The sequence below is a fragment of the Onychomys torridus genome, chromosome 9 (genome assembly GCF_903995425.1).
Source record: "Onychomys torridus chromosome 9, mOncTor1.1, whole genome shotgun sequence".
In the NCBI taxonomy this organism is placed as follows: Eukaryota; Metazoa; Chordata; class Mammalia; order Rodentia; family Cricetidae; genus Onychomys; species Onychomys torridus.
The window spans coordinates 21,761,889-21,906,067 of NC_050451.1; the positions used below are offsets into that span (position 1 = coordinate 21,761,889).

The window sequence follows — 144,179 nt, forward strand, 5'->3', positions numbered from 1 at the left end:
CTTGGCCACTTTCAGGCTGTTTTTGCATTTTACCTCTAATCTGGTCTGCTTAGCAACTTGCAAGTCCTATGCAAATCCGGTAAACTGAGACTTTGGCTCTTGATTTTAAGCCTGGGTGTAATGAACACACCAAGCAAGACATGACAATGTGGAGCAGGGTCACTAGTAAATGATATCCTTTCAAATCTTAATGAGCCAAGTGAGCTCGTTTTCTGAAAGGCCCTACTAATGCTAGGCAACTCCACCCTCACCGCAAACACCCATCTCCACCCAGACCCTGAGTCAGAGTTTATTTTCCACCTAAGTTAATTCCTTTGCTGGAGCTTTAGCGCTAAGCAGAGAGGTGTCGCTCTACAGATCAGGGGAGTGTGTACATGGTGCCTAGAGACGGTGGTGTCATAAGGAGATCTACACCAACAATGTGGACACTTTAGAAGTCAGCCCTCATCTGAAGCCGCCAGAGCCCGAGTCAACCATGCTTCCTGTCCATTTCCTCCTCATGTTGCTTGCTGCCTCAGGTCAGTGCTTCTGACTTTGGATTCCTACTAATGAAGCAGTTGGATTGTCTCCCACTAAGCTCCTTGTCACACTTTCCGGCACTTTCTTGGGGCTGGTCTTTTGAACTCAAATGCTCCATGGTTGTACCTCATTGGACAATCTACCTTCTTATCAAAATGTTTTCATACATGCAGCTTACAAAGGGAAACAGGGCAAGTTCTCAGGGAGACAATGGTCATTTCTACTAGTGTCTGAAATCTGGAACCTCAGAGGTGAATGTCCATGGAAGGCTTACCTATAAAACTGCACAGTGATAAAAAAAATTATGTGGTCCATTTGTAATATCAAGAACTAGGAGAAATATTGTCGGTAGTGTAATGACATTGGTGCATGGGAGGCCTTGGTGGGTTGGGTCAAGGTGAGGGAGGGATGGTGATGGGTGAGTGAGACCACCTTGTAGATGCAGCAGTGGTGGTGTGAGGCAGTGGAAATTTACTTATACCATGCAGGCACAGCATTCACCGATGTGGAGAGTTTATTTTGCAGGGAGGGTAGAGGAAATAGAGGGAGGGGGAGAGAGAGAGAGAGAAAGAAAGAAAGCAGAGGCGTGCACACCACATGGTGAGAAAGGGAGGGAGGAAGGAGAAGAGGAAGGAGAAGGGAGGGGTTTTCCTTAAAGGAGGCTTTTACGTAAATGAGGTCAGGATGCTGGGCCCCAACGCCCGCCCGCTGGTTCTGAATGCTGACAAGGAGAATCAAAATGGCTGGTGGTACTGTGTTCGTTCCAGTGTCAGAGCAAGGTACTCATGCACAGACAGTGGTTGGAAGTATGAATTCAAGAATATCTCTTTTAAATGTCTATTTGATTCATAATGAGGTAGACATAGACAGTCCTGGAAACACATATACTAAGGAATTTAGTAGTGATTATTTTTGAGGTAACAGGTAGAAGTGGTAGAGTTGGAAAAATGGGGAAGAATATATAGATGATTTGAGTTTTACTTTCTTTTATACATTTTTTTATTTAATTAAAGTAACACAAGTTCTATTTTGCATGAAAAAAAGCATGTAACATGTCTTAGTAATACTTTGAAATATTGATTCATGTTGGAATGTTATTTAAGTACTTTGGATCAAGTAAAATCATCTTTAATTTTTACCATCTTAAAAAAACTTTCAACAATGTGGTTACTAGGAAACATTAAATTACATGTTGGATAGACTTTTTATCCTAAAACACCTTTACGTGACTTTCTCTCTTTTGAGTTTTTTTTTTTTTTTTTTTTTTTTTTTTTTTTTTTTTTAGGAAGGGTCTCACTGAGCAGCCCTGGTAAGTCTGGAACTTACTATGTAGGGTGGCCTTGAATTCACTGATATCCACCTGCCTCTGCTTCCTGTGTGCTGGATTAAAGGTGTGCACTGTTGACTTTGCTGACCTATGACCTCTGTCTGCAAGACTTGGGATTCTTAGGACCTTAATGAATGGGGAGGATTACAGTCTAACGCTGTTGACAACTTACTTCAGTTTCCATGTATTTTTATACATGAATGAAGTAAAGAAAGCATGATATAAGGAAGGTTGTTTGAGTTCACAAAAACGTGGTCAGAAACAATGCCGGTAAGTAAATGCTAATTATTGACAGAGCAACCCTTTCCAGAACTTTCTCAGGAAAAACTAATTCAAACACAATTGCTTGGCATGTACTCTAGATTATATTGGGAAAGCATGGAAGCAAGGCAGAAGGCCGTATCCAGATTCAGAGTACACTGACCAGATGGGGTCCCTTAGCTATGTTCTGATATCCAGCAAGAATAAACATGTCTTATACATTGAATGTAAATTGAATTGTAAACACAGGAGGCATGAAATCACACCCAAAAACAATCCAGGGAACAAAATGCACCTGAGGTAAAAGGCCCTCTGCTTTTTTCCTCAGCCTCTCTCACAGTTCCCCATGGGTCATTCTTTTAAGTATGTTCCATCGATGCAATAAACCTGTGTCACTGTTCCTGTCCCTGGCAGAACTTTTTTGAAATGTATAGAATACTGTGCTTGAATCCAGTACTCTTTTGGTAAACACACACACACACACACACACACACACACACACACACACACCTGATAAAATATTTTCTACATGAATTTTCATTTTTTAAAAGAATCTGTGTTTCTAAATTCACATAGAGTAGGGCCTTCATGCCCACTGAGCTGAGCGGCAGCCACTCTGGTTACATAGGTGGCCACTGTCAGTTTGTACAGTGCTCGCCAGTCTCTGATGTCTGGCAAGGAATGGAGCTGCTTTTCTGACCTGTTTTGCCATGAAATCAGGTTCTTGATTTTTGACACAAAACGTATTAAAGAAAAAGTTAAAAACCAATTGCTTCTTCACTGCCATGGCCAAGGAGGCATCATTAGATGCAGAAATGAGCAACTAGCTACATGGCTCAATCTGTAGAATTGAACCACAAAACCTGGCCCAGTTAAAGGACATGTAGTTACAAGCTTTCAGATACATTAAATGTCACATAAAATCTACATAGTTAGTGAGGAAGAATTACTTCATTTACTCTGTTACCCATTTGGTTAAAAGTATTAACTGAGTATATACTATGGGCAGACACTGTTCTTGGACCTGGGAACACAGCAAACACCTGTCTCACAACCTTGAAGCTTGTATTTGAGGTGGAATTGCGAGAGGCAGTGCCCACAGTGTGGACAGATCACTATTTGTGCAGAGAAGACCTCAGGCACAATAATAACTGTTTATGAGTGAGCTGTAGACATCCTGGAAGGATGCATTTTGAACTTCCTTAATACATATGAGGAACAGGGAAGTTCACACGGCTGGAACAGAGTGAGCAGAGCCAGGGGAATCAAATGTGAGGTCAGACAGACGAAGCAAGGACTGCCCTGTGGGTTTCCCATTTTTATTTCATCATTTTTTGAGTGTTTGGTCAGAGGATAACCTCTGATGTATGGCAGGCTGGCTGGACTGCTAGCTCTGGGATTCTCTTGCCTCTGCCTCTCACCTCACTTGAGGAATGCTGAGACAGACGGGAGCAGAATTTATAGCTGGCTTTAAAGTAGACTCTAGAGAACAGAACTCACGTCTTCATATCTGTGCGTGCCTGAGCCACCAGCTGTCTTCCTAGCCCTCCCTGCTATCTGAGGTTTGGGGCTAGCAGATGAACTCAACCTTCTGTTGCATGTTAGACGTAAGGCTGATGGCCGACCCTCAGAAAGACAGTGTTCCTGCCTGACGTGGGCTTTGGCACACTGCCATCTCTGCTGTGGGGAGCACGGTCATGCACATCACACTCACCAATATTTTCTTACATAATGTAAATAACGTCTGTGTTCATTTTCTTTTGTTGCTGCCCTGGTTTGTCAAACGTCATATATTTGTGGTTAGATGTCTGACATGTCTCACAGTGCTAAAATGAAAATTTTCAGAGTTGTGATCCTCCAGGAGGCTTCAGGATAGGTTCACGTCTTTGCCCTTCCTGGCCTCTAGAGGCTGTTCATATTTCTTGTCTCTGTTATAAAAGCTATCAGTGACTTATCTTTCTCCCTGTTCACATTTTTTTTTCTTTTGCTGTCTTTTGCTTCCTTCTTATACTTTAAGAATCCTTAAGATGGATGGGTCCATGCATGTAATCCAAGACAACTTCTTCCCTAATAACTTCAGCTTAATCACAACTTTAAGGTCCATTGTGCCATGAAGAGTGTATTATGTTGTGGGGACTAGGAACTAGGTATTTTGGCTAGGACAAAGGGGCCATTCTATCACAAGTTCCAAGTGTTACTAAATTACCTCCTGCCCCCCACTGCCAGCATACACATGTCTCTAGAGTGCATATTTTAATCACAGAGAAAAAGTTCTAAACCAAGCTTTGAAACATAGAGAAGGGAAATCTGTGGACAAAACTGTGGTTTGGAATTTTTCAGAAAGCTCTTGAGCAGAGAGATGGAACATGTCCTGAAGCATATACCTGGAAGTAGAAGAGGTACAGGAGAACGTTCTGAAACTGATGGCTGAACCTTTAGAAACACATTCCGAACTTGCAAGAGTCAGGACAGGCTCTTTGGAGTGCAGGCACATGAATGCTGGGGGACACCGTCAAGCAAAAAGGGACAGCTATGGGCAGATGGAAGCTAAGTCTCTGCACACCAAAATAGTAAAATCTAAAATGGAGTTTGTACACACGAGGACATCTGCCTAGAGTCTCTTCCCTGAGTGCAGCACCCTTCCCTTCTTAGTAACGTGGAGTAGGAATGGAGACCAGAAGGAGATGTAATTCTTATTCTTAAGTTCCCTAACACCTGGCCTACCTCAGCATCCACTCTTGGCCAAGTAAACTGAAGTGGTAATTTTGCTTACTTATAACCCCTTATTTAACTTGTGAGCAAAATTTTTCTTGTCTTCCAAGTGAATTATTCTTAAAATAATCTCTCTCTCTCTCTCTCTGTCTCTCTGTCTCTCTGTCTCTCTCTCTCTTGGTTTTTTGAGACAGGGTTTCTCTGTAGCTTTGGAGCCTGTCCTGGATCTCACTCTGTAGACTAGGCTGGTCTCGAACTCATAGAGATCCACCTGCCTCTGCCTCCCGAGTGCTGGGATTACAGGTGTGCGCCACCACTGCTCAGCCTTTCTCTTTATTTGTAAACTCTTATCATTTGTAAATAAGGATCTTTGATTTTTTCCCTATCTCTGTCCACTTTATCTCTTTTCCTTGCCTTATGTCTCTAGCTTGGACTTCACTTACGATATTGAATAGGAGTGGGAAAAGTGAATGTCCTTGTCTTATTTCTGCTTTTAGTGGAAATGCTTTGATGTTTTTCCACTTAGTATGATGCTGACTGTGGGTTTATTCTGTATTGCCTTCATTATAATGAGATATGTCCTGGTAGTCCTAGATTTTCTAGAACTTTGGTTATGAGATATATTGGATTTTATCAGAGGCCTTATCTGCCTCCAATGAGATGATCATGTGATTTCTGTCTTTAAGCCCATTTATGTGATTATTACATTTATTGATTTGTATTTGTTGAAACACACTGCCTCTCTTTTGATGCATTCTTGAATTTGGGTTGCAGGTATTTTATTGAGAATTTTTGTTTTTATGTTCATTGGAGAGACTGGGCTCTAATTTAATTTTTTTATTGGGACTTTATCTGGCTTTGGTATTATGGCAATACTGATTTCACAAAAAGAATTTGGAAGTATTCTTTCTGTTTTTATTTTATGGATTTTTTGAGGAGTACTGACGTTAGTCTTTCCTTGAGGTTCTGGTAGAATTTTGCACTGAATCCCTCTTGTCCTGGGATTTTTTTAAAAAAAACTCAGATGATGTTTAACTGCTGTTTCTATTTGCTTGGTTGCTATGGGTCTACTTAAATTATTTACTTTGTCTCGATTTCACAATAATTGGTCATATACATATAGAAAGTTATCCATTTCTTTCCTTTTTTAACTTTTATTTATTGATTTTACATACCAACCACAGAACCCTCTCTCACACCTCTCCCCACCCACAACCTTCCCCTACTCTAACAGGGTAAGTTCTCCCATGGCAGGACAGCTAAGCCTGGTACATTCAGTTAAGGCAGGTCCAAGCCCCTCCCCGACTTATCAGGGTGAGCAAGGTGTCCGACTATCCAGGATCCAGAAAGCTGGCTTGTGCACCAGGAATAGATCCTGGTCACACTGCCAGGGACCCCTCAAACAGATGAAGCTACACAACTGTCTCCCATATGCAGAGGGCCTAGTCCAGTCCCATGCAGGTTCCACAGCTGTCAGAGTTCCCATGAGCTTGGTTCAGTTGTCTCTGTAGATTTCCCCATCACGATCTTGATCCCCCTTGCTCATATAATCCCTCTTCCATCTCTTTAACTGGACTCTCAGAGCTCAGCCTGGTGCATGGCTATGGATCTCTGCACCTGCTTCCATCAGTTACTGGATGAAGGCTCTATGATGACAGGGTATTCACCAATCTGATTACCAGGTTAGGCCAGTTCAGGCACCCTCTCCACTATTGCTAGTAGTCTAACCTGGGGTCATCCTTGTGGATTCCTGGGAATTTCCCTAGCACCAGGTTTCTCTCTGACCCCATAATGTCTCCCTCTATCAAGATATCTCTTTCATTGCTCTCCCACTCCATCCCTTCCCCAGCTTGACCATCTGGTTTCCTCATGTTCTCATCCCCTATCCCCTACCCTCTATTGCCCCCCTTCTTCACCTTCCCTCTATTACCCCCCCATCCCCAGTTTACTCATCAGGATTTCCTGTTTCCCCCTCCCAAGGTGATCCCAATATCCCTAGGGTCCTCCTTGTTTTCTAGCTTCTCTGGAGCTGTGGGTTGTAGTCTGGTTATCCTTTGCTTTACATCTAGTATCCACTTATGAGTGAGAACATACCATGTTTGTCTTTCTGAGTCTGGGTTACCTCACTCAGGATATTTCCTAGGTCCATCCAGCTTCGTGGAGTATGGATTTTAAAAGTTATGTCCTTTATACTCTTTGACATTTTTTAGTGTCTGTTATCTTTTCCTTTCATTTCTAGTTTTAGTCATTTGGGTCTTCTCTTTCTTTCTTTTGGTTACATTTGTCTAAAGTTTTGTTACTCTTGTTAATATATATATCCCATTGCCTGGACCGAGACCTGTCCTTATTTTATTATTTATTTATTGATTGATTGATTGATTGATTGATTGTATTTTTTGAGACAGGGTTTCTCTGTGTAGTTTGCGCCTTTCCTGGAACTCACTTTGTTGACCGGGCTGGCCTCGAACTCACGGAGATCCACTTGTCTCTGCCTCCCAAGTGCTGGGATTAAAGGAGTGTACCACCACTGCCCAGATACTCTTGTTAATATTTTTAAAGAACAAACTTCATTTCATCGATACTTTGTATTGTATTATTTTTTCCATTTCTATTTCATTAATTTTAGTGCTAATTTTGATTATCTCTTCCTGTGTACAATTTTTGAATGTTTTTCTTGCTTTTTAAATGCCTTCAGGTGCATCATTAAGTTATTAATTTGAGACCTCTAATATTTTATGTGGGGACATAATTCTGTGAGGTTTCCCCTTAGGGTGACTCCATTGTTTTCACAGATTTCAGTGTGTTTTGTTCCATTCTAGGTTTTAAATTTTTAAAATTTCCTTCTTTTTCCTTTTCTGACTCTATTATCATTTAGTAGTACGTTGTTTTGTTTGTACACTTTCTGTATATTTTATTGTTGTTTATAAAGCTTTATTCTATTGTGGTCAGATAGAATGCAGAGTGTTATTTCAGTTTTCCTCTGTTTTTTGAGACTTGCTTTCTGCCCTAATATATGGTTGAATTTGGAAAACGTCTCATGGGATGATGAGGAGAAAGTGTTCTCTTTAATGTTTGAGTGGAATGTTTTGTAGATGTTTATTAGATGAATTTAATTTATGATATCATGGGCACTTCTGAGTTTGGGCAAGTTTCTTCTTCGATTGTACTGAAAATACTCACTATGCCTTTGTTATGGTATTCTTCTCCTATACCCATAACTCAAAAATTAGGTCTTTTTATGGTGTTCCCAAACTCTCTCATGTTATGTTCATATATTTATTTAAACATTCTCATTGATTTTTACTGAGCCATCCAATTCCTCTACTTTTTCTTGTAGCCCCATTTTATGTTTTTAACATGATCTATTCTGTTGGGGAGGTTTTCCAGTAGTTTTTAATTTGGCTTATTGAGTTTTTATTTTCCAGAATCATTTCAGTTTAGCTATTCCTCAGAAATTCTATCTTTTTTAAAAAAATTTAATTTTCATATCTTGGATTGACTCCCTTATTTAATTCAGCTCTTTTTGAAAGATCTTCCAGGTCATTTCCTATAGAATTTATTACTATAGGGTTAGTAACTTTCATTGGGACATGTCTTGTTTTTCATCTACTTTTGTTTCTGTATCGGGACTTGTGCATCTGAAATAGTGTGTTGGTTGCTTATTTCTTTTTGCACAAATAAACTTTCCTATTTCCAGGTAGACATGTGCAATGTTCAGACTTCAGCTGAGGGTTTGAGACCTTGTTTTCTTATGTGGAACTTGTGTTGAGGATCCCAGGTTCTATCCCTAGACTTTTGAGGGTCCTCTACTCTCTGCCTGAACAGTATTCAAAGGACAACACATTCCTTGCTGGTCTTCTCCTCTACTGCCTTCTGATGTGGACTGTAAGACTAATGTTCTGTGTGGAGTGAGCTCTGTACAACCCAAGGTTGGGGACAGCAGATGTAGGGGAGTTAGGTGTGTAGTCAGGAGGTCTGTAGGAGAGATGTGGTCCTTGGGTGTCAGGCTCGGATCTGAAAGATGTGCTGTGCTACCTGTTTGAGTTACATGGCTCTAACTGGTCTTCAGGTACCAGGAGCTGGTATTTATGGTGGGTGGTGCTAGTTGTATGTAGGGCACAGGTCTCCAGAGTTCTCTGGTGGTGTCATGGGCTGAGGTGGGCAGTGATACTTGTGACGTGTGGTGGCTCCATGAGGTCTTCAGGGGGTGGGCCTGAAATGATCATTTTAAGAGTGGAGGGGCAGTGGTTTCTGTTTTCAGGGTGCCAACTTATTCTTTTCATTTTCCAAAGTTCTGAGAGTCTAGCCAGTGTCTACCTTAACTAAAGATAAGAGTCAGTTGAAATGAAGGAGAGAAAATAAAGAAAGAGGGAAAATGAGAATCAAAGTAGACCACTTCAGTGAGGTATGCAGTAGCCAGTTGCTCTGAATGCACTGTGAATTTTAGTGTTGAGTAATTTCTCAACACTGCTTGGTAGATGATATGTTCAGCAAACAATGTCATTTGGGGAACTACTTTTACCAGCCTTCTGCACAGTGTCTAGTAAGATATATAATGGATTGTTATGAGATTTACAACTGCCATGAGTATGAATGGGGAAATCTGTGTTAAGAATAATGACCAGTGATCCACATAGCTTCTCTCTTAAATGATGGTGATTGGATGTCCAACAGGTTAAGACTTATGAAGTGACAATAGTTGGTCTCCAGCTTTAGAAAATAATGAGTGTTTGCCTAAGTGTCCATATGGTTAGTGACCTGCAAGGCTGGGATCTGAGTCAAAGTGTTTGTGAAATTCAAAAGTGCTCCTTTAATCGGTTCCCTCCTTCACCCTCGGGGCTGTTGCTTCTCTTTGTAGATAGATGCACTCCCAAATTTGATGCTCTGAGCTTTTGATTTTCCAGCTTTTTATTCCTCCCCAATTGACTCCAATTTACAAAATAATTTCATCAACCATAAAAGAGCATAGGATATGAATCTGGCAATTTTGGGTTAAAATTTTAACTCTGCCATTGGTTAACTGTCACGCATAAGGCCATTTTTTGTGGCGGTAACTTCTCAGCATCAAACAGAACCGACAATAGTTGTCTCAATCTAACATGTTAGCTCACGAGTAACACAGGTCCCAGATCCTCGACAAGACTACCAACCCAACTCAACTCATTGTCCAGAATCCCAAGGGAAAAAAAATGTACTCATTATGCATTGTGCTTTTCCTCTGTGGCTTAAAATATGAAAGATGTTGGGAAACCTCACAGAAATCTTTACAAAGTATAGTTTTGTGTTTTCTCTAAGGTGTTCAAGGTGCTCCGGTTTTTTTTGTGGAGAATGCCAACTCCCTCCTGGAAAATGCCTCTGATCACACAGTGGTTGCCATGGTCACTGTGTCTCTCTCACCTCATACTTCTCTGGTTGGAGATCCTGTTATTCTTAATGCCAGCCCCGTGGTGCATCCTTTTGTGCTGGCTCATAGATTCTCACATCGGTGGGATGTAAGTATGGAGGCAGGTAGTAGCAGCACACCTTAAGGGATCTAAATGAGACTGTCCTCTCTGTCTTACTTTCTACTGCTTGTGTAATTAGGTATGTGTGTTGTTTGTTTCAGCCTTTTTATTTTTTGATACTGGGTTTCTCTCTCTGTGTAGCTCTGGCTGCCCTGGAACTCACTCTATAGACCAGGCTGGCCTTGAACTCACAGAGATTCACCTGCCTCTGCCTTCCAAGTGCTGGGATTAAAGGTGTACATCACTACCACATCTGGCTAGTTTTAGCCTTTTGAGATTATATAGTTTAAGGTGGCCTTGAACTCCTGATTCTCCTTTCTTGCCATTCCAAATCGTGGGATTATAGACCTTCTTGCATGCTTTTAATTAATTTAACATTCCACTCTTTGGGACCCTATGCTGTGTCAAATATTCTCAGAATCTGTGAGAATAACAAGGAACACCAGTTTTACAGGTACTTATTAAGGATCTAGTTAGATGCAAGGTTGATGCCTCCTCACTGCATCTACTTGTTTGTAGGAATACATACCAATTAAGTATATACACGCAAATATAAAATTGACAATATTACCCGAGCAATGAAATGCAAATTCTCAGACATGTGAGAGTACCAAACAAGGACATATGATATAGTCACGGCTTTCTTTAAGTAGAATTATGTGAAAAGCAGTCTTTAGATTGGGCAGGAATTGATAAATGAAGGAGAGAATGTTATAAGTCATGCGCAAGGATGATATAGGAAGAAAGATCTTGATAAAGAGAAGGGACTAAATGATCAGTGTGACCAGATCTGAACAGGGAGTGTGGTGGGAAACCTGACTGCCAAGGAGATGAAGGACAGAGCTTGCAGGGCCTGAGAGATGTGCAGGGAAATGTTTATTATTTTGATCTAATAAAGCTAATTCTCTTACTGGGGTGATGTTCAGACAGTCATATTGCTCATTATAAGAGCTTTGGGGTCCCTAAGATCAGGGTAACTTAAATATGCTGTAAAGCTATTCATGCATAGCATTCACCTGGTCCCTTTGCATTGCCCCTGGAGACCTACAAGAGGATTCAGTGTAACATATCTTCAGACACAGTTGAACTGCCCTAGGCTGGTTTGGCCCCAGGCTCTGCTTCTTTCTCCCTCCAGGCACTCAGTACAGTTACTGGCAGAAGCATCTTCCATCAGGGTGAAAGAAAGCAAGAGGATACTTGCTTGAGCCCATGTGCACATTTAAAGACTTGCATCTACTCATAGGCTATTGACTGGAGCAAGTCACATGTCCAAGCCATAGAAACTGCAAAGTCACATGTCAAAGGGCATGAGTACAGGAAAGAGCAAAGCATCAGAAACATGAAAACTGCGGAGTGTGCCAGAAAAGAGACATGATCTGCTAATGCTCTAATGCTCTAAAAGGATCAACTAGAAGCTGCAATGGACACATACTCTAGGACGGTGTTCTCAACCTTCCTGATGCTTCGACCCTTTACTACAGTTCCTCATGTTGTGGGGACCCTCAACCATAGAATTATTTTCATTGCTACCTCATGACTGTAATTTTGATACTGTTATGAATTGTATTGCAAATGTCTGATGTGCAGGGTATCTAATATTCGACCCCTGTGAAAGAGTTGTTTGACTCCCAGTGGATCACAATCTACAGGTTGAGAACCACTGTTCTAGAGGGACAAGGAAGGTATTTAATAGGACCTGGGATATCCTTACCAAGCCTTGGCATTGTCAACCTTTAAAATTTAATTCCACTATGAATTTGGTATAAAATGCTATCTTGTACTTGTTCTCCATTCAGCTTCTATTATAAGCCCAACCAGCAAAATGGTGCCAAGACTGTAATCTTGCTGATCACCATTTCCTGTTGTAATAATCATGAGGTAAACTGAGAAGCCTACTTTCCTCCATGGCTCCTCTGGTTATGAGCAATATGAACCTGGGTAAATTACTTGACTTTCAGTGTTTCTGGTTTTTTTTTTTTCTGTAAAATGAGATGAACAGTAATCATATTACCTCACTTGAGTTGTTGATAAAACATTTCTGTGAGATAGTGTATGTAAAGTTCCATGCTGCTGCTTAGGCCATTATAAACAGTTGATACCTAGTATTTGTTTTATATAAATATATTTATAATTCAATACTCCACTGTGTTACAAATATTAAAAAACAAGAAATGTGGCCACATAATTAAAATGATATCCTCACTATATGTGGAAATATACCCCTTTAATCCCAGTACTAAGGGCTGAGGATATAGAATCTCAACTTTGAGCCTGTCTGAATACATGATGAGGCCTTTGGTATTGGAACAAAATCCAATTGTCAAGTGCGGTGGCTCACAGTTGTAACCCTAGAATTTGAGAGGCTAAGACAGAAGGATTGCTATGAGCTTAAAGCCATCTTGTTTTAGAAATCGAGATATAAGTCTACCTGGGCTATTGTATGAGACTATGACTCAACAAACTAGCTAATTAACCAACTAACTAAAACAAAAAGACCAAACCCAAACCAAAAAAATACAGTATCATAGACTAGCACTAGGTAGCATTAAAATAAGTTTGATGGTGAGATAACTTCATAGTATAAAAACATGCCTGAAAATGAAGATCCACCTTTACTATTGCACAATAGAAGAGGGCACCCTCCATTTTACTTAGGGCTTTACATCTATGTCTTCATCCTTTCTTCTTTGCTCTCTATAGGAAGCCAATCATTTGATCCTCCTTTATTGTGCTCTTTTTACAATTTTAGTTAATTATCACTGGAGTACCCAAGCTGGACTTTGAGGTTGTAGCACTCTATTCCTTGACCATATATGCCAAAGACAGCCATGAGGCAATAGCATCACAGACCATTTTTGTCCAGATTGAAGATGTGAATGAGCCACCTACTTTCACTGGATCGCTTGCTCAGGAAGATCAAGGTACCAGGGGTCTGTTTTGGGGAAAGGAAGCCCTATGGACATAGATATAGGTCCTATACTCTATGTCTTATGTGCTTTTGTAGTACCTTGGATATAAAACTAAAGGGGAATAATAATTGGCAACGGTTTTGCTGGTGTGATGGCTTAGCAGGTAAATGTATTTGTGATGTAAGCCTGATGATCAGAATTTGACCCGGGAACCCACAGTAGAAGTAGAGAATTGACTCCTGAAAGTAGTCTCCTGAACTCCACACACATTATGACATATGCATGACTCCTCCCCACACACACACATAGAGGCATCCACACATATATGCGCAAACACACACATGGACACACACATATTAAATAGCTGATGTGTACTGGGCCACAACTATATACAAACACCATCCCGAAAGCTTTAAGTGGATTGTTTCGTTTAATGGCACAACACTGGAGGTAAGTTCTCCTATTCCCTTAGTTCCACCACCCAGAAAATAGACTTAGGTGAAGTGACTTGCTCAGTATTGAAAACTATCCAAGTATTTGATCACACTGTGCTAAAATCAATATCTTAAATGTGTCTAGTTGTTAAACTAAAAGTGTTATGAGGCCTGTGGTGAAGGTCTTTTTTGCTCCTTGCTCATTTACCATGTAGGTAACTCTTTCTGTCACTATTTCTCATTCTATGAAGTCAAATATTTAATTCCTACTTGTGGAAAAAATCCATACTATTCAAGTAAAATATAAAATGGTTCAGATGTAGGTATGCCTACTAACTGGACTTAGTTACTTGTCTTGTGTGAGCCTCAGTCTCTTCATTGCTGACTTAGATGGGAACTATTCCCCACAGTTTCATGTTTCAACAATCATCCCTAGCAAGTGGCACTGTTTTGGGAGGTCATTGATGTTTGGGAGGTGGAGCATTACTGGAGGAAGCAGATCACTTGAGGCCTTAAGGTTTACTTCCCATCTGTGGTTGATATATTGTGCACCCCAATAAACTTTTCTGGGGTCAGAGAACAGAACAGCCACTATGTTAAACACAGACTTAGGCAGTGGTAGCACACATTTTTAATCCTAGCATTCAGGAGGCAGAGATCCTTCTGGATCTCTGTGAGTTCAAAGCCACACTGGAAACAGCTAGGCATGGTGACACACATCTTTAATCCCAGGAAGTGATGGCAGGAAGCAGAAAGGTATGTAAGGCATGAGGACCAGGAACTAGGTCCTGTTAAGTTTTTAGGCTTTTTAGCAGTAGTTCAGCTGAGATCCATTCTGATGAGGACTCACAGGCTTCCAGTTTGAGGAAACAAGATCAGCTTAGAAATTGGCAAGGTGAAGTTAGCTGTGGCTTGTTCTGCTTCTCTGACCTTTCAGAATTCACCCCAATACCTGGCTTCTGGGTTTGCTTTTTTATTAATAAGACCATTTAAGATTCATGCTATACCCATCTACTTTGTTTTCTGTCCTGTGGAGAAATAAGGAGGTAAAGTGCACAATTCCACTGATATGGAGTCCCAGCTACCATTCTTTTCCCCATGATATGCTTTATCTTCTCAAAATATCAGCTAAACAAATCCATCCACCTCTAAGTAGCTTGTTGTCAGGAATTTAGTCATAGCAAGGAGAAAAGTAACTAACAAAATCATTGATTCAACTGAGGTGTCAATCCTGCTTTGATGCAAGTCTTAGAGTTACTGTTGATGTGATAAAACACTATGACCAAAAGTAAGTTGGGGAGTGTGGTGGTTTGAAAGAAAATGGCCCCAAAGGGAGCGGCACTCTTGGGAGGTGTGGTCTTGTTGGAATAAGAATGACCTTGTTGAGGGAAGTGTGTCACTGTGGGGTTGAGCTTTGAGGTCTCCTTTGCTCAAGCTGCACCCAGTGAGGCAGACCACTTCCTGCTGCCTACATATTAAGATGCAAAATTCTCAGCTCCTTCTCCAGCACCATGTCTGCCTATGTGCTGTCATGTCCCACCATGATGATAATGGACTAAACCTCTGAAACTGTAAGCTACCCTATTAAATATTTTCCTTTATAAGAGTTGCTAAGGTCAAAATGTCTATTCATAGCAATAGAAACTCTAAGACAGAAGTTAGTACCAGGGACTAGGGTATTGTTATGATAAGCTGGACCATGGTTTGTTTGAAGGAGTATGGACCTTGCAACTGTGAATTAGCAGTTCAAAGCTTTAAGTGCTGCTTAATGGGGCATTTTAGTATGAGCATGGAAGACATGTTAATTAGAGTGTCTTTTTGAGTGTGATTTGAATCGTGGGATCTGGATTACAAGGTTTCATGTTAGTATGTGGCCTAGCAATCCTTCTTGTGATATTTTGGTGAAGAATGTGACTGCCTTTTGCCATTGTCCGAAGGGTCTGCCTAAGGCTAAAGTGAAGAGTTTCAGATTAATTCTATTGGCAGAGGAAATCTCAAAACAGCATAGTATAGACTCTGCCATATGGTTGGTTATTAGTGCTAACTCTAATGAAGATTTATAATGAAAAGGAGCAGGCTGAGCAGGGTAAATTACAAAATGTAAAATTTGAGGAGAAAAAGAGTGTAAGGGAGCCAAATCCTGTGTTCATGGAAATAAACGGATTAAGAAATATAATAAAGGGAGTGGTGACCTCAAGGCAAGATCCCACCCAGCTAAGTTTCCAACTTGTGAAAAGGAATTAAAGAAAAGTTTAGATCCAGGTGTAGTGATGCACACCTTTAATCCCAGCACTGGGAAGGCAGAGGCTGGTGAATCTCTTGAGTTTGAGGCCAGCCTGGTCTACAGAGCAAATTCCAGAACAGCCAAGCTCTGGCAGTGAAAGGAATCATGGAAAATCATACAGCTGGTGAAGCTGTCATTGAACAAGGGGGCCATGTTCCAGCCCCTGATATCAAGCAGCAGAACTTGGCGGCTCTGGCTGCCTGGTTACGGCTTTATAGTAAAAGACAGAAGAAAGGCATTATGGAATAATCTCCCTCACAACTAAGAAAAACTGCTGAGTCCAGGCATGTATCAGGAGTGTCCCTGAATGGAAGCCTAGAGAGCCATTGAGTGAAACTATGAAGTTGAAGTCTGAATTGCCTTGGAGACCCCAGTATGTTACCAGAACTGTGGGATAGCTGCTGAGGAGAGCTGCTGACAGGGAACAGAACCAGCCCAAGAGAAAGAAATGTGTTGCAGTCAACAAAGCTGAAAGGAGCTGGAGATCTGAAGAACATTTTGACATCAGACATGGAGATGCAGTTTGGAGTTTGTCCAGCTGGTTTTCAGTCTTGCTTTGGTCCAGTATTTCCTCACTATGGTCCCTTACCTACATTTTGGAATGGTAATGTACATTCTGTGCTATTATATGTTGGAAGTATGTGATCTGCTTTTTTATTTTAATTTTATAGGAAATTAAAGAAATTGCATGAATCTCAGAAGAGACTTTGAAGTTTGGACTTTAAAACATTGTTGAGATTATGGGGGCTTGTGAAGGTGGACTGAAATGCATTTTGCATTGTGATATGGTTGTTTAAATGTGACTGGCCCCCATAATCTCATAGATAGTGGCACTATTAGGAGGTGTGGCTTTGTTAAAGTAGGTATTGTGGTGATATTTTATCTGTGTACTTCAATAAAGTTTATCTGAGGATCAGAGGAAAAAGCCAGTCACTATAGTAAACATAGAGGCCAGGCAATGGTAGCACATACCTTAAATCCTATCACTTGGAAGGCAGAGATCCATCTGGATCTCTCTGAGTTCAAGGCCATGCTAGGAACAGAGCCAGACATGGTGGCACATGCCTTAAATCCCAGCACTAACCATAAAGGCCTGGAGGTCTGTATGACAGACAGGAAGTGACAGAGTTGGGCAGGAAGAGGAAGTGATGTATAGCTGGGCAGAGAGAGGAAATGAGATGGCAGAACAGAAAGACATATAGGTATAGTTATACAGGAAGTAGGTCTCTTTGGCTGAGGATCTCCAAGTGGTGAGAACGTGTCTGGCTTCTTTCTGCTTTTCTGATCTCTCAGTTTTAACCACAATATATGGCTCTGGGTTTTTTATTGATGAGACCTTTTAGCAATTTGTCAACAATGTGCGGTCTTATTGGAGGAAATGTGTCACTGTGGGGTTGGGCTTTGAGATTTTGTTTGCTGAAGCTACACCTAGTGAGACAGACCACTTCCTATTGTCTGCATATCAACATGTAAAATTCTCAGCTTCTTCTCCAGCACCATGTCTGCCTGTTGCTGCCATGACCCTCCGTGACAATAATGGACTAAATTTCTGAATGCAAGCCACCCCACTAACTGCTCTCCTTTATAATAGTTGCCATGGTCATGGTGTCTCTTCACAGCAATAGAAACCCTAACTAAGACAGGGAGTAGAAAGTTTATTTAGCTTATACTTCTGCATTGTAGTTCGTCATTAAAGGAAGGTAAGACAGGAACTCAAACAGGGCAGTAACTTAAAGGCAGGAGCTGAAGCAGAGGCCGTGAAGGGGTGTGATTCTGTTTCATCTTCCTTATGATCATTGGCTGCATTGGACCACAAGGGTGGAGAGAACAGAAGTGGGCAACAGGGTTCAGGATGGGTATGGGTACAACAGTGACAGCCCTCCAGGAGATGGCTTCAGTGAATCAGGTCAACTTTATTCTATTGTATAGGAAATATATAGGATTGGGGAGCCTGGGGACAAACCCCAATTTATATTAATGGCATGCCCCTATCACAAGGCTTCCTATGTAGCAGTAGGGTCCTAGAGCAGAGCTCCTAGCACAAACCTTCTAGCAGGAGACCCTGTGCCAAGGGCCAAGCTAAAGATAAATCAGGCATCTGGCTCAGAGACAGCTTGCAGATCAGGTCAGTCACTTGGGCCCAGGGATGTTCTCCAGATAAGGGCAGGTAGAGACAGGCAGTTTCTCTGGGGAGGGAGGGAGTGTCCATGTTTTGACACTTTTGGAAAAAGCTGCCAGGCCATGAGAGACTGCAACCTTGACCAGTCAGCAATGCCTTCCAACAGAGTGGTGCTGCTTGCTCAATATGGCTTGTTCAGCTTTCTTTCTTATAGAACCCAGGACTACCAGCTCAAGCATAGCAACACATAGCACTCCCCCATCAATCACTAATTAAGAAAATGCCTTAAGGTCAGATCTTATGGAGGCTTTTTTTTTTTTTTTTAAATTGAGGTTCCCTCCTCTTAGATAACTTTAGCTTGTGTCAAGTCAACATAATCCTATCCAGCACAATGCATATGATATTTGGAAGGAACAAATAATGTGTGGACACAATCAGTGCTCCATGAATATCAATGTCCCTCTTTCTCTTCCGCAAACACATGATGAAGTTCTTGGTGGATTCAAGGTTGAATCATGGTCATTTGACTTCTCAAACAGTGAGCCAGGTACCAGAGTGCTTGTGGGTAAGCACAAGGGTTACCAACAGGTAACCCACAAGGTTTGTCTGTTGAAATTGTAGGCCTAGGTGGTCATGGTCCAAGTAGGCCTTGAATACCTCCCTGGTATCCAGAAGTACTGCTTTCTCACAAAATGGGGCAGCAATAAGTATGGACGTTCCCCCCAGAATTCAAGAGTCTCACATTTTCCAGCTTTATTAGTTCCCCCAAAGACTCGTACATTTGCAAGCTTGCAGTTATTACTACTATCTTAAAATGTAGCAGGTGGGCATGTGGCTCAGTGATAGAACATGTACTTAACATGTGTGAGGCCCTTACTTTCTCCACAACATATATGGGAATAAGGAAAACTTAAGAAGAAAACAAATATTGAAAAAATGTTGATGTGTTGGCTCTGTAGCCTTGGGCTTGTTAGTACTTTTTAAATCACAGTAGAACTAGAATGATAAAAATCACCAATGATGTAAAGTGCTTAGCTATTAATAAGCATTAAAATTGTTTAATATTATTATTTAAAAATTTAAATCTCCTTCCGTATGCATGAATGATGATAGGCAATACAGCATTGTCTATAATCATTATTGTTACTACTGGCTTAACTGGAATCACTGTGTAAAGTATCTATCTGTACTGAGTAAGTACAGTACTTTAAGATTTTAATTTTTAAGATTTATTTATTTATTATGTAAACAGCATGTATGACTGCAGTCCAGAAGAGGGCACCAGATCTCATTACAGATGGTTGTGAGCCACCATGTGGTTGCTGGGAATTGAACTCATGACCTCTAGAAGACCAGTCAGTGCTCTTAACCTCTAGCCATCTCTCCAGCCCCAAGATTTTAATTTTTATCATCATATATTTATTGTATATAATAATGAGTTTATTATGACATTTTCAAACTTGTACATGACATATTTTGATCACTTTTCTTGCCTCTTATGCTTTATTCACACATAATGAATGAGCTGTTTGGGGATTTAATACTGGTGAGACTCAGAGAATCATATCTATTTCACTCTTTTGGGCAGTTATTGAGATTTACATCACAGAAGACACTGCCCCTGGCACCATCATTTATAAAGCAGTGGCCAAGGACCCAGAAGACGCTGTGTTGGAGGTAATTTGTGTTTTGGAATAAAAAGTATCAATGCCTGGTAGTCTGTATATGATTACATTTAAATATAAAGACATAAAAACAATCAAGTTATTTATACTCTTCAATTAAGTTCAACACTCACCTTTGACTTATCAGTATATTTCAGGTGAAATGATTGAAGTTATCTAGGTAATTGTTTCTATTCTATTTCATCCAGTTCTGTGTAGGCAGACCAAGCCTAAACTCTCAGGTACTTTTAAAGAAAAGATGTTGAGATATTTCATTTCATTTTTAGGGATCTTGGCCGCACATACTATAAAGAAACAAACTCAGCTTTCCGAGATTACTGTGTATTTCACAACATTAGGTCTTATCCTCAGACTTCATAACACCCCAGAGAGGGAAGAGAGGTGGAACCTCAAGGCTTCAGATTAACTTTTGACTTTACCAGTGGAGATCACTTATCACTTCTGCTTTGCTAGTTCAACTGCAGAGTTGTGGAAATGTCACGTGCCTGCTTTATCTTCTCTTATATGGCTCTCTCACTGTAATCAAACATCATAAAGGATGTTAAAGGAGTTTTTAAAATGTGAAACATTTTGTAAATGGCAGGATTTATAATACTGTTTTAATTTTTGATGCTATATGAAATGATTATGGTATTAAACCAGGATGCTTTTGACTAATGGGTTGATAGGCAAGAATAACATGTTTTAAATTTTTAATGTTGTATCTCTTTTTCAAAGTGGCTAAAAATGAGATGCTTGTTCATGTTGATACTGTATTTTCAACATTTGCAAATAACTGGATTCTTCTTCAAGGCAACTGAGTCTTAGAAATTTTTATTTATGCAGTAGATGGCCACTCACATCTGGCACAGTGTCCACATGGCTTTTAAAATTACAATGGAACACTATGGTTGTCAAGATCCCCCCCACACATTTGTCTCTTCCTCCTCCCAAGCACAATACCACCTCCAGGATGGGACTAGAAAGGTCACAGTTTGCTTTATAACATGCAATTAAACAACCTAATCATGCATATTGCTCCAAATTAACATGTTCCAGATTATAGTATTAAATCCAGTACCTAGCAACTGCAGCTACACAGGAATCAGCTAGTAAGCAGCAATTCAGGATTCTTCATGGTAGCTCACCACAATGTTGACATTTCAGCATAGAAAATATGTGACAGTCCAATAGGTTTTAGTTGCGACTCTAACATGCAATCCAAACATCTTACTAGCCAATTAACACAAGTAATTAATTTCAAATGATGGACTCCCAGTTGCTTGCTCATACAGATTAAACACTTCTGGTCCTGGCCCTATACTTTTCTTAGAAGAGGACTGATTCCTGGGACACATTTGGAAGGCCCATGTAATGTTCTTTGTGAATTTTACCAAACATGGAATGACATTTCAGTAGTGATACAGGCTGTGGAAACTCTATTTAGACCCACTCCTACACACATCCTCTGACACGGTAGATTAGACCAGATGTGTTATTTACATACTATGACTGGATAGTTCATTTGTTTGAACATTTATATTGACTCAGAGATAAACTTACTCTAAAGTGGAGAAGAGCTTTTTGCTCTTCTGAGGCCTGACAGATAGTGCTGATGACATGAATAACTGTATCATGATAGGCATATATTTTTATTATTGAATCACCATGGTATCATTAAAGTAGATACTACTATTTGCTATGCTATAATCTAGTGAGTCAATAGCAAAAGCATCATGTCTTCAATTCATAGACAAAGGCATTTTGGGGAGACAACAAAGTTTGGCATATCAAGTTGAGGCAGGACCAAGTCCCTCCTCCCTGTGTCAAGGATGAACAAGATATCCCTCCATAGGGAATGGACTCCAAAAGCCAGTTCATGCACTAGGGATAAATCCTGGTCCCACTGTTTGGGGCCCCACCAACTGCCCAAGCCACACAACTGTTGCCCACATTCAGAGGGCCTAGTTCAGTCCCATGCAGGTTCCCCAGATGTCAGTCCAGAGTCCATGAGCTCCCATTAGCTCCGGTCAGCTGTCTCTGTGGGTTTTCCCCATCATGAGCTTACCTCTCCTTGCTCCTACAATCTCTACCTGCTTCCTTCAACTGGATTTCAGGAGGTCAGCCCAGTGCTTGGCTGTGGATCTCTGCATCTGCTTCCATCAGTTATTGGATGAGGTTGTATAATTACAATTATGGAAGTCATCAATCTGATTACAGGGGAATGCCGGTTCAGGCACACTATCTACTATTGCTTGGAGTTTTAGCTGGGGTCATCCTTGTGGGTTTCTGGGAATTTCCCTCACATCAGGTTTCTCCCTAACCCTGTAAAGACTCCCTCTATAGGATATCTCTTTCCTTGCTCTCCTTCTCTGCCCCTCCTCCAACTCAACCATACTGTTCCCTTATGTTCTCATGCCTCTCCCCTCCCCAAGCACTCCCAGTTTGCCCAGGAGATCTTTTCTATTTTCCCTTCCTAGGGCAATCCATGCATGTCCATCTTAGTGTTCTCCTTGTTACCTAGCTTTTCTAGGGTTGCAATTTGTATCCTGGTTATCCTTTGTTTTATATCTAATATCCATTACGAGTGAGTATATACCATGCTTGTCTTTTTGGATCTGGGTTACCTCACTCAGGATGTTTTTTTCTAGTTCTAGCTACTTGCCTGCAAATTTCATGATGCCATTGTTTTTTTTTTTTTTTTTTTTTTTTTTTTTTTTTTTGTTTTTTAACCACTGAGTAATATTCTATTATGTAAATTTACCACATTTTCCTTATCCATTATTCCATTGAGGGGCACATAAGTTGTTTCCAGGTTCTGGCTATTATGAATAATGCTGCTATGAACATAGTTGAGCAAGTGTCCTTGTGGTATGATTGTGCATCCTTTAGTTATATGTGAAAGAGTGGTATTGCTGCATCTTAAGGTAGATTGGTTCCCAATTTTCTAAGGAACTGCCTGCCATACTGATTTCCAAAGTGGCTGTACAAGTTTGCACTCCCACCAACAGTGGAGGAGTGTTCCCCTTGCTCCACATCCTCTCCAACATAAACTGTCATCAATGTTTTTGATCTTAACCATTCTGACAGATATAAGATATCTGAGAGTTGTTTTGTTTTGCATTTCCCTGATAACTAAGGATGTTGAGCAATTCCTTAAATATCTTTCAGCCATTAGAGATTTTTCTGTTGAGAATTCTCTTTTAGACCATTTTAAAAATTGGATTATTTGGTATTTTGATAACTAATTTTTTTAGTCCTTTATATATTTTGAATAATAACCTATCAGATGTGGAATTGGTAAATATTTTTCCCATTCTGTAGGCTGCTGCTTTGTCCAAATGATGGTGTCCTTTGCCTTACAGAAGCTTTTCAGGTTCATGAGGTCCCATTTATTAATTTTGATCTTAGTGCCTGCACCGTTGATGTTCTTTTCAGAATATTGTCTCCTGTGCCAATGTGTTCAAGGCTGTTCTCCACTTTATCTTTTCTCATGTTCATTGGATTTATGTTGAAGTCTTTGATCCACTTGGACTTGAGTTTTGTGCATGGCAGTAGATATGGATCTATTTGCATTCTTCTGCATGTTGACATCCAGTTATGCCAGCACCATTTGTTAAAGATGCTTTCTTTTTTTTTTTCCATTGTACAATTTTGGCTCCTTTGTCAAAAATCAGGTGTTCATAGATGTTTGGATTAATGTCATAATCTTCAAGCTTGACTTGTTTCTTGCTAACTTTTCTTAACTTTAAATTATCCATCTATCTTTTGCCTCTGTCTATTTCTGTGTATCTTTTCCTTTTTTCTTACTCTGTGTCTGGCTGTGATGCTGGGTGGCTGGGAGGCTCTGTGGGTAGCCAAGAAGTCCTCCTCCCCTTGTTTTCTTGTTCTTTTTTTTCTTCCCAGATTTCTCCTCCTATTTATCCTCTCTGCCTGCCAGTCCTGCCTCTCCTTTCTCCTGCCTTGCCATTGGTCATTCAACTCTTTATTAGACCATTAGGTGTTTTAGACAGTCATAGTAACACAGCTTCACAGAGTTAAACAAATGCAATAATGTAGCACATCTTTTCATTGTTAAACAAATGTAACACATCTTAAAATAATATTCTACATGACCCTAGGATCTTAGAAATGTCAACTCCATATCTTTTTAAAATTTATAATGTACAGTATATTAAATGCTCACGGAGTTGTCTAACAGAGGCTTGTTTGTTTAATAAGTTTTGTTTAAATTATTTGTCATTAGTACTTATAAATGTATCATCTGTTAACATGTTGTAATGTTTAATTAGCATTTCATTGAGTACAAAGTTTATATTAAGTCTTAGTCTAAAAATAATGTGACCCATCACTGGCATCATTATAATGATGAAAGATGAGGGTGAGGATGTTGTTTACAGACCAAATGTTTATGTCCTAAGTCTGGGTTTCATCAACCTTAGGATCTGGCTTCTTCCTGCTGTGCCACCATTGCCCAGGGTATATATTAAGGATATCTGACATTATGGTGCAGTAGATATTCTCAGACACAGAAAATGTGAGTCTAATCATCTTTATAATAAAGAAAATCTGAACAAAAAGAAAATCAACATTTTTCTTGGGCTCATCCAGGCACACTGCTACCCTAAGATCTGGAAGGACTAGGAAACCCATTTGATCACAGCTTAGCTCAGCCCACCTGGAACAGAAGGTCAAAGCCTGCTGGAAGATTCACAGTAATTATTAGAGACTTAGTGAATTCACATGATAATAAAAAACTGGGAGCAGTCTTAGTGAAAAGGGATTATCTACAAACAAACAAAAAACAAACACCACAAACAAAAATCTCAAGCCCTTTCTTGTCCATGCAAAGCTTACCTCTCCATTTGAGAGAAAGGAGATTTTGATGGAGTTTTTCCCATCTGGAATATACGTACATACTTATATATGTATATGTATGTACAGGAATGTATATGCACATACTTCTACATATATTCAAGCTTCAGAAACCAAACATAAAGAAATGATGGTGTTGAAGAGATCCCTTAACTTCCCTATAGAAGAGTATAGATAAAAATTGCAGCAGACTTCCTATTCAAAAACATGCAAGTAGGTGGGGCAGTGGTGGCACATGCCTTTAATCCCAGCACTTGGGAGGCAGAGACAGGCAGATCTCTGTGTGTTCTAGGCCAGCCTGGTCTACAGAGCAAGATCCAAGACAGACTCCAAAGCTACACTGAGAAACCCTGTCTTGAAACAAACAAACAAACAAAAATGTAAGTAAGGAAAAAAAAAAACTGAAATGGAATATTTTAAAAGTTTTAGGCAAAAACATAACAAACAAGAATTTTACACCCAGCAAAATTATATCAAGTCACAAAGTTGAGTACCTTAAAATATACTTACATAAAATATATTTATTATAAAATATAGATAGCATTTTAACATTTAAAAGGTAGAAATTACTTCTTAAAATAAAAGCAGACATTCTCTACTAACATATCTACTTTTCACAAAGTGCTAAAGAATTTTTATACATGGAAGTTCATAAAGAGGAAAGAAATTACATACATCAGAAACATGGCTCATCTGAGAAGAAATAAATAGAAAATATAGGTATTTTCCATTTTTCATTGACAAAAAATAAGTTTAATAGCTTAATAGAGAGGGTATTGGGTGCTTATAGCATATGGAAAGTAAAATGAAGGATGATATCCTATGTTGCAGGAGGGAGGAATTATGCATGCTCATTTATAAGTTGCCTGTACCCCCTATAAAGTGATTCAGTATTATTTATAACTGCATGTAGATTAGTTGAACTGTATATTGGAAACTCAGAGGAAACAACTAAAACATCTTGTAACTGATACATTATGGGAGAAAATAAAATAATGCAAAATACTCAGTGAGAACAAAAGGGAGAAAGAGAACCAATACTACTCATGGAAAACTATGACAATTTTAGATATTAATTCAAGTAACAAAAATTCAAAGAAACTATCATGGTGAATTAAGAGAATGAAGGCTCAACCATATGTTGTCTACATGGAACTTATTTTAAATATGAAAACTCACATTGGTTAAAAGGAAAAAGATAGAGAAAAGATACATCTCTTGAAACCTAGCCAGGTAAAGCAATGTTCATTAGAACAAGCCAAGGATGTCTTGATTTCATCAGGGGTTGATTAAAAGTTGACATAGAGAATCCTACTCTCTTCATGTATCACATTCACAAGGCTGGGGTGTCATATGGTGATTTGTTGGCTTTCACTTGAGACTGAAAATACTCCTCTCTGTGGTGATTATTTAGATGTCTCACTGGTTTTCTCCAGCTCTACCCTGATCACACACCATTGTAGATGTAACCGGCTTGTTAAATAAGAAACACAGAACCAATTGCAGAGTTAAAAACCACGAGGTCAGAGCAAGAGCAGAAAACCTTACCCTTCACTGCTTTTGCTGTTCTTCCTCTCTGCATCAGAGCTACCTCTGTGTGTCCTATCTTTTTTATAGATTTTCTGTTCTGTTTTCTCATTGGTTGTAAACCCAGCCACATGACCTCCTCGTCACTGCCTCCAGGTCTTCTATGGTTGCTATTGAGATTAAAGGCGTGTGTCTGCCATGCTGGCTGTGTCCTTGAACACACAGAGATCTACCTAGCTCTGCCTCCCAAGTGCTGGGATTAAAGGCGTGCCCCACTACTGCTCAGCATCTGGCTTGCTCTGACCTCAAGGCAACTTTATTAACATACAAATAAAATCACATTTCAATACAAATAAAATATCACTATACACCATCCTTACACACAAACTCCCCACCCACCTTATCTTTTCCAGTAACATAGTAGTGGTAGTACTACTGTTAGGAATCAGCCTGTATCTTTCTTAGTTATTATCTCAAAATTTAGTTGAAAGTCTGAGCACATTGTCACAATTCCATTCTGCTTTAAGCAAAATCTTTTTTTTAGAACAATATAATGCTTTGGAATAAGAAATGGGGGATAGAATATCTTATTCAACATTTATTGGGTCATTGCCATTCTTAGTGGTGAAATAAATGTATGACCCAAAGGGTAACTCTCTAATGTGTCTTGCCTAGTGTGCTTATGGGAACAGTCAGTGAGCATTGGGTGAAATAGGTCAAGGCTTTCACATGATAACAGATGAGAATGAGTGGAGGGCAGAAAGAATGAAATTGGAATGTGTCACAAGCAAGAAGGTAGATAAGATACATGTAGTTAGTAGTTGTATTTTATTATGCTGAGGGTCGTCATACTATGTTCACATGCTAAATTTCTTTTTTTTTTTAAGTATTATTATATTTGTGTTTTAATTTTACACATCAGCCATGGGTTCCCCTGTCCTCCCCCCTCCTGCCCCCACCCCCACTTCCCCCTATCCCCTCCCCTCCATTCCCATGTCCTCCAGGGCCAAGACTCCTCTGGGGATTCATTTAAACCTGGTGGATTCAGTACAGGCAGTTCCAGTCCCTTCCTTCCAGGCTGAGCAAAGTGTCCCCACATAAGCCCCAGGTTCCAAACAGCCAGCTCATGCACTAAGGACATATCCTGGTCCCACTGCCTGGGGGCCTCCCAAACAGTTCAAGCTATTCAATTGTCTCACTTATCCAGAGGGCCTGATCCAGCTGGGGACTCCACAACCTTTGGTTCATAATTCATGTGCTTTCATTTGTTTGGCTATTTGTCCCTGTGCTTTTTCCAATCTTGGTCTCAACAATTCACGCTCTTATAGTCCCTCCTCTTTCTCCACAATTGGACACCTGGAGCTCCGCCTGGGGCCTGGCTGAGGTCTCTGCATCCAATTCCATCACTTATTGGATGAGAGTTCCAGCACGACTATTAGGGTGCTTGGCCATCTGATCACCAGACTAGGTCAGATCAGGCTTTCTCTCGACACACACTAAATTTCTAACTACCAACTTAAGCCTATCTCCCCAAGGTTGTTCACCTGTACAGCAACATCTTAGCTGAAGGTTAAATCCTATCTCAAACAAAAGTCTCTGTTTTGAGAGTCAGGATCCTGGGAGATATGCTCCAGCCATAGGACAGATCAAGGTGGCATCTTTGCAGATGTGCAGAGCAGAGCATTGCTCTTGGTATCTGCTTATAGACTGTCCAGTGGGCATCATGGGGTCTAGGACTGTATTTACTTATCTTGAGTGAGTGATGTCACTGAGTTCTGACTATCGTGCAGCTTTGGGTATAGTGGGGCTTCTGACTACGCTATTTTTACACATCTAAAAGGCACTGTACTATGCTCATCACTGACTATGATAAGGCTTTTCCCCATAAATATACAATTCAACTAGCTCAAGGTACCTAGTTTGAGTGACAAGTTTCAGGACATAGATATTAGGATGTGTGGTGGTATTCTGTATACTTTTATTTTCTTTCAGATATTAGGAAGTAATCTGTTGAACCTGAGTTCTAATGACTTACTGGAAAGACTTAAAAGTCCCAAATAAGCAATAATTTCTGAAAATTTCATTATAGTCATCAAAACAGAAAGAGTTATACCATTCTGTGATTGATAAAAATTCTCCTACAGCTTCGTTACTTTTGCCTCTTTGGTAACTGTGATGTCTCAATGTAGCCTGCAGATTACATGTGGAAACAAACAATATTTTCTGTTCAGTGAAGTGCATTGACTGAAAGCTGACAATGATCAGATTTTTAAGGGGAAGTGATATTTGGAATTTCTAAGGGGCATAATTAGTGATGGGATCATCAAAAGACTCAACAATTATACTGTAGCCAAGCTTTTAATTATGGGTCTGAAGATTTTAATTACACACTTCTATTTTATAACACAGCTGTAAAATAAACATTAAAGGTGAGAAAAAGATGAGTCTGTTGCATTAGAAACTAGAATATGTAAATTTTTGCTTTACAATTCTTCTTTGAATGCATTGTTCTGACATATAATTTTGGGGAGGAAAGGAACCCATATCCTTTGAATAGCACCTACATTTTCTATTTTTCTGTTTCATCAATAGGGGAAAACATACACCAAATAGGTCAAATGGAGTCACCTGTTGGAAGTATGAGATCATGTCATTTCCATTCATGCATTTCCACCAAAATTAGTAAACAGGAGCTTCTTTCTTAAACGGGTTTTAGACATTTGGAGAATACGTTAAGACTCTTGTGGTTGTAATTCATAGAAAACTTGACACAAATAAGATCTGTGGCTACAAGCCCTGGAATGGCCAGATGTACAGATGGAATCTCCAGCACAGTGACTTCAAGTTTGCATGTTAACAGGGTGATGCTCACTCCAGAATCACAGATGAACTTGTTTTGCCCTGTCCTCTTTAGAAATAGCTGATAGATGGCAGGTTGTGGTGGCATGTGCCTCAGTCCTAGCACTTTGGAAACCGAGGCAGGCAAATCTCTGAGGTCTAGGCCAGCCCAGTTTAAAGAGTAAGTTTCAGGATGGCTAGAGCTACACAGAAAAATCCTGTCTCAGAAAAATGAAAGAAAAAAAGAAAGAAAGAGAGGAAGGAAAGAAGGAAGGAAGGAAGGAGGGGAGGGAGGGAAGGAGGGAGGAAAGGAGGGAAGGAGGGAGGGGAGGGGAGGGGAGGGAGGAAAAGAAAATTGATGGTAGGAACTGAAGCCCAAGAGCCTGTTAACAGGGGCTGACCTGTGGAAGCTTCCTCCCCAAGATCTCAGGACATCACCATGGTTCCAATTTGCCCATGAACTCATCATTTGCCAGTTGATGTGGCAAGACAGAATGCTATATTTGATTGACTGAGGCCTAGGTCACATGCTTTACATTGTGATTTATGGGAATTCAACTGGAAAGCCACCAGGACTGAAAATGAGGGAGGCTGATTTAGCAAAGAGCTCATATGGGAAGTAGTGAAATGAACCACTCCATAAATGTTCATTATGGTGAGGTTTTCTTCAAAACTTTCAGGATTGGCTGGCAATCTAAGCTCAAATTTATTCTAAATACTCCACTCTGTCTCCGCAAGCCTCTTCTGAGTTCCAGATCCCTCCTCTACATTTACTGGCCTGTAACTCTGCATGGCTCTGGGCAGAATACCTTTGGACGCACCAGTCCCAGGCTTCTATGTTATAGTTATGGCCAAAAGTGCACCAAGATATATCACACCCTGAGCTTATAGCCTGTCAAAACTAGCATAACACTATTAGGGCCAGGTTCTGTGCTGCTAATGACTTTCAATGGTTGGGATGGACTTGTGGTTCAAGATAGTTGCAACCAGATCCACGTGTTGCTAGCTGGGATGGAAGTCTGATATTTTAAGGCTATATGTCTTCCCTTGGTTTTGGAGCTATTTCAGATTCTCCCTTGGCAGTCTAAAGATAGACAATTAGGACCTTTTCAGTGTTAGATTTCACCAGCCCAGCATTAAGTTCCAGGGTCTTACTTCTAGCAAGAGAGGTCTTAAACCATGCTATGCTGCTCAAGGTTTGGATTGTGTTGGGTTGCAGTCCTTTGTGGCCTAGGATGATGTTAAGCTCTGTCATACTTGAGTCTCACAGTTGCAATGTCCTTCAGTTGTAGAAATATGATGGGGTCCAAGATGCCAGTAGCATTGACAAAATGTAAGATCAAAATGTAAGTCTGTTCCACTGAGGCACAAATATTTGCTTAGTCCCCTCTGTGAGCCACTGAGGTCTGATGGATGGTGGAAATAATTCTTTGACAATCGCTGTAATGGGCCTGGTGCTGGGTTTGATGTCTAAGTCCTGAACTTCTCTCTCCTTCTCAAAGCCCCTTCCCCACAGTGGGCTGTTTGGAGTAGAGGAAGGGTAAGAAGACCAATGCTTGAACTTCCTACTTTCAATGGTCTTTTCCTTTAGCTATACTGGAAGCAGGTACCACGGCCCTTCCATTGGTGTCTTTGGCTCTCATAGAAAGAGTCTGCTGTGTCTGTGCAGAGTGTGTGAGAGGGACTTAGTGGTCATCTTGTTCTCTTTCTTGAGGTTTTCTGGGTTGATCCACCCATTGGCAGTCATCAAATCTTGCTTTATTTTGCTCTGTATAGAAAACTTCGTTTAAAATTTTAAATTTTCAAATTCTCCACTGTTTCTGTGTTGAGACATATTATTAAAATTACTTTTAAGATCTGGTCACAGTGGCTCAAGTCTGTGGTTTCACTGATTTACCGGAGTATCTGGAATTCAAAACTAGTCTGGGCCATGTTAACAAGACCCTGCCTGAAAAGAAATAGGAATGAAACACAGAAGAACCCACACAAAAACAACCTCCAAAACATTGCTTACTCTTCAGAAATGGTTAGAGGATAGAAATGATTTGAAACTTTCATCTTTTAGTCTGGGGCACTGCATTACAGAGAAATCATTTTTTCTGCCTTTTCATAGCCCTAACTACATATTGTCAATTGGAAAATGCCTTTCATGAAGTTACAAGCTCCATAAAAGCAGAGATTAAGTGCATCTTGTTGATAACAGTACCTTGGTGTGCTTAAACAAAGTATCAGAAAAGGCCTTTAAATTAAATATTTTCCAGTGTTTTGATATCAACCATAACTTTCAAAACTTTTGAAAAGATATTTACTGCAAAACACAGTTTGTATTGCACAAGTAGCTATGACATGCCTGCTCTGAATACACTGGTCTAGTGGCAGGATGGTACAACTGAGTACAATATTATAAGACTTTTAAATCCATGAGCTTCACAGTCTAGTGAAGGAAATTGACAACAATCAAACAGCAAATAAATTTTATCTATAATAAGTGCTACGAGGATGTGGCAAAGGGAAAAGTACCAGAAGTGGAGGCAATGGTGAACGTAATTGTGTAATGGTGTACATGTGCATTGGGCACAAAACTTGGGTAGAACATTGCAGACAAAGGTGGCAGAAGTCCCAGAGCAGCAGCTTAGCATTGCTCAGACAATAGAAACACACCATGTGACTGTTAAATGAGGGTGAGTGAAAGGATGATGAGATGCAATTAGAAATCAGTTAACAGTAGCCCTTTAAAATACAAGAAAAGATGCTATATTTACTGATTGGTGTGGGACTTTGTTTGCATGGGGATATATAGTATAATAAACAAAAGAAGTAACAAAAAATTATACACAGCCTGGTCTACAAAGTGAGTTCCAAGACACAGAGAAACCCTGTCTTGAAACACACACACACACACACACACACACACACACACATACACACACACATATATATATATATATATGACAGAAATACAAGCTGGGGAACCATTTGAGGTGACAGCAATAATAGTCATGGGAAGAGAAGATGAGGACTTAGCCTAGGATATTGACAGTTGGAGTGGTTGGAAATTACTTGATTTATATATTTTCCCCATGTTTTACTATGAAAAATTTGAACATATAGAAAATTTTAAAGCTTGAAAGACTTATTATCAATATCCCCACCATGCAGCATTGTCCATCCAATCATAGCCTTTCTGTCTATGTGTCCATCTGTCTACCTTTTCTTCATTCTCTTGTTTCCCTTAGACAAGTCTCTGGAGCAATGCAAGGACTCATTACTGAGCTTCTTTACTTACTGATTAAGTGTGTGTGTGCATACATGTGTGCATGCCTCTGTGTGTGTGTGTGTGAGTGTGTGTGTGTGTGTGTGTGTGTGTGTGCGTGTGCTTGTGCAAGCACAGGCACATGCATTCCACAGTGCATGTGTTAGAGGTCAGAGAACAATCTCTAGAAGTTATCTCATTCCTCCACATGGGTTTCAGGAATCAAACTTAGGTTGACACACTTGGTGGCAAGCATCTTTATCCACTGAGCCACCCGAGAAGCCTGCTTCCTCCTTTTTATTTGGTGAAATACCTCATTATTCAAATTGTACTACCTACATTTAGGGTGGGTCTTCCAATATCAATTAACCCAGTCTGGAAACTCCATCACAGACATGCCCAGGTATTGTTTCCATGGCAATTCTAAATGCCAAACTGATAGTCAAGATTAACTTGACTATCTCACCAATTAATTTTGCTCAGTGGAGTAGGGGGAGTGAAGGTGTGACTAGGGACACACTAAGGGAAGAAAGTAGGAGCAACCAGAAGGAACAATTTTCAAACAATTTCCCTAAGAGGTAGACCAGAGAAATGGGAAAGTAACTGGGGAGGGGAAGGTGGAGCCATGAGAAATTTCTCATTTTGAAAAAATGAGAACCATTATTATGTGCTATGCTGAAGGAGATAATCTAGAAAAGGGGAGAGAAAAATAATAATTCAAGCAAGGATAATTGGTAGAATGGGGGCAGTGGCAGTGGACAAAAGCATCCAGGCAGGGGAGGAGGAGCTGCATGAAAATATGGCCAAAGGGCACAGGTACAAAAATTTTCCTAAATGTTAGTGGCATTTTCTCTTTCTTGCTAATTTAAGAATTAGTTATTAGCTACTGGGTGCAAGACAATATTCTAGAGAAAATCCACACTTAAGGAAGAAGACAGAGCTCCATGTCACTCAGAGGTAGTCCAGCAGCAGAAGGAGCTGCTGCAGAGGGAAGGAGCTAAGCCATTGCACAGAGAACTAGCTCACAGCTTTACAAATGACAACAATTTAAAAAAGACAGTGTTCTGTTTTGATTTGTGAAATTCTTCAGAATTCCTTCCATTTTCCTCAGCAAAGTAAGAGAAAATGCCAGAGACAGAGGGTGGAGAGAGAGAGATGTGGTGCTAGGAAATGCTAGAACTTTGAGGACAGTGAGAAGACGTCCAAGTAAGGGAGAATTCTTCATGTCTACAGGGAAAAGGAAAGATGAAAGGAACATTAAGAGAAGAGGGATACCTCTGACACAAGACTGAATTTTCAAGGCCACACTGTAGAGTTCTGGTGAATAAATTGTATTGAACAATTGTTCTAGTCTTAAGGATTAGATTGGTAACTGATGCATGTGATGCATACATGACTTGATGATCACTTGCGTGGGGACAGATGTAGAGTCTGTACTGATTGATGCTTGTGCTTTGAATGGTATCTTGGAAAATTTATATTTAAATTTTAGCTAGCCATTGCCATTGAGAAAAGAATCAGGAAAACCATGTTTTGGGGAGTACGAAGTATCTTGGGAACTCCTTCAGAACTGCTTTTGTATATGTTAAGAGAGAGAAGATGTGTGTGTGGGTGAAGAACAAATATTCCAAGGGTTACTATGTAGGAATCTATAATTTAAGATTAATCATAAGAAAATGGATATTTGGCAATGATTTACCTGTACAAACCAACAACCAATACAATAAAAGAAAATTAACAAAAATATTTTGATGCTTACTTGGACAGTGCCAACCTACATAAATCTGTTCACTTATGAAAAAGAAGCCCAATGCCAAGCAACATAGTGTATTAGCTACTTTTCTGTCATTGGGATAAAATACCATGGCCAAAAGAAGCTTAAGGAAGAATGGCTTTACTGTAGTTTATGGTTCCAGGAGTGTAGGACCCTCCCTGTGCAGAAGGAATGGCATGGTGGAAAGAACATGGGAGCTGGCTGATCACATTTTATCCACACAGAGGAAGTAGGTCAAGGATCTAAAGCCCTAAACCCACAGTGATGCTCCACCACCTAAAGATTCCATAACCCCCTTTAAGCAGTGTCACTACCCTGGGACAATGTGTTCAAATACATGAGCCTATGGGAGACATTTATCACACATATCATACTATACATAGTAATGGAATGACTTGCTTATGCTTCATTGACGTATGGTGGTGTAGACATACCAATTCTCTTGCAATATTGATTGGCTGTGTTTGTGTTTTCATTTCACAGAGATAGGCACTAGCCTTGTTCTTCATTCATGGCAGACTGTCAGGAAAAGTTTTACAAAAATCACTGGAAAAATTAATTTTTAAGTTGTATTCAGTACTTAATGACACTTTAGAACTTTGTTTCCTTGTGATTCAAAGATATTAGGGAATGGAGTGGAGGGGGAGAATAGAGTCACATAATAAAGTATTCTCAGAAGGTTCTGATATGTGATGAAATATTTAGTTTAAGACTATAATAGCCAAATGAATTTGAGAATGGAGACAATTATCTGAATTATTCAAGCTAAAACACAATTTTGCTTGAAATAACTATGTGATTGGGGGAAAGTGATTTTAGGAAAAGCTTTAATTATCTAGAAAAATGTCTTTAATTCTCAATATGAAAGGCAGATGATTGGAGAAAACCATAATCATGTTCTTAATACATTTTTGGCTCAATATTTACTTCACAGTTGCACATCTTGCAACATCCTCCACAAGATGGCAGTTTGTAACATACTATAACCAGCAGTTGCACCATTACTATATGTCATTTTGTAATAAGCAATAAATACCAAGCAGTTGCACAGTAAGTTATTACTGGTTAGTCTTATCAATTGCAAATGTATAGATTCTGATGATGTTTTTTATGAATTAAGGCTTTTATACAGTTACCTGAGTGTGACAGGATATGCAAAGTGAAGGAAAATAAAGACTTGGTAATGATTTACTCACACAGTAAAGGTGTAATTTAATAAAGGTGTAATTTAAGTCTATTCATGCAAGGCAAATGAAGATCCACTGTCAATTGGCCCATTTAAAGTCAACACTGCAAGGGAGGTCCAAGAAGATGAGACAAGCACAAATATTCAACACCTACGTTTCAAAGAAAATTTTATAAGACTAAAACTTAAAACATGTATCAAAGACTCTATGGGTCCAGTCCTTTATAGCCTTTTCTCAGAGTTCCAGAAGAGACAGAGATGCTACCAGTGTTGAAAATTAATCTGAGAGATGTTGAATGAATCTAAGTCCACTGAGCTCTTTAGTCCATTCACTTTATTCTTCTAAGTCAAAATCTATCTACACAGCTTCATTTTTGTTTTTATACTTAGCTCCTCTTTGTCCCTTCTTCTACTGTTCTCTCTTAGTTATTTCTATCTTCATCCTTTTAAGTCCAAAATTCTCCCAGTGTTGTCAGGGTACTAGTGTACACACACTTACAAGCAGTAATACTTTGACAATGCAATGTGAGGCTTTCAGGGTCATAAAGAGAGGTCAAAAGATCCACACAAAGAACAGTGATTGCCAGCTTCATTTACAACCCAAAGGAGGAGTGTTAAAGGAGGTGGGGTGAACCAAGGGTTAAAATCAGTTAAAAGAGCTAAAGAGAATTCATGTGCTCAAACTGTATATTCTTTGAAGTGGTTAGGTAAAATGTTAGTAGTTTTATGTCACTAAAAGTCATGAGTAAAATAAAACTGCCTTTTTTCCCCCTTTGGAGCCATATCTGTCTCACTTTATCTTGACTGAGCTGTTTTCTGGCAGGATAGGGGAAGTGTAATTGTAGCTAGGTAGCCTGTGTCTCAGCTTGATGTACCTGGTATGTAAAAGCCCTTTTGTTCTGAGTTAATTAGGGGACTTGGGTTATGGGAGAAAGGAGGGTTTAAGCTTAATTTGCACAAGAACAAAGCTTTGCACCTAACATCTGCCTGGCCTTGGCAGTTGTCTCAGTATGATATTTACCTTATTTTCAGAAGACTAGAAGGTGGTTTTAAAGCTTATCTATCTGTAGTTTGTCCTTGGATGTTTGACAAGTATCTCAGATAAAGTGCTTTTGTCCAGAGATGACCTGGCTGGGTACTTGCTAATGAAGATAATTATAGAAGTCAGACTTCTGAGTCTAAAGCCAAACAGGGGGAACAAAAGCCTGAAAAAAGGAGGTCTTGACTGTGTGACTGTTGTCAACACAGTTGGGGGATGTTATCCAAATACCTCATTTTATAGGGGAAAATTGTGCCCAAAGAATGATCAACTACACTGTTAGAAGTTCTTAGGAAAAGAACCAAAGGGGAAAGCTACAATAACACACAGGAAATTCACTGCAGGAACCAGCTAATACATTCAAAAGCCAGTATCCCCAAGACTCCTTGAGTTTTGGCTATCCTCTGGAAGAGCCCTGCCTTTCCAGGTGTTAGCTTTTGCCATTGTCAGCTGAATATTCCTACTTCATATTTCTGTGGGTCACAGCAAACATGATACTCACTTTGGGCAGAATTTATTTCATTATTTTAAAGTATCCCTAAAGACATTTTTTTGGGGATAACTAAATATGATAATTCAATAATTGCAATAATAAGATCAAGTGGGATGCTTTCAACAAATATAGATGCTAGATCTCTTTCTAAGACCAATGAAATCCAACTATCTGGCAGTGGAGGCATAGGTACTGTGAAAGTCTCCCCAGGCATTCTAATGGCACCTTGTACATCATCATTCCCTGACTGTTTTGTGATGTCTTTTCACTTGCTGGCAGGAGGCATCACTAGTTGAATATGACACTCTTTCCACTTGGGCTCAGTTTTTTCTCTATACAATGCTTCAGGTGTCCCTGTCTTAGTTTGTTTGTTTGTTTGTTTGTTTTTTTCTGTTGCTATGACAAAATACTCTGATAAAAGCAACATAAGGGAGAAAGGGTTCATTTTACCTTATAGTTTCAGGTTACTATTCATCATGGCAGGGAAGTCAAGAGAAAAGTAAATGGATGCATGCTACTTTTCAGCTCCCTTTTTCCATTTATATAGCCTAGGATCCCTTGCATAGAGAATGGTACCATCCACAGTGGGTAGATCTTTCCACCCCAATTAATAAAATCAAGGCATGTTCAGAGACTCATCTCTGATGTGAATCCTAGGTTCTGACAAGTTGACAATTAACACTAATTATTACAGTTACAAACAATTTAGAGTTAAAACGAAACTTTCCCCACTCGTAGTTATAAGAGAGCATGGGACAGAATTAAATGGTAATCACATATAAAATAATTGGTTTCAAAATATAATTGCTAACCCTACTTCCTAGTAGGATTTATGCTTCTGTAACAAAGGAAGTTTCAAGGACTGTAACTGTGCTCTTCCTGATGTCTTTGGACAAATTTCACCTCTTCTTCCTTGGATGGGACAGTCCCAAGGATGCTGGGGAAGGATCATCTGGATTGCCTCTGGAGGACTCGGAGATGGCACTTTGGCTTGGCTTCCTCTCCCTTTCCTTTTGCTTCAGTTTTCTAGCAGTCCTAAATCACCTGCATATTCACTTCTACCTCAGGATCTATTTCTGGGGAACTCCTAAGATGTACACCAAAAACAGAGACTACCAGGTCAAGATATCAAACCAGACACAATATGTAATATGGCATCTGATTTGGCTAGTTACCAGAATAATGCCTGACAAGCACCCAGAAGCTTCAGGAAGAAGCAGGATCATATGTAATTTAGTGCACACTGGAAAACTACCGCTTTTGTTTATAAATGGAGTCTACTTCAGAGGAAACAAAATGATGCCTGTAAAACCCGAAGACTTTCAAGAGTAACATAGAGCCCCTGTTTCAGAAAATGCTCAGGGCAGATGGTCCAGGAGACATACTACTTCAGCTTCCATGCTCAGTAGACTGAGGCAAGAAGATCCCAAGTTCAAGGCTAACCTGCTGAAATCATGTCTGCATTGATGCTCTTTCAGAAATATTATCCTGGGTTAGCCTACCAAGTGAGACATAGTTCATCCAAACATCAGCACATTCTAATTTTACAGTCTGAATTAGAATTTGGACTTTCTGCTTTCTGGCTTTGTATCTCTAGGCAAGTCTTATAATTTCTCTGTAATTTAGTTTCTTTAATTATAAAACAATTATTAATGGTACCTACCTCGAGATTATAATGAAGATTAAACTAGATGATACATATGAAAGGTTATCTTAGTATGTCTAATCTATGGCCTGGGGGCAGCATGGATCCCAGCAAATGTGTACCTGAGGCTCAGCACAGTTGTTGAGCACACTGTGGCGTCACCAACAGGCTGACATCACTGGTTATTTGGCAGAAGCTACTCCACAAACATTAGCTAATGTCAACACTGTTTCAGAAAAACAATAATCTTGCTTTTCCTCCTTCTCTAGTCATTTTTATTGTTTGAGACTCTCACATAATTATTTCTATTTTGATGGAATCCATCTCCACTCCCTTCTCTCTAATTCCCCTCATGTCCCTCCACTACTTTCCCCTCCCAACTTCATAATACTCTTTTTCTTTTAATGAAAATAAATCTTCTTATGCATGAAACAAGATCTATTTATGTATTTATTATGTATACAGTGTTCTGCTTGCACGTATGCCTGCAGGCCAGAAGCGGGCGCCAGATCTCATTATGGATGCTTGTGAGCCACCATGTGGTTCCTGGGAATTGTACTCAGGACCTCTGGAAGAGCAGCCAGTGTTCTTAACCACTGAGCTATCTGTCCAGTCCCCCATACCCCTAGGACATCTTGTAGGCAGGACAGATTGTAGGTTGAAAGGTTTGTGGTTGGGTTAGTGTCCCAGTTCCTCCCCTGGAAGTCTTGTCTGGTTATAGGAGATGGCCAGTTCAGGCTCCATTATCCTCTATTGTTAGGAGTCTTAGCTAGGATCACCCTCATGGATTCCTGGGAGTTTCCATTGCACTAGGTTTCTAGCGCATCCCAGAGATGCCCCCAGAGTCTAGTTGTCTCTTAGTACTATCTCACCCTATCCTCCTTCAACATGATCCCTCCTGTTCCCATCTTCACCCCTCTTCCAGCCCCTTCCCATCTATTATCCCTTCACAGTGAGACCCGTGCACCCCTCCCCCAACCCTTAGCCCTCCTCGTTATTCAGCTTTTCTGGGTTTGTGGGTTGTATCATGATTCTCCTTTACTTTATGGCTCATATTCACATACGAGTGAGTACATACCATGTTTGTCTTTCAGGGTCTGGGTATTTCACTCAGAATGATTTTTTCTAGTTTCATTCATTTGCCAGCACATTTCCTAAGCTGGTGATTCCACTTAGTGCTGACAGCATGTCCATAGATATAGGGCCATCTACTGGAGCATGGGCAGCTTATCAGGGACTCCATTCCTAGAAAAAAAGTATAACTCTCTCCCTCTCTCAGCAGCCATCATTTGCCCAAAGCTCCTCAGAAAAGGACGGGACTTTATGAGGTCCTCCACTATCCATGCCAGGATTTTGGCTGGCTTGGTATTGTGCAAGTCTTATGCATGCAGTCTCAGCTTCTCTAAATTTGTGTGTGCAATGATGCTGTTATGTCTAGAGTATACTGTTCCTCTGCAATCCTCCATTACCTATGGCTCTTTGACCTTTCTACTCCCTTTTCCATGATGATCCCTGAACTTTGGGAGGAGGTAGATGTCCTATTTAGGGGCAAGCACTTGAACACTAGTTCTCTGAATGTTGACCAATTGTGGATCTATGTATTAATCATCCACTGGGGGAAAAAGCTTCTCTGATGAAGGCTGAGAGCTGCAGTAATCTATTGGTATAAAGAAAAGTACATAGGAGACAGTTTAATATACTATTCCCATTTAGCAGAATAATAGAATTAAATTTAGGTCTATGACACACCCAGTTTTAGATTTTGGCCTAGCTAATAGGCGTAAATTCCATCTAGTGATGCTAGCCTTAAAACCAATCAAAGAGTGGTTGGTTGCTCCCATAACATTTGTGCCCTGATTGCACCAATGGACATATCTTTCCAATGTAATTATTATTGTAGCTCATAGCATCCACAGATGGGTAATAGCATTAGTTACTTTTCTCTCCAGGAGCCTGATTAGTACCTTCCATCACTATAAAAGTTAGCCAGTAGGGATGAACCTTCCAGGTAGGTACCATCTTGATTTCTTCATGTCCTGTGACTAAAGTGTGTGGTGTCTCTAGTAATAAAGTCTCTCCATTGAGTTCTTCATGGCAGTCAAGAACAATGAAAACAGTTTGGGAGTTCTGCAGGATCTCTCACTGATCAACATCTTGAAAACACATAACCCACACCTGATGCTGGGATTTTTATTTAATAGTCTATGTTGTCTGGGAAAAGAAACAACAAAAATCGTGCGTGCGTGCGTGCGTGCGTGCGTGCGTGTGTGTGTGTGTGTGTGTGTGTGTATGTGTATGTGTGTGTCTGTTAGGAAGCTTTACAGTGGAGGTTTCTTTGTGGCTTTCAAAAGTAGTGTTAGTTATCCTTCCCTGTTAGCACTCCTTTATATTACCTTTCTACTCCCACCCCAGCTAGCTCTTTTTTGCCTCTTCCCCTGCTTACTGCCTATGTTCTATCTACTCACACAGTTATTGTTACTGTTATTTGACTGAAACTCAGGGCATGGAAAGATCCATCCATAGCTCCTGTGACCTGCTCTTGAGGCATCAAAGCCTCTAACTCTTCCTCAACTTTGGGTCATTTTTAATTCCCTAGCTACCAAGAGAACAAATAGTCATGACCAAGCATGCAAAGGGGATAAAGTGGCTTCTGAATGAGTGTATTCAGGTAGATTGAAGGCTTGCTCCTCTGCTCTGCATCTCTTCAGGTCCTGGAGTCTCTCCTCATCCTTTGGAATCTGAGAATGGGGGTACCAGGGCTACTTTGATGGCCAAATAGTTCTCCACATATTTATGCCAACTACAGACAAAATGCTAATAAAAAAGCCCCAGGAAAATGAATATAATTTGCCTAGCCCCAGAGAATTAATTTCTCATCCCTTAGACTGCATTCCTGTTCAGGGAATTCTTCTTTTAGGTGGCTTTCCTAGTGATTGCCCTGGCTGCTTAGCAACCACCATTTCCAGCCTTCCCTGAACACGTAAAGAGTCGCTCATCTCAGCACCATAAGATGTTTTGTGAATAGTACTTTATTTTGTGAAAAATCAACCGTACAAAACATGACTTTCTAATACTGATTATTTGAAAAACTGTTGACACTCATGTAATACTTAAATTAAATTTGAAATTGCAAATTTTGAGTAGCTACAAACAGAAATGTGGGTGTCTTTTAAAAAATCATGTACATTTGTATATAGGCAGACAATGTTGGTGAGCCTCTTAGGTCATTTAATTTCCAGCCAATTCCTGTCGTTCCCTTATGAATCAGGCATCTTTATCCCCATGTTTGCCCTAAAAGGAAGTATGTGATTGATTTGCCTGAGATTCTTGAATGCTAATACTCTGCATTGTTCTAAGAAGCAGCAGCAATCAGTTCAATCTTATTTAGATGGGTAGGCATGGAGGTATGAACTGAAATTAGTCAGAATATGGTGATTCATCAGAAAATCAATCAATGTAAAGGTCACTAATTTCTCCAAATGATTTTTGGTCTGCTTTGCAGTCCTTCTGGTTTTAATTTTCTCTATTAAATCATCCCCGAGTATACACAATTACTAAGTCAGAAGCTCTTACTATAATTAATTCCTGATATTAAGCCTCTTGTGGACTTCTTTTCTCCTGGCTTTTTTTGTAAGTTGATTCTCACCTGTATTAGAAGCCTGGCCTCATCTGCTCTGTTGGCCAGGAACTTGTCTTAGGGATGCAAGTCAAGACAAGACACTGGAATTTTCGAAGCCTTGGATTTCCTGTTTGTGAAATGGGATGGCATCAACACCTATGACTTAGTATGCTTAGACTCCAATGTCAATATACTTGGAGCATTTAGTAAAACAGCTGAGAGGAAAGGAGATGAGGTAAAAAGTCATTGAGGCTATCAGAAACTTGATAAAACACTGTTTGTACCTGAACAGACAAAATCTAATGAGCAGATGCTGAGGATGTCCAATTTCCTTCTTCTTTCTTGCTCACCACCCATACAGATCATCACAGTATTCATTAAACACTTGGCATAGGTTTTCTGATTGAATTCCATTTTCTTTACTTTTAGCTTTGTTATAAGAAATACAGAATGTAGAGACCAGAAAAGATTTTTTGTTAGCATTTAAGAATATGTTGTCTGATCTGAAATTAGTTGAATAGAATACAGTTTCATCATCATCATCAAAATCATCATCATCATCATCACCATCATCACCACCACCACCACCACCATCACCATCATCATCATCATCATCAGCAGCAGCAGCAGCAGCCAACATTTTCTGAGCATCTCTGACATAGGACCTGTGGCTGATGAGCCACACAGTACATGGAGATTTCAGGCTTAGTTCTTAGAGGTTAAGGAACCTCACCAGGGAATGAATCAATTGTGTCTCTGCAATATTTTGTTTTCTCTTTCCTATATGACAAACAGTACTTCATTTCCCCGGAGAGCTCCAGCTTCATCATTGACAGCACTGGGGCCATTTCCACAGCATCAGCTTTGGATTTTGAGAGAGGCATGAGAAGGTAATTCTCTGCTGGGTTTTCTCTGAAAATGCTGGTCCTTTGAAATGTTTCTCCTTCTCTGATCTCAGTGTTATGTAGCATTGCTGCTTTGGATGTCTGTGGGGACCCTCTCTGTACCACTTGCTTTCATCACAGTGAAGCAGGAAGACAATTTGGTAGCTTTATTTATACCTGTCATGTACGTGGACAGGTTACCTGTCCAGATACCTGTAATGTAGAATTGCTTTCTCCTGTAATAATCAGCATTCTTGAGAAGTTAGCACATGGCCACTCGGTTATTTCCTCTGCATCAGCTAAGTGGGGTCCCACTGGTTCAAGTTAGCATTTTTATTTTTATAATGATTTAATGGCTACCCCTTTCAGGTATATATTTTGCATCAAAGTGCTTCATAGGGAAAGGAAGTGGACTCTGAAGGCATTCCAATAAATTTTCTCCTGTCCTTCATAAGTGAGTCTTTGCTACAATGAAAGTTGAGAATGGAAAGTATCCTGAACGGCTTCCTGTACAGCAAAGGCCCAGCCAACACTAGCTGACCAGAGTTCATACATCAGGTCCGGTTGAAGGAGACTCAGGTCCACAAATGGGCTGTCAAGATGAACATCAGTCTTGGAGCCAGGGATGTAGCTCTGTCGTTAGAATGCTTCCCTTGGATTTTGATTCCCAGCACTACATCAACCAGGTTATGGGTCTATACATGTAATCTCACCACCAGGCAGGGGGCAGGATGATGAAAGTTTCAAGATAATCTTTGAATACATAGTGAGTTCAAGGCTAGCCGAGGTTACATGAGACTGTCTTAAACCAAAGCCCCAAAGAAAATACCCTTAATATTTGTAAGTCTTAATATTTGATAGCAAATGCAAAGTAAAGTTTGGTAAAGAAACGTTTTTCTGGGTAAATGTAAATGAAAGACCTTTTTCCTTATTATCTCTGAAATCAGAAGAATTGAGAGTAGATTTTTTTTTTTTTTTTCGAGACAGGGTTTCTCTGTGTAGCTTTGCGCCTTTCCTGGATCTCGGTCTGTAGCCCAGGCTGGCCTCGAATTCACAGAGATCCGCCTGCCTCTGCCTCCCGAGTGCTGGGATTAAAGGTGTGCACTACCACCGCCTGGCAAGAGAGTAGAAAATTTAAGCTGATTGCAGAATGAGAGTATTAATGGTCAATTGACCAAGATGGCCATCTATTCCCGTCTCCGTGTGGTCACACCCTCCCTCCCTCCTTTTCTCTCTCCCTCCTCTTCCCTCCTTCCCTCCCTCCCTCCAACCCTCTCTCCTTTTGTCCCCCGTTCCTTTCCCTGATACACATTTGCTTGGGTTGCTGAGTTGACCTTTACTGAAATAAGGGAAATTTTGGATAAAAACTGATTTTTATCAATTCTCTTTCTCTTTCTCTGTCTCTCTGTCTCTGTCTCAGAATCTTTGTTTTGTATATGTGCATGAAGTGTGGCCGTGCACACATGCCACGGTGTGCCTGAGGAAGTCTGAGCACAGCACTGTGAAGTTACTTCTCCCCTTCTGTCCTTACCTGTGTTCTAGGGGTCAAGCTCAGGTAAAGGCAAGCAATTTACCTGCAGAGCCATCTCACTAAACACTAATTTAATTTTCTAGTTGTTAATTTTTGAAATATAAAAATTCAAAATTCTTCTCTTGAAAGGAGGTAGAGGGCTATGAAATCACTTGTTTGAATCCTTATGAAAGTATTAGGAAGGATCATCATGGTTTCACTGTCTATCATCATCCTCCAGCCATGAAAGTCTTAGAGGGCATCACCATGACTTCCTTCTCTATCATCATCTAGCCACACCAAAACAAAATCTGAATTTGAGTTATAGTGCTATGAATATTGTCCATGCTGTATCCCCATTGTTGTAGTTAAGACTTCTCAGAATTATGTTATTACTATTTTAAGACAGAGTCTCACTGTATACCCTTGGCTGGCCTGGAATTCCCTATGTAGACCAGACTGGCCTTTAACTCACAGAGAACAACTCTCCTCTGCCTCTCAAATGCTGGAATTAAGGACATGTGCTACCATTCTTGGCTAGAAATATTTTTTAAATGTCTTTATTCGTTTACGTAAATTGGCTTTTTGCCAATACTTTATTCATAAGCCATCAACTTTTTGAAAGACAAATTATGAAATAAGAAATTGAGAAGTGGTTACACATTGGTATGGAGAGGAGAGGGAATTTTGGCATTAATTTTGGTATATCAAAGTAAAATAGATTTTTTTCCCTGAAAAAGAAAGTAACTCTCTCTCATTTTGCCTGGAACTAGAGTTTGTTGGATTCAGATCTGAACACACTGGGAAAGTTAGGAGCTATGATTGCAAGGGGTCACAGTCTAGGAGGAGAGCAGTTGTTATTAACAGGGAAATTTTTATTTTCTTCATTTCATTACAATCATTCCTCAAACCCTCACATGTCTCTGAGAAACAAAAACTTGTCAGCTGTGTAACAATCCTAATGTTTCTTACAGCGATTAGTTTCTTTTTAAGGTTTCTTCTTTTTTATTTGGGTGTTTAAGTCTCTCTATAGACTTGAACTCTCCTCCTGCCTGGAGATGCCATCTTGGATGACAAGATGATATGTCCCTGACCATACTGGGGCACTCCTAACATTTTAATCTCAACATCTGTTATCTTTAATAAAAGAAGACAATGTTTAAAGGGCACAAACCCATAGCTATGAATGATTTGTTTGCTACAAAATGCTAAGGAATTTCCATAGCCCCCACCTCCATCTATTTATAGAAAATAACAAACTTAAAAAAATCTTTTTTTAATACTTCATGAATTTGTATGTCATCCTTGTGCTGGGCCCATGCTAACCTCTGTATTGTTCCAATTTTAGTGTATGTACCGCCAAAGCCAGTACTTGGCAAACTTTAAAAGTTCCTACCTCTCCTGAGAGGTAATTTGACCCATTTGTTTCTTTACAAAGTGTTAGTCGTTTCCAGCTGCTGAAACACCTGGTCTGACTGACATCTTAACCAAAGGGATCAATTGCTGTAGCTGGCCAGTTAAGTCTGCTAGGCTTTGGGGAAGCCTGCTATTTATCATTTAGCTGTGTTTTTGTGCCTGTGCCTCCAGTTTTTCACTGGTTATTAAAGTGGTTGATCCTGGAGGACTGTTTGCTACTGGAAATCTGAAGATATTCCTCATTAACGTCAACAATAAGGACCCCACTCTTGCTTGCAGGTAAGGAAATACAACATATTATTTGATTCGACCTTGAAAACATGGTCTTTCCTTCTTTTTCTTCTTCATTTTAGCTGAAGACAATAAGCAAGCATTGCATAAACAACCACATAAGATAAAAGAGTCCAAAGAAAAGTCTTACTTAAAAACTAAAAGCAAAAATAATTTTAAAGTATAAACTATAATGAAATTGCAATAAAACAAGATGTCATTCATGCAGGACATCCTTAATACCCGACTTTCTTGCTTAGCACTTGTTTCTCTTAAGGGAGATTCTAGTCAATGTTATAACCATGGAATGTATAAAAGCGTTTTGAGGGTCAGCAGCTCTATGAAGGTCACTCGTACTTGAAGGGTAAGAACACAGTGATCATGTGCACAGGGTCTAGAGCAAAAGAAGCTTGTGGTCTAACCCCCTCTCAGCCACCTTCTGAAAGTTACTTAATTTCTTCAGTTCTCAGTTTTCCCATCTATAAAATGGAGACAGACACGGTCCTTACTTCCTAGGGAAGTGCCTGCTGGCAAGAGTGAGTATCCCATGATAGGTCTAGGATTTTATGTAAACTGTAGCTAAGTGATCAGTAAGTGGTTTAGATACTTCTGTCATGAATATAGTTTCCATCATGTCAGCACTCTATTCAGTCAGCTACACCTTTACCAACACATGGTACAGGAATGACAGCACGTGAGTGCCATGCTAATAACATTTCCTGTTAAAATAAGCTTATTCAACATTGAAAATGGGGTCTTGAGTGTTACCTCCACAAATTCAACTCTGCATCATAACATCAACATCACACTGGATGAAGAAATTCCAGTTGGGAAGATGATTGCAATGTGCCAGGCAGCTGATGAAGATAACTTGGGAGGTTTAACCTTTGAACTGGAGACAGTGGATGATTATTTTGCAGTAGACAAAGGTAGGTTGAGAATTATGCTGCTCTAAGTAATTGTATTTCTATTATCTACACACCCAGTTTCTGGAGGGGAGGTAGAAAGACTAAAACCTCATCATGAAACATCTCTTGGACACTTTGGAAGTGTCTGCTGAGTAATTCTACAGGGTCAACAATCTACTTACTCTCTCTGCTAATCTGTATCTCTTCATGACTGTTACGAATATTATTAACTCTGTACTTTATATGCCCTTTTAGCACATATCCTTAGACCTAAGTCAACTCTATTCTACTTCAGGGTCAAATGTTTGTGAGGGAGAACCTGATTTGACTCGTTAGAGCGAGTCTTATATTCCTTATCCAATCAGGCTTGGGGTTGGGGTGCAAAGTATGCAGTGCTTAAAGCCAGAGATGCTGAGCGGAGAAGAACAGCGTTGGGTTATGATTAGCACATATAGAGGTTAGCCATTGAATCAGATATTGTCATTATCCTACTCACCTCAGCTCAGGGCAGTAAGCCTGGTTCCAATACTCAGTATCTGCTTGAGGGATAGCATGGGATCAGCAGCTTGATTTCCTTTTCTCTCCCACAAGTCCCAGGCTGGACTTGGAGAAGTCTGCTACTCAGAACTTGGTATAGAAATCCTTCAGCTATTTTCTCTGCCATAGAACAATTCCCAGTATGAACTACTCTGGCATCAGAATTCCTCAGTGAGGTGAGGCTGTTGAGGCAATGGTACTAATTGAAGGTATTCTTTTATTGGTAGTGTTTTTTCTCTGCTCCTCTTTCCCACATCACACGGCCCTGGATTGCCTCCCAAATAACCTGCTTACACTCTAAGTGTGATCTCAGATTCTTCCTGATCTCTTTTTTGGGGGGCTTATTTTCCAGTTAACTGCTAAGCATCTTCACAGAGCCACTAGTGATTTTTTTTTTTAAATACTCAAATTGGGTCATATTTCTTCTCTGTGAAAAAAATCCTCTCAATTTACTTTTTGCACTTGAAATTTGGCCCAGATTTCTTACCTTATCACTGAGGTCTTGTTTCTGTGGCCCTTGCCTTGTTCTCAGTCACTCCTGCCACCCTCCCTCAGCATGCCCCATGCCACCAAGATTCTTTCTTCCTTTGCCTGTGAGCCAGCAGGTAGGCTGTCTGCCTCGAGACTGCTACCTTTTATTTTCTAAGCACCTGACCATTAGATATTATTATCTGTAAACAATCATATTATAGCACTCATTTCCATAATAACAGCATTTGAACTTCTTGTTTTTTCTGCACATATTGAGGTCTGTCTCCCAGCTTTGAATATAAATTCCATAAACATGGAGATTTTATGTCATCATGCTGAATATAGTGGCTGCCATGCTTCCTGCTGCATAGATGACATTCGGAAAATGTTGGTTGGATTTAAGTGACGGTTGAGTAAAAGCAGTCGTATCTGTAGTGTTTTCATCTGTGGTTCTCTGTGGGAACCATCTCCCATTTACTGACATTTTCTTCTGCTATGTAACCTTCAAGTCCTAGAACAAGAATTTCTTCTAGAGATCTTCTCTAGTCTCCTAAGCCAAAACAACTTTGTTTTCCTATCATTAACATGATATGATTAATAGCACATTTCAGGGATAAATAATGTAACAGTATGCATGCACTTTGAGTTAGCCCCTTAATTCTAGTGAACAGGGCATAATTTTTGCTTTCTATTTTCTGTAGCTCCACATGTAATGAAGTAATTTTGAAAATGACAATCTGGTCCATTCTGAGCAGGATGTGCTATTTCATTGCAGAGAAAGGGACTGTGGTTACAACTACCCGTCTCGATGTGGAGAAAGCTGGGTTTGCAAGTGTTCTGTCCTTCTCCATTAAGGCATGTGATAGTGACCAGAGGTGTGCAACAATTCCGGTGACTACCTATATTCATGGCATTAATGACAACGCGCCCTTCTGTGATCAGTATCTGATTAGGTAAGCAGGCAGCAGGTGAGCAAGAGGTCAGAGAGGGCAGGGAGAAGGAAGGACTGTCCGATTTATTGGCTAACTGGGACATACAGTCGATAATCAAGTTGAATCTTGGTTACTCAGAAATGTTCCTCATAATGGCCTGCTGATCCTGTTCATGACTGGAAGTTGAGTTTCTAAGATCTGTAAGTGAGATCTGAGATCATGGTGACTCTACTCCTAGCTCATTAACTTAAACCCTTTTGTTTTGCTTTGTAAAATGGGATGCCAATAGAACTCTTTGAAGAATGGTTGTGAAGAAATAATGGGTTAATCTTTGGCTGTTTCAGCACAGAACTGAGCAGATACTATTTCATTGTGGTTCTTATTATATGCTTGTTAGTATTACCAGAAACCCTCTTTACCACTGAGTAGGTTTCTAGTTAAAGATTTTGTTCCTGGGACAAGAGAATGTCTCAGTAAAATGCTTACAAATACAAGGACTTGAGTTCAGTGCCCAAAACACACATAAAAACACCAGATGGAGTAGCAAGTTCTCAGTACTGGGGAAGTGGAGACAGGCAGGTCCCTGGGGCACACTGGCCAGGCAGTCTAGTTTGCTTATTAAGTTCAAGACCAGTGATAAACTCTGTTAAAAAAAAAAAAAAAGGAAAACAGTAAAAAACAAACAAAATGGTGGACAGCCCCTGCGGAATAATACTCAAGGTTGTCCTCTGTCCTTCACATGCATGGACACACATGTGCATGAGTACACACATGGACCTGTATACCCACATACACCTGCACACACAGAGGTTTTGCCCTTGGTTTGCACATCATACATTGTATAACTTTCTAAGTGGGAGGATATTAGTTCTCCATATTCAAATCACTGTAAATGGAAGAAAAAAATGATCTGACATTATGGGAAAAGTGATGATGTAAAATATTTCATGCAGGGTTGCCAAATAAGTGTGAAAAAAATCTGAGTTTTAGAGCTTTTGAGTTTTGATATGGGGATAAGAGGTTTGTATTGTTTTCCATGTGTTTTTTCTGTTCTTCCTTCTCCCCCACTCACCCAGCCATCTGCCTGAGAACCCACCTTTTCTGTTTCTACTATTACCCATCTCCTTCCTTAAGACCTGCTCTCATGCCTCCCCACGACCTATACCTACACTCACTCTCCTATATAAGAATCAGAAGCTAGGAGCTTCAAATGAGGGAGAATACTTGTCTTTTTGAGACTGAGTTACCTCACTTAATACAATAATTTTCACATCAATCTATTTTCCTGAAATTCACATAATTTTATTTTTATTTACAATGGAATAAAATTCCACCATTCATATGAACTACATTTTTACTATTCATCCATTAGTTGATGGAATTGAGGCTGCTTTCATTTTTTAGCTATTGTGATGAGAGCAGCGATAAATCTGGATGTGCAAATATCTCAGTGGTAGGATATAAAGATCTTTGGGTGTGTGCTCAGAGGTGGTATACCAGTTTACACTCCCAGCAGCAGTGCACGAGTCCTCTTTTTCTTACTTTCTTCCCAGCATTTATCATCATTGTTTTCCTTTGATATGATCTTTCTGACTGTGGTGAGGTGAAATCTCAAAGTAGTTCTAATTTTCATTCCCCTGGTGGACACGATGTTTAACAGTTTATAGGCAATATATTGGCCATTTGTGCTTCTTCTGTTGAGAACTGTTGGTTCAACTCATTAGCACATTTATTGATTGGCAAGATTGACACTATTTTTTCAGTTATATATTCTAGGTATAACCTTTTGTCTGAAGTACAGCTGGCAAAGACTGATCCCTGTCCCATAGGCTGTTTGCTTTGCTGACGATTTTCTTTGCTGTGCAGAGGATTTTTAATTTCATGTAAAACCCTTTTGTCACTTTGTGGGCTGATTCCTGTTCTGTTGGGGTCATACTTAGAAAGTCCTTGTTGAGCCTCTGTGAGTCTCTTTACATAAGGAAAACTGTCCCTGTGTTCCTTAAAGCTCCTGAAAAATAAAACTTAGCTTTGCTCTTGCCCCATGTGGACCTGTTTGGTCCAGTGGAGATAACAGCAGTATCTAACTTATTTCATTGTTATAAAGAACAAATACAATCTGCATTTGGAACTAATTAGTACAGAAATTCGCCAATATTTTCTCCTGCTAGCTCCCGTTTATTCTCCCAGGAGGATCATAGTTGAGTAACTAAGCACCTACTCCAGGCTATGTGCCTACTCCAGGCTGTCCCCTCCTGCAGCTCTGCTCTGCTTGTTTGTTGTGATGGGACTCTATCTTATCAGGGTCACACAACAAAATCTTGTAAAGCAGCAATGAAAAATTAAACAACTAAAACCCCACAGAACAAAATGCCAAAGGACATGATCCTAAGCCCTTGGTGCCATGTTTTAGCTGTGGGGAGAAGATCCTGTGGCTTCCCTGGGAGTCAGGGAACCTTCCTGAAAAAAGAGAACTAGATCCATCATTGCAGGTCCATAGTATTTAGAAGCTAAAGACTGATCACATGGGGCAATGAGATTCAAGATGGATAGATGAATAGAAAGGTGAATAAATCTATTGTGATTATAGAATGGCAAGGACCATCTATCTCTCTTTGTCACGTGTTTGTTCCTTTCTCATAGCTTTGATTTGCCCAACAGAACAACTTAAGGGAGGAAAGATGGATTTGGGCTTACAGTTCGAATGGATCATGACATGGAAGGCATAGAGGAACACTACAGTTCATGGAAAGGAAAGCATGTGGCCTAGGCTGCTCACATGTGGACAGGGAAGTAGTGAGCAAGGCAGGAATGAGGGGTGGAGTTTCATTTTCCAAGGCCTGTCTCTAGTGAACTCCATTTTCCAGCTAGACCCTATGTCCTAAAGCCTCCCAGAAGAGTGCCACCAGCAGAGGACCTAATGTTTGAAACATAAGTCTGTGGAGATAATTTTAGAGTCAGACCATATCCATTATCCAGATGTTCCAGAGTACAGTAATCCCAGACAATGAACTGATTCCTGGAGCCTTCCCCAAGGATGTGGTGGCCTTGATCAATTTTCTTTCTCAAAGAAATATCCAGCTGGGTGCAGAAAAGAACTTTCTAGGAAATGGTCATCTAAGTGATGCTCTAAAGAGGGCCTGTCTGATGTAGGTTAAATAGGGCAAACATGTAGAGTTTATCAAAACTAGTGGATGTTTACAGAGAAAACATCACCTTGTAAAAGAATGCCCACCTAAGCTGATTTTTCCTCTTGAACAATTAAACAGGTACACAGGCAAGGAGGAGATTGCAAAAGACACAATCATTGCAAAGCTCACATGCCAAGACCTTGACAAGCCTCCTGACACAGTTCATTATGCTCCGATCTCTGGCCCAGTAGGTTCTGGACAATTATTTGAGCAAGTGCCAAATGCTGACAATTTCATCCAGGTGAGCTCTGGTGGCTCTCATTCCAGGGCGCTTTCCTAAGAAAACAGTGTAAGGTCATGGCCAATTGGAACTACAATAGAAGGTAACAAAGGAGGAGACCTGATGCAACAGAGGAGAATTCTGAGCTCCTCTGCTGTCTTGCCAGAGGCATTTGGGCAAGTTCTTAACTATCTTGTTCCTGCCATCATTTTCTCCATTTCCTAATGAGCACGCAGTAATTCACTTCCTGTTTAGCTGGGGGGTCAGAAGCTAAAGCACATGCTGATTTCCTTAGAGGCAGGTCTCTATGGCAGCATGTGTGACAATGGCTTGTTCTCTTGGCACTGGAAGTCACTGATGTCAGCTCCTCTTCTAGAGTCAGATTTTCTATTGGCAGAGTAGGAAGACTATAGATTTTTTTTTTCTTTCTCTACACGTAATTCTGCCTTAGAAGAAAATTCTCTTCTTAACTCTCAGTTTCCATAGCATTTATTTCAGAGTGCCAATATGTGATAACTTTGGTAGTTCCTTGTGCCCCATATCACCAGCTACCCTCAACCTACCTATTCCTGCTCTTAGCCAGAAAAATATGACCGAGAAACCTATAGTTGAGCCCCTTATTTCTTGATCTTAACCCTGAATTTTCTTGACAAAGTCCACAGCTGCAAGGTAAGTTCTTGCATGCATGTGAAGTTTGGAAACTTGGGCACAGAACCAGGAGGCTTACTGGGTTGATATTCATTTTGCAATACAAACCTAAACTGTCATCTTTAAAATGGAGTTTGGATAAAGATGGAGGATTTTGAAGCAGCATTCTAAGACTTGAGCTTTTACACAGGCTTGATCTGTAGCTGAACAAATGCCTTTATCCATCATCTACCTCTAAATGACTTCTGTGTCTACATATTTACCACATAGGTATAAATGCCATTTACTATCTCCTACCATCTTAACAGTGCAGCTTGCATGCCACCAATGAAAACATTTAATTTACATTCACAACTATTTAGTTCTTGATCCTATTAGATTGTAAGATTTACACATATTTCTAAGTGGTTATCATTTTTGAACTAAAATTTGCTATAGTGCTTGGTTCACAGAGGACACTCCCTGAATGGTGAAGGCGTCATATGCTGAATTTTGAAAAGAGAAGCTCTTTCTGAACTTGGGAATTCTTGGTGCCGTATTGATTCATTTATTTTTGCCAAACAGAGATCCCTGCTAATGCTACTACACTAGACATTTTCAAGTTTCTGATTTGGGACCATCTTATTGTTAGAGCCCTAATGCCTATAGCTTCAACTGAAACCTAATTAGTACTCAGAAATACTTTGAAGTGGTATCTTATAATGGGAATAGCTTACATTTTATTTATTTATTGGTGTATTTTATGTATATGAGTGTTTTGTCTGCATGTACATCTGCACACTGCAATTCCTTTGGAACTACAGCTGGATGCTTCACCTGTAGCAACACAGTTAGCATGCAGTGTAGGTTAGGATCTGTATTTTCTTCTGTGCTGGGATGTTTCCTCCAAAAGTAAGCTACTCTGAAAGGGAAACTATGGCATCCCATTATTCCACCAAAATTCTCCCTTATATGTACCAGATTCACACATTCTGAGGTGTCATCCCTAGGAAATAAAAATGCCATATGCACTTTTCCAGACTGACTTTAAAAAAATAATTTAACTTTATTTTACATGCACTGGCATGAAGATGACTGATCCTAGGGAACTGGAGTTACAGACAGCTGTGAGCTGCCATGTGGGTGCTGGGAATTGAACCCGGGTCCTCCGGAACAGCAGCCAGTGCTCTTAGCCTCTGAGCCACCTCTGCAGCACCCAGAATGACTTTTAAAAGCACATACATTAAAAATTCTGGGCCAGTTAGGAGACTCATTGGGTGAAGGCACCTGCCTGGCAATTTGAATTCCATCCCAAGTATCCGCAATATGGAAAGAATGGACTCCTTCAAGTTGTCTTCTGACTGCCATACATAAACTATAGCACATGCCTGCATGCATGCATACACACACACACACACACACACACACACACACACACACACACACGTAAAACAGATTAAAAAATTGTTATTGTTTTTTTTTTTCTGAAATAATGTTGTTCTATAAGGTTACCAAAGAACTGGATTATGAAAATCCAGAGGTGGTTGCAGCAGGACACATTTATGAAATGATGATTTCAGTATTTGATGACCTACATCCATCTCAAACAGGTAGGTAATCATGATAGACTTTTCAAGCTGGTCAATGTGTTACAAAAATTCATCATATTGGAAGAATGAGATAGACTGGTGGAAGTTTCCATCCCTGGGAAAACTTTGCAGCTTTTAGTGGCACTTTAAATAATATACAGCTTTATATCCTGGTCTGGCTAGAGATCTTGGCATTGGAAAAAGTGGGGGTGTGTGGCTTCCAGTTCCGCTTATATGTATGTATATGTATATGTTTGTGTAATTCTTTAGGCTAAATAATACCAAATATCCCTGACTTGGAAAGAGCTTGATATCAGGCAACATGTAGTTCAAACATATAGGTAATTGGATGTTTTAAAAAACATTTTACTTGAATGATATTGCATGACATAAAGTTATTATTAATGCAAATAATGAGCCACTTGCCAAGTTCGATAGCTCATGAACTTGGTGAATGTGCTGGGCATGGCTACTGCTCTCTCACACAAGGTTTTTCCATAACTTGCCCACCATTTTGTGCCAGCCTTTGGTGAAGAGCCTTTGGGGTAATGGGCTTCAGACTGCTTTGTTATAAAATCCTTGGCTCTGTAGATTTAATAGTTTTAGTTTTGCTGATGATGAACTACTATTCTTTGGAGGTACATGTTTGAATTTGGTGCTAAGGATTTAGGCAGAGCAATTAGGAAGTGCTATGCTAAGTGAACTGTCTGGTGCTTATTTTTCATTACTCTTGTACAAATGAAAACATACATCAAGCTTCCCAAGGGATTGGCACTTGTTCAATCAATAGTTCCAGTCTTTATTTATTTGTTTGTTTTTGATATAGAGATTTTTCTGAGAAAAGATATTATCAGAATTTTCAGGTTACATCTGCCATTAACACTATATCTCTCATACCTGAAAATCACTGTGATAAAGTGGCAATGAAGATTAGAGATAAATCAAAAGTTATGGAAGAAAACATAAGTCTAATAGTAGAAAGGCTTTGTCTGACAGGGAAGAACCTAGGATAAGGGTAACAATTGGGTTTCTTCTCTTGTAAGAACTCTGAATCTTTCCTGATGGTTCTCTTGATCATTGGGTCGAGATGGATTCTTAGGTTGCATCTGAGACAAATAAGGAAGAGTTATTGTCTTTTATGGATGTAGAGGGGTGGAATTATAGAAGATGCTTGTTTTTCAACCAAATGAAACTTAACAATGAACTGTAATCAATACACTCAGGATGCATTCAATCCTTGATTCACTGATATAAGAATTTCAGTGGAGTTGCTATGATTGAAGAGAGTGTTCCCCACAGTGTTTGAGCACTTGATTTCCAGATGGTGACACTGTTTTGGGAGGTTGTGGAACTTCTTTGAAGTGGCTCTTGCTGGAGGAAGTGAGTCATTAGGGGTGGATTATGGCAATCATATCTTGATCCTGCTTCCTGCTTTCTTTCTGCTTCCTGATCTACTGAGACATGAGCAAATGTCCATTACTTCTTCCTGCATACCTTTCCAGTTTTAACTAAGAGTCAAAATCCTTTCTCCATTAAGTACTTTCTTTATTCCAGTGATCAGAAATGTTACTAATACAGAGACTAAGATTAAATGGTGATTTATAGATTTATACAGCTATCAGGAGAAATGCTATCTATGTTGGGGACAGGAACCAAGGCATGACATCTTACCAGAAGTATTTCTGACTTTACTTTAATGGTATTGGTAGAGCATCATGAAGAAGTCTGTCATACAGCCTAAGAGACCTTTTAGGTATATGCTTTTTTTTTCATAGCTAAATAACTTTCCCATCTCACCAGATTTGAACCTTTCTTGAACAGGAAAGAGATAAAACATCTTCTCTGGTCTTCACACCCCAGTATATTCACAGTAATTGCTCATAAAATATGCTTGCAACATTGCTCATTTAGTTCCTTCTGTGTTTATAGGCCAGCTAATTCACATGATTGGGAGTCTTTATGGATGCCATAAAAATCATAGTATGGCAGAGCTGTAATGGCACCTGCTCTTGAAACATATAAGTGGATTTATTGAAAGAAACCTACAGGTTTAAAGTAAACCACTTGTTGTTGTAGACTTGCACTCTTTAAACTTTCTTAGGGATCATGGTTACTGTTGAGATTGTGATGAAAGCTGTAGACATTATCCTTGAACTGCATATAATAGTGTATACTGTAAGGTGAAGCATGCCATAGAATCTCCGGAATAAAGGTCATCTAGACTGCAGGTTAAATTTTACTATTTGACCTACATTGCACAGACTTTTAGGAGAGGTGATTGATATACAAGAATTCTTTTGCCCATGAGTGCTAGAGATAATCACCTAAAGGAGAATTTCATACCAGACAAGTCTGGGGAAGGCTTACCACAGAGCAGGAACCTCAAGAAGTCTTGCTGTAAAAGCCTCTTAATTTTTATTTAATTTAGGGCTTTGTGTTTGGCACATTAATATCTCAGAGATGATATTAACCAATATAGCTTGTTCTGGCATCTACTCCTTGAATTTTTCCTTTGTTGCGTTAGACCATGAACTTTCTTCTGCTCATCTCAGTTTCTTTTCTGTAAAACTGGAATAGTAATACCAATGGCCCACTTAGTGTTTTGTATACTACATTATAATCTTAATTTAAAATTCCCCTGATTTCAAGTTGTTTCCTCTTATGTTTTAATACCACAATATTTCTTTCAACAACTCTCTAATAGGCTACCTTAGCTTGTTAGCCCCAAATACAGAGTTCCTTCTTTTACATGCAGTGTGCAAAAATTACAGTAAATCCTTTTTTTACTATACTTAATTATTTGATTATATATGTGTGTCAGGGTGTAGGTTATGCCATAATGTGCATGTCGAGGTCAGATACAGCTTACGGGCATAGGTTCCTTCTTTCTACCATTTGAGTCTTGGAGACTGAACTCAAGTCAGTAGGCTTGGGATCAGGCATCATTACCCACTGACCAATCTGGCTGGCCAATAGTAACTGCTTTTGTCACCTTTTATCATTTGAAAATATTTCTTGATCACGATCTCCTTTAACTTTAAATCCACACTGTTATGTAGGAGTTTGACATTGACTTGATTGACTGATGAGGAAACTGAGCTTCCTAGAAGCTCAACCTAGTTTAAGGCTGTAGAATTTATGTTAATTTTAAGCATTAAACATAGGTTTTCTGAGGCTCTTTCCATTTCACCTTCTAGGTTTTAAAGCATAGTGCTGTATAATGTATTATACAGCTCTATGTAGAATGTATTAGGTATAATTATAATATTATATATTTATGATATTATTACATATTTTCTACAAGAGCATTTATGTTTACTAGGGGCCAATAAATGTGGCAGTAAGAGTGGAATGCAGCCAGTCACACTGCATCCACACTCAGGTAGTAGAGGCTGAACAGGAAGTGGGGCCAGGCTGTAAAACCTTAGGGCTCACTCCCCAGTGACCCACTTCCTTCAAGGAAAATCCTCTTCCTAAAGGGTCTACAACCTTCTCAAACAGAAGAAAGTCCCGTCAGTTGGGAACCAAGTGTTTAAACACATGAGTCTGGGGGCCATGACACATTCAAACACCACTGGTCCCCTGAGAACACACACTGTGGGAACACCAATCATTTGGAAGTATGAGACTCCTACTATAGCTTCATAATCCTTTGCCAATTCTGTAATCTGAGACATGTTTCAGTTTGTAGAATAAAACAACAATTATTAATTTACTGTCCAATTTTACAGTGACTGTAACTATCCTTGTGGAGATTGCTCCTGACAATGATTTCAGCCCCAAATTTCAAGCCTCACATTATGCATTTTCAGTTCCAGAAACATCAGGAGGTAAGAATGTTGTCATTTCTTTAACATTAAAGTTTCCACAAGGAAACACTTACCAGGTCTCTACTGAGTGACCAGCGGAACAGGAGCACGAATATTTACAGAATTGAAGTAGATGTAGGCATCTGTGGGCATCAGAGCTTCTGGGAAATGTTTATTTTCTCTGGTGATATTCTCAGAGTATCATTCTGATGATGTACCAAAGGCTGCCTTGAGATCTGATGTCAGTTTTAGGTTTTGTTTCTGTGGTGGACAAATGCACATTATTGACTTTACTTCATTTCTCACTCTTTTTGCCTCCGAAGTATGATGAAGTGTCAGCAAGTAGGGACAATGTGGTTATTCTCCATACAACACAAATTTCATGAACAACTGGAGTCAAGGCTTAAGGTCCAAAGTCATTATTATGGCTAAGGTTCTGTCTATCAGTTCTAAATTAGATACAAGTTAGGACATACTGGTTAGTCTCATTCTATTTGGAAAATACTGCAGTGGTGATAGTTGTGCCTCTGTTATCTAAGACAAGAACAACACATTCATTTCTCAGTATCTCTGGATACTGAGTCCTCCAGGCTTGACTTCAATGGATAGGACTGATTGATTGTGCCCTGAAATCAAGTCAAACTGCTTTGTAAGTGCCCCATGTTGTAGCAGAAAGACCACATGTGCAGGGTCAAAGGAAGCAGGCTTCAATCCTTTCTCTGTACCATGAGTAAACAATGTCTGTGTAACTCACATCCCTATGTATCTTTGAGGGTTTAATTTTGTTGTAAATTCATAAGAACTAATTTTTTATAGTATAAAATATTTGGAGTAGTAAATTTCACTAGTTTCTTAATAAATAAAATTAGTTACTTCCTAAAATATAAACATCCAAAAAGAAACTACACATGCTGTTTGATATAGAGATACAGTACTTACTTACCAGAAAGGGTATCTTGGTATATTTAGAGGTAAAGTTTTCATTTGTCCACATTTGTCCAAGTACTCCAGCAAAAGAGCAAGGCCATTATTCTTTTAAAACTCCACCCCTTCATTCAGTTTCTGCACTTGAATAGAAAATCACTAGTTTCTTTAAGATGTTGTCTATTGGACCAGGCCACAGAAAAGTTCTGAAATACCTAAAAATATTTGGCTTGGGAAAAGAGTTTTCTCAAGATTTGGAACAATCATTCACCACTTCATGATTGAAGACATGCCTCACCAAACTTCTCTAGAGGTTTAGAGAGAAGCACAGGATGTAGGCTCTTGGAAAGGGCTGCTGCTGGCGGCACACCAATCAGTGAGGGCCTTGTAGGCACGCTGCACCCAGCACCTTTGGAGGCTGCAGTCCTCTGAGAGACTAAATAATAGCTTTCAAGCTCTAGTTCTCACTTCATGACTTTGATGTCCCCCAAGCAGAAGGCATTCTTTTCTTCAGCTCGGTTCAGTAATGCTCTGCAGAAAACTCCATGACTCCTCATCCTCCTGTGTGTGTGTGTGTGTGTGTGTGTGTGTGTGTGTGTGTGTGTGTGTTGTTGTTGTTGTTGTTGTTGTTGTTGTTGTTGTTGTTAGGGATTCAAACCTAGGGCTTCCAGAGCTCTGTGCAAATGAACTGTAGTCCAAGTTCTGTATTTTTGAGTTCTCATCTGTAAAGTAAGGATAATAATTATATTATAGGCTTAGATGAGGCTTGTGAATATGGCTAACATTCCATGTATGTTAACCACAGGACACATGTTAGTTGTTACATATCAGGAATCTTTAATTATATGTCTGTGTGGGAGTATGCACAGGAGTGTAGGTGATCACAGAAGCTAGAGGTGCTAGATTCCCTGAGAGCTAGAGTTTTAGGCAGCTGTGAGCCATAAACCATGAGTTCTGGCAACTGAATTTGGACCCTCTGCAACAGCACTATGTGCTCTTAATTGCTGAGCCATCTTTCCAGTCACTAGGCTGCATTCTTTTCCCACTATCAATGGTAGCTATACTGCTGATGTCTCCCAGTTGCAGCCAGTTTTCAGTGTGCTAGAACATATTCCTTCCTTTTTTTCCTCCAAAACAAAACCCCCAAAATATCCCTTGGTCTTTGTTATAGGTTAAAGGTGGAAAGGCAACCTTGGTGGGTTGGAGCCAAGGGGGCACCAGAAAGTCACACCATGCAAGAGAACTAACTGGGGGAAGGGAAGGAAGAGAGCAGAGACTGGCCTCTCAGGGGAGAAGCAGCAGAGAAAAGAGAAAGGGAAATGAGAGGAGCTTGCCTTTATAGGGAGGTAGGCCAGCATAAGTGCCTGAATGCTAACATTCCTTCCTTTTGTTTACTATAAAAAGGTGAGGAAATGGGAAGGAGTGGCAGATGAGATGGGAATTAGGGTGCTATGTTCTCCAGACTGCTTCCTGCTGACCTGGGAAAGTTGGCAACTTTGGAGGAACCTGAGAAAGCTGACATGCTGGCCCTGTCCTGGGATAGCTTGCTGTTTCACTTCCTTGTCCAGGCTCTGTGGGATTGTCTGGCACTGCTTAGAGCTGGCAAGATGCTTAAAGCAGAAGATAAAGTTAAGTTTAGGGGAAAATTTTTTTTAGGTCCTGGTAATTGAGGAAGGGGAGTCTCAAGACAAGGAAAAGGTGGAGAAATTTAGGCTGTTGATTGACAGTGCTTATCTGGAATGCCTCTGATTTGTTCAAGGTGGATCCAAGTAGACTATCCAGAGCATTACAAGCATAATGCCCGAATGCTAACAGTCTTCCCTATTAGAGCACACAAGCTGAATGGGATTGAATGTGAGGATTTTTTATTGTTTGTTTGTTTTGTGTCTTAGATGTCTTGAATAATTTTCTTTCTTTTATTTTTTATAATATAATTAATTACATAATTTCTCCCTTCTCTTTCTCTCCAAACTCTCTTATATATTTTTCCTTGCTCTCTTTCAAATTCATGGCCTGTTTTTTTTAATTAATTGCTGTTACACACATACATATATACTGTTAGTTATTTAAGCGGCGCTAGGAACACATCCCGAACACGACAAAACCACAGAAGAGTTTTATTAAAGAGGATAGAGGTGACAGGCCTGCGTGAAACACATGGGTGAGGAGATAAGGGGGCTCATGCAAGATGGCACCAGCTTTTTAAAGGTTGGGCCGCGCATGCATACAGGGACTCCTGTGGGCACTCCACGCATGCATGTAGATTACATGGCTGTGCATGCGCTTTACGCAACCATGTAAGGCCACAGAGTTCCGGTCCAGCGAGATGTCTGACCTGGAGAGGGCTATTCTGAACCGGAAATAGTTAGGCGGTCCGCCGGGCAAGCCCAACCATGTGGACATGTAATCTCTATCACATACATACATACATACATACATACATCTATACATAAACACATATTGAGATATTTACAGAAGAGGTAAAACCTCTGCACTGTATCCTTACAGTGTCCTTAGGAGGAAACTGAAAATGTCAAACTACTCTGAACACAAACTCCCCTCAGAATATCAAATGCTAGGTATGTAGACTTTGAGGATGTTTAAATACTACATTGAGGAGCTGGGCATGGTGGGACTCACCTGTAGTCCCAACACTTGGGAGGCAGAGGCAGGTGGACCTCTGGAAATTTGAGGCCAGCCTGCTTTCCACAGAGAGTTCCAGGCCAGCTCAAAAACAAAACAAAACAAAACAGAAACCTACATTAATAGAATTTTTTCCATGCTGAGTTGATTAGCACAGAGAACTTAAATATGTTTAGCAGATTACATGAAAATTGTAATTATGAAGATCTATAAAAAATTGATGATATGTGATGAAGTAATTAAAATCTATGGAGGGAAGTAGGTGTAGGCAAAAGAACTTTATCAGTAGTGACTTAGAAGAAACATGGAAATTGAACCAACTGGGTTTCAGGTCACAAGGGAAAGTGCATTCCTTTTTCAGTACATTTTGATGAGGTTTGGCAGCATTCAGAGCTCCATAATTACTCTATTTAAAATTCAGTTAAAGATGCTCAAGATAACACTTAGACTTTATTGAAAGGTTAATTTTACACCTTCAGAAGAATACTCTTCCCATTGTATTTAAGCAGGTGTTAAATGTGGTAATGATCCCACCATTTTCCATGTCTGTAAGACAGTGATCAGTTTTATTGAATATGCTTCTCCATGGCCATGTATCCATTTCTTAAAAATAGATGCCTTCCCTTCTGGAACTAGCACAATAAGAAGTCTTCTTTTCCATGAATGTGCTTCTTCTGCTGTTACATCATAGCTATATTCACAGTCTGCTTACTAACTCACTATGAGAGATGAATCTTGATCAAAGGAGGATGCCAAATAAGGAAATAGCCTTTGGGGTTGAAAATGATGGGGATGGCACATGAAATGCTTTCTTCTTCATCGTTGCTCAGTGGAAACACCCGTACACCTCTTGGTGAACTAGATAATTATATATCAGAGCTTATGATTTAAGTATAAAATGATTGAAGGGAAACCTATCATAACTGTAATCTCTTGCCATAAGTATGTTATGTAATGAACCCCATAAATGTTAGAGTAGCATAGCAATAAGCATTTTTTCCAGCTCACACATCTGAGAATTGCACTATCTTTCTGGTCTTGTTCAGAGAGTCAGCTGGTTTTCAGTGCTAGGTCCTGGTTTGGTTGGGATGACTGGGGTAGGGCACTCTGGGCCCTCTCTCATCCTTTCATCCTTAGGCTAGACTGAGTATGTTTCTCAGAGTGAAGAAAGAGGTATAGTCACAACTAGAGTTAATTTCATAGAGCATTTTAACAATCAGGAATGGGGGATTGGTATGTGGCAAGAGAGAGGTAATCGAATCTTTCAAAAGCTTCTCATACTGTTGACTGCACCGGGTTCACTAATTTATCATTGACCAAAGCAAGTCACAAGCCAGAGTGCTAGGGTTTCCTGCAGGGCAAGTAATGTGAACACAGAAAGGGAAAACAGTTTTGGCATATGAGTTTAACCAATGTTAAATGGTCATTTTTCTGAAAGACTGTATGTGAATACTAACTGGAAATATTGTGAGGCTATCTTAAATCTGGCTGTAGAATTAGTAGACACAGACTTAAGCTTGACTCTACCACAACTAGGTCTGTGGCCTTGGGAAAGTTAACATAATGCTAAGATGAAGCTAATTATTAGTATTGTAAAGTTATTTTAAATTGTTTCATTTGAGTAAAACCAGTGGTCTAAAGTGGCTGAGAATTCTCTGTAAATCTATCTGTCATCATGTGGAGTGTTACTTTTCAAACAGTTATTATTACGCAAAAGGATTTATATTATCACTTGGGAAGATTCAGGTTATCATTTGGAAAATGATAAACATGGTAAACCTTCATAGTAATGTATGTACATGAGAAAAATAAGCATTGTAAAACATTGGCAGCCTTCTACAAAGTTGGACAAGTGACTGCCATTGATGAGGACTACCCACCAAATTGTCTGACATACAAGATAATCAATGGAGACATCCAGGCTGTAAAAAGGTTCTGGATTGACCCCCTTTCTGGAGTGATTGAACTCACCAGTCAGCCGGACTTTGAGTCGGTGAGGCAATATAACCTCACAGTGCAAGCTGTGGATTGTGACAGATCCCATCCACAAACGGCAGTGGCCACAGTAAGTACAAACATGCAGGTTTTCTGTCTATGTGACTGAGCAATGTATTAAGTTCTAATTTATCATATTGGGGTGATCAGATTATAATAATAGTAGGGAATGGAGAAACTTGTGAATTGCTCCTACTTCTCAGGTATTCCATAACTTTTGCATGAATTTACCTTTGAAAGGCTGAATGGGTAAGGAGGAACTGGCTTTTCTCTCTGGTGTGAATGTGTTCTCAAAAGCATACATGAATCTTTTTGGACAACAAAGACATGAGGATGTTGGTATTTACTTTAATGTGAAATAGGCAGTATTCTACTCATTTCCATCATACAGATGAGGAGACTGAGGCACAGAGTTTAGGGAATGTACCCAGGGTTAATATAAGGTGCACTGCTCTAGCATTAAATGCAGGCTGACTCTATCTCAAGGCAATGTTCACAATGCCATGTGCATTCTTTTAGTTTTGAGATGAAGAAATGCATGTATCTCTAAATTATTTTAGCAAGGTCAAGACTCTTGAGAGACATCAAGAATATATGATGTTGTATTTATTATGGGGTACACATTATTAATGAAGCTAAAGCTTTGTTATTGCACAACAACCTTTTTTTGAGTGAGTGTGTCACTGTGAGGAAAATATGAGACCTATTCACATTAGTGATTAGAAGGGCTTTCAGAGTGCCGAGGGTACAACCTTGAGGCTCGAATTATGGGGGTTCCAGTTTTAGGATGATGCTTACGAGAGTGATTTTTTAACATGAGGTATCTTGGCCAGTTTTCTTATAGATGCTTATAAATTCTTCACATAGTATAGGATGGCACAATTTGCAATTACCATTCATGTTTTATGATGAAAAGGAAAAGTATATTTAATATACACAGAAACTTCAAGTAACTCTCTTCTCATGAAAAGAATGTATACTTTGCTGGAAGATAAAGAAGAACTTGCTCATTCTTTCTTCCTCTTAATGGGTATTTATTAAATGTTTATGTGCAGAATCATGTGTTACAAAAGTGTAAGACATTGTCACATATGCCTTTGGGAGCTCAATATATCAAGTGCCAAAATGATTGTGCCAATGAATTTGACTTTTCATTATGAAAAATGTCTTCAGTCTCCAGAATTGAGGGATCCATCCTCATCATCACCACCATCACCCTCATATAATTTTTATTAAGAACCCAATACAGGTCAAGTGTTGTGTATGATAAGCTCTAATTATATAATTCATTCTCAATCTCACATTGCAAGCTAGTGTTCGACCCCACCCCCCACCCCCCGCCCTTTTAACCCAGGGAAACATTTTATTTACAAAGCTTGGTTGCTATGGAACCTATTTGAGGATACTCAACTCAAAGAGACAGGATGAAGTCTGGGAACTTATTCCCTGTCATATGCCCCAAATCCTTTCTTGAGTCCTTCAGACAATCTCTCTTCTCCACTTCTCACCCATCTATTGCTAACATCCCAACTGTGCCTCCATTGCCTGTACTTGGTCTGATAAAGCAGGCTGCTTTCTAGAACCATGTGTCAGCTTGTGGCCATGAAGTCCACCAGAATGACTCTTGAAAAAGGTCTACTGCCTGTCCTATGACCTTTTCATCCACTCCACATCACACTAAGCCCCAGCATCATTCCCAAAGTCCACAGTGTTTGAATAATCTGGGCCTGGCTACATTTAGCTTCTGTTCTTTTTTCTCTTCTCTTCTCTTCTCTTCTCTTCTCTTCTCTTCTCTTCTCTTCTCTTCTCTTCTCTCTCTCTCCCCCTTTTCTTTCTTAAGATTTATTTATTATGTATACAGTGTTCTGCCTGCAGGCCAGAAGAGGGCACCAGATCTCATAGGTAGTTGTGAACCACCATGTGGTTGCTGGGGATTGAACTCAGGACCTCTGGAAGAGCAGCCAGTTCTCTTAACCTCTGAGCCATCTTGCCAGCCCCTAGCTTCTCTTCTTACTCAACCCAACCACTCAATTTTCTTTCTGTTTTTCAATACATCAGAACTAATGCTTAACTTGCAGGACCCACATTATCAATCTAATAATATTGATGAGTATTAGCGGGTAAGTGATCCCAAGAAGGAAGGACAAATTAACTCTACAGACAGAGCACAGAAAGGGGGTGTGGGGGGCTGTGTGAGAAAAGTGAGAAACAGAAGATTGGCAGCAAAGAATCTGTCCCAGTTGTGTAACATTGCTGTGACTAGACACCTGGCAAGAAGCAACGTGTGTGTGTGTGTGTGTGTGTGTGTGTGTGTGTGTGTGTGTGTGATGTGTAAGATGTGCTCTGTTAAGAAGGGACACAATCTAGCCAAGCAGGAAAGGCATGCAACAGAATCATGAGGCAGCTGGTGACACCGCAGCTGCAGTCAGGAAGTAGAGAGGCGACAGGGAGTGAGGCTGGACCAGAATTCTCCAAGGTCTGCCTCCAGTGATGTATTTCCTCTAGTGATGCTTTGCTTCCTAAAGATGCCACAGAACTTTCCAAAAACAGTGCCATCTACTGCTGGGGACTGAGTTTTCAAACACAGTCTATGGGGACAATCTACATACAACTCATGACAAGATTGTTTACGCAAACTAGAATCACACCAAACACCACGTGTTTTTTGACAATGCATCTTGCGTAAGGACGTTATTCAAATACAGAGGAGCAGTAGGAACTGGAAGAGTGTATCAACAAAGATAGGCTGTCACATAGTGTTGATTGCTATGTGGCATTACCAGATATATTATTAATCCATATGCCACTTATTGTTTGGTCTCCTGTAGAATATGAGACTTGGTTTGGTTCACGATCTTAGTGTCAGTGTGTACGTCAGATGCTTTGTGTCTAGTAAGCATTCTATCCAAGTAATAGTCAGCAAATAGATGAATTTACCTTCTCAATGGCCATAGGAAGGGAAGGAAAAACAATGTAACTTGTATCAAGTGAAAGACCTAATGGAGTGGCAAGTTTAGGGTTTTAATGAAGTCCAAATCCATTTCCATTATATCACAGAAATCACCCTAATCTGTTTACTTAATGTTGAAAACCAGGCATGGGCCTTAAGTGCCATGGTTTGAGAGGTCATAGACCCTAGAGGAGAATCTACTATTTTCCTAACACAATAAAATTTCTAATGGATTTCTAAAGACTTATATCCATTGATAGGTGTGCCTTTCACCTTTCATCAAGGAAGCTTCTCTTTGCAGCAGGAAGAGGCTACCATGGAGATCTACAACTCACCCAAATTCAGAGAATTAGTGGTTATGGGGTATCAAGCTCCATTTGGTACATCTACAGTGCAATCCTTATACCTAAAGCTCAAGGAGCATCACAGAAAAGGGGTGAAAATACTCTCAGAGCCAGAGGACCAGGACACCTGCTACTAGATTTTGTCTTATAGACATGGCATAGAAGCTGTGCCCATCTCAACATCTCAACAATATGGATAACTGAACAAAACCTCATGATGACAACACCAGTTCACATGCCAATGTGGATGGGGGAAATTTCATAAGGCCCCAGCCCTAGATGAAGAGTTACTGGCAGTTAATATCTGCTGAGAGAAGGAATATTCATTTTTCTCTTAACCAAATAGTAAGCCCTAAATGCATGTGTGTAAGAGGAGCACTGAGGGGCTCAATAGGTTGTATAGGTACTTACGTATGTGCATATGTGTGTGACATCAATAATTGTAAAAGAGGTCTTGAGCTTGGAGGGGAGCATGGGAAGAGGTAGAGGGGTAAAGGGAGGGTGGGAGTTATGCAAATACAGTACACATATATAAAATTCTTAAAAAATAAACATAATTAAATTAAGATTAAATGAAAATTAAAAAAAATATCTCAGGGCAATAAGATGGCTCAGCCATCTGCCACCAAGCTTGACAATCTGGTTTGATCCCCTGGACCCACATGATGGAAGGAGAGAACCAGCTCCTGAAACTTGACCTCTGACATCACACACATATAGTGCTGTAGTATGCATACACTCACAAACATATGTACACAAAATAAATAATTTAGATATAATTTTTAAAAATCTCACATATTCAATAGCACATGTAGCTGTAGTCAACCTACAGAGAAGTAACATCAAGAAATGCAGGGTTTCTTCCAAGAACTTAACTATGTTATTAAAACATTTCATCAAACATTTTTGAAAAGATAATTCTTGCAGATGTAGACACACCAGGGATTCTTCTGCTAATGTTATTGGGAAAACTATTAGTCATTGGAGAAGTGGGTAGATAATCTTTCAAGGCTGACTGGCATTTGATCACTGACATTTTCAAATCCTTGATATTTCCATCTTTTTCCATGGAAATCATAGCTTCCTGATTTGTGGTAATTTAATTAGGAAAAAGTTGATAATAGCCCTCATTAAGGCCAGATATACATCCTGCTTGAGAAAACAGTACAGAAGAGGTCCTTAATTAAATTAGGAGAAGCACCTTCTGGGTGTGTCTGCCATTGAACATAGACAGTTCAAAGAGTCCAGGGGACTTTAGCTTCAAAGACAGCATGCTTCAGCATTGCCTTTTAATCATTTGTATAACTGTGCTTTCCATGAAGGTCCATCTAATGAGCCCCAAATTCTTCCTAAAGGGGACATAGACTGTCACAACTGACCCAAGAATAATAAACCACTGACTAGTGATTGACAGCCAGAATCCATATCTATAAGAACATGTCTGCAAACTCAGAAAAACTTTGACTTTTTACTTAATAAATCTGGATAATGTGCCCCCATCCAGATGCTCATTTCTGATTTTGTTTATAAATAGTTCCATGATGTGGATGTGATGTTTCTTGTCCCTTCATCACTGACAGGTCACTGTTAACATTGAAGATGAGAATGATGAAGCACCCGTCTGCATACCCTATCTATATAAGGCAGTCATCTCTGATGATGTTGTTGCTGGGACAAACGTCAATGGCCTCAAATTAAACTGTCATGACAGAGATTCACATGATTTTGAGATGCGCTTTGAAATGGCTTCTGGTGGATACTTTAATTATTTCTTTTAATCACAAACACAGGTCAAGTTGACATTAGCTATACAATGTCAGACACGAAATGTAACACTACAAGTGACTGTTTGTAAAGGTTACACTATTTCATAGCTATAGTATCTTGTTTCTTCATGGCACCCTTTCATGTCTACAGATACAACTCAATTGCTCCTGTGACTTCTAAGCTTGGGGAAATGCAATAGGTTTTAGTACAAGAAATTAAGTTTGTTATCCATGGAGCTAGCTGAAAACAGAATTCATCTTTCCATCTGATGATGCTGTTACAAGCTTACAAGGCTAGATGGTTTTGATTGTATTATTGTTGGTCTACACAGATTCACATAAACATTATAGTCACCAACTTGTCATCTATAGGAGATCTTCCTTTATTTGAGACCAACCATGTATCAGGCATTATTCTTAGAAATTATTACACAGAACCATTTAAGAAAGATATGGAATGTATTTATGGCACTTATTATTCATTTAACTTGGCACGTCAACACATAAAATCATAAACCAAGAGAAAGTCTACACAGGAAAACACTGTCTTGACATCCATCTTGACCATGGCAATACAACCTTTTTTATGTGTCTCAGACTTGCTGCTGCTCATCTGAAAGGACATACTATTTAATTATGAGGACTAGTTTGATATTTATACCCACTGTTAGGTTCATCTTGTTTATAATAGTGTCTTCTAGGCCCTGGAGAGGACATAACCTCTTGAAGACATAATTGGTACTGTGGTCTGATTGGCTCATTAGATATTAGTCTAGAACAGTGGTTCTCAACCTCCCTAATGCTGTATGTAACCATTTAATACAGTCCCTTATATTGTGGTGACGCCAACCATAAAATTTTTTCATTGCTACTTCATAACTGTAATTTTGCTACTGTTATGAATTGTAATGTAAATAACTGTGTTGTCCAATGGTCTTGGTGACACTTGTAAAAGTGTAATTTGACCCCCAAAGGGGTCATGACCCACAGGTTGAGAATCACTGGTCTAGACCAGGTTGAATGTGATAATCAGATAAAGGAAGAGGAAAAAATTAGGAGGAATAATCAGATAGTAGCATGAGGTTTGCTGGCCACATGCAGGGCTTAGAATCATGATCTCAACTTTTAAAGACATTTTTCTTTTCTTTTTCTTTTTTTTTTCTTTTTTGAGACAGTATCTTTTGTAGAACAGGAAAGCCTTGAACTCTCTATGTAGCCAAGGATGACCTTGAACTTTTGATTCTCTTGCCTTTCCTTTCCAAGTGCTAGGATTATAGGCTTATCTTAACATGCTTAGTTTAAAATACTTTTCCCTATATGTATTGATTATTTGATTTCAACTTTATTATAAGCTATTTATAGATATGGAAATTTATAGTATAACACAAATTTTAATCTATGTACACATTCTGTGTTTTAATTTCATTTAAAGGTAGCTTGAGATCATCTGATGTATTATGAAATAATTTTAACTTTCCCATTATTCCTTTTAAAGGAAATGAAAACCTTCATTTCCAATTAGACCCAAGTCGGGGTACAAATACTCCAAAATTAATTGTGAAGAATCCTTTCAACTTTGAATCTGGAGCTGAACAGCAGCAGCAATACCATCTTGTGGTGCATGTAATCGATGACAACCTGAAATCTGGCAAAGCCATCAAGCCCAAGACAGGAACTGCTGTTATAGATGTTTATGTGAGAAGAATCAGCACACCACCTCCTCCAACCCATTCTGAAGTAAGGAGTTACAGAATTTAATTTGTATCTCTATGTAATATTTTACTGCCAAGTCAAATATCGACCAGAAATCCTAAAAGAATGATCAGGCCATCACTGTTCCTTATATGCCTTTAGACTCTTGCACTAATCCAAACAAACACTCTCTTGGACACTGTGCATCTGTGAATAAATATTGTGTGCACAAGAATTAGTGAAAATTATATGTGCATATGTAAAGGACCACTAAACTGCCTACAGCGGTCTTCTAAACTGCTGGCTGAATAATATGAAGGTCTTGCTCAATAGAAAGAAGCACTATTCAGTGAATTATAGCTATTAAAAACCTCTACAAATAGACATTTTAAAATGACTATGCCATCATAATAATGGACACCTATGGTGTACCAGGCATTGCATTGCATGCTTTATGGCCACCATTTCATCTCATTTTCAGTACAACTCTACAACATTTAACAGACCTTTTAGTATTTTATCCTTTATAAAGCAGATATGGGAAGCCTCTGCTGAATTATCAGCCAGCCAAAGATGAAAGCTCCTGCTCAGTAGACTTTAGGGTGTATTTTATTGTTTTGTGGCCTTTAAAATACAAATTAAAAAGTCTTTTTCCTTGTATATTTGATTTTCAAGAATGTACTATTACTTCAAACTACACAAAAGGGCGTAGATAACAGGGACATACAAGCCTAAAAAGGACCTCATATATCATCCAGCTCAACCTCTGAATTTTATAGATCAAAGGACTCAGGTGGAAAGAAAGACCCGATTAGCTTTGGATCATGGAGTATCCATTTCCTGCAGCTCTCTTCTCTACATTATTAACTTGCTGGCTCTTTGTGTCATCATGTTTCTCATTGTTGCCTGCATACTTATGAGATATGTATGAGAACGGATCCCACCACCTGTTAAGACGTTGGTTCTACACAGATGCTATACTGTGTAAACACATGTGTTTTGAAAACTGGGACTAACACTCTGTTTGCTTTGAAATCATTTTGCAGCAAAGAAAAGGTCTGACCGTTGTGTACACAGCTGTGAACACGTACAAAACCAGTGACTGGTACATTCCTTTCATCCTCGCTCTGACGGCTGTTATCTTTATTGGATTGTTTTCCTGGATGTGTTTTCTATTTTGGAGATATGGAAACATAAAAAGCTGCTCTCAGAAATTGGCCAAGGAAGACTCCAAGTTGAAACCCAAGTATGTGATTTTTTTTTCTAGGCTTTTGATACAAAAAAATTAATTAAAGTTTGCTAATCTTAGCTGTCAGTGATTTTGCCTAAGTGTGCATTAGAGAGACAAAATAGTAGGGATACAAAACTCAGCGACCTCTTTCACCAGAGATTCCAGACCCACTCTGTCTCTGAACTAGTTGGGAGGCATTCTTTAGTAAAGGGTGACATTTTAGGAGACACAGCCTCAAAGCAAACTGCCTGACTCCTGGTTCTTTTTACCTCCTCTTCCACAATGGTCTCTGAACATCAGGTGCAGGAGCTGCACTGTAGATGTATCAGTTGGAAAAGAAGCCCACAACTCTGCACTTTGATTGGTTGTGGTTTTCTGTAATCGTCTTTCTGTGTTGCAGAGATGTTTCCTTGGTGAGTGGTGAGGACTTCACTTATCTATGGGTATAAGGTCAACTATTCAGATGTAATTAGTGATTATGCTGGCTTATTAAAGTGTGTGCTTCTGAGCTGAACAAGGACATGCTAGTGTGAAGGGGAGTGGTGCAGAAGTTCAGGAGGCCTCAGCCCTATGCAAAGACCTACAGACAACTAAGGAATGATGAGCGCAGGAGAAATATTCCTTCAGGAAAGGCACAGCAATTTGTTATCTAGTACCAAATGGTTAGACCTGAAAACATCCATACAACTATTATTATACATATGGAGCAGGCTGTATAATACACACACACACACACACACACACACACACACACACACACACACATGTAATGCAATTAATGAAAAAGAGGCCATGAATTTGAAAGAGAGCAAGGAGGCATATATGCGTGGGTTTGGAGAGAGGAAAAGGAAAGAAGAAATTATACAATTATATTATAATTAAAAGAAAATTAAAAAGCCAGTAACAGAGGTTAGCTTGGTGGTATTTATGAGATGGAGGCAGGAACTACATAGTATATTTGAGGCCAGCCTTAGCCTCAATGCTGAGACTTTGTCAAATACACACACAAACAAAACAATCAAAAACCAAACAAAGAAATAGGTGGGTATAGACGCGGCTTAGAAATTAAAAGCACTGGCTGCTCTTGCCGAGGACTGGAGTTTAGTTTTTAGCACCAACTTTGGGTGATTTATAATCTCTTGTAACATCAGTTCCAATGGATCTGATTCCAGCCTTCATGGGAACCTGCCCACCAATTAAAAATAAAATAATAAATCTTAAAAAAACAAACTACCAAATAAAAACAAGAACAAAAACAGAATCCTACCCAAACTGAACAGAAAACAATAAAACAGTAGGTAATACTGTAGAATGTACTATCTGTGAGAATTAAAAACAACAACAACAACAACAACAAATAAATTTGTGAACAAACAGGCACCTCATGTTATCTTGAGGCAAAGTGGTTTCATGGGCAGATGTTTTACAATCACCAGGAATTAATTTAGGGACTGGTAGGTGACAAGTGTCAGTTTCGTCTCCGCACGATTGATTGTTTTTAAGATTTATTTATTTATTATATATACAGTATTCTGCCTGCATGTGTCCCTGCAGGCCAGAAGAGGGCACCAGATTTCATTACAAGTGGTTTTGAGCTACCATGTGGTTGCTGGGAATTGAACTCAGGACCTCTGGAAGAGCAGTCAGTGCTCTTAACCACTGAGCCATCTCTCCAGCCCGACTAATTGGTTTTAAAGCTCATTGAGACCAATGGATAAGAAAACACACCTGCTTTTGTGGCCATTGATAAATACTGTTCTTCAGGGTAGAGAATGCCATAGCTTCAAAGTGGTGTAGGAACCAGGTCTAGAGGCACAGGCCTATAATTGCAGGTCCTTGTAGGATGAGGCAGGAGGATTGCAGATTCAAACCAGCATGAGTTGGACCATTTATATCAAAAGGAAAAGGAAGGATGGGGATGAGAGTTACTGGTTGAGTGTTTCCCTGGCATGTTCAAGGCTCTGGATTCAATCTCAATAACATACACACACACTTCACACACATGGACACACCACACACACAACACACACACACACACACACCACACCACACCACACCACACACACACACCACACACACACACACACACACACACACACACACACACACACCACACCCCCACACACACACATATACACTGTACACATACACCATACACACACACACATACATCACATATACACACCACTCACACACATATACACCAATGAACTTCTATGCAGGGTAACACACACACTTTAGAACTTGAGTTATATTTTTGTTAACTACACAGGATTTTTAAAAAATGGTGCAGTAAAACAGATGAAAACGGCTAATGAAAACTACATTATTCTTTTTAAAGATTAGTTGTGATAACAGTCATGTGTTAACTATTGAATGAAATGATTTTCAACATACATTGTCATAATTTAACTGATGTTTTGTCAAATTTTCTTTCTATACAGAAGAATGAAGTATGTTGTAGGTAAGATATGATTTCCTAATTATTCTTGAATTATGTGATTTAGAAAATTACATGTACTTATTTTAATACAACATTTCCTTGACTTTTTGAGAAATTCTTGAAATGCATTTTGATCTAGTCACTTTCATTCTTTCTCACTGGCCTAAAATGCATTCGGAAAGTAATTGTTTATCCTACAACGTTTGCGTGGCCCTTGCACTCATGGCCATACCTTGCCAAGCTTGCCAACGAAACTGACACTTATCACCTACCAGTCCCTAATTGTAGCTCACAGGGTCACAGATGGGAGTGCTGGTGACAGCTTCTTACCTCCAGCAGCTTACGTGGCACTCTGGGCTACTGTGGAAGTTATGCAGCGGGAGGGGTGGGGGGAAGGCTTCATGGTTATAGCAATTTGAGCTCTCCACGTCCTGTGACCAATGTGTATGGTGTTTTCAGCAGTGAGTATCTGAGTATCACCATCAAGTTTTAGTAGGCGACCAAGGGCAGTGACAGTGAGCCTATATTTTGGGGAGAGCTCCAGGACACTCCCACTAATAGCTTGAAGGGAAGTATCCTATATATTTGTTGTTGAGCTTTTTTTTTTTTTTTTTTTTTTTTTTTTTTTTCAAGTCAGGGTTTCTCTGTGTGGCCCTGACTGTCCTGGAACTTGATCCATAGACCAGACTGGCCTTGACCTCACAGAGATCCACCTGCCTCTGCCTCCCAAGTGCTGTGATTAAAGACATGTGTCACCACCATGTGGTGGTGCTGGGCTTTTTACTTGGCAATCAGTGTTACTCCAATTAAATTATTTTATATGAATATATCTGTATCAAAATGAACCTTATGAATACTAGGCTTTTATATGCTGTTTTTGAACATCTTTAGTGTTATGTTAAAAATATGGACTATATCACAAATTTGCTTGTCATCCTTGTAGAAGGGCCATGCTGATCACTTCAGCTTTAGTGTGTGTATTGCTGAAGTGACCACATCTTTATTTTAATTTTTAATTTTGTGGGAGGCTACAGGAAGCTGGTGGGAGTCGGATTTCCCTCTCTACCCTGTGGGCACCAGTCTTAGGTTGCCACACTTGTCAGCAAGCACCCCAAACCTTAGTCATCTTACCATCCAAATTGTGTCTTTTAAAATTGCCACCCACTACACATTTGCCATTTAGTTATTCTTAACTTTAATGCATTTTTTAAACAGGAGACAGAAATCAAAAAGGAAAAAATGTAATTACAGAAACCAGAAATAAAAAGCGAGAAGTACTAACAGTAAGTACATTTTTGTTGCATATTAAAAAGGTTTTCCTTCTAAGGATATGGTAAAATCCATACAAACTTCATAGGAAGGAAATAAAATCATTTTAGTTCACCATTTTTAATGAATTAGTATGTGTTACAATGCTAGGATTTCAGATAAAATTTTAGAAACTTGGTGAGGGCAAAATTTACCTAAAGTATATGTGCATATAGCAAAAATGACTAGGCAAATGTAGCTCTAGCATTACTTAACACTACTTAGAATTTAAAACTGTATTTGAAATTGTTATCCATGTGACATATCTGGGCAAATTCCTCAACCTTAGAGTCTTTAGAAGATGGTAAATCTACACCCAGAGAAGGCAAACCAGTTCAAACTTGCCAAGGCATAACCACCCAACAATCCACATAAATACACCAGAGAGGGCTGGTCCTTGGACCCTCAGTTCAGCATAGAACAAGACGGGCACCTTTGCTTTTGTTGCCTGCCTCCTAGGCACTCTGGGCATTCCTACGAGAGTCCTGGCTAGCCATGGCCTTGTTTCACAGGCTGGCTCCCCCTCAGTGTTCCACTCTCTGCCTTTTCTGTAAGGAGGTTGATGCCACCAAATCTTGTGAATTAGTTTTCTAGTGTTTCCCTAACTGAATACTTTGGATTGGGTGGCTTAAATGACAGAGATTCATTAGTCAGAGTCCTAGTGGTGAGATGCCCATGGTTCTGCTGAGGTCTTTGGCCTTGAGGACAGTCTGTTGTCTGAACCCTCATTTGCTCTTAGAATATTGATCATATTGGGCTAATCCATAACTTCATTTTACTTCACTACCTCTTTAAAATATTTCCAAATGTAGTGGCATTCTGAGGTACTGGAAAGTCAGGAAGCTGGCATACAGATTTAGAAGGAAGGTACAGTGTGATATATAACACATCTCATACAAGATTCCCATGAGAAGTATCTGAGTTAACAGAGGTCAGAGCAGGCCTACCATTGCAGGGGAGGTTGTTGAGAGAGGTAAAACTGACAGAAAGTTTTAGTCCCTACACTGCTAACCTTCTACAGATTAAAAAGATGGGAGAACTTACAAGAAATGATGTCCTATACTTATTTCTATTGATGTAATAAAATATTCTGACAAAAATTCAACTTGCAGAAGAATATTTTCCCTTACAAAGCCAGGTCCATCACTGCAGGGGCAGGAACCTGGAGCAGCTAGTCACATCACAGGCAGCAGCAGAGAGCAGTAAGTGTATGGAGGCTTGGGATTCAGCTTGTTTTCTCTACTCTTAATTGTCCAGAGCCCCAAGCCAGGGAATGGTGCCACACACTTTCAGGCCAGGCCTTCCCACATCAAAAAACATACTTAAGCCACCTCTCCCAGACATGTCCACAGTTCAACCTGATCTAGATAGTCCTCTATTAAGACCCTTTCCAGGTGATTCTAGGCTATATCAAGTTGATAAAAATTAGAACTAACCATCACAAATAATGTGCTTAAAGTATTTAACACATGACAAAAGTAATTTTGTCAAGTTGACTTTATTACTAATGTGGACTGTTTTTTAAGGAAACCACTGTATATGAGACTGTGTTTGATGGAGAAGCCATTGATCCAGGTAGGATGCTTTTGTATCTTTTGAATTAAATCCAGTTTGTGGATTTAGATACTCAAAACTATGAATGGATTGATTATTCACTATACTTTGCAAAATAACAATGCTGGAGAAACTTACTCTAGGGCTAAGAAGGGATCAGATAAAAAAATCAATTGAATCATCAATGGCATTTAATGCCTGGAGGCCATCGCCCTTACTCAGTCCTATCAAATTATTGCCACCTAGAGATAGGCCAGGAACTTAGGATTTTGAGGCAAAAGGAACTGGACATCTACCATCTTATATATGAAATATGCATCTTTTAAATTTGGGTAATAACTTTAACTCCATTTAAAATAAATAAATAAAATATTTTTATTCCTGATTATATATTTCTGGGTACCAAACCACCCCAAAAGTTACCAGCTTAGGATAATAACCATCTTAACTTATTCTTTAGTGTATCAGGAATGTGATTTAACTATTGTCTGGGCAGTTCTTTGTCTTTATGTGGATAAGTGATGTTTCTCCAGTACTGTTATCCCAGCAGCTCGTCTGATGCAGTAGGTCCAAAGTAGTGATATTCACAGCTTGACATCATGGGAAGACATTTGCAGGATGGGTGTAGCTGGGTCCTCTGGCCTCTTCATGTAATTTCTCTGTCAGGATTAGCTGGGCACTGGGCATGTTAGCTTGGATTTCTAGATAGAGTTCCAGGGACCTTGTCGCCTTTTGAGACCCAGGCCTAGAAATCACATGACATCACTTATGCTGGTCTATTGGCTAAGCCACCAATGTCTACCCAGGTTCTAAGCAAGTGACATTTCAAACCTTTTCAAGGGTCAAGCTCAAACACTGTCTTAGCTATCTTTATTAGCCTCCATATCTATAGGCCTGCTGGGTCATAGATTCACAACTCTTATTCTACCATTTATCTATTATGAATCCTGGAGTTGCAAAGCAGACCATACCTTCATTTTATAAAATGATGCACAATATTTTCTTTTCCATGCGCTTCATTCCTAAGGGAAGAAAGAGAACTTAGGAATGCTTAGAGGCTCAAGACAAGCCACAGATCTGGAATTAGAATCCCAAGGTTTTGAAGTTTATGTAATCAACCTTTTCATGTGATCTTGGAGGAAGCATTTAACATTCCAGAGTCTCCCTTTTCACAGCTGGAAAATGGGTATGATACAGGCTTTGCCTGTCTCCTGAGGGTTACTGTACAATTTAAACACAACTATAATAAATATAGTCAAATGTCATGTAACACAAGGCATTAGTTACACCAAACTCACTAGTACTACAGAATCTTGTGGTATTGCTCTGTAATTTACCTCCTGCCAGCTCTGAGTGTCTTCACATGAAATTAGTGATGTTTTATTGCTAGCGTACAGGTTTTCCCCAAATAAAGTAACCCTTTAAAATATTTTATTAATTGAAAACATATCACTCATCCATTGTATATTAAATAGGCTCCTAGGAATTTCAGTTTTCAGTAAATCATTAAAAGTGTATTTGTGTTGTTGGTTGCTTTTGCCTGCCACCCAGCTCCCAAATAAATCACACACAGACTTGTTATAACTTATAAATACCTGGCCTTAGTTTGGCTTGTTTCTTGCCAGCTTTTTGGAACTTTAAATTATTGTGTTTACCCTTTACCTCTGGGCTTTCTCCTTTTTTTTACTTCTGTATATCATACTTTCACTGGCTGGCTGTGTTGCTGGCCCCTAGCATCCTCCTCTCCTTGTTCTCTTACTCCTTCTTATCCTCCCAGATTTCTCATTCTATATATTCTCTCTGCCTGCCAGCCCTACCTGTCCTTTTTCCTGCCTTGCTATTGACTGTTCATCTCTTTATTATACCATCAGGTGTTTTAAACAGGCACAGTATCACAGCTTCACAGAGTTAAACAAAGGCAATATAAACAAAAGTAACACATTTCAAAATAATATTCCCCAACATATATGAACAAATACAGAGTGTTTACTGATGCCAAACATCACTTGCTATTCTTATTTTTCACAAGGATGAAGGTTGTGTTTGATTTCCAGATTCCTATGATGGGAATATCATCACTGTCCCTGTTTAATCAGGATTGAGTCAGAGGCTCAGAGAATGGGTCACAGTCATATGACTTTCTTTACTTTCAAAGGCAGGGAGGAAAGAGTTGATATAACTCTTCAGGGCAGAGACTGGATCTTAAGAAGCAGTAAGGCAAAGGCAGATGCGAAGGGTACAAGAGCAGTAGGTGACTATTAAGTGCCTATAAGCAGGTGATGTCTTTTACCAGACTTCCTGGTATAAGAATAGGAGAGCAGCTTGTGAGACTCTAAGCCCTCTCCTTGTCTCCTCTATTGTCACCATTGTTGCTATTTTCCATTGCTTGGGATTGAACCTGAGATGTTGCACACACTAGGAAAGTGGTCCATCACTGTGGGATCTTGCATGAACTAAAGTGGTCCATCACTGTGGGATCTTGCATGAACTAGGCAAGTGGTCCATCACTGTGGGATCTTGCATGAACTAGGCAAGTGGTCCATCACTGTGGGATCTTGCATGAACTAGGCAAGTGGTCCATCACTGTGGGATCTTGCATGAACCAGGCAAGTGGTCCATCACTGTGGGATCTTGCATGAACTAGGCAAGTGGTCCATCACTGTGGGATCTTGCATGAACTAGGCAAGTGGTCCATCACTGTGGGATCTTGCATGAACTAGGCAAATGGTCCATCACTGTGGGATCTTGCATGTACTAGGCAAGTGGTCCATCACTGTGGGACATTTCACACACTAGGCAAGTGATCTATCACTGAGCTATAATCCCAGCCCACTATGTTATCATTATTATTGGAAACAATTAAATTTTTTTCATGCCATTTTTTTTGGTTTCCTCTAAAATTAGAACTATGTATGCATTTAATCAATATACCATGTTCCAGGCTTATAGGTGCTTTATAAACATAATCTCTTTCATTTTTATCATGTTAAATATTCACAATACAAAATTATGCTTTTTATTAAAAACTATTTTTATCACTGTGTGTCTGTGTATGTGTATTTTCCTCAATTGCTCTCTTCTTACTTTTGAGATAAAGTCTCCCACTGAACCTGGACTTCACTGATTTAGCTAGAGTGGGTGGCCAGTGAACTCTAAGAACCTACTTGTTTTTTCATCCCACTACTCTCCACTGGAGTTACAGATGTATTCCTCTGTGCCCAAATTATTACTGCTTTTATCTAAAATAAGTTCAAACATTTCATGAATGTAACTCACTTTAAACAAATTCACCCCCTTCTCATTTCTAGCTTCTCCCCTCTCCAGCTCCCAACACATTTTCTTCCCAACTTAATGTACTCTTTTTTTAATAAACAAAACACCAAAACAACACCAAAACAACAACACCAACAACACCACCACCAACAACAACAACAACTCACTGAGTCTACTTAGTGTTGCCTGTGTGTGTCCAGGGCCATCTACTGGAGCCTGGGCAGTTTCCCAGCAGCCACATCCACAAAGAAAACTGGCTGGCCCAACCCCAGCATCCACAGTTACTAACAGACCCTTCCATGGACACATTGAAATCATGACTGACTTGATCTTGCACAGGTTTCATGCACGCAGTCACAGCCACTTAGCTTGTTTTGAACCCTATTTTTGTTAGACGCACAACTGAGGTATCCTCTTCAAGTTCCAAAGTAAACTGCTGGATAAGGGTAGTGTGTGTGTGTGTGTGTGTGTGTGTGTGTGTGTGTGTGTGTAAGGGGTTTTCAGTGAAGAATGCTGTCCATATGCACATTAGAGGAAGAATCATCCTTCAATGAATGGATTTTGAGGAGCTGGCTCAACATGGTACAGCTTTACAGGACACTGATACTAACCTACACGTGTTGTTTCATATCGTTTTTTACTAAATGTTTGGTAGGACTTAGAATGAGAGGTATAAAGTCCAGTTTGGTTTTGGATTCAGATAAACACAGATCACAACACAACTTCCTTCCTACCTTTGCCTGTAGATGTAACCGGCTTGTTAAATAAGAAACACAGAACCGATTGCAGAGTTAAAAACCACGAGGTCAGAGCAAGAGCAGAAAACCTTACCCTTCACTGCTTCTGCTGTTCTTCCTCTCCGCAAGAGAGCTACCTCTCTGTGTCCTATCTTTTAAATAGATTTTCTGTTCTGTTTTCTCATTGGTTGTAAACCCAGCCACATGACCTCCTCATCACTGCCTGTTTGTACAGACCTCCAGGTCTTCTATGGTTGGTATTGAGATTAAAGGCGTGTGTCTGCCATGCTGGCTGTGTCCTTGAACACACAGAGATCTACCTAGCTCTGCCTCCCAAGTGCTGGGATTAAAGGCTTGCCCCACTACCACCCAGTTTCTGCTTTGGCTTGCTCTGACCTCAAGGCAACTTTATTAACATATAAATAAAATCACATTTCAATACAAATAAAATATCACTATATTTCCCCTTTTCTATTTTAATAAAAAGAAAAAAGAAAAAGTTATTACTAATATAAGAAAAACTATCCAATAAGTATATACAATATATACAGTCAAGAATTACATTAACAATGTCTAGTCCATTAACATTTGACAAATTCAGATTAAAAACTCCATTATATATATTAACAATGTCTAGTCCAGTAACATTTGATAAACTCAGACAAAAAGAATTTTCATTACTTATATTTAAAACAAGTAGTTCCTTTTTAAATGTAGGTCCAATAATTGACCTTTTCATCTGATCATATCCGTATTCTCTCTTTTTTCTCTTCATGAAAGTTTCAATAATCTACCTTTTGTCATCTTTCTCTTTCTCTTTCTCTTTTTAGAGTAGATTCAATGATCTACCCATTTACCCTATTATTTCTTTATCTTTTTTCTCAGAGTAGATTCAGTGATCTACCTCATATCTATATTTTTTCTTTTTCTTTTTTTTTTTTTTAAATCCCAGCTCTATTTTTGGGTTAATTGTCAAGTCCTGTATCATTTGTCCAGCCGCTGCATAATGAGAAAGCGCAGGGCTTGTTTCAAGTCCTTGTTCAAGTAGTCTGTCAGGCTGGATCATCTCAGCCAGTCATCTCAAATTGTCCTGACCAGGTTGTAGTACAAAGTCAATCTTTCCGTGGTGCTAATGGCTTTACCATAGTCCACATGAATTCATCTTTGTTGGGTCCCATCATTCTTTTGAAGATTTCAAAGTTGCTGTTAGGCATGTTCAATGGTTCTCTGAAGACTTCCTTTTGTGTGTGTGTGTGTGTGTGTGTGTGTGTGTGTGTGTGTGTGTGCCTCCTATGTGGTTTGGAGCAATCACAATCTCATGTCTGTCTGTCTTTCGGAACCATGAACGTTCTTCCCTAGAAGAGAAAATCTGCATTTCTCTTGCCAACCTTTTCCAAACTGACCTTTGCTGATGCTTTTTTGTAACACGCTGGTCCTGGCAATTCTTCTCTGAACAAGCATCAGTAAATTCTTTGTTCCAGGTAGCAGTATCACCGAAGTCACCAACATGATGAGAAGCAGCCTGCAACTTGGAGCAGCAGTCACTGCCTCCATGGTCCCACCGACACTGTTTGTGTCTCTGCCCCGGCCGAAGCTTCTCCTAGGCCGGCCTCAACTGGGGATCCTCCTGCCTCTGCCTTCTTCAGTATCCTACCGGTGTGCGCCACCACAACTGGCTTTTAGGACACATTTGGCTGTTAGTTTTAAAGATCTGTAGTCCCTTACAGGTGGCTTAACATTGTCAGTTAACAAATGTGCGTCTCAGTCTCCTCATTTCTTTTTTTTTTTTTTCATTTAAGTATTGTGAATTTTCATTATATTTGTGTTTTAATTTTACACATCAGCCATGGGTTCCTCTGTTCTCTCCCCTCCCACCCCTGCCCCCACCTTTCCCCCATCCCCTCCCCTCCATTCCCATCTCCTCCAGGGCCAAGACTCCCCTGAGGATTCATTTAAACCTGGTGGATTCAGTACAGGCAGGTCCAGTCCCCTCCTTCCAGGCTGAGCATGTGTCCCTGTAAGGCCAAGGTTCCAAACAGACAGCTCATGCACTAAGGACAGGTCCTGGTACCACAGCCTGGATGCCTCCCAAACAGTTCAAGCTATTCAATTGTCTCTCAGTTTCCTCATTTCTAATATGTCAGCCCCTCTCGAACATATCAGGTGTGTTTGTCATGAAAACACTGCATTTAATCCCTAAGTACTTCTACTATTAGACAGATACAGGAATCATTGTTCTACTATTGTTAATTTTTTATTTAGCCATCTCATCAACAGCCACGATATTCTTCTTTCAAACCTTATCTCCACATTCTTTCTCCAATATTTCATTATTGTTCCTATAAAGATTGATTAATAAATCCTCAGATTAATTAAGGAACCTGCAGAGGGGGAGGACTTGGTGACAGTTTTGAGTTATTCTATTTTTTTAACCTTTAAAAAGTAATTAGAGGCTCACAAAATTGTCAAAAACCAGTACAGAATTAGTACTGCATACCCATCTGTTACCAAGGTTCTCCTAAAGCAGTGGCTCTCAACCTTCCTAGTGCTCCAACCCATTAATATAGTTCATCATGTTGTGGTGACCCACAACCAAATTATTTTCGTTGCTACTTCATAACTAATTTTGCTACTGTTATGAATCATAATGTAAATATCTTATATGCAGGATATCTGATATGTGACCCTGGGAAAGGGTCATTTGACTTCCAAAAGGGTCATGACCAACAGGTTGTTAGACCCACTGTCCTAAAGAGAATATCTTTGATAATCACAATACATTGTCCTAAGTAAGAACCTGACATTGGCACAGTACAATCAATTAGACCAGAGGCTTCAGACTCCATCTTTTTTTGCATATTCTAAAAATATACCTCTTTATGGAGAGCCAGTCATCTGTGGAGATTAATGTAACTGCTGAATGTATCAGTATATAGTACTGTTCTTCCCACCAAAGAATTCACTAGAAGGTGCAAATTTTTAAATGTATGTGAAGTCACAAACTGCCTACTTTTGCTTCTTTTTTTCCTTTCTCTTGGTAAAGAAAGCAAGACTTGAGAAGGCAGGCTAGCCACTCTCTGGACTGCACAGCATGTGTTTAATAAACTCTTGGTGCAAGTCTGCCATAATTCCTTTTCTCTGTGTTGTGTGCTTTCTTTCCCTCAGTCTCTGGGAATGTGTATGCCTACAACAGCCGGACAGGTGCAAGAAAGTGGAAGGCACTCATTGAGCACCAGGAAGAGTTCTTTGGAAACATATATTCCCTCTCAGAGGCCCATCCCTTGAGGGAGTCAACATCCTTGAAAATTCCTGTGCAACAGCAGTTCCTCTGAATGATGGCATTTTTGTGGATGTGACTGGCATGGCTGCCTAAATTAAGGCTAGACACCTGAGGTCAGCAGCTGCGTCAGTGTTTCTAGCTTTCCAAGATCATCTAATTCAGACAGAGGGCAGCAAGAGTGTCGACTGAGTCTCCAGCTATGTTTTTGCTGAAAACTAGAAACTAAATCTGTATATACCCTGTGTCATACTTTGCTCTTTTAGATCTCACATGGTTTTTCTCACTGCTGGAGTCCAGTACATGCTTGGCACAGAGTAGGACTCCATACCTATTTGGTAAATAAAATAATTTGAGTATCTGAATTTAGACCTCTTGCTTTGATTCTGGTCACTTATTCCACTGTGATTTACAGAACAAAAATGGGAATCATCTTCAGGAAGGGTAATTTGTTTTGTTTTATTTCATTTCTTGTAGTCATAAAAAATGTAAGGTTTTACAGAAGCACAATTGATCTTGCTTTTAATTTTCTTTTTATAGGTCTATGGAGGATGGCCACCTGAAGACTTTACTTATTAATGACTTACTAAGGAAATGCCAGTGTCAAGCTTTTTGAAATCTGTATACATAGATGGGTTTTTAAAAATCTATATGGGTTTTCTGGTGACCTCTGGTCTGGATCCCGGTAGACACAAGTGCAGGACACAAGCACTGTTGAGAGGCTGTGTCAATATTCCACAAAGAAACTGGCTTAGGATAGTTTTACTTGTAATTAATCTTAACTAGAGTAATATATACACCGTGAGCAATAAACTAATATTTGAATCTGAAGATATCAGGGACTTGAATGACCACAAGTCCTTTAGTATTCATCTCTGTTTGCACAAGCTCGAGGTTTGGAAGTCATGATCTCCCAAGAGCAAATACCTGAAATGAAGCAGGATGATTTCTTACTTATATCTGCCTTGAGAGATGATCCATAAGAGGTGTTATAGTATGGAGGGTAACAATGAATTTGAAGTGTGACAAATCCTTCAGTCACTCTGAAGTCCAATATTTCTTCTTCTAGAAACTGTACATAGTAATCACAGATTTGTTTATTTACTTAGGTGTGTGTTCATGTGTATTTTGTAGGCATAGATGCATGTCAGGTATGTGTGCATATGTGTAGAGGCCAGAAGTTAATGTCAGATGTCTTCTCCAATACTCTTCACTTAAAAATTAAAAAAAAAACCTTTTTATAGTTATAACTGACCTGAAATATATAGGCCAAACTGGCCTTAAACTCACAGAGATCAGTCTGCCTCTGCCTTCTGAGTGCTGGGATTAAAGGCACATGTAACTATGCCTAGTTTTCCATCTTGTTTTTGAGACAGGGTCTCTTACTAAACCAGGAGCTCACTGATTTGTCCAGGCTGACAGTCCTGCTGTGTCGCCCAGGGATCTTCCTATCTCGGTCACCTCAGCACTGGGATTACGGTCACGCACTGCTCTCCCCTGGGATTACGGTCACGCACTGCTCTCCCCGGGCTTTCACATGGCTGCTGGAGATTTCTGTATTTGTGTGTCAAACACTGACAAGTGAGGCACATCCCCAGCCTTCACTGCTTTACTTCAGTTCATAGTTGAGTCCTGAGAAGAAGCATCAAGCGTCTCAGAGTCTTCCCACGGCAGCACTTTCTAACCTGTAAACAGAATACAGAGGGGTCAGCACAGAGTTCTGGGCTGTGTAAGCTGGAACCATTTGCTAATTAGCTTACCAGTGTCTGTGAAAGGAGCAGTCTGCTTCTTTCCAGATGGCAGGATAATTCTCCTCCAGAGGAGAGACCAAGGATTGTCTGGGAAAGTGCTCTTCCCTCTCCAGCAAGGCTCTCTTAGGATCAATTACGATTTGATGAATAGAGGCTCCTGCGTCTCCATCTGCCACCACCTGGGTTTTCAGGGGAAAGCACACACACTTAGAAACTTTCTTTTCAAAGTCTAGATTGGATCAATTTATATTGGATTTGCCTGTGCCAAAACAAAACAAAACAGAACAAAATGTTAAGTTGGTATTTGTTATCAACACAAACAGGCTTGTTTCAACTTGTTTGGTAGTTTGGGATCCAGTTGCAGACCTGCCAACCGAAAAGGCCTGGAATGCAAACAGTCTAGCAACAGTGGAACACTTGGCCTCAGGGCCAGGCTCTGCAGTAGAATCATTGTGTCTTTGTCAACTTGCCTCCAAACCACACTCATTTCTGATGTCACTATGTGTCCAATTTAATAATAATTATTTTATCAGTTTCCTGAAGTGCCCTTGACACTACCACAAACTGAGCAACTTAAAGAATCAGAGGCATTTTTATTCTTGCACTGTTCTGGAAGCTTCGACTCTGTGTGTGGTTGTTAACAGGGCAGATGTTCATCAGAGTTCCTGGGCAGGAAGCACTCCTGTTCCTTCCAGTCTCTGATGCTCCAACCCTAGACTTCAGGTGCACCTCTCTAATGTCAGCTACACAGAACCTTCTTTATGTGTCCGGCAAACTTCCTCCTGCTGCACAGCTACTTGCCATTGTTTAGGATGCAATTGTTTATCTTGCCTTTTCTATTTCATGCTGATACAGCACCTGCTTTGGGGTGTGGGCGTGGATAACCATGATGAAAGAATGTTTGCAGTGAGATTCATGTTCACAGAATCCAGGAGACAGGACATGAGCATTGGAAGTTTGCCATTCAGTCTGCTATGGAGATTGAAATACTTTGGGTGATGGTTAGACCTATTGTCTAATGCCTAGAAACCAAGTATTTGGAAGATGAAACACAATGATCACCATGAGTTTGAGGCCAGCCTTGTCTACAGAGTGAGTTCTAGGCCACCATAGGTTATAGAGTAGAACCCTGACTCAAAAGAACTGTCAATCATCCACTTACTCAGTGTGTATGTGATAAAGTAATATAATTTTTTATGACAGATAATAAGACAATTTTAGTTTCATTGAGTGACTACTCTATGCCAAGAAATTTTCATTGGTAAAAATGCAAATATCATTGATTTGGTAATTTCACTGTTTGTAAATAAATATAAACTAGATACAATAAGATATACAATAACTACAGGATTTATTTGTATGATTTCTAAAGTAGCATTGTTTAGAGAGAATAGTGATAAAATCAAAGTATTCATTACTGCAGGACTCGGGTGGGAAGTCACACTGTCCACAATATGGGATGTATGATATAGCAAAGGAACCAGGTATGAATTGGTAGTAAGCAGTAGAACTGGCAAATTATAGAATTTTGGAATATAAATAATCTGTGTGTATGACAGTTGGCATACACATACACATCAGAGAGAAGTGAGAAGTGTGGAACTATTACTAAATGATCCCTTGAGAACATTCCCAGGGACGGGAAAGGCAGAGGGCAGGGACTGCTGTCATGATATCGTGGAAATTGACCATGTAGACAAGTTAGTTTCATTATTTACTGTAATTAATAGAGGTTATATAGTGTTGATAATTTAGGGCATTATTTTCTGTCTAAAATCTGTTGGTCTGTCTGTCATTCTCTTGCGAGTGTGTGTGTGTGTGTGTGTGTGTGTGTGTGTGTAGGCCACATGTTCCATGGCACATGATGAGGAATCAGAGGACAGCTTTAGTCCTCTGCATTTCTCTTCTGCCTTATTGGGGACAGGGTCTCTTGTCCGTTCTGTGTAGGCCAGGGATTCTGTCTCCACCTTTCATTTCGCTGCAGGAATGCTGGGACTGCAGACATGCTGCCATGCCTAACTCTATGTGGGTTCTAGGGATTTGAACTCAGGTCCTCACACTGTGCAGCCAGTATTTTACCCACTGAGACATCTCCCTGGCCCATGTATTATTTTCTTTTTAAAGATAATTTGTTTCTGGGGTTCCAGGATCTTCTGAGGTCCAGTGGTCTTCTTTCAAATTATACAAGTTATAGATTCAAGTCCCTCTAGTGTTTGGGGTATTTTCTTCCTCAATTATATAACCACTGTTGACTTTTTTTTAATCCTTTTTTTCCTTAGCAAATGAATTATTTCTATTTTCAGAATTAGTGGCTAAATCTTTTCTCCATCTTCCCATGGTTTTCAGATCATCCAGTCTCTGGTGCACTGTTACAGACTTCTTTCATGGCCTGCTGGATTCAGATCTCACCAGTGACAGCCTCAGCTTCAGCTCACATGCTCATTTTATTTTGTTTTGTTTTGCTTTGCTTTTTGAGACAGGGTTTCTCTGTGTAACAGCCTTGGATGTCCTGGAACTCACTCTGTAGATCAGGCTGGCTTCAAACTCACAGAGATCTGCCTGCCTCTGCCTCCCAAGTGCCGGGATCAAAGGCACGTGCTACCACCACCCAGCAAATACTGACTTTTTTAAGCTTTAAAGTCACATTTTGAAGAAGAAAGAAGAAAGAGGAGGAGGAAGAGGAGGAGGAGGAGAAGAAGAAGAGTTCTGTACTTGTGTTTGAACACACATGGGGATCAGGTGTGTACATTATTACATGCATCTGAGCCTCTGGGTATCTGTTTGTTGAAGTTGTTATCTGCCTTTTTAAAATAGCTCTGTGTCAGAAGAGGTCTATTCTGCATATTTGCTCCTCCTTAGGGCTCTTGCCTCCCTTCAGGAGAGCTTCTTGGACTTCCTATTTCTGTCTGTTCTAGGGTTGAGGTGTGGATGCTGTGGGTCTCTCTGAGGTGAGAACTAATGGACACTAATGTCTCCCCTATGGGAGCTGATAGTCTAGTGAGGCAGGCCACCAGCTCTGTCATGACAGCTGATCTTCCTTTGGTCTCTCAGTTCCAATAGTAAGGAAAATACTTGCAATGTATTTCATTTAAATGGCTCTAAATACATTGTCCTATGTCTTGTCTGGTCTTTGAGTGTCTTTGGCATTGGGGACACAGAGCCCCTTTGTTGGTCTCATCCAATTCTCTGTTGTGAAGGGGAGGCCCAGTGAGCTTCTTATCCCAGAGATAAAGTCTATTCAAGCTCCAGGGTGTCCTGTGCTGGTATACTTCTAGTTCAGGAAGAGAAAATCTGCCAACTTTTCAATTATTCCATCAGGTCCCTGCCTATGAACCATTGGCATCCTCTTTGAGCCCATGTAGCCCAGGGCACAACTCCAATCTACCTGCAGATATTCATGTCCAATCAGAATAATAAGCAAATGTGCCCACCAGAGGCTCACCTGAGTCAATCTTCCTGCAGCCTTCCTTCACCCTTGTGAGATGTAACAACATAGTCGGAACCACTGGTCTTATGCAACAATAACTGATGCATGCAGAAGGAAAGGCGAGGTGAAGCCTTCCTATAGTGCCTTCTATATCGAAAATTACATACAAAAAAAGTGCAATTAAAATTTGGGCCCAAAGAAAATGTTTAACATGGGAGGTGCTATCTGCTATAAATTTTACTAAGATGCATTTGTAGGATCTGGGTAAAAAGGGATTCATAGACTATACTTTGTGTGATGCCAGGAGCTATGACTTACAGGAAGTTCTGCCCTATAGGGCCTGGCCCAAGGGAAGAGACTAACAAATAAGTAACCCTTGACCTGTTTCTAGGTAAATTCTGTCTGTTAGGATGATAAGGGGTGAATCATTTCCCATAGAGTATTCCTGTGTTGATCTGGTGTGTCCTTAGTTGTCATATGGACTGGCACTCACTAGTCCCCAGCTGCCTTCTGCTCTATGTAGCAGCAGTAATAATTCATATTGCTTTACTGAAGCAGAAGTCTAATTGATAAGACATAACATGTGCTTAAGAATCAAAAGCCACATTCCTACTCCTGAAGAAATCTGTTTGAATCACACAGTCTCAAGAGTTGATGACAGAGAGGCTTTGGGCTGGGACACATGCATAAGAGACTTCTTTCAGTTCTACTACCTAATACTCCAGATTCAGCATTACACTATTTCATCTGTAATAAACAAATGATCCCTTTTGGCTTAAAATTACCTAGGAATGTATTTAACAGCATTTCATCTATGAGCTTATCATCTCAGCTGTCTGTGCTGGCTTTAAATACAGTTTTATTGTCTGCTTGATCTATCTCTAATATAGCTATCACTACACTTGACCATATGGCCAGCCCCGATACTCCCCAAACAAATTTTGTTTGTATTTGTTGCAGTGAACAATAGCATTAATTATACCCATCTGGGCTGGAGGGATGGCTCAGCTGAGAGGACTGAGGTTCAATTCCCAGTACCCACATGCCAGCTAAGAATTGTTCAGGGGATCTCATGCTGTCTTCTGGTCCTGCATGTTCTACATGCATGTGGATACACATTCAGGCACACTCATACAAATAAAAGGAAAGAAAATCTCAAAAAAAAAAAAGATATATTCATCTATTTGACTGTAGGCAGGCTTGGGGGTAAAAACTAAACTGAGCTCTTTATATCTTTCATCCTTAAAAAAGTAAGTATGGAATGCTCTATATAAACTGGTAAGCAAAAATACTTGACCCACAGTGCTGGAGAACTGTCATCAATTGCATGTATGTTAATAACTAGCTGCCGGAACTGTTACTGCTTTTGGCTGTGTGCTTCCCAGCTCCTTGTTCAACACTGGATCTTCAAACACTTCCTTCCTGTCACTTCATTCTCCCTTTTCCACACATATTTAAATTGTAATCAAACTCTGAGAAATAATGTACATATGGGAATAAACCTTCTCCTTACCTGGCTTTCAAAGATACCTGACTTTTCAAAGTCAAAGATAGCGAGGCTTAGAGATGAAGGACGGGTGGAATCTCAAAGCCTCATTCATCATGGCCTTTCCTTGTTAGTTAGGGCTGTCAAAGATGAAAAGTGGGTTGATGGCACAAATAAAACGAATTGGGAAACCCCCAAGCCGCTGTGTAAGAAATGTCATTCTGCTCCACAGATCTGAACTCCATTATTTACTCATTATCATTTCCTTCATGTACCAACTTCATGCTTGGCATATGATGGGCACTTGATTAGTGCATGTGGAATAAGCAAAGCAAGGTGGTGCAGTTCCTCATCAGAGGCTGAAAGGATGATTCTGTGGTTTGAATTAAAAAATATCTCCACATGCTCATGTGTTTGAACATGTGGTCCCCAGAAGATGACACTGTTTGGGGAGACTGTGTAACTTCTAATATGGGAAGCAGGTTGGTCATTGGGAGCGGGCCTTTGAATGTTGCAGCTCAGCTCACGCTGGCTGGAGCTATGTACTTCCCAGTCAGTAGTCAAGTGAGAAGCTGCTCCCATAAGCTACTGTGACTACAGGCCAATCTGCTCTAGCCACCTTCCTTACACTCTCTGAAACTGTGACCACTACGTATGTTGTCAGAGCGCTGAGAAAAGCAGTTGATAGAGTGGCTTGAATGTTCTTTTTGGATTTCTTTAAGACCCAGTTAGTTTTCATGTCTTGCCATGATACTGAAATGATAGTCTTTATTTATTGGCCTGTTTCTAATGTGGAGTTGCCAGATGCCTGACAGGTGTTCTGCACCTACTGTGTAGCAGACATTACTAATGGATTGCAGCATGCCTTTTCACTGGGAATGGAAGTACCTGTGGTACTCACAGAGATGTAGAATCTTGACTGCTTTCAAGGAGAGGTTTGCTTTTGAGGGACAAGAAGTACAGGTAACTGAGAGTCCACATGGGAGTCACATGGGAGTCAACTTCAGCTGCATTATAGCTTTCAACTGAAAGTCATGCCTTTTTCTGGGGCAGCCCTCCCCAGGATGGTTTGGGCCAGGGTGGTGACTAAGAGAGGGCATTTATAAAGACCCAGATGCTAGGCCACTCCCATCAGCTTTTTGGGGAAACACTGGCTTTAGTGCTCTCTGGGTGGGTGGAGGCTTTGTTAGGCTCACACTGTTTTCACACCCAGTCTCATCTAATCCTAACTCTCCTCCTTCCTTTTCATATGTGTTGATCTCTAATAACTATCTCATATGTTAACCTCCCACTCCAGGTGCTTTGAGAAAACCCAAACTAGAAGTTCCTGCCAACAGACTGGAGCTGGCAGGTAGAATTAGCTTTCTTTCCTTGGATGCTTATGTTGCATGGTATAATCAAGGAAAGTGACTCTGTTTTGGCCTGCTGACTGTGGAAGGGATTTATCAGTTATCTGGGTCTCTCTATAACAACAACAAAACACAAAAAATGCCTGTCTTCAAAGTATCTAAATCATTTCCTCCATTGTCCCACACAGGATTTCTCAACTTTGGCATTGTTGATATTGGGCAGAATAAGCCTGCTTTGTCCTATGCACTATCAGACAGTTGCCAGTGTTCCTAGCGTCTACCTATTACATGCCAACCATACCCCATGTACACCTTGCCAGATGTCTTCCAGAGAGGAAAAGTATCTGCCCAACTGAGACCAATAGCTTAAGAGTTCGGTCTGAGGATGCAGTTTCCAGGAAAAGGAAACCAAACTCTCCGAATGTTTTTAAATTTTCCTTTTTTTCCTGGGCCAAGACCCTGGTCTGAGATCTTTCCTTGGAAGGGGAACATAGTTCCTTGAATTGATCATCAAGCAGACAGAAAATTTGATTACTGTTGCTTTGAACACTGTCTCCCAGTTAACAGGTTGAATTTCTACAGAAGCTGCTGGCAGCTGTCCGAAATCTCAGGGCCAGCATTTTGACTCTCGTGACCCACTCTTGGGTCCTTGGGAAGGGCATCTCACCCCCACACAACATTCATGAGGATGGTGGCTTCTGCCTTCCTAACTAGGGGAGGCTGCATTCCTCATCTGACAAGAGTGCTGGGAACTGGACTTCTGTTTTTAGGACTAATTTGAACTTGAAGGAAAAATTGAATTTCTTGGGAACTTCTAAAAACAATTAGCATTTACAGTTTGTTGAGATGTTTGAAATCAAATGAGTAAATGCAAGTGTACAATGACCTGGTCACTTCAAGAGTTCCTTTGATATCTTATTTTTATTTATTTTTTATGTTTTATTACATTTCTTCCTTCCTCCCTTCCTCCCTTCCTTCCTTCCTTCCTTCCTTCCTTCCTTCCTCCCTCCCTCCCTTCCTTCCTCCCTCCCTTCCTTCCTTCCTCTCTTTCTTTCTTTCTTTCTTTCTCTCTCTCTCTCTCTCTCTCTCTCTCTCTCTCTTTCTTTTTTTCTTTCTTTCTTTCTTTCTTTCTTCCTGTGTGTATGTAGTTCAGAGGACAAGTTTGGGAGTCAGCTCTCTCTTTCCTTCCAACTTCTAGATTCTGGGAAGGAGACTGGTGCTTTCATCCACTAAGCCATCTCTTTGGCCCTCTTGGCTCTTGGATAACTTTTAATATAAAGAATTAATATCCACTGAAGAGTATTCATAGATGGCTGGCTGTGGCAGTATATTTTGGTAATCCTAGCACTTGAAGGGGCAGAGACAGAAGGTACCAGATTAGCCTACATGAAACCCTGTCTCAAAAAAACCAAGGGGTGGGGCTGGGATGTAGCTCAGCTGGTTGAGTGCTTGCCTAGAATGCATGAAGCCTGGGTTTGATTCCTGGGTCTGACTTGATGAATGGAGAGAACTGACTCCATGTGTATGTGCATGTGCAGGCATGCCCATGAAGTTCATGAACGCATGTACACAATAAATGAATAAAAACAATTTTTAAAAACCAGGGATTGAGACAACAACCCACAGCTCCAGAGAAGCTAGCTAACAAGGAGGACCCTAAGAGGGATTCCTAGATCACCCTGGGAAGGGGAAATAGATGACATCTCCATGAGCAAACTGGGAGTGGGGGGGCAATGGAGGGTAGGAGATGGGGGATGAGAACATAAGGGAATGAGATGTTCAAGTTGGAACAGGGACAGAGTGGGAGAGCAAGGAAAAAGATACCTTGATAGATGGAGACATCATGGGAATAGGGAGAAACCTAGTGCTATCGAAGTTCCCAGGAATCCACAAAGATGACCCCAGCTTAGACTACGAGCAATAGTGGAGATGGTGCCTGAACTGGCCTACTCCAGTAATCAGATTGGTGAATTCATTCACTGTCATCATCGAGCCTTCATCCAGTAACTGCTGGAAGCAGATGTAGAAATCACAGCCAAGCACCAGGCTGAGCTCCAGGAGTCCAGTTGATGAGAGAGAAGAGGGATTATATAAGCAAGGGACATCAAGATCGTGATGGGGAAACATACAGAGACAACCAAACCAAACTAGTGGGAACTCTTACACTGTGGGCCAATAGCTGTGGAGTCCTCATGGGACTGAACCAAGCCCTCTGCATAGGCAAGACAGTTGATTAGCTTGAACTATTTAAAAGACCTGCTGGCAGTGGGATCAGGATCTGCTTCTGGTACATGAGCAGGGATTTTGGAGCCCAGTGCCTATGGTATGACACCTTACCAAAGAGAGTTGAAAACTATCTCAATATGATCTGATTTATATCACAAAGAATAATTTTAACATATAGAAGGAAACTTCAAACAGCTAGTTCTCAAAATATCGACTATATTTAGCATTAAGTTGGAATAATGTAATTTTTTTAATTTCTCTACTTCTGGTTGATCTATAGTTCTTTTTTTCTTTTTGATATTGTTTTGTTTTTACTTTTACTTCTTATTGGGGTCTAGTGATTCAACCTTCTATGAGCTATACCAATGTGCTACCACTGAGACACATCCTCAACCCCTGGTTTTTTCCTTTCTATTTTTTTTTATTATTAAGGAATTTTCTATTCTTTTTACATACCAACCACAAATCTCCCTCTCCTCTCTCCTCCCCCTGTAGTGGTAATGTCCGTGCTACCACCACTGGTTCACCATGTCCCAGCGAGGGTCTGCGGATCAAAAGACAGAGACAAGAGACAACGCGTCATTCTCCTCAGCAGATTGTTGAATACCATTTATTGAAGGAGGGAGGAGGCCTTTAATACAGGCTTACAGCACAATGACAGAACCCTAGAGGGCAGAAATTCGCTACCGATGTTCTACATTCTTGCATCTAAGCTGTTTACACTAAATGCAGGATACATGAACAAAGAACCTCCAGTGAGCAGTCAGGAAGAAGGAAACCAGCAGGGAATCAGTGTAGGGAGGACATCTGGTCAAGTTTGGCAAGCAAGGGGGGCCAGGGACCTACATCCCCCCACCAGCCTTCTTCCCTCCCAACCCATCCCCCATTCCCACCTCCTCCAAGGCAAGGCCTCCCATGGGGAGTCAGGAGAGCCTGGTACATTCAGTTGAGGCAGGTCCAAGCCCCTCCCCCTGTCATCTGTATAGAATTAGCAATATTCTTGGGTTTGGCATATTCTCTCTCTCTCTCTGTCTCTCTGTCTCTGTCTCTGTCTCTCTCTCCCACCTTTGACTAACTTCATTCTGACATCTGAAAGGGATATCTCAGAAAGCAAGAAGAGTTGTTGCCTGTGTTCTTGGCTGACAACCCATCATATTCCCCTAGGCCTGGGGATAGAACACTAGCACAATGAACTTCGAAGATTCTCCTAGAAAAGTTGAAGACAGCCCTGGGAGAAAATCTCTGCTGATCATATAATAGCTATACTAGAGCTTAGAGCCTTGAAATAGCATCTGCAGAGTTTGGCTCCTGGGCTGCTAACACCACTTCAATCAATCTACAGGATTTACAAGGTAATAGAAAATGTTTCCCATAAAATCAAACCTTTTTATTTTTGTCTGCCAAAGTAAGTTTTTAATGAAAATGCTCTGGGCTGATCTTTGAAAACATGTTTTTCTCAAGAGCAGCAGATTGACCTAAGGGAGGCTTTTAAGGAATTTCTGGAAGGTTCTAGGGCAATATGGTCTGATTTGCATGTTGGCAATTAGTAACTAGAAGTGATCTATCCATAGTTATTCCTATGACCTTGAACCAATCATTTCCTTTCTCTAGACTTTCTGTGGGTGCCCACAGAGGTTTCCTAGTGAGCTCTGAGCTTGCTTTACACAGCAGGGCTGCATAACGGGATGGCTTGACCGTGTGCATGTCACCAAGTATTTGAAATGGTCTGCACTTGGCTGAGCTAGGGGGAGGTCTTTTGCTCCACCCCTGGCATTCCTTTAAAAGCCCTTTAGAAGAGACAGAAGGGGCTGGTGGGTTTTGACCTTCCCAAGGCTATCCTGTTTTTCTATATATCTCTCTGCACTATATATCTATCTAAATATTTTCCACTTCTCCCGGCTGAAGAGTACCCTGGGAAGAAAGGTAGGAGCAGGTTTCCCACAACTTTCATTTTCCTTAGTACAACTGTCATGTATGTATGTATGTTTGTTTGTATGTATGTATGTATTTAAAAAATGGATCTCCCTGTGTAGCCTAAGGTGGCCTTGAATTTGTAATACTTCTGCCTCAGCCAGAATTACAGGTGTACGCCACCATACCTGGGTCTAATGTTGTTTATAAAAATCACGATGTGGCAGGATTCAATCCATGCACTACCTTGCTAAAGTGCTCATTTCTGCTTGTCTGGGTTGCATGCTTATGGTTTTGTTTGTTTGTTTTCAGATTGACACAAGCTAGAGTCATCTGGGAAGAAGGAATATCACTTGAGAAAGTGCCTCCATCATATTGGTCTGTAGGCAAGTCTGTGGGAACATTTCCTTCATTAGTGAGTGCTGAAGGAGGGCCTGGCCCACAGCAGGCAGTGCTATGCCTGGGAGAGCCATCTAAGTTATGTAAAAAAGGTAGCTGAACACACCTGGTAGAGCAAGCCAGTAAGCAGTGTTCTGCACGGCCTCTGTTTCTGTTCCTGCCTTGAGTTCCTGCTCTGACTTCCCTTCATGATGGACTGTAACTTGTAAGATGAAATAAACCCTCTCCTCCCTAAGTTGCTTTTGGTCATGGTGTTTATCACAGCAATAGAAGACGAACTAGGAGAGATTGGGTTGGAAAGTGATGATAATCTGTGTTCCTGGTCTTTTTTCAGTTTTCATGTCTTACATCATTATGCTTACAAATAAGCCCAAGAATCCCTTTCCACCATCCCTCTTGTTAACTATGCTCATCTGTTACAGTCCAGCAAACCTTGACATCCTACTCACAGTCACCCAAATATTCATATCTATTCTTTCTCTTTTTCTTTCTTTCCTAACTTTGCCATGTACGTATAACTATTAACTAGGGAAGACTCTCATGAGACAAAATGGGGGAAATTTGGGGTTAGCATGAACACTTGGAATTGGAGTATATGATCATCTCAGGGGGAACTAATGAAGGAAATGATCATTTTGGAATCAGTTGTAATACTGATCCTCTCCCAGAAAATTAGGCATCTTAGTGTGGCTCAGTACAAGGCTTATATATTAGGAAGACATTGTTCTTTGCACACATTAGTTGGATGTCTATTCCATAGACCTGCAGACTTTTCCTGTCATGGACCAAGTAGTAGATGTGAAGCTTAATTTTTGTCTTTATAGCACTTAGCAGCTGTGACACTATATTTTGGAAGAGGACATAGGAGGAATATACATTGTGGCTGTACTTCAAACCTTTACTCATGGATACTGCCAATTGAGCTCCATGTAATTTCATGTGTCATGGGATAGTTCTATTGCTTTTCTTTTAATGATTTTAAAATATGAAAACCATATGTTGCTTGTGGGCCAGATCCAGCTTACTTGAATGTTTTGTCATCCTCTAGTTTACTATGTGTCGTCAGAAGTTTTCTCTAGTCCTGCCTGGCACTGCAGTCCTGCAGCAACTTACAAAATAATCACTCAAAAGCTTACATTAATTATAATTGCTTGGCCATTAGCTCAAGCTTATTACTGAATAGCTCTTACACTTAAATTAACCCATAATTCTTATCTATGTTTAGCCACGTGGCTTGGTACCTTTTCTCAGTTCTTATCATCTTGCTTCCTCTGTGTCTGGCTGGCATCTCCTTACTCAGCCTTCCTCTTCCCAGAATTCTCCTATTCTGCTTATCCTGCCTATACTTCCTGCCTGGCTATTGGCCAATCAATGTTTTATTAAAACAGTGTGCAAGAGCATCATCCCACAGCATTTCCCCTTTTTTGTTTAACTAAGGGAATTTTAACTTTAACATGGTAAAATTATATATAACAAACAGAAACAACAATTACAGTTAAATAACTAGTCTATTTGTATTTGGCAAAATTAAAGAGAATATTCTATTTATCCTATATTTGTGAGTTTAAAGTTTCATATCTAATTTATCTTTTATCATAATCAACGAAAATGGTAACTATTTAGTCTTCAACACCAAAGACCCCAGAAGGATATAATAGTACCTAAATAAACAGGAAATACATTGTAAGCAAATTCTAAAAATCTGGAATGACAGACAGCTGGCTGCCTGGACAGTTGCCCAAAGTTCCTCTGCAATGTTGGAGCATCCACTTTTAGCTTACAGGCTTAGTCTCCCAGTCATTTTTTCTTGTGCCCTATAGAATGTCTGGCAGACTCCTCTGTGAAGCAGGAACCTGAAGGAGCATCTTGTCTTGTTTTGGCAAAGTTTAGTGGTCATTTTTCCATAGGTCCTGCATGTTCAGTCAATACATTTTGTCAAGCAGTCCAGGCAAGAACAGTTTCTTGCCTAAATGGCTAAATTTTGCCATAAAGAAAGCAAACTCTATATGGAGTTTCTTTGATGCCCGTCATCTTCTTTGAAGTAAATCAGTGCTGCCAGGAGCAGACATGTCTCACTGTCTAGAAAGTCTAAGTTTTTAAAAACATTTTAAATGCCATATTCCATAGGTCTTTGAAGAGTTTGAAACTTTGAAGAGTTTGAAGACCTACCTATCTGAAATATATCTCTGCATATCTAGAAAACCTAATTAACATGACTATAAGTTTGACTATTATAGATAACTATTAATTTGTATTTTTAAATTATATATTACAATTTTAAATGAGTTGCATAAACATAAGACATTAAATAAGAGTAGAAATATATATACAGTATAACAAAATTAACTTTACATTTGTATCAATAAACTAAAATCCATAGCATTGTAAAACATTTCAAACAAGTTGTTGCTCTTTTAAAGTAGACTCAATAATCTACCCTTTTATCCTATCATCTCTATATTGTCATCCTTGTTTTCTTTAGAAAGAGATTGCACTTATAATAAACCTGCTTTAAATAAAAATAAACATTCATAAACAATATTTTGGGAGTTTGGGTGTAGTTTCTCATACTACTTCCTGCTGGTTAGGGACACTACAATCTTAGGGGGACACTGAGAAAATTAAGAATTATGTTCAAGTCCTGACTGGAGTAGCCTGTGAGGCTACAATGTCTGAGCCAGTTGCCTTGAAGCTGTTCTGGATGTTGGAACATCTGGAAAACTCTCAAGGGGTCTTCCTTGATCAAACCACATTATCTTGTAACTCCAAAAGCCTTCCATCAGGTGTACACTTCCTCAAGCAAGGCTGTATGTACCTCTGAAACCTCCTCAAACAGTGCCATCAACTAGGGACCAAGTGTTCAAATACATGTGCCTATATGGGATATTTCTCATTTAAACCACTCCAGTGATGTCATATTCCTTAGTCTGTTAGCCTTCTCCATTCCCATTCTCATTTGTCAGACAGCTTTCTTCATCCTTTTCTTTTATTTGTCTCCTATGATAAAAAAAAAAACTCAGGATTCAAAGTGATGGTGTGGTCTGGCAACCTGTCACACTTGCAGAAGAAACTCACGCAAAGTATTGGATGTGACCCTCTTGTTACCTCATAATGGAGATGTGATCAAAGAAACAATAATTGGAAAACTAAGAATTATTCAAACATCCTGTGAATGTGGGCTCCCTGGAAGCTCAAAGTGGAAAGATATCTGAAGAGACAGAGGAAAAGGAGCAAGTTATAAACATCCCCTCCCCTCCACATCTACCATGTTGACCAGTGTCAAAGCAGTGCTATGGTCTCCTGGTTCAGAACCAAAAAAGAAAAAGAAAAATGGCAAATGACACAAGTGTGATACTAAACCAGCAAAAACCAGAGCAAGCCCCGAGGCTCCCGAGGAGACAGAAGGCAGTGTGCAAAGCTAGCAGATAGGAAAGAGGGCAGTGATGTGTCCAGGCTGCCCCAAGGACTGACAGGTGTTTTTGAGGACACCTCATTTGTCACCCTGTCTAATCTCATCAGGAAAAACACACTGAAGACTGTAAAAGAAATGTTTTCCATGAACATGACCAAAAACTAGGACAGAAGTATCAGGCTATTTTGGGAGGCAGGAATCTGCCAAGTGAAAAGACAAAGAGTGGCAAACGCCTAGCTCACTGCTCTCATCCCTATGATTAAACTAAAAGTTCCTGCCTAGGAATGGAACAGCATCCCTGATTCTCTAATCCTCAAGAGAACTGGCCGTGCAGACCTTTGTGTTCTCAAGTTGCTAATGACACACCATGTTCACACACATAGCTAGCTCATCATGGGCAGGTGTAACAGAGCTGCCAAAGCATAGAAACATGCAAATGGAATCAACATCACAGCTGCAATCCCAGGCCAGCCCCTGGACCACAGGCAGAACATCCCAGGGTTTATGCACAAAATCTTAGAGTGTCTAGTTATTGATGAAGCTGATTATATCTTGGATGCTGGGTTTGAAGAGGAATGAAAACAAATTATTAAAGAATTTTGCCAACACACAGTCATACTATGATTATTCTTCCACACAAATGGTAGAAATTTGAAGGTGGTGTGAGAAACTCTCTGAAAATGGAGCTTGTTATATAAGATTCTCTATGATGATAAAGCCACACACATGTACACACACTCACATGCACACTGCTTTCACATTCCTTAAAAACTGAAAGAAGGGTCTCTGTACCATGAATGAAGAGAACTTTGACTCTCTGTAAAACACATTTGTCTGTCTTGGTCATGCATGTTCTTCCATTTCTGCAACTTAGATTCAGGGATATCTGTACAGACACTACCGAGAGAGAACATGACATACCTGGAGAGAACTGGACTATTCAGTATGACCCTCCAGATGGCCCTAAGAAATACTCATTGTGTGGGTAGAACAGTCAGGGGCCTGAATGGAAGAGGGCATCCCCCAACCATTCCGTGTAGAGGTGAGTTGGGTTTCCTTCCCTACTTGAAGCTGTTCAAGATTCCACTGAACCAGTCTGACTTTCCTTGGTCAGACATTTCTTACATTCAGTCTCATATGGAAAAATTGAGAAGTACCTAAATCAGAGCAAGAAGCGTATAATTGCTGTGTGTGTGTGTGTGTGTGTGTGTGTGTGTGTGTGTGTGTGTGTGTGGTGGGGGGTGCCTCCCATTTTCTGAAGTACATTTTTGATGTGAGGGACATAAATTTGCCTCAGGAGCTGTCTTGAGGCTACAGGGTGCCCCGTTTAGTTTGCTCTGAGTGTGAGCAGCAGTACGGACAAGCACACAGAGAGGAGGTGCTGGTAGCAACCAGAAAACTAAAGAAGTGAAGTTCATCACTGTAGAATAAAAGTTCTGAGCCCACTTCTGGGTTTTAAAACCTACCAAAAGCCACTAATCCCTACCCTGGAAATCTATACCCTAGAAAACGTCTCTGCCAAGAAACCCTGTATAAGCCCATCTCCTGCTCAGTTCCCTGATGCTTCTCATCTGAGCAGAGGCAGCCACCCTCTTATGTCTCTCCCAGTAAATCTCCTGTGAAGTGTACTGTCCAGTGTCACTTCGTGGTATTTCTTGGCTCCTGACTGCCAGGATACCTTTCCCTTCAGAGCTGTGACACTTTTGCATTGGGGAAGCCTTTCCCCTCAGAGGTGGAGCACCTACAATCTCACACCTGAAGGAACTTTCCCCACTGTTTACCTGACTTTCTTTACAAAAGAACTTTTGTGGCTTTCAGAATCCTTTTGGTCTTTTATTCATGATTATATTATTTTAATTTAAAATATTCTTCATAAAACAAATTGTGTTGTTTTAATAGGTTCTTTTGTATCTCTCCTCTCTGGCATGTGGAGAGTTCTGTGGTTGAATTTCTAGGCAGCTCTAAGTGACTTATAGTGAACAGGTGAAGGTTATGTAAAGCAAAACAGAACAACAACCCCAACCATGCCTATGTAGTCTCCCTTGGGGCTATTTCCTCTGAATTGAAATATTACCCGCCTGAGGGAGCAGCGGGGTCTAAGCCTGGGAAGTAAACAGAACTCTAAGGTTCTTCCCCAAGATTAAGTAAAAAGGAAGGGCTCTCCATCCAGCCAAGCTGCCTACAAGTTGTCCAGGAATTCAGCTTTTGTGATCCTCAACCTTGCTGGGTAATGCTTTTAGATGAAGCAGCTGCCTTTGAGTCACCCCTGCTGCAGTAACTCAACAGTGTTCCAGTAGGCAACCCCAATAAGCAATTGATTCTGCATTCTTTTATGTTGCATTTGTTTAGCACTGTGAAGCTGTGTTACTGTGCCTGCCTAAAATACCCGATTGGTCTAATAAAGAGATGAATGGTCAATAGCAAGGAAGGAAAAAGTATAGGTGGGGCTGTCAGGCAGAGGGAATAAATAGAAGGAGAAAAAGAAGAAAAGATGAAGGAGCAGGATAAGGAGGAGGACTCCTAGAGCCAGCCACCCAGCTACATAGCAAACCACGGAGTAAGAAGTAAAGACAGGTTTTCAGAATAAAGATATAAGCACAGAGACAAAAGGTAGACAGGATTGTTTAGCTGGGAAGCTCCACCTCAGCCCCCTCCTCACTCTCCAAACCCTGCCCTTCAGAAAGTCTGTCAAGCATTGGCTTCTCCCTGAAGCTGCTTAAGACTGAGCCTACAGGGTATTTAGGCTCCATTCTACAGACCTGTCATGTAATTTCTTCTTCCCTCAAGATTACCCAGGAATGCTTTGCTCATTAAACCTGGACTTTTAATTCAGTTTGATTTGGTTTACTGTGTTGGTGGAAAAACCTAACACCAGGGATCCAAAAGTACTTATCAGGCGTAATTTAAGTTAAGAAAAGCTGGCAAGAAATAAGCAAAGCTCAGGCCAGGCATTCATAAAAAAGAATAAGTCTCCGTGTATTTATTTGGGAGCTGGGTGGCATGGTGGGCCCCCGAAGAGCCAAAACAATAAAGAACCAAAGAGTAAAAACAACTGCACATTGGCTCATCAAAGTAGACTTGGGTGGAGTCACTTCTTTGGCCAGTGCCCTGTCTAGAAGGAGCGGATGAGTGTTCACATTTCCCTAGAAAGTCACAGAACACCATTACTGAAATCTTTGGACAGAGGTTAGTGTTTTAATGGGATAAATACATACATAATTCTCCTAATGGAGATCCCCTCCACACACACACTTTTCACTTTGTACCTAGCAAGAAGGATCTTGTGAGACCTGGGTTTTTGTTTTTTAATTCTAATAGAGTTCATTCATTAGTAAATGTTTAAAAGAACTGAAAGAGACTGCTAATGGACAGTAAGTAGCCTTGTTCTACAAATACTGTGTATCTGTGAGGAGGGTGGAAGGTGAATTCTCACTGAGAGTACAGCCTAGAATTGAATAGAAAAAGAATTACAATTCCATTAGCCATAGTTCATACACCTAGAGCACTTAGCTTGCCCAAGGGTTGGGCAGAGGACTCTGCACATTTGTTCTCACTAAATCTTCACAGCTTACCAGATAGGAGGCATCTTTGGCTCCATTGCCAGGTGAGAATATTGAAGCTTAAGAAGTTGTTAGAGGCAGAGACCTGAATGGTTGATTGTGCAGTATAGGAAATCCAAGAGCCTAGAAATAAGACATTTGTGTGCTCCAAGGAACCAAGGTCTTCACAAAGAAAACAGTCAGGAAACTTCAACACAGACATGAAGTTCATGTGCTTTTGTAAGGAGGGGAACATTCAGAATATGTTTGGAGAGAATGCTTTTATCACTGTTCTTTACTGTATACTTACTTACTGAGTCTAACATGTGCCAAGCTCTAGAGTAGGAACAGGGGGTAGGATTAGAAAATGGTTCCTGCTCTTGCAGGGCATAGGATGTAGTGTGGGAAAATGATGGAGAATTTAGGATGGTGATATCAGGAAAACGACTCCAGCACTGTAAGGGCACCTGAGTGTACAATGTCAGAGTGGGAATGCCCAGAGAGAAAGCAGAGCTTTCCTGAGGATGAAATGTTTCCATTTATTTCAGCATTATGGAGGAGAATTGACAAACAAAAATCGTACCTGTTAAAGTGTGCAATGTGATATTTTTATATCCATAAACTTTGTGAAATCACAACCATACAGAAGCTCTTTATTAACCATTGCTTCATATAGTTATCTTGATTTTCATAGTGAAAAAACTTACCTACTCTGCTGATAGGTTTCAAGTACATAGAATGCTCTTATCAACTATAACCCCCATTTATACCTGAATTATAACTGAAAGTTTCTAACCTTAGATCACCATTTTCCCATTCCTCCACCCCTATTTTGAGATATACCCGTTTTTCTGCTGTTTTTGAGTTCAGCTTTTTAAAATGGAATGACATTATGTGATATTTGTGTTCTTTTCTCAGGCTTATCTCATTTAGCATAATGTTCTCCAGACTAATCTAGGTATTTGTAAATGGATTGATTTCATACTTTGGAAAGTTGGATAATATTCCACTGCACATACATGTGCATGTATGCCTCCCCAATGTACATGCATGTGCACATGCAGACAGACAGACAGACAGACAGACAGACAGACACACACACACACACACACACACACACACACACACAATTTTCTTTATTTATCAATTGACAGGTTATTTCCATGTCTTGGCTACAGTGAATGAAGTTGTAATTAACACAAAAACAAAGATACCATTTAGATATCCTTGATATATTTGTGTGCATATATATGTATATGTGTATATATGCATAAGACATTTCAGTATGCCCAGTTCCATGCTAAACACCTTGAATCTTGAATAAAGTTCTTAATTATTTATCTATAACTTTAAATTATATTACCATTATCATTGTACTTTACCGATGAGAAAAATAAGGCATAGAGATGTTTAACAGCATATTTAAGGCAATAGACATTACTGTAAACCAGACTTCCAGATTTCAAAAATCTCACTTTCAATCTGTGTTTCCAACCCCCATGTGGAAGTGTTTAGAAGAGGAAGGCCTAAGACTTTACCTTCCTAAATAGTCTAATTCTGCTCCACCTCAGTGAATGACACTGCAGTGTTCTTATTTGCTCAAACAACCTGGGTTTCATCCATACATCTTCATTTATAGCCTACAAAATATGCCACCAAAGTCATCCAAATTCCTTTCTTATTTTACCTGAGGCAGCCAGGCCACCACCATCTTTATCCTGAACACTGCAACAACTTCCCAGTAGATCCCCCATCTCCAGTCTTACTCCTACAATAACCCTCCATCCACTCCATCCACTCCATCCACCCCATCCACTCCATGCTGAAGCAGTCTTATTAAGATGCAAGTCATGGCTCTTCTTCCAGTCCCCAAATAAGCCCCATCTAATGTAGAGCACTTAGTGTGAGTCAGACATTCCTTAATGGATCTTACATACATTACTTGTATATTAATTATTTTACATGGGATTCATTTATGCCAGATTCTGGGCAGAAGTTGTGGCAGGCAATCTTTTTTCTTTCTTTCTTTCTCTCTCTCTCCCTCTCAAAAAATGTCCCTTTAAAGCTTATGTCCAGTTAAGGTTTGATGTGACTTTTGGACAGCATAAACATCAGGTCCAACCTGGTTTTGTGTCACCATTTCTTGTGCCCTGGATATTCCAAAGTTAATTTTCTGCAATTGATGACTCATTAATAGCGTCTAATACCATATTTCTTACCAAAGTCCTGCAAGTTCTGTCTTGTCTTCTCATTGCATACCATTCTTTCTTTTTTGATTGCAGTTTTTTTCTTTAATTTTTATCTTATATGCATTGGTGTTTTGCTATGGGTGTCAGGTCCCCTAGAACTGGAATTATAGATATCTGTGAGCTTCTATATGGGTGCTGGGAATTGAACTCAGGACCTCTGGAAGAGCAGTCAGGGCTCTTAACCACTGAGTCATGTCTCCAGCCCCACATGTCATCATTTCTAAGACTTCCTAATTTTCTCTCCACAGAAGAGCTGGGAAGAAAAAGTACAACCCCCAGTCTCCACCTCTCTCCCTCCTTCCCTTCTCCTATGCTCGCACAGAAATACACACACACACTTCCCGAGCTTTCAGATGCACCTCAGCTGCTTTTATTACCTCTATCTTCAACTCATTAAACATTTATTGTGCTTCTTTAGTGATGTTACTTGTGATTGTGTGGATATTTCCCTCTGTCTAGCCTCTCCAGAAACATTCATCTTTATACTTACCAAGATCAATAAACTCAACATTTAGGGATTTGAAATTAAACATTGGTCTATAGTTCACACATTAAAAAAGATTAACCTTCAACAAAGGTGGAATTTAATTTCATTTGGTTGGGATGATAGGTTGGAGGAGGGCCGAAAATACTTTGGAAATTACTTTTTGGCTAATTTTCTGCAGGGAGGATGACTATTCACTAGGGCTTGTTGCAGGCAGGAAGCTTCTGAAATGAAGACAAGTATAACCATTCATCCCGAGCGACTCACAAGCAATCATGCCACTTCCAGCATTCAATTAGATCTGCCTCCACTTTGATCTAGCAAAGGAATTTGTTATTTCCCTGATCTGTTCAGCGCTGAGTATCATTTCCAAACCACAGGCTGGGACACTGGCTGACAACATCATGTCAAAGTGGAGCTCAACTTCACTGGCAGCCTGGCAGAGGCCTGGGGAAGTCAAGGGCTGTTCCATGCCTTTGTGATTTGTCAGAGGCACTCTATGCACAGAGTGCCCAGGCTTCACTTTGGAGCTGCCACAAGGCATTGTGACCTTGGGCCATGTAACCTCCCTTCTCAGGTTCTGACGTGAGTAATATAGGACAGGAGGTATGCATACCTGGTAACACTGGCCCTGCCCATCACTGACCCATCCTTGCAGTCTCTTCTGCAAGGTAGCCTGAAAAATTGTCAAATATGTGTGAACTCTCTTCCTGTGAGCTGAGTTATTCCTCAGGCTGGCACCAGGCTTCGATCTTTTCCTTATCCTAGCATGGGGAAATTTTATTCTTTGGTGTCCATTTTTTTATATAGTTTGATAGACATAAGGTCCAAGTATCTCTTTACATTATCTCCTCTGCTGTCAGAACCATTATACTGTGTGAGAACACTAATTGTATATAAAACATTTGGAGTGAATCATGTCTACAATAAATGCTCACTGCATGCTTTCACGATCACCTGTGTTAACTGTGCCAGCCTATTAAGTACTTGTCTAACTTTCTACAATAGTTATGAATTTACCCTGGTACATGGCATGCTCTTAGATATAACTGAATGAGTACATGAATAAACTGGACAGAAGAAAAGACACAAGTGCACTAAAAATCAGGCAAGAACAATGAGCTAGTATTCTTCATGAGGCAAGGTAGCATGGCGTACTTCATCAACTCTCTCTTTCCTCAGAGAAATCCCAGATGGTCACTTTTACTGCCCCATTTTACACATGAGGCAGCTGAAGTCCAGGGGTGTGAAACCACCAACCAAGGCCACTGGATGATGGGGCTAGCATCTTGTCTACTTAGGCTTGTCTGGTTTCAGGGCTAGACTATTTACAAACAGTCTGTATGTCTTCTCAGGGTCTTTTAGTCCCATTTCTTTTTTCATTTTCAGGTAAATCCACATTAAGATGTCCTGTGTATGCGCTTTCCCTTCACTGTCAAGCTTGTGTTTAGCTGTGGAGGAATGGCAGAAAGAATGCTGGTTGTAGGTGGGGTGGGAGCACCTGCCTCAGATGGATTAATCAAAGTAGATGTCTTGGGTCCATGTGCAATGCACATGTCCACAGTCACCTTTTGAGAAAGGGTACCAACTGTTTCAGGTAGTGCATGCAGGCTAGATACTATATCAGATTCTTTCTTTCTTTCTTTCTTTCTTTCTTTCTTTCTTTCTTTCTTTCTTTCTTTCTTTCTCTCTCTCTCTCTCTCTCTCCCTCCCTCCCTCCCTCTCTCCCTTCTTTCTTTCTTTCTTTCTTTCCTTCTTTCTCTCTTTAACAGTGCAACATCAATGATAAAAAGACAGTGACTGCAATCTGGCCTCTGGCAGTTCTAACAAGTTAGGCTTGACTGCCTCCTTGATGTGCCAGTCAACATGATGAAAAATGGAAATGCTTACTCAGTGTGTTCACACAGGAAGAGAAACAGGTAAGGGTTATACCATGACCCTGAAATTCATTTTGGGATACCAACATAGTGTGAATTCTAACAGAATGCAGAGGTATACATAATCAGACAGTAACAGTCCTGGGTAAGGTCAAGCCATCTTGTCTCAATTCTAGTTCTGCAAAGAACATCATCAATATTTATTTATATTTTTATTGCACCAACATTTTATTTACTTCTTGCTTTCTTTCAATATTCTAAACATTGTATGAATGTTATAAACCGATTAATCTTTGACACTCAGGGTTGTATAGGTCACAAATCTATATACATTGTTGTTTAGATTACACTGTATACATTACAATCACATTGTATATATTACAAACTGGTACTTCATCTTTGCCTGCTTTTTTTTTCTGGCTCCTCTCAACTTCTGGCTATCACTTCTTTTGTCTTTTTTATTATTATCTCTTAACAATATATTCTAACTCCTGTGAAATAGTGACTAAAAGTATTAACCTCAGATGTCTTGAGGTTTAAGAAAAGACCAGGCAGTAAATAAACTAAGTTCTCTGGAACATTCAAACTCCCTGTGAGTGTTACCTTTTCATGGTATGGGTAAGAAATCATGAACTTAGAAACAAAGTCCATAGATCACATGAGGGTCTGATGATAAAGTAAACTTTTGACCAAAGTTTCAGCCCAAGGACTGGCTGGTGACCATTTGCAAAACCCATGAGTTCATATATGCTGAGGATGGCTCCCTTGTACCTTTATCCTGCCTGATACATGTTATGTCCTCATGTCACATTTGGAATAGACTGAGGGATGCAACAGAGGCCAAAGCCTGCCCATCCCCAGTGAGTCAGTGGGGAACAATGTAATACCCAAAGTTAACCTGTAAGCACCACATGCCCAAAGACCAAGTGACCTGCTGGAATGCCTTGTGGGAAAATGCAGTAGCTGTATGGATTTGTCCTTAAATGGCTCTGCTACACGTTTCTTGGGACAGGTGGCACTCACCTGGGAATTCTAGGGAGTGTCCCTGACCAAAGTCCATCTTAAATTTTGGCTCAAAATGGTGGAATTAATTTTTGTTTGATGAATCTTAGGATTAACAACATTAGTAAGGCAATTAATTGCAAAAATAGTGTCATTTGCTCTTCCTGAGGAGAGGAGAGGCCTGAACAAAGATGGCCACTGCAAAGTGAAGGCCTCCTGATTCTTAGTAGCAGTGGTTGTCAAGCTGCAAAGGGCAGCACAAGACATATGCTGGAACTGGGCCTGTTTCTCCACCAGCTTGAGCAACTTCACATTCAGCTTTCCCAGGTGGGCCTCAGCCATTGCCTCATCAAATGCCCAGCTTCCATAAGTCAAACAGCTCTCCCCTACTATGCCCTTCCACCATAGGCCCAGAAACAATAGAGCTCACTGAGCATGAACTGTAACCTCTGAGTCTCTGAACCAAAACAAACCCTTTCTAATACCACTATGTCATGTGGTGGCCTTGCAGAAGCAGGTGGGAGGAACCCACACAGAAACCCTCAAAGGGCTGCAAAGGGAACACCTACATGGTTCCATTCCTGAAAAAGGAAGCAGCTAGTCTACCCTCAGTTCCTTAGCTTAGCCCCCAGACCAGTGAAAACCGCTGTGACTGAGGCATTCCCAGCTCCCCACCATCTTATCTTGTCTCCTGCCTTCAGCTGCAGCCAGCCAAGGTTGCCAGCAGGCCCTGCTTTGGAGCTATACCAATGCCTCCTGCTGGCTGAAAAGTTCTACTGCACCTCCCCCCAAAACCACAGAAAGGTAAGCTAGGCAAACAGGCATCTTATTTCACATAAAAGTACTTGATAATTTTACACCTTAAAACTAACAAATTTTGAGTAATTTTTGTAATATGACTGACAACATTACCTCACAAGAATTTAAAAACCTTTTTGCCTGTATGATGAATGACATTTTCCTGGAAATATATGACCTTCCTAAGGCATATCTGGCCTGTACCATTTTGGCATTCATTGTAATAATTCACACAGTGTTCAAACACTGGTTTAATAATAAGAACAAAGATGAGTCATTATTGGGAGTGATACAGGCTTTAAAAGAGGATTCACAGGCTTTAAAAGATAGCAATGAAGGCTTACAGAAAAAGATTCTCTCTCTGGAATCTGCTAACCAGGATTTACAGGCTTTAAAAGATAGCAATGAAGGCTTACAGAAAAAGATTCTTTCTCTGGAATCTGCTAACCAGGACTTACATAAAAATATTCTCTCTCTGGAATCTGCTAACCAGAATTTACAAAACAGGCTTATACTCAAAATTGATTTTATTGATAATAAATATAAATATTTAATGGATAGAACACTAACTTTCCAGAGTGAAGTTGTGGCTACTCAGACACTATATAAGGAAGAAAAATTATTATTAATTGATAAGATAAGGTCCATGGAATCATGTGTTTCAGAAGAAAATAAAAACTTCCACGATTCCATGAAAAATCTGGAATCCCTTACAAGAGAGGAGGTTTACTCTCTAAAACAGACCCTAGGTGCTTGTTTACAAGCCCTGGAGGAAACTCTCAGTAAACATGACAAGGGACCTAATAAGCAGAAGGGCAAGACCATACAGGTTGTAACATTTCCAAATGGCTCTCATACAATGGCTTATCCTGTTATCATCCATGAGAAGCCAGCAAATGATACACACCCTGAGCCATATATGACATATACATTACAACCAATTTTAACAAGGAACTTTAAAAATATAAAGGAAGCAGTAGTTACATATGGGATATACTCCACTTACATAAAACAGATGTTAAATTTGTGGTCTACCTCACATAGAATCATTCCAGATGACTGGCATCAGTTAATTTCTGCTGTTCTAGAATATAGCTGCAGTTACAGTGGAAAAGCTGGTTGAGAGAAGAGGCAAAAAATTTAGAACAACAAGGTAAACTCAGAGGTTTTGTGATCTCCCAAGATCAGATACTTGGTGAGGGATGTTTCACTGACAGGAATGTGCAAGCCACTTATGATGAGCATACAATATCCCTATACCATACAGCACCTTTAAATACTTGAGAAAAAATTCCAGAACCTGGAAAAGCAACTGAGGTATACACAAAGATATTTCAGGGACCGCATGAACCCTTCATTGATTTTTTTTACAAAGACTGAACACGGCTATCACAAAAGCTGTGTCAGATAAAGAATTAAGAAAAGTATTAACTAAGTCCTTCGCATTTGACAATGCTAAATCAGAATGCAAAAGAATACTTACACCATTAAAGATCAGATTAGCTCCTTTGGAAGAATGGATTCAGTATACTAATGGTGTTGAGTCTCTTAACTACAGTAATGAGGCTTGGATAGGAGAGTCAAATCCCAGAGGTGAAAGAAGGCTCCATGGTACCAAATGTTTTAAATATGGTATACCAGGTCATATAAGTAAAAATGGTACATGGGGTACTCCTAGAAGTAATACTCCTTCTAGGAATAGCCTAAACAGAGACCCTAACCACCTGGATTATGTAGAAGATGTGGCAAAGGCTGACATTAGACCAGTGAGTGCAGATCAAAAATAGATATACGAGGCAACCCTTTACTGATGGGAAATGCCTCAGGGGGCCTCTTGCAGGCCCCCAAATCAAATGTGGTAAGAACATTCCCAGGCACTGTGGAAGAAATTCCTCTCCAGGACAACTGAATAAACCAATGCCTAATGCAAAGACCAATACTGCAATGGATGATAAAACAGCTCTGATAGATGAATCACAGTTTACAAAGAACACAATAAAACAAATATTTTGGCAGACTTCCATAAATGAACAAAGACCAAAGTTTAGAATTCGAATTAATGGCCTGGTTCTGGAGGGCCTGCTAGACATAGGTGCGGATGTGACAATAATTACACCAAAATCATGGCATCTGAATTGGCCTCTTCAAGAGGTAGATGTCCAACTTTTAGGAATTGGCACCCTATCTCAGATAAAACAGAGTTCGAGATGGGTTGAATGCAAAGGGCCAGAAGGACAGAGAGGAAGGCTGAAGCCATATGTAGCAAATGTAGCAGTAAATCTTTGGGGCCGAGATCTGTTACAACAGTGGAATACCCAGATTAAAATTCCTACACTTTCAGAAAAGGAATACAGACCAATGCATGTTTCTAGGAATAATATCATAACATGATGTAAAAACAGTCACCAACCATTCAGGCTGTACACAAACCGACCACAACTGCTCTTGAACTCTTAGAAGTACCAATTGCTTTACCTTTAAAATGGCTAACTAATAAACCTGTTTGGGTTGGACAATGGCCTTTGACAAAAGTGAAGCTACAAGCTTTAGAACAGCTGGTTCAAGAGCAGTTAAATGCTCAACACATTGAAGAATCTACCAGCCCTTGGAATTCTCCTGTATTTGTTATTTAAAAAAAAAAAGTCTGGTAATTGGAGAATGCTGACAGATCTGAGAGCTATTAATAAAGTAATTCAGCCAATGGGCTCCCTACAGACTGGGATGCCCTTGCCCTCTCTGCTACCCAAAGAATGGCCTATAATATTTATTAACTTAAAAGACTGTTTCTTTACCATACCCTTCCTGGGGTGATCCATGCATGTCACTCTTAGAGTCCTTTTTACTTAGCTTCTGTGGGGTTGGGGATTGTAGCCTGGTTATCCTTTGCATTGCATCTAATATCCACTTATGAGTGAGTATGTACCATGTTTGTCTTCTGGGTCTGGGTAACTTCACTCAGGATGATTTTTTTCTAGTTCCACCCCCCCTCCTTTTTTTGTTTTTTGAGACAGGGTTTCTCTGTGTAGTTTTGCGCCTTTCCTGGAGTTTACTCTGTAGATGAGGCTGACCTTGATCTCACAAAGATCCTCCTGCCTCTGCCTCTGCCTCCAGAGTGCTGGGATTAAAGGCGTGTGCCACCACTGCCTGGGTAGTTCCACCCATTTACCTACAAATTTCATCATGTTATTTTTTTTTAAACCACTGAGTAATACTCCATTGTGTAAATATACCACAATTTTTTAAATCCATTCCTTGGTGGAGGGGCATCTAGGTTTTTCCAGGTTCTGGCTATTATAATAATGCTGCTATGAACATAGTTGAGCAAGTGTCCTTGTGGTATGCTTGAGAATCTTTTTGGTATATGCCCACGAGTGGTATTGCTGGGTCTTAAGGTAGATTGATTCCCAATTTTCTGAGAAACCACTACTGATTTCCAGAGTGGTTGTACCAGTTTGCACTCTCACCAACAGTGGAGGAGTGTTTCCCTTGGTCCACATCCTCTCCAACATAAGCTGTCATTGGTATTTTTGATCTTAGTCATTTTGACAGGTGTAAGATGATATCTCAGAGTCATTTTGCTATGCATTTCCCTGATGGCTAAGGATGTTGAGCAACTTCTTAAATGTCTTTCAGTCATTTGAGATTCTTCTGTTGAGAATTCTCTGTTTAGATCTGTAACCCATTTTTTAACTTGATTGTTTGATATTTTGATGCCTAGTTTCTTGAGTTCTTTATATACTTTGGAGGTCAGCCCTCTATCAGATGTGGGGTTAGTGAAGCTTTTTTCCCATTCGGCAGACTGCCATTTTGTCTTATTGACCATGTCCTTTGCCTTACAGAAGCTTCTCAGTTTCAGGAGGTCCCATTTATTAATTATTGCTCTCAGTGTCTGTGCTACTGTGTTATATTTAGGAAGTGGTCTTCTGTGCCAATGCATTCAAGGCTACTTCCCACTTTCTCTTCTGTCAGGTTAAGTATAACTGGATTCATGTTAAGGTTTTTGATACATTTGGACTTGAATTTTGTGCATGGTGATAGATATGTATCTATTTGTATTCTTCTATATGATAACATCCAGTTATGCCAGCACCATTTGTTGAAGATGCTTTCTTTTTTTCTATTGTACAATTTTGGCTTCTTTGTCAAAAATCATGTGTTCATAAGTATGTGTATTAATGTCAGGGTCTTCCATTCAATTCCATTGATCCATATGTCTGTATGTGCCAATACCAAGCTGCTTTTATTACTATAACTCTATAGTAAAGCTTAAAGTCAGGGATGGTGATGCCTCCAAAGTTGCTTTATTGTACAGGATTGTTTTGTCTATCCTGAGTTTTTTGTTTTTCCATAAGAAGTTGAGTTTTGCTCTTTCCAGGTCTGTGAAGAATTATATTGGGATTTTGGTGGGGATTGCATTGAATCTGTAGATTGCTTTTGGTAATATTACTGTTTTTACTATGTTGATTCTACCTATTAAAGAGCATAGGAGATCCTTCCATTTTCTAATATCTCTAATATGAATTTCAAATAGTCTTATTAATAAAAAACCCACAGGAGCCAGGTATTGGGGTAAATTCTGAAAGATAATTGAAGCAGAACAAGTCACAGATAATCTCCTCCTTGGATCCTGCTTCCACAAATCTTTAGACTGAAAGCTTCTGAGTCCTTACCCAAATGGATCTCAGCTGAACTGCTGCTAAAAGCCTGAAAGCTTAATAGCCTCTAGTTGCTGGTCCTCATGCCTTTTATGCCTTTCTGCTTCCTGCCATCATTTCCTGGGATTAAAGGCATGTATTTTCCCAATCAAGACATGAGATCTCAAGTGCTGGGATTGAAAGTGTATGTCATCATTCTTGGCTGTTTCCAGTGTGGCTTTGAACTCACAGAGATCTGGAAGGATCTCTGCCTCCAGAATGCTAGGATAAAGGCGTGTGCTACCACTGCCTAACCCCTATGTTTAATTGGCTGTTCTGTTCTCTGACCCCCAGACAAGTTTACTGGGTTACACAATATATCAACCACATATCTTCTTCAATTTCTTTCTTCAAAGACTTAACGTTTTTGCCATATAGGTCTTTCACTTGTTTAGTTAGAGTTACCTCAAGATATTTTATGTTATTTGTGGCTATTGTTAAGGGTGGTATTGCTCTGATTTCTTTCTCAGTCCAGTTATTATTTGTATATAGATGGGCTACTGATTTTTTTTTTTAGTTAATCTTGTATCCTGCCACATTACTGAAGGAGTTTATGAGCTGTAGGAGTTTCCTGATATAATTTTTGGGGTCACTTGTGTATACTATCTTATCATCTGCAATACTAAAAGTCTGACTTCTTCCTTTCCAATTTGTATCCTCTTGATCTTCTTTTGTTGTCTTATTGCTCTAGCTAGAACTTCAAATATTATATTGAATAGATATGGGGATAGTGGAAAGCCTTGTCTTGTTCCTAATTTTAGTGGAATTGCTTTGAATTTATCTCCATTTTGATGTTGGCTGTTGCTTGCTGTATATTGCTTTTACTTTTATTACGTTTAGGTATGTTCTTTGTATTCCTGACCTCTCAAAGACCTTTATCATAAAGGGTTGTTGGATTTTATCAAAAACTTTTTCAGCATCTAATGAGATGATTATGTGCTCTTTTTCTTTCAGTTTGTTTATATTGTGGATTATGTTGACAGATTTCTATATGTTGAGTCCTCCATGAATCTTTGGGATAAAACCTTCTTTATCATGGTGGATGTTTTTTGTTTTGTTTTTTTGTTTTTTGTTTTTTTTGATTTGTTCTTGGATTTGGTTTGCCAATATTTTATTGAGTATTTTTGCATCAATGTTTGTAGCTGGAGTTATCTCCAGTCCTGCCTGAAAGCCACTCAGACTCAAATAAACACACAGACACATATATTATTTAAACTGTTTGGCCTAATGGCTCAGGCTTCTTGCTATCTAGTTATTATATCTTAAAGTAACCTATTTCTATTAATCGATACCTTGCCATGTGGCTTGTGGCTTACTGGTACTTTACAACCTGTTCCTCATGGTGGCGGCTGGCAGTGTCTCTCTCACTCAGCCTTCTTCCCTGCAACATTCTCTTCTCCTTGTCCCACCTACACTATTCTTCCTGCCTGGCTACTGGCCAACCAGTGTTTTATTTATCAGTCAATCATAGCAACAAATATTCACAACATACATGACATCCCATAGCAAATGTCCGTGAGGGAAATTGGTCTATAATTCTCTTAGTTGCATCTTTGTATGGTTTGAATATCAGGGTAATTATAGCCTCATAAAAGGAGTTTGGAAATGTTCCTTTTGTTTCTATTGTGTGAAACAACTTTAGGAGTGTTCGCATTAGCTCTTCTTTGAATTTCTGGTAGAATTCTGTGCTGAAGCCAGCTGTCCCTGGGATTTTTTGATTGAGAGATATTGATGACTGCTCCTATTTTCTTAGGTGTTATAGGTGTATTTAAATTGTTTATCTGGTCTTGTTTTAATTTTGGTATGTGGTACCTATCAAGACAATTGTCCATTTCTTCTACATTTTCCAATTTTGTGAAGTACAGGTTTTCAAAGTATGACCTAATGATTCTCTGGATTTCCTCAGTGTCTGTTGTTATATCTCCCTTTTTATTTCTGATTTTGTTAATTTGGATATTCTTTCTCTGCCTTTTGGTTCGTTTGGATAAGAGTTTGTCTATCTTTGTTGATTTTCTTGAAGAATCAACTCTTTATTTCATTAATTCTTTGTATTGTTCTCTTTTTTTCTATTTTATTGATTTCAGCCCTTAACTTGATTATTTCCTGTCATTTACTCCTCTTGGGTGAGTTTGCTTCTTTTTGTTCTAGAGCTTTCAGGTGTGCTGCTAAGTCACTAATGTGAGATTTCTCTGCAGTCTTTATGTAGGCAGTTAGTGCCATGAACTTTCCTCTTAGCACCGCTTACATAGTGTCCCTTAAGTTTGGGTATGTTGTGCATTCATTTTCATTGAATTCTAGGAAGGCTTTAATTTTTTTATTTCTTCCTTGATCTAGTGGTGATTCAGTTGAGCATTGTTCAGTTTTCATGAGTTTGTAGGCTTTCTGCAATTTGTGTTGTTGTTGAATTCTAACTTTAAGCCACGGTGATCCAATAAAATATAGGAGGTTATTACATTTTTTGTATCTATTGATATTTTCTTTGTTACCAAGTATGTGGTCAATTTTAGAGAAGGTTACATGAGGAACTGAGAAGGAGGTATATTCTTTTGTGTTTGGGTGAAATGTTATGTAGATATCTGTTAAGTCCATTTGTATGATGATATCTGTTAGTTCCTTTATTTCTTTGTTAAGTTTCTGTCTGGCAGACCTATCCATTGGTGAGAGTGGGGTGCTGAAGTCTCTGACTATTAGTGTGTTGGGGGATGAAATGTGATTTAAGCTTTAGTAATATTTCTTTTACAAATGTGGATACCCTTTTTATTTGGGTCATAGATGTTCAGAATTAAGACTTCATCATGATAAATATAAAATGTCCTGCTCCATCTCTTTTGATTAATTTTAGTTTGAAATCTATTTTGTTAGATATTAGGATAGCTACATCAACTTGTTTGTTAGGTCCTTTTGATTGGAAAATCATTACTCTGAAGAAATATCTATCTTTGAGGTTGAGGTGTGTTTCCTGTATGTAGCAGATGAATGGATCCTTGCTGTGGATATCACTCTGTATAAATAAAGTGCTGATTGGCTAGTAGCCAGGCAGGAAGGATAGGGTAGGTGGGACAAGGAAGAGGAGAAGGCTGGGAACAGGAAGGCGGGGAGGAGACACTGCCAGCCGCTGCCATGAGAAGCAACATGTAAAGACACTGGTAAGCCACAAGCCATGCAAAGTATAGACTAACAGAAATGGGCTAAATATAAGAGTAAGAGCTAGACAATGGTAGGCCTGAGTTAATGGCCAAGCAGTTTAAATAATATAAGCATCTGTATGATTATTTTATACGTGGGTTGTGGGACTGCTGGGGCTTGGTGGAACCTGGAGAGAAGCTCTCCAACTACAGATTCTGTTTTTGTATCCATTCTGCTAGCCTGTGTCTTTTTATAGGCAAATTGAGTCCATTGATATTAAGAGATATTAATGACCAGTGGTTGTTAATTCCTGTTACTTTTGGTTTTGTTGTTATAGGTGGTAGTGTGTGTATGTGTTTCCCTTCTTTGAGATTTGCTGGTATGAGATTACCAATTGCCTGTGTTTTGGTGGGTGCAGCTAACTTTCTTGGGTTGGAGTTTTCCTTCTACTACTTTCTGTAGGGCTGGATTTATGAATAGGTATTGTTTAAATCTGGTTTTGCCATGGAATATCTTGTTTACTCCATCTATGGTGATTGAGAGTTTTGCTGGATATAATAGTCTGGGTTGGCATCCGTGGTCTCTTAGTGTGTGTAGAATGTCTATCCAGGATTTTCTGGCTTTCCGAGTCTCCACTGAGAAGTCTGGTGTTATTCTGATGGGTTTGCCTTTGTACGTTACTTGTCCTTTTTCCTTTTCAGCTCTTAATATTCTTTCTTTATTCTGTATGTTTAGTGGTTTGATTATTATGTGGCAAGGGAACTTTTTTTTTTGATCCAGTCTGTTTGGTGTTCTGTAAGCTTCTTGTATCTTCATAGGCATTTCCTTCTTTAGGTTGGGAAAGTTTCCTTTTATGATTTTGTTGAGTATATTTTCTGTACCTTTGAGCTGGAATTCTCCTTATTCTATTCCTATTATTCTTAGGTTTGGTCTTGTCATGCTGTCCCATATTTCCTTGATTTCTTGTGTTAACAATTTGTTAGATTTGACATTTTCTTTGATCGATGAAGCTATTTCCTCTCCAGTGTCTTCAACATCTGAGCTGAGATTCTCTCTTCAATCTTGCATTCTGTTGGTTATGCTTGCATTTGTAGGTCCCGTTCCATGCTGGGGTTGTGATTTGGGGGTAGTGGCACAGGTTGTGCTCCTGGGGCCTAGGGTGTAGAGAACAGGGTTGTCCAGCCAGGAGCTCAGACATTCACCTCTTCCTCCCATTGGTACAGGTGGGGTCTGGTAGTCGCTAATGCCATGGGAAGGCTATATTCAGTGGGAGAATGTTGCTGCCCAGTTGCTGGGGCTGTGGTGGGTAGGAGGGGGAGGGGTGCATATGGGGCCTGTCCTGTAAATCATTCTTACTGCTAATTCTTTTTCATGTCCAAAAGCTTGCCAATCTTAAATAATGGGCATGCTCTTCAGAGCTTGGATCTTGGCTATGTGAAACAGAATATTTGTCTTCAGGGATATCCAGGTCCTAATCCTGCAATATGTGAATACATTCTTATGTGGTAAAAAAAATACCTGTGCAGATAGGATTAATTTATTTCTTGACTGTCTTAAGGGACCAGGTACAATCACAGGGGAGCTTAAGTAGCATGAGAGGGAGACAGGAAGGCCAGGGCCCAAGATAGGGGTGTGGTTGTGCTACTTAGATTTTCATCTCTGTGACAGACTGTTCAAGAAAACAGCCCCCCCCCCCCCAAACAGATTGTCATTTTGGCTCATGGTTTCAAAGAGTTCAGTATGTGTTTGTCTGGGTCACTGCTATGTGCTGTGAAAAGACAGACCATGTGTACACACATACACACACAGACAGGGACAGAGACAGAGACACAGAGAAAGATGAGGTATATCACTAGTGAACTATTTCTTCCCATCAGGGCTCACCTTCTAACAGTCCATTCATTTTATAATCAATGAGCTAATCCAATGGTAGCAGTTCAGGATTAAGGCTTCAATACACCTTGGGATATGTGTATGTGTGTGTGTGTGTGTGTGTGTGTGTGTGTGTGTGGTTAAGCACCTCATATCCAGGCTGTAAGAATGATAAGAATGTAAGAATGATAAAAGAGACTAGAGGGAATCCTTTTCAGGGAGTGGGCCATGAACTATGCAATTCCTAGAACCTAGAAAGAGAGACAGACAGACAGACTCCTCCTCAAAGCTCCCAGAAGTCACACAGCTGTGCCAATAGCTCAACTTTAACCCTGTGAGGGCCATTTCTGACATCTGACTTACAGGAACTGTGAGTTAGGATAACAAATTAGAGTGTCAAACTACTAAGACTGGTTATCATCATCATCATCATCATCATCATCATCATCATCATCATTGCAGGAGGAATAGGAAGCATACACACTGGCCTCTGACCTCTTCCTGAGTGTGCTCACCCTCTTAGGACCTCACACCTTAGATTCCTCCTTGTATACTAATGACATGGAGATTTTATCTTCAGGCTTGACCTCTTGTGAGAAAAGCCACAGGCACTGAGTTTGCCTTTCCTCCTTGCCCTTCCCTAACTTCTAGTCCTTTCTGTTTTTGTTATCCTTATATGATTGCCCTTTTATGGGTTCAGACAGAGTCCTGGGTGTGGTTTTGGGTATATGATTCCAGTTTCCTGGACATTAAAATGATTTTCACTAAATCAATTTCACAAAACTTCTTTTAGACTGCATGGACACATGTCTGTAAAGTGTTTTGGATTTCATATGCATGGAACATAAATGCAGCAAATATGCCATATTTTTATGTTGTGACATAAACACAATAAATTAACCAACACAATTCCATAAGCAATTGTCAGTTCCAAGTAGTCTACTCTTTGCCCCATTGCCTTGTGCAACAATACGCCACATTTATCTAAAGGGATGTTGGTTACATCTGATGGATGGGTGACTACTGACCACTATACTTGGAGTAATGGGATTCTTGTATTTTGTTCTAAGGGGAAAAAAGGGAGATTAGCCTATGGGGTTAATATGCTCAAAGCACATTATGTATTCTTATAAAATGGCCATAAGTAACCCAGTGTAATAAGAAAATACTTTATCAAATATTTTTTTTTTCTTCTTTTGAGCCACTCACAGTAACTGGATGTTGGATGGTCAGCACAATGTGGTCAGTTTGGAAGATTTCCTCAAGTGAAATTCATAGAAATAAAGTTTTTGTTGATGTTGCAAAACTTGTATTTCCAAGGCCTCCATAGACAGTCCTTTTCGTGGCAGTGATTTCACCTGTCAGAGCAGCAGGATTTGGTGGTCTTCAAGGAGGTAGGTGCTGTGTGTCAGAATCATGTATTTCTTGGCACATGGCCAAGATGTCCTGTAATTATTACCTTCATATGTATGTTGAGGCTCCTGTTCAGTTTTGACTTTGGTGAGTTTTGGATTTCCTCTTTCCCCTTCATGAGACTTCTTAAGGACTCTGTAGTTTTGCTGGCCTTACCCACATCTGTGAAGAGAACGCAGAGCCTGGTTATTTCTCTGTTTCTCAGTTCTCTTTTTCACTGTTGCTGTCCTCATCTCCTTTTTGCTGCTCCTTCCTATTCACTTACTTTACATTTATTCATTTTTCCAGTTTTTCAAGGTAGAAAATTAATTTATTGATTTTTATAACATTTCTTTTCTACTACAAACATTTAAAACAACAAATTCCTTTATAACCACTCTTTTATCTATACCCAACACATTTTGATGCATTACATTTTCATTTCCATTCAGCTTGGGATATCTCATAAATATTGCTTATGGTTTCTTTGGGGAGTAATGGGATATTTAGAAGTATATTATCTTAATTTTTAAGTATTTCTATTAATTTCTACTTTAATTGGGTTATAGTTGAAAATGTGCCTATAGGAATCCCATAATCTTTACTGAAGGCCAATAGATAGACTGAACCACATGGACAACCTCAGGTCAAGTGGCTAGCTAGCAACATTAAAACTCTTGATTTGTAGAGTGGAAGCAAATTCTACCCTGCTAGGAAGCCAAAAGCCAGTTAGGGGCTTTGTCTCAACACCTAGTGACAGGCCCTTTTGGGTAAAACTCAGCACTCAAAAGAAACAGACCTGGCCTCATAGACACCACCTTAGTACTTGCCCTGGTGTCAGATAGTGACCTGCACTGTGAGACTCATGTCATTTCCAGTCTTGGGTAATCCCAGGTTATAAATATCTTCTTTTTGATGTTGCGTAGGCCTCCCACCCCCAGCTGCAGTGTAGCTTAGCATTAGTTTATGAGGCCAAAGGATTGTATCTATCAATCCGACCCCAGCCACAGGCAGCAGCTATTGCCAGACCAATACTTGCAAGTAAAACTTCAGATCTGCTTCCATACCAGGCAGATGATGGCACTTCAATGGATAGACTAGTGTTTCAGCTGGCATCATAACCATCTGTGGTGTGGGCCTTGGCACTCCCCTGAGAACATTCAAGTGCTTGTTTCAATAAGACTCAGATATAACCCAGCTTAGTATCAGTCTAGGTCGCCAAGGGGTGCGGGTGACCACCAATACTACCCAAGCCTCTTACAGTATAGCATTGTATGAGAGCTCATTTTCTGGGTGTAGGACAGATCATTAAGCACAAGAATTTTAAAATCTAAAACTAGGCAGGGGTATGGCTCAGTGGTTCAGAGCACTGGCTGCTGTTCCACAGGACTCATGTTCAATTCCCAGCACCCACATGGCACCTCACAATGATCAGTAACTCCAGTTCCAGATATTCCAGTGCCCTCATCTGGCCTTCTTGGGCACTGCATGCATGTGGTGCATAGATACACATGCAGGCAAAACACCCATACACAAAAATATTTTTCAAAAAAAGCTAAAACTAGGCAAATCTTAATAGTTCCATCTCTACACATTCCTTATACCAGACAGACTAAAAGATAACAAGTACTGGTAAGGATGTGAAGAAAATGGAATCCTTACACACTTGGTAGAAATATGAATTACAATGACTATGGAGAACAATATGGCTGTCCTTAAAAAAACAAACACAAAACAAAAGTGAAGCTACCATTTGATGTAGCAATCCCACTCCTAGGTAGATAGCTAGAGAAATGATGACACAATATAATATTGTGTTTGATCAAGGAGTGTTGTTTGACAAGATGTAGTATTGAGATGGCAAAACTGAGCATTGTGATTGAACAGTTCAGCATTGTGAAGGCAAAATGGAGCATTGTGATATCACAATGCAATGTAGTGAAGGCACACTGAATTGTGACATGACAAGGTGACATTGTCACGCTCTGTGGATCATTGTCACAATCTAGCACTGATGGATTGTTCCTCAATAAATATGTAGTGCTTTTTAAAACGTTTCTTCTCATTAATTTTGAAATTTTGTCAGATGTTAAGTTTCATGCACCTGATTGGTTTCTAGTTTCATTGGTTTGGAAAATCTTTTTCATTTCTTCTCCCTAAGGCTGTGTTTGTCTTTGCTGTGAGATATTTACATAGGCAAGATGGATCACTTACAAAAATCTATTCTACTACCTGTATATTTGATGGGTGAATCAAGACTATTGATATCAGAGTTGTTATTAGAACATATGTACTAATTCCTGTCATTTTATTGCTTTTGTAATATTGGTTCATTCACAACACCCATTTGGTTATTTACCATCCAAGAAGATGGCCTGTTCTTTCCTTTGTCTTTGTGTGTGTGTGGGGGTGTTTCTCTTTCCCCTCTCTTCTGTCGGTGTGATTGATTCCATAAACTGTCTTCTGTAGTCCTGGCTCAGTAGCCATGAGTTTCTTATTTTATGTCTGTCATGTAAACTGTTTCTTTCTCCTTCAATTATGAATGATAGCTTTCTGGCTATAGTGATATTGGATGGCTTTATTGTCTTTCACAGCTTGACAAACATCATCCCATGCCCTTTTCGCTTTTAGAATCTCTGTTGAAAGCTATGCTCTTATTTTGATGGATTTTCCATTATATGTGACATGATTTTTTTGCTTTTCCACAATCTCTCTCTTGCAATGTTTAATGTACTTTTTTATCCCATATATCTGGTATTTTAACTATAATATAACCTGATAACTTTATTTTCTGGTTTTCTTTTTTATTTGATGTTAAAAATAACTCTTCTACATACATGGATGACCAATAGTTTTCCCAGACTTGGGACACTTTCTTCTGTGATTTCATTGAATGTGTTTTCTGTGACTTAACTAAAAATCATTCTATTTTTTTCTATGCCCATAATTTGTAGATTTCTCTTAATGATGTCCCATAGATCTCAAATGTTATGTTCAGACTTCCTTATTAGGTTATCTTACAAGCTCTGATATTCTGTCTTCCATTTGACTAATTTTGTTGATGAGAATTCTTACTAATTTTTTAAAACATTTAACTAAACTTTCACTTCTAATATTTCAGTTTAAAATTTTGATGTTTCTATCTTTATTGAATTCCAATTTCATATTCTATGTTGATATCCTTATTTTATTCATGTCATACTTCAATGACATTCTTATAATCATTGTTTTTAATTATTTGTGTGGATTTTAATATAATTCACCTCAATTGGAGTTTGTTACCATAGAATTTATAATCATTTTAGGAGTCACATTGTTTTAGTATTTCATGTTTCTTGTGTTTCTGCATTGATACTTGTGCATATTGGATTAGGTCATTTTGATTAGATTTATAAACAATATCCATTGTTTTTCAGTTGAAGTATTTATAATGTTCAAATAGGACTAGATTAGAGTACTATTAAGATGTTACCTGTCACATGGGCCAGGGAGAGTTGCCTCCGCCTTGCTTCTCACCCCTGGGGCTGGCGGGAGAGCTGACTCCTAGGTCATGAGGGTCGTAGAGCTGGCCCTGCCCTTAACAGGCTGCAGGACTCAAGAGAGAAGGTCCTGCACCTCCCGTGGCCAGCACAGTAGAGCTGACCCTCCTGGAAGGGGCACAGGTAAGCCTGCCCTGAGGTTGTGAGAGTGGGAGAGCTGGCGTCACATCCCTTGTCTGTCATGTGGTGGCAAGGGAGAGGGAAAGATGACCCCCCACCTGTGGCAGGGTGACCCTGCACTGTAGCAATTTTATTAATAAGTACCTTTAAGATTACTGCTACACTGCACCCACCCCAGGAACTGAGACACTTAGGAAAGCAGTCCCTGCACTTTGCCGGGCAGTACAGTAGAGATGGTTCTGGTAGTGTTTAAGTACTGATGAACTGGTCCCAAAGGCATGGGACAGGACTGGCCCTGCCCCTTGCTGTTCACTGCATAGGGTGAACTAGCTGGGGTGGTGTTGAAGAGCTTACCACAGTGGTCAGGATGAGGGAAAGCTGATGGACTGACCAACACAGCAACCATCCAGGCCCAGATCCAGGGCTATGAGTTGGCTCATCTGAACATCCACCCCATCTATGATCTGCTGGAGCATGTAAAGGGGAGGGTCCTGTAGACCCAAAGCTGCAGGATCTCCATGACATAGTACAACAGAATATCCAAGAGGAGTCCCAATGAGGGAACAGTATCAATAGTGTAGCAGAAACTAGAGGCCTCTAACACTTGCAAGTACAGATGTATGGATTAAAGGGTAAACTGTGTGACACACTGTATCACACTACAGCATCCACTATGAGATTTTTCTTTTTCTTTTCTTTTAAATTTTATTTTGTTTTATCTTGGGAGGGGGTTGCAAGGGCAGAAGGTGAATGTGAAGGAACTGGGAGATGAGTGGGATCTGGATGCATGGTATAAAATCCACAAAGAATCAATAAAAAGTTAAATTAGAAGAAAAGGCAGCAACAACAAAAAACAAAACAAAATAGCAATAAAAAATGTCACTTGTCTCTGGTTGACTGGGGTATGATTCAGTCCTAAGATCCTTTGCCCACTTGCTCAGGGCATCATGTCTGCTCTACAGCACTACTCTGAGAGTAGAATATTGTCTATAGAAGCAACCTCAATATACCCTCTATGAAAATACAGCATTAGTCCAAACAATGGCCTCTCCACCTCCAATACTTTGTGGTTGGGGTGATATAGGAACATAAATGGCATTGTGTGTGGTGGGGTACTTGTTGCTAAGGGACAAATGGAGAGTTGGTCAGAGGATGACGACCTGATCGAAGGTAGAATAAAAAGAAAAAAGGTAAAGAAATGCCAACAGACAACCTGAAACAATCCCCACACGTCAGGGCCTGAGGCAGAGAGACCCACAATGCCAGACAGCCTGTGTTCCTTGGGGAAGCCCATCAAAATGAAAAAGAAAACATGAGAGAACACAGGGGTTGGTCCACTACATTGAGATTAATATTTAAGTGAAGAATCTATAACTTCCTTTCTTGTTGTGTCTGTATCTAGTTTGGGTCCACTGTAGTGCTAGTGCCATAAGAAGTATTTGGAAGTGCCCTGCCTTCTCTTTGACAAGTAGATGAATTTCTTAATTCATATGACTTACTAAAGTCAGATGTTAAATCAAGAGGAGATAAAATGTAAACAGATTAATTACAAACAATGTGATTGAAACAAGGACAGGTTACTGCTTGGGGTGTTCCACATGTTTTAGCAGCTTCCAGAAAGCTGTGGATTCAGGATGGGACGAGATTTAACTTTGAGTTATTAGCCACAGGCTTGGGGAAGTTCCACACCTCCCAGCATCTCTAGCTTACAAAGCAGATCCATGAGAGTAACAACTGGTTCCTCGACAGCCATGAAAGCCTGTGGCATAACTTGAAATGAGGGGTGGTGATGCCTCCAACAGTGTTTTTATTAGTCAGTGACGAACTCTGTGCACAAACTCCTAATCTCAGTTTCATGATATGAGACTCAAAGTTCAACCAACTAACTGTTCTTTACAATGGATCCTGAAACTGTGTGAATGACAGGATATGATTCACCAAGGTCTAGAGACGAAACAGTTTTCATTCAAAGAAACCACAGGAAAAGTTTTTCCAAGCAGCCAGGGCTATAGAGTATAATCTGACTTCATAGCCCTAAAAAGAGCTGCAAGTTTCCTTTTCTTATGCTCTAGAGCTATACACAGTATAGGATTTGTGCCTTGGAGAATGCTAATAAAGCTTAGCTGTGCTTCTCTCTTTGTAAACATTTCAATCTGAGAGAAACTGACACTTTTATGATTGATATTCATGAAATGTTAGCCTAAAATGTTAGTTACAAGTAATAAATATAGGATAGTACATGATTTTATTATTTCCTCTTAGAATCCCTAATAGTTTAGCCCTTTATAACTCCCTTGAAATCCCTTCATTAGGTTATCTCCTTAATAAGAGAATGGGTTGACTGTCTCCTTATTTATAGTTGCAGCTGAGAAATTACAGCTCTGCCAGTTAAGAAGTTGAGATTTATTACTTGTATGTTATTGGGATGGCTCTGTCTCTGATCATTTACTAGAATGTGACCTTAAACTGTAATTCCTTTATTCAGCACAAAAAAAAATCTGTTGGGTATTATATGCTCTAAGAACAAAGAGAGAGGTAGATTTCATCATGAGAAAATAAGAAAGTGACCATCAGATCATGCATGTTCCTTCATATACCCTTCAGATAGGAAAGTTTAGTTTGTGCCAACACCATGGACTTTTTACAAACCCTGTGCTGTCTAGAAGCTGGAACTCCAGATGGCAATACTTTGACTCCTTTCTTTCTGATTTGTGCCCCTTTATCTTCTTCTCCTGTTTTATTGCTCTAGCAATAAAGATGTAAGCACTATGTTAAATAGGGACAGAGAGTGGACATCCTTGTCTTGTTCCTGATTGTGAGGAACACAATCTACTCAGAACTGAGACAACCACATAGTTTAAAGTGATGATTTAGAAGAAGGTAATTTGTACAAGGTCTTTAATATAAATTTGATTTCTCAGTCATTTTAGTAACTATGTTTAAAAAAATCCCTAGAAGATACAGGATAAAATATTAGTTATTAATATCTAAAAGATCTGTGTTCAGGTCCATGCTGGTTCTTAGCTGGGTTACTTCAGGAAAATTACCTCGTCTTTCTGATCTCAATTTTTCCCATGTTAAAAGTGACTTATTTATTGGTACAAATAATACTTATTATTATAAAACACATATAAAATGTGAAATTAGAAAATAGACATAAAATTAGTTATAGTTCTAACTGTAGTGACAATTACAGTTATTATTTTATGTTTTGGGGACACTAAACATTTAACTAGAACTTACTGGAGTTGCATATAAAATACAGTTCCGACTTAATGCCTGTAACAACAGGTCCAGGGAGTCATGCTTGCCTTTGCAGTACTTGGCCCAGCATAGTTGGGACTTGACCAGTAACTGCCAGTGGCTCAGCTTTTGTCTCATTTCCAAGTTTGTACTATCAGGGGAGTCAAATACGCACTCTTCAGCAATCACACAGATGTCCCTTCTAGTCAGCCACCTATGGCGTTCGTGCTAACAGTTTCCTGTCGGTGCACACCTGAGACTTTCCCTTCAGTCACTGTGGGCTCCCACTGTTCAGTCTGTCAAAAGAATGAAGTGGTTACTGACTCTTGTTCAGTATACTCCAAAGAGTCTCTGTGTTCTCTCTTCAGGGTGCTCTTCAGTCACTCCCGCATACTGTTCTTTGTGCCTCTCTCTCTTTGCCTCCATTCATTTTTCATGTGCTCTTATCTGGAAATTCTGCAGTCTGTAGCTTCACCTCCCTTTCCCTCAGCAATGCGGTAAGGCAGATGTGTCAGGAAGTAGAGTTCACGTGGCTGCCAACATTGTCTTATATATCCTGGCTCGTCTAATTAGCTGTTGCCCTGATGATTAGCACTTCAGCTTCTTTTTGCTCATCTATAAAATATATATACTAGCACTAGTTCTACAGAATAATTTTAAGAATAAAATAAAAAGAGCTTTGCATATTCCAGCAAGACTCGCAGCACAGGGTAGAACTGTAAAATCTTCATGCTGCTGTGAGTCAAACAATCAGGGAGCTTCATCTAAAGGTGCTGCCATCCCCACTCTCCATACTCCTCCTCAGCTCTGGGTGCCTTGCAGGTTCCTTGGCTTCCTCACTGGGGTCAAAAGAATTATTGTGCCCAGGGCAGCTGTTATTGCTCATGTTTTGCAGCTGTTTTTACAGCTAAGTGCTACTCAGACAGAACCAGGCAATGAGTAATCAAAACCTCAATAGAATCTGCTCTTGTTGACATGGCAACCTGACTACCAGCTGCAGGGCTGTCAGGCTGCACATTGAGATTTTACCATCTGCACCTGATTAACAATTCTCAGCTGAACAGGGAGAGAGACAGTGGTGGGTTTGTAAAAGGACTAAATTCTAGGGGCTTCTTCAGCACCCCAATCAATACATGCAAGCCCCTCTTCAAGATGGTCTTACGGTTGTTTTACTACCTGACTCTGCAGCTGCTTATCTCAAGGTGGTAAGTGGCATCTGCTTGCAGACCTTCTGTCTTCAGTTTCCCTCCTGACTTACTTTCAAAAGCATCCCAAGCATGCACTTGCAAGCAGCAACTAGGAAAATGCAACAGGAGAACAGCAGTGGGCAGACCTACTGTGACTGGAGACAGAAGTCACAGGAAGATGGAACAGGAGAACAGCAGTGGGCAGACCCACTGTGATTGGAGACAGAAGGCTTCTTAAGGAGTAACTCATTACCCTAGGGCTGGAGAGAAGTCTCTGAGATGTAAGTCATAACCAACACAGGGCATGGTGGGACTTTGCTCTGTTAAGAAATGGATTCACTCTCCCCTTTTTATTGCTTCGACTTTAGTCAAAGGGTCTGATTTCTTTGCTGAAGGTCTGGGCACACAGTTGTCTGAGAAGATAGCTTTTATTTTATTTGGCCTTTTGGCTAAGATCAAGTACAGTCTCAGGGTGACTATAGTGTTTGCCCCAGTTGCTATAACAAATGGCCTGAGATAACTTATAGAAAGAAAAGGTTTATTTTGCCCAAAGTTTGGAGGTCACCATGTGTGAATGGCTCATTTTGCTCTATAGTGTGGCAAGTGGTACAACATGGTGGGAACAGAGTATATAACTGAGGAAAACTGCTAAGCTCATCTACCAGGATGGGGGTGTGTCTCCTACAATCCCTTTAATGACATACTCCATTGACTTGAGAACCTCTCATAAGGCCCCTTGTCCTAAAGATCCATAGTATTCTGGTGTACAGCCACCTTGAGGACCACCACATAGTACTTGGGAGGACATTTAACATCCAAACTATGGAAACGATGAAGGTTTCATTGCACTGCCCAAAACTCCCTGACAGAGGGGTCAAAGGCAGTGAACCCTGTGTACCTCTCACCATCCTGACTTGGGGTCTTGTCCTGTCCAAGTGAGGTCATCCCTAATAAAAGGCCCCCCAAAAGCTTCTGGGAGCCTTGGAAGTAAACATTCACCATGTAGAAGAGACAGAAGAAAAATTTGCCTGAATCTTATGTTTCCAAAATCATTAAATTTAAACTTTTCATGAAGTCCAAGTAAGTTAATAAATATAATCATAGAATTAAACCAAGGAGACTAGAAAGGTAAAATAGCTATGGTTTTTATAACATGGTTTGGAGAATGTTTTAACTTTCTATTAGAATGGGAATTTGGCTCTGAAAGGCATGGATCATGCTGGAAGTTTCTTCATCCCCAAGGCTTGGATGTCGAAGCCTGGGTTCAGTCCTGGGGTGGATGTGAGTGTGGTTGGGCCATGGTTTAGTTACCTTCATTGCAGGAACTCTTACTGTTTTCTGTTTTGAACTTAGGAGCCAAAACCACATTTTACTGTATAGCAGGGCAGTCTTCTGAGTTGGTAATTTGTGCATTTTCCTCTTGTCTCCTGCCTTGAGTTGAGGTGAGGAAGATGGACTTCAAGTCAAGAACAGGAGACATAGAGGAGGAAGGTATTCACTTCTCAGAAGTGTTTGTTTTTTAAAATTCCCAAGCCTTCATTATACCTGGTACCCAGTGGTTTTAGTGTACTCATGACTTTTTGGTTTTAGTTCTAAAACCCCACATCCTGGGAAACTCCTACATCCTCAACACTCTGGGATGGGAAGTGGTAGCACTTTGAGGATTTGTTAAACCAGTGAGTGAACAGGAGGTTTTTTGTCCTTCATATGAGGTCTCTTTGAGGCCAAATACAGAGCCCAGGTTGCTTAGCCCTTGTATGTGTGTCAAGTAGAGGCCAGGGTCTATGGCTTGTGTGCTAGGATGTTTGTTAAAAAGTTGAGTAAAGAATGTTCAGTGACATGTGAAAAGTTTTTTTTTTTTAATAAAAGTTGATTTTTAGAGCCTTTAGTGTCATTGAAACATAGCCACACTCATTTTGTGCATTGTCTGTGGCTGGTTTTGGAGCATGTGGACTCAGTTGGACCATAAGAGATTACAAGACCATGGCACACAGCAGCAGAATTCCAAGCAGACTTGGGATACTGCCTCTCTGCCTTAGAATGATTTTTGTTCTCATCTGAGCCTAGAGCTTCTCAGAGTGACCAGAGGCTGCTGCTAGCTGTGCTACCGTGGTGCTGGGGATGGGGAGTCAGGGGACCACCTGTCTTCTGGGTACCTTGAAATTCTCCTGGATTGTAAAAGGACTCTGAGAGGTAGGACAACAATAGTGGTCAAGATCTTCTCAGCCTGGTGGGGATAAGGCTTGGATTTGAATACACACTGAGCTTATTGGAAACAAACACATAGTGATTCCATATGCATCTGGTCACTGAAGGTTCTGTGGTCACAGTGAGCACATATATACTGCAGGAAGTGCTGTCCCAACTGTGAGAACTGCCAGTCAGGTGGTTCACTTCATGCCAAGGGAGGGACAGTCACAGTCTAAAGGCTGAACTCTCTCTCCTCCACCCCCTCAAGCCACAGCAAACTCGGCACCTAAATAAATTCTTAATGTGTGGGGCAGGCAAAGCCTTCTCTCTTCTAGCACTTTATAACTTGTTATAGTCTGACTGACCTGGATAATTTACAGGCTTGTATAAATGTTTGTTACTAAACCTGAACCTTAACAGCCAAATGAAAACATATTCTCCAGTTAAAGGATTCAGATAGCACGGTAGTCTGTGTCCAAATTTTAATGAAGCTTCTAAAATCAGTACTCTGTTAAAAATGCTTAGAGCAACTGTGTACCTAGTAGTGTCTAATTTATGAGTCCTCATAGACATGCTGTAGAAGATATTACTGGGCAGATGAATACAGTGAGTTCCAAGATGTAAAGAAACTGACTCAAGTCATGTAACTACTGTTTTATCCTCCTCAGTCTTCTGAGCCCCTCGCAGGATGCAAGTGCCTGGAAAAATTTTCGTTTTCATTCTGATGAGTTAGAGTTGTGGAAGGTGAAAGAGTTCGCCAAGGTCAGATGACAGTAGAGTAGGACAAGTTGCTTGAACATGCTGCAAAGGAACATGGTAACGAGAGAGTAAACTGCCCCATGACAGTGGACAATAGTAATAGATTTTGGTTATTTTTTGCCATGCAAATGAGGACAGCTATGACTGGTCAGACACTGGGCTGGGGCTGGGGCATCAGCACTGTGGAATGAGGTAGTGCTTAATTTTGATTGGTCAAGCTCAGTTATAACTGCTGCTAAACTGCACCACATACTTCAAGTAGACTTGAAACCCCACAAGGTTGGATGCTCCTAATAATCTTCTTCAAATGGAAGTCTTCATTTTTATGCTATTGTTAAGGACATTCTTGGACAGTCTTTCACGGTAGACAGTCCTTGATAGGACTGATAGGAACCTGTTCCATTTTGGGTCTCTGGATCATGGTCTTCTCTCCATATCCATTCCCACAGAGCAACAAACCCAATCCAAGGAAGGTGGCTGGAGGTCTCTTTTATCATAGCTTGTTTAAGCAGGGAAGGGGTAAAACATCAGCCCCACTATCTTATATGATTCTGGAGGTAAATATTGGGATTTTCACAGTCTTGTTTAAATTATCCTGACTGGTCATAGTTCAATGTAAGTCCTCAAGGGGCATGGGAGGAGGTATCACTTGACCATCCAAGATAGAGAGTGCTGATAAATGGATAGCCTGGAAGTATTATCAAGGAGACAGCCAAGTGCATCCCAGCATGGGCATAGCAACATTCCTATTTCTCCCTTTGCTTCTTAGTCATCTGGTCTTACTTGGTTATTGAATATTGAAGGCTGTATTTAATTCACATTACTAAGTTGCACTTTCTTTCACAGAAAGTTTGGGGTTCTTATCTAGCTTTGAAGTTTTTGTCTGAAGAGGTCTAGCTGGTAAAAGTGGGCCTCCAGGACAGCAAAAGCTTTTGGAGCTCTCTGGACCCAGTTGCTATATTTTTGTATGCATATCCTTGGCCAAACTGGAGTAAAACAGGTTAGGATGTTCAGTGGGGCTCAGGGGTCTCTCTCAGCTTGGTGTCATTAACGGGTTTTGTTACTGTTTTTTATACTCTCTATTAAACACTAAGAGTATGTAATTGTGGCACACCATACACAGATCTCGATTTTATTGCATCCCTCTATGTATTGTTTTGGGAGCACCATCTTAGCCAAGAGAATCACTGAACAAATAGCGAATGCAGGTTTTTTTCCCCCTTATGGGTACAACAAGTAATTAAAATGTTGTATTTATCCTACCATTAGGTCAAAGGTGATGGTGAGGACTTGAAGTGCTTTACGAAGGTGAATGTTTTTGGTAAAAGAGGTGTTTGACTTCTGTCTAGGCATGATTAGAGAGGAAGGAGGAAACTTGCACGTTGGGAGTGTTTGGTTCTCCACTGGCTACCTCATACAGGCCTCCTTAGGCAGAAGGAAGTATTTGTTCCTTATAGGACTTTGCTGAGTAGCGTGTGATGGGGGGCCAGTAGTGGTTACGTTCCAGAAGAGGTGGTCCTTTGGCTAAAGATTTACAGAAAAGTGAACCCCTCCCTCCTTAAGAGCCTAGGGAGACATTCAGGTTCCACCTGAGAATAGCCATCCCTGGAAACTGTCAAATGTCTCTGATTCTCAGCAGAGTCCCTTGAGGGTACCAAAGGACAGAGAAAAGGTTACTATAAGGGGCAAGGCCTCTCAGCTTGAAGGGTAGGGTTGAACATGCACCAGAAGACAGAGAGCAAACTGTCACACTAATCAAGTACTGTTGGCTCTGAGCCTGTAACTCACTGAAGGTACTGAGTTTTGAGAAGTGGAAGGGGAGAGTTGAAGCTCCCTGCTTCCTATAAGGGCCACCAAATGTAGTGGGTTGGAGTCATGGGCAGAGGAAGAATTTACCCAGGGCAGAGCAGAGTGGATATGAGACACTGCAAGGAAGCCTCAGCGGGGCAGTAACAGAACAGCCAGCCCTGAAGTGGTAGCTCTTCTGTCATGGTTTTTATTTGGACTCTACCATGCAAATGAGGGCAGTTCTGACAGCTCATTGTTTGAGTCTGGGCTGAGGCTGAGCACAGAGGCAACAATTCTGAGGTACCAGGTCATGGTTAAATTTGATTGGCTGTGCTCAACCTTGTGACTGCTACAATGCTCCTCAGACTAAAGCTAACTGGAGACTTCTGGACAGCCTGGACACAGCCCAGTTTGTTCTTGGAAGTCCCTGTTTTCACACTGTTATCAGGGACAGTTCCTGGGACAGGCTTGTACTGTTTTGGTCTTGGTCCCTCAACCTGTGCCTTCCTAACCACTGTTCCCAGAAGAATAGCAGGTCCCTGGAACTACTCCCCTTGTCCTTCCTTCTCCATGTTTGCGTTTCTGAATACCATCAATCACAGGACTGTGGTGGACTCCTGCTTACAGGAAAAGTAGTGAGCCTTTCGCCTTGATCCATTCCTAGTTATGCACAGCCGGAGTTCCCACCCTTCATCTCCGAAGGAACACAGATAAATCCTTCTTCATTAATTTCTTCGGAGCCTGGGGAAGGTTAGCAAGAGAAATGCATCATTTTGAATAATCAGCTTTCTAACTAGACATTTCCTCATGTATAACAAAGAAACTGGGTCTCAGGTCCCTGGGTGGCCCTCTAATTTATACACATGAAAGTCTGTGTCATGAAGACTCCATCTGGCAACATTCCCAGCAATCTAAGGAGGTGGGAGCTGAGGATTAATTTCTAGCCTGATTCCTAGGCCCATTACTGAACAGACTTCAAATCAACTTAGAAATTATAATTCAGTCTAACACATGCCCTGTACTCACTGCACACAGGGACTTGATGAGGAGATTTACCTGGGAGGTATTTACATTTATTGCCTCTTGTTTTCATGAGGCCAAATACTTGTAATTATTATTTAAAGATTCCTTTACTGAATTCTTACTCTGCTGCTCCCTATATTTGCATCGAGTTAGGAAGAGGCGTTGGCTTTCTATGGAGGCAAGAGAAAGTTCTCCAAGCACCTGAAGCAATGTGAAAGCCGCGCATTGCTTGGAGTCCATTTTACTGCAACAGTAAACGTCTCAGACTTTTAAAAAGTGAACCACTTTCCCCTCTGCCTATGAAAAGTAAACAGCAATTTGAAAATTATTAATTGGATCATTTAAATACAAAAATAAAATTCTTATAATTCCACCATGCAGTTATTGCAACCTCTAATATATTTGGCATATTTATAAAATTCAGTGTGTGTGTGTGTGTGTGTGTGTGTGTGTGTGTGCGCGCGCGCACAAGAATTATCCTGGTTGTAGACTGATTTATTTTCATCTTTCAGCCACCTCAGGAGACAAAGATTAATTTATCCACATTTTCTAGATGATGTGGAATTCTAGACTTAGCTAAGCAGTCTGACAGAAGATTTTTCAGCTCAGATTTCTTCATGTCCTTGGGGTTACATTTCCATTGAGGGGTGTACTAACATGATGTCATGTTAATGACTGCGCATTTTATGTTTAACTTAGTTATGCTATGTTCTTTCTTTTCTACTTAACAAATCTTATGCACACTTATTTCTCTGTTTTTAAATTATTTCAAACAACATTTTAAGTTGTGGCTGACAAGTTGGTTGCATCTTTAGAAAATGGAATATTTGTGTTTCATTTCACATCAAACTCAAAAGATGGAATAAAAGATTTCTTTAATTATAAAGAATAGTTCAAGAAAATGTTGGGCCATTGACATTTCACTGAGAAAGGAAGGGACTCCCTCCACTGAGGGATGTGGCAGTTAGTTAATTGTTTCTGGGAGAAAGATCTCATTTCCTTCAGTGGTATAACAACTGAAAAGTAGCCCATGTGCTAGTGGAGAAGTTCCCAGCCAGGCTTATGCGGGCAACCCCAGTCAACCCCTACTGACTCACATACAAAGACATCAAAGTAGGAGGAAGGCTTATTGGAAAAAAGAAGGTTACCAATGAAGGGGTGGGGCAAGACTGGGTAGTGGGAACGAAAATGACTAAAATTCGTTATATACAGGTATGATATTATGAATAATTTAAAAAAGAAAACACATGGTATTTACTCCACTGAAGCAAAGTGTTATCTTCCTGGTCCAACATGGCCAGATATGACCATAAGCCACCATGAAGCAGAGATAACTTTGGCCCTGACTTGGCAATGAAGTAAGCAACAAAATTAAGTGATGCTTAAGCCTGTGATAATGAAAAGGAGGTCCAGGGGTTGGAAGATGTTCGAGTGTATGAAGGACAGAAGGTAAACTGAAGGTAGGGTGCCTTGATGCAACTTACATGAAGTTATTACCCACTGCAAAGTGAGTTTTTCCTGTGATGCCACTCTTCTCAAGTCACCCACATGCCAGTAAATTCATACGTGCTCTTGGAAGAAAGCCATATAAGCTCATTGGTTCACCACGTTGGGCTTAGAAGGTAACGTTTCTTTGGTCTGTCATTAGGACCCTATCTGGGGTGAAAATAGATTAACAAAACATCCCCCATTCTGAGTTTGAATCCTATTCTAGCTATTTATAACTCTGTCACCTGGGAGAATGACTTGACCTCTTAGAGACTTTATAAAATGGATCTGGTGCTGCAGTTCTGACCCAGGATCTTGCACATGGTTGGCAAGCCCCATCACTGAGCTACATTCCTAGCTACCAGAGATAGTTTCTGAGTTGAGGATTGTTAAAGGATTAAATGGAAGGATTGCCATAGGCATATATAGCAAATGCCAAGAAAATATTAGATATTGTCAGATATGAGGAAATAGAAGAAGATTTCAACATGCAACATCAAACCCTGACTCTAAGCAACTCATCTATTTGCACATTTTAATTTCTACCCTCAGCCTTGTCTTTCTAGAAGTTTATTCTCATTGGCATCTAATGAGGAGTTGCTTTTATTCTTACACATGGCTTGGGTGAATTTAACTAACTTGAAATTGAGTTCAGAAATGAAAACATCTTCCATCCTCTCAGCCTTTTTTCTCTTTGTTATTCAATCACTAACAAGAGGTTTGGAGTATGAGTCTGCATATTTGAAGAGGTAGAAATCTGATTTCCATACCTGTATTTCTGTCTCAAAGGAAAAGAGCTGGAGTAATTGCTAAGCAGAAATGGTGGTCAAAGCCTCCTCAAGAGTCCAGGCTAGATGCAGATTAAGCCACCTCTTATATGAGGCCAAGGTTGTTAAAGAGCCAGTGGGAAATTTGCCAGATGTTCTCAACTGCAAATCTGCATGAAAACCTTGCTGTGTGCTGAGGTTGTTGGGGTCTGAAGGATAGCACCAGACCATAACCTTTATCAGAAGGTATGAGAAGGGAAAGGGGCCCCTCACCCAGGGCTCTGATTAAAGAATCCCAGCACAACTACCAGCTGCTCAAGGCCTTTCTCTCATCCCAGCTATGAACCTGTAATTTCCTAGGAATCTCACCACAAACCTACATTTACAGGAAAAAAGACATGTACCTATTGTGTGACTCTAGTGGCTCCTGATTTCAATCTATAAGACTATGATTGTATTCAAGGCATCTCTATGGCCACCTCACATGTCAAAAACAGAAGATGAAAAAAAATAGAGGGTTTCTTAGCAACCTTAAATTTTTTTTGGAATTTGTTCTGTTTTATTTATTTTTTTAATGTATATGGGTGTTTTGCCTGCATATATGTTTCTGTATCATGTGTGTATACAGTACCCATGGAGGCCAGAACAGGGCATTGAATCTCCTGGAACTAGAGTTACAGTCATTAGCTGCCTTGTGGGTTCTGAGAATCACACCCAAGTTCTCTGGGAGGACACTCAGTGCTCTAAACTGCATTTCTATAGCCCCAGCAATCTTTTTTGTAAGTAATGTTCTTATTTATTCACTGAAAATCTTGTATGCTTATACAATGGTCTTGATCACATACACATTCCCCTGCCTAAGTACCTCCCAGATCTCCTCCAACAAATTTCCCTCACAACTTCATTTCCTTATCTATCTATCTATCTATCTATCTATCTATCTATCTATCTATCTATAACCCACTGAGTCCAATTAGTGCTCTCATCTTGGCATGAGTATTGGGCCATCAACTGTGACTTTGCAGCCTACCAGTGGCCATCCATGAAAAGAAAAATGACTCTCACTTTCTCCAACATCTATAAATTGCCAATAGTAAGAGTGGAGTCTTAGTAGTCTCTCCTGACTCCATGATGGATTTTTAACTGGTACAGGTAACCACAGATGCTGTGAGTTAATTTGTGCAACAGCCATGCCATGTCCAGAAGATAGCACTTCATAGCTTTCCTCCCCATCCTCTTTCCATCTCGTCTTCCAATCTTCTACTTGAGACTTGGAGTTGGAAAAGGGGCAGGTTGATATGGTGTTCCTTCTATGACTGAACACTCATGGTTGCTTATTCTCAGCACTTTGAACAGCTAGGAGTTTCTGCCTTAACCAATACCTACTACAATGGAAAGCTTTTCTGAGCAAAGTTGAGAGCATTTTGGATCTGTAAATATAAACATAACTATATGGAAGGCAGTTTTCTGATATGACCACTTAGAAAAACCTTGATCCTCCCCTAGGGACTATGCTCTCCCTAGCTATGGACTTTGACCATTTTCTAGTACTAGAATGAATTCCCTCTTATGGAGCAGTCTTTCTATGATTGCATCTTGACCAGCAGGTCAGTATGTTGTGGAACAATCCTTTTCTATACTATGAATATGTATTATTCTCATTTATTAATAAAAAGCTGTCAGGACAGTAAGGGGCAGGGAAGTTAGGCAGGAAAGCCAAACTGAGAATGCTGGGAAGGAGTAGGACAGAGTCAGGAGTCACCAGCCAGATGCAGAGGAAGCAAAATGAGAATGCTGTACTGAGAAAAGTTCCAAGCCTCATGACTAAGCATACATAAGAATTATGGGTTAATTGAGGTGTAAGAGCTAGTTAGTAATAAGCCTGAGCCATCAGCTGGGTATTTATAATTAATATAAGCCTCTGAGTAGTATAATTAATATAACCCCCTTTGGAAGAGACTGCCAGGTATAATCAGGTATATGGGACAGAAAGCTCCACCTCCATTTACATCAGTATTGCAGCATGCAGGGTCCAATGCTGGATAAAACTGTTTCATTTTTTCTAACTCAGAAACTGGCATAGCACCTTCTAGAACTATGAAAAGTAGCCACAGTTTTCTGTTATTTTAGGAACCTTTTGATATGTAGGTTGAAAGCTGTGGGAGGGTCTTGTGCTGTTGTTCCCTTTGTGGGAGGGGGCAAGTAGGTGCAGAGTCAATGACACAGACTCTGGGAGAATGTTGAACCGACAAGTTCAGTTTATCCAGGAAGAGGCAAGCTTTATATATTCTTCACCCCATCCCAGTGGAAATTCTGATGGATATGCATCTATTGGTGTGGCATGGCTGCCTCTTATTGGTCCAGGTCATCTCAGATCATGTCTCAGCTGCTGTTGCTAAAGCCCTTAGGCAGACCCAGGTTGGCTCTCAGAAAGTATCTTATTACTAGTTTGGGCTGTCTGAACCTCAAGCCTGTTAGGGATGAGTCATCCCACAGATAGCCATAAAATGGTACATATGGCTAGTGCTAATACAGTGTTCTCACTCTCCTTTGAGGAATCCACACTTTGATGTATCTTACTTTCTTTAGACTACTGTTCTTTCTTTTAGTCCTTCTTGCTTATGCCTTTATTAAGATATCTTTAATAAAAATGCTGAACTCTACATTTCTGCATCAAAGCTGTGAACTCCAGTTTGGACTCAGTTGAGGTCCCTTACACTATAGGGAGCCTCCTCAGTCTGCTGAGGGTGACACCATGAATCTGTGTCTTTGTCTCCTTACCATTGACAGATGAATAATGCAGTTGGCTCCAAGAAATGCTAGAGCAACCGTCCTGGCAAATTGAAGAATAGATTCCCAGGGTTGAAGATGAGATACCCCACACTTTGAGGTGGTTAAGAACAGCAAGAATCTTTTCATATACTTACGATCCATTTGTGTGTCTTGTGTGTCCAAATGCCCCATTTTCCAATTAGATACTTGTGGTCTTACTACCCAATCTTTGGGAGTTGTTCATATATTCCAAATATAAGTGTTCTAGGTCAGGCTGTGTTGGGAACACTTTCCATAGCTTGAAGTGCTACCTTCCTATTGCTATTTTTCAAAGAGAAAAACTGTTAAATTTTGAGAGAGTTCAAGTTATTAATTTTGAAAAATACACATTTGAGAAACACAATTTGAAGAGCAGGCTCTTCAACAATGTGTGGGTAGTCTAAAAGAGTGCTGCAACTTGCACATGTCCCTGGCGAGTTAGGATGTTGGGAAGCTAATGATATTTTGAAGTAGGGATATGAGGAGGCAATTAGGATTAAATGAAATCATGGAAGTGGGGAAAAGAGGGGGCAATCTGAGGTAGCATGCTTGCTTTGCCTCTTCCTATGATGGTCTCTCTCATGTTACAATGAGACAAGGCCAGGGCCAAGCAGATGTTGATGCCATACTTGGATTTGCTAGTTCAGAACTGGGTCCAGAATAAATACCCATTCTTTATAAATGATCCAGTCTCAGGTATTCAGTTATAGCAACAGAAAATGGACAGAGACACTGAGTATTTCAAGAAGCAGAAAGCTATTAAGAAGAAGAAGAAAGCCAAGAAGCAATATGCGGGCAATACAAAATGTGCTAAATATTAGACAAACAACATTAATCTATTTTTTCTCTTTTCCATTTTAACAAGATAAGGAAACTAGGTACAAAAAGGAAAAGTGTGTACAAAAAGTTCAGTGTGGTGGTTTGAATAAGAATGCTCCCATAGACTCATTTGAATGTTTAGTCACCATGGAGTGGCACTATTTGAAATTGTCACTGGGGATGGGTTTTGAGGTTTCAAAAGCACATACCAGGCCCAGTGTCTCCCTCTCTGCCTGTGACTCTGATGTAGAACTCTCAGCTACTCCTCCAGCATCATGTCTGCAGGCCTGCTGCCATGTTGCCCACCATAATGACAATGGACTCGACCTCTGAAATTGTAAGCAAGCCTTCGGATAAATGCTTTCCTTCATACAAGTTGTGGTCATGGTATTTCTTCACAGCAATAGGACAGTTACTAAGGCACTCAGTTGTTTAATAATTAAATCACGGTCAAATGTGGATTATCTGATTCACAGGTACTGTTCAGTAAGATAGTTGTTCTCTCTCTCTCTCTCTCTCTCTCTCTCTCTCTGTGTGTGTGTGTGTTTCCAAAACCAGTTTCTCTTAGCAGATGTTAAAAATTTATGATGGAAAATTTCACACATGTGAAATAATCAAAGACTGTAGTGAAGTTGTGAGTCCTTATCACCTAGCATCAGTAACTGCCAACTCCTGCTGAATTTTATCTTCACCCACATCTCTACACCTTTTATTATTTTGAAGCAAATCCTAGACATTGTATTATTTCTTTCCTTAATATTTCAGTATATATCTCCAAAGATAAAAACTCTTAAAAGCTCATCCCAATAACATTATTACCCCATATAAAATTTGCATGAGTTCTTTAGTGTGAGCGGGTTTCAGGGGCACATGCTGACTCGTGTGTCAGTTCCCTACACCTGGCCATGACAACTCTGCTCAGAACAGTTGCAGTGCACTATTGATGGTGTGTACTAGGGTTGCCAGATAAAACAATGATTGGTCGATGAAATATGAATTAATTTTTGGTATGGTGATTTTCAAAATATTTTTTGGGACATATTTGTACAAAAATAAGTATTTGCTGTATATTAGTAATTCTAGTTTTAGTGGGTAACCCACATTTCTATTTGTCAGTAAGGATTAGTATTAACACTTCTAGAGAAGGAGATGTGCCTATAAAAAATGTAGATATACTAATGTGTGTGTGGTATAATGGACAATTAGGATGTGGAAATCTGGGTACTTTGCCCTTTTGTCCCATCCCCCACAATGCCTATGGAAGCCTTTATCTCCTAGTCACCTGAGAAAGCTGAGATTCATGTAGCAAATACAGCTATTGTTGCTGGAATGTTTGCCAGGTGTCATTCGTGTGTCCCTGTCACTCAATTTTCCTATTCCTCTCACCAGTTCCATGAGGCTGGGATTTTCACTGCAAGTAGTCTAAAGCTGGGTGAGTTGACATGACTTTCTTTTTCATACAGCTGTGCTAAAAGCAGAAGTCAGACCCACACACTTCATGAGCTGTGATGCTTTAGTTGTTTCTGAGGACCAGCTGTAGGTTTGCAGGAGTACACATATAAGGTTGTTTGCTAGAGTCAGGCTTTAATTCTCCTGAACTCTTGTATCTGAACTCTGTGATCCAGGAGCTACTGTATTTCCTAACTTGTTTAGCCTAGAATGAAGGCATTGTTCATCAGGAGCCAGTCCTGGTATGGGAAGGGAATCAGGAGAATAAGCTTAGTCCTGTTTCCTTGATTTGGTAGAGCTTAAACAAACTAGAGTCGAGGGTAACAAGTCAGAATTGGGAGTCTCAGAAAAAAATGGAAAAGTAGCAAGTCTTAGCTGCTATTCCTACACTGGGAAAAAGCACAGACATTGGAAGACTTATCTTATATCCACTCTCCATTTGCAGTTGTCAGGCTGGGAAACTTATCTGTGAGCATCACCTTCCGATTGTCAAGCACTGTTTGACAGAAGTACTTGAGACGTGGCCCTGACATTTTATAAGGAACATTTGAAAAGCCCTTGGAAGCACAGTGCTAAATTTGATAGGTACCATCATGACACCACCAACAATACATCATTAATACCACTACTGCCAATAGTACCACCATTAATTACCACTACCACCAAGCAATACCATCGTTTCCATCACCACCACTATATAATTACCACCACCACTATACAATACTATCATTACCACTACCACCACTGATAACAATATCATTATTACCACCACCATCAACAGCACCATACCAACAACACCATCATTACTACCATGACCACCCCCATTTATTATTATTATTACTAAGAAACTGAAAATATTGATCTAGCTTATCCCACATCCCTGTCTCTGTCTATTTTTACTTTCCCTATTTATTAAACACTTACTAATTTGTGTCAGGTCCTTGGTGAAAAGGAAAAGAAGAAACTCAGAGTCTATTGAGGCAAACCAAAACAACAAACTAGGTCATAAGTCTAGGGAGAGACTCAGGCTATTGGAATGCAGAGGAATAGTACTTCAAGCTTCCAGTGGTTCAAGCCACAGGAGAAATCTAGAGGTACAGGAGCAATATGGCTTCATGAATTTCCTCCATCAGACTGGAGATTGGTTTTCATTCAGTCTCCCCAGGAGTGTGCCTCTCTGTGTCTCTAAGTCCTGGTTGCTTTCATACCTGGGCAGCTCCTTCTGAAGAAACTTTGTGTTGACTTGAGAACTCCACTGGGAGAGAGGGCCTTAAAAATGTCTTTGTGGGCCTGCACGTGTATGTGTGTGTGTGTGTGTGTGTGTGTGTGTGTGTGTGTGTGTGTGTATTCATGTGTAAGTACCATGGCATGTGTCTAGAAGTCAGAGGACAACCTCATGTGTCTTTCTTTGTTTTTAACCTTGCTTGAGACAGTGTCTCTTGTTTGTTGCCTATAAATGCCGGGGAGCTGGCAAATGACCATCTAGGGCAGTGATTCTCAACCTTCCTAATGTTAGAACTCT

The 144,179-nt window shown here is 40.1% G+C and overlaps 1 protein-coding gene, 1 non-coding gene and 1 pseudogene across 2 annotated transcripts; 2 read left to right on the forward strand and 1 right to left on the reverse strand.

Annotated features, from left to right (window-relative positions):
* The first annotated feature begins 475 nt into the window (after positions 1 to 475).
* Positions 476 to 84,535, forward strand: LOC118591204 (cadherin-related family member 3-like). Its single transcript, XM_036199332.1, has 19 exons — positions 476 to 518; positions 10,115 to 10,311; positions 13,073 to 13,244; positions 19,658 to 19,746; positions 42,778 to 42,872; positions 45,964 to 46,071; positions 46,795 to 46,991; positions 48,754 to 48,931; positions 52,177 to 52,339; positions 54,453 to 54,555; positions 58,266 to 58,364; positions 63,743 to 63,975; positions 68,780 to 68,951; positions 70,461 to 70,702; positions 71,704 to 71,903; positions 74,333 to 74,352; positions 75,547 to 75,614; positions 77,166 to 77,214; positions 84,369 to 84,535. Exons 1-19 carry the CDS (start codon positions 476 to 478, stop codon positions 84,533 to 84,535), a joined length of 2,595 nt encoding a protein of 864 aa, XP_036055225.1.
* Positions 45,641 to 45,748, reverse strand: LOC118591644. Its single transcript, XR_004945951.1, has one exon. It is a non-coding gene; the product is annotated as a U6 spliceosomal RNA (small nuclear RNA).
* Positions 84,536 to 99,697: 15,162 nt separating the features above from the next.
* On the forward strand, positions 99,698 to 102,672 carry LOC118591205 (annotated as a pseudogene).
* Positions 102,673 to 144,179: the final 41,507 nt, after the last annotated feature.

What these genes read in the sequence shown, in the direction of transcription:
- LOC118591204 (XM_036199332.1), top strand. Translation starts at nt 476, where the DNA reads ATGCTTCCTGTCCATTTCCTCCTCATGTTGCTTGCTGCCTCAG. An exon ending in GACCCCACTCTTGCTTGCAG is followed by an intron (nt 46,072 to 46,794) that starts GTAAGGAAATAC and finishes TGTTAAAATAAG; the next exon opens with CTTATTCAACATTGAAAATG. An exon ending in GACTCCAAGTTGAAACCCAA is followed by an intron (nt 71,904 to 74,332) that starts GTATGTGATTTT and finishes CTTTCTATACAG; the next exon opens with AAGAATGAAGTATGTTGTAG.